The sequence below is a fragment of the Geotrypetes seraphini genome, chromosome 12 (genome assembly GCF_902459505.1).
Source record: "Geotrypetes seraphini chromosome 12, aGeoSer1.1, whole genome shotgun sequence".
Taxonomy (NCBI): domain Eukaryota; kingdom Metazoa; phylum Chordata; class Amphibia; order Gymnophiona; family Dermophiidae; genus Geotrypetes; species Geotrypetes seraphini.
Window position 1 is genome coordinate 102,851,913 of NC_047095.1, and position 144,179 is coordinate 102,996,091.

A 144,179-nucleotide genomic window follows, 5' to 3' on the forward strand; every position below is an offset into this window, starting at 1 on the left:
ATTAGTCACATGCAACATGCTGCATGCACTGCACACTGCACATGACTGATGTGAAGTCCTCCCTCGACGTCAGCTCTGACATCAGGGGAAGACTTCCGGTTGGCAATGTGTGCTGTGGGACAAGGATCCTGGCTAGGCCTAGTGGCTCTGCTGAATCCTAGTCCTGGAGTTAAAATAAAGGTAGTGGAACACAGATTCTTTAATGTCTCCCAGAAATTGCACACTAAAATGTCCAGGTTGTTCAAACAAAACACTTTTAATGGAACACCAAAAGTTTCAAACAAAAATGTCAGAATTTGGCATGAGTGAAAACAAACTTTCAAGAATTCTCTTTACTTCTTTTATCAAACAAATAAGTCCTACTCCTAGCACCAGCCGTACTTCCAGAGTCAGTCCAAACTAATAGCAGCAAAATCCTCAGTTTAGTCTTCCGGCCACATTCAGGATATGACAGAACAGTCATGCATCAAGTCATAGCTTTTGAGTATAAGGCGGATACTGGCTACAATATAAAAATCCTTAATTTAGTCTTCTGGCCAAACTCATGGCTTAACAAAACAGTCCAAGCACTTTCTTGTAAAATGTTCTTTCTGGCTCTGGCTCTGGCTCTGGTTCTGACTGTGTCCCTGTTGGGTAGAGCTAAATCCCCAACAGGTTGGGAGGATGAGGAGCCTGTTCACCAACAGGTGTTGCCGCCCTCCCCAAAGAGACAGGCTCCGGTTTGACTTCTTACACTCCCAGCACAAGTCAGAGCAGCGCACAAGCTGCTCCAAAACATAAATTCAAAAGTTCAAAAAAACAAGGAAAACTTCTGGGCTTAATAGCCTACTCACACTCCATTAAGTGTTCCTCCCAGTTAGGCAAGTCATAGTCCACCTGGCATTCCATGTCTTGTTCCTCAGGTTGGACTTCTGGTTCCTCCATTTCCCAATCTTCAGGGAAACTTTCTTGTGCTGGCCATGGTTCAATTGGAAGGACTGGCTTCCTTCCCAGCTTCTCCTCAGCTTCCTGTCCCAGCTGTCTCTCCCCTCTATCTGACGAGGAAAGCTCTGTAAATGGGAGCCTCGGCAACAAGCCACGCCCCCTCCTAGCAGGGTTAGCCAAATTCTTAAAGGGCCCTGTTCTTTCAGCTTGAGCTTTGGATACTCTTAAAGGGGCAGGCACCTTCCTACAGCTGTTAACAGGATTTTCACCTCGCTCAGGATGTTTCCTAGACCTGGTCACCGGGTTTTTACTGGGGTTTACAGGGACTTTCTCCTTGGATTCAGCAGGACTAGCCAGATCCCTATCACAGTGCGCGCTGCAGGCAAGGAAAGAAGACACGCCTCTCAGCTTGAGCTGCCTCTAACCCAGTGGTCTCAAACTCAAATCCTTTTCAGGGCCACATTTTGGATTTGTAGGTACTTGGAGGGCCTCAGAAAAAAATAGTTAATGTCTTATTAAAGAAATGACAATTTTGCATGAGGTAAAACTCTTTATAGTTTATAAATCTTTCCTTTTGGCTAAGTCTTAATAATAATATTGTCATTTATAGCTAAATAGACAAATGATCAAGAAACTGTTTTTTTTTTACTTTTGTGATTATGATAAACATACCGAGGGCCTCAAAATAGTACCTGGCGGGCCGCATATGGCCCCCGGGCCATGAGTTTGAGACCACTGCTCTAACTCCACGGGATACCCATGACCTGAAATGGTGTCCCCATGGGATCCCCGTGATCTGAAGGGGGAACCCAAGGGATTCCCATAGACCCCATTCCTGTGCAGCTCTCTGCAAGAGAGAAGAAGAGAAAAAATGGACAGCAGACACTGGAAAGAAAATTAGTAGAAGATAGACAAAAAGCAGAAAGAGAAAAAACTAGGACCAAGATGATGAAAAAGCAAAATGACCAGATAACAAAAGGTAGAAAAAATAATTTTATTTTCTATTTTGTGATCACAATATATCAGATTTGAAATGTGTATCCTGTCAGAGCTGGTGTTAGACAGTAAGCGTGAACTGGGGCCTAAAAGAACATAAGAACATAAGCAGTGCCTCTGCCGGGTCAGACCACAGGTCCATCCTGCCCAGCAGTCCGCTCCCGCGGCGGCCCAAACAGGTCACGACCTGTCTGTATCACCAGAAGGGGCTCCCTTGCCACCTTGGTTTCTCATTTAAGTCCTGTCTTCCTATCGAAGTCCTAACCCTCCGGTCTTGCACATGCACGACCTGGTTTGGTTTCTATACTCATTACCTGATTAGCTTTCTATACTTGTGTTACATCCCAGCTCCTCCCTCAGTATCCCATGATCCCTTTATCCTTCAGGAATCCGTCCAATCCTTGTTTGAATCCCTGTACCGTACTCTGCCTGATCACTTCCTCTGGTAGCGCATTCCAAGTGTCCACGACCCTTTGGGTGAAAAAAAACTTCCTTGCGTTTGTTTTGAATCTATCTCCCTTCAGTTTCTCCGAATGCCCCCTCGTACCTGTTGTCCCCTTCAGTCTGAGAATCTGTCCCTATCCACCCTCTCTATGCCCCTCATGATCTTGAAGGTCTCTATCATATCTCCCCTGAGCCTCCTCTTTTCCAGAGAGAAGAGCCCCAGCCTATCCAACCTCTCGGCGTATGGGCAGTGTTCCAGCCCTTTTACCATTTTTCGTTGCTCTCCTTTGGACTCTCTCAAGTACCGCCATGTCCTTCTTGAGGTGCGGCGACCAATACTGAACGCAGTATTCCAGATGTGGACGCACCATCGCTCGATACAATGGCATGATGACTTCCCGTGTTCTGGTTGTTATGCCCTTCTTTATGATGCCCAGCATCCTGTTGGCTTTTTTCGAGGCTGCTGCGCACTGTGCAGATGGCTTCAGTGATGCATCCACCAGCACACCCAAGTCTCTCTCAAGTCTGCTGTCTCCCAACAATACCCCCCCCCAATTTGTAGTTGAACAACGGGTTCTTTTTCCCTATATGCATGACCTTGCATTTGTCCACGTTAAAGCGCATTTGCCATTTGTTTGCCCAGTCTTCTAACTTGTCCAGGTCTCTTTGTAGGTCCTCACACTCCTCCCTGGTCCTAACTCTGCCGCACAGTTTGGTATCGTCTGCAAATTTTATAACCTCGCACTTTGCCTCCTTTTCCAGGTCATTGATAAATATGTTAAAGAGTAATGGCCCCAGCACCGACCCCTGTGGTACACCGCTCGTGACTCCCCGCCAGTCAGAATATTGACCCTTTACTCCGACCCTCTGCAGTCTGCCCGACAACCAGTGCTTGATCCATCTGTGCACATGTTGTCGGGCAGACTGCAGAGGGTCAGTGTGGGGTTGGAGAGGTTGTATCCCTATATTTCTACTAAGATTAAACTCCTCTTCTATTAAACTGTGCTAGCAGTTTGTAGCGCAGAGGGCCATGCTGCTCCCAAAACTAATAGGAACTCTATGAGTGTCGTGAGCAGCATGGCTCACTGCGCTAAAAACTGCTAGCGCAGTATAATAGAAGAGGCCCTAAGTATCTTAATAAAGTATTCAACCCCCAACTTAGCCTGTGTTATAGATTTTGGCCCCTTATGTGATTTGAGTTTGACACCCCTAACCTAAGGATTTAGTTCAGCAATTTCAAGATTCTTATACTAACCTTTGGAGTATTGCCTTCTAGTGAGGCTATTTTGACCTTTCTTCATACTGTTTCCCCCTACTTTTATGTAGAGTCAGCATGATGCACTTAATAGTCCTGTCCGGCTTTACTCACTTGTACTATTTTTGCTGAACAGGGATTTAGAGGGCAGGTTGTAGGCCATAGGGTTTTCAGGGTTTTTTTTTAAGAGCTTCCTCTGTGACCTGGTTGAATGAATCCCAAATGGTTGTGCATCTTTCTTTTCCATTTCTAAAATCTGATTTGCTTTCTTAGCTGCCACCACACATTGAGCTAGGGGTTTCAATGTATCCTCAGTGATGATATCCAGATCCTTTTCCTGGGTGGTGAGTCTTAACATAGAAACTTGCATTACATAGCTATAGTGCAGGTTCTCCTTTCCCACATACATCACTTTGCACTTGATCACATTTAGCATCATATACCCAAGCACTAATCTCTATTTTCAAAAGAAAGGTGCCTTGAAATATAAACCAAGTGGTGCAACCGGTAGGAAAAAATCTCAGCCCATCTTCCTGCCTACTGCTTCTTCTTGATTTGTCCCTTTTTCCATTTACTTCAAGTACCTTCACCAAATACATTCACTCTAAAACAAATATACATACATTTTTAATGACTAGGTTGAAGAATATTTCCAGCTTGAAAAATTTACTCAGACTGTTCCCCACTTTGTTTTTATTCTTCCAGAGGCTCCAAAGAAAAGCCAATACTATTTAATGTTGTCTTGATTCACTTGCAAAGCAATACCACTCATAAAACCAATGCTAGGAAGTTTTTCTTCATCCAACGGGTGGTGGACAGTTGGAATGAGCTTCCAGAGCGCGTGATAGGACAGAGTACGGTATTGGGGTTCAAGAAGGGATTAGACAATTTTCTGAAGGAAAAGGGGATAGAGGGGTATAGAAAGAGGATTACTACACAGGTCCTGGACCTGTTGGGCCGCCACATGAGTGGACTGCTGGGCATGATGGACCTCTGGTCTGACCCAGCAGAGGCACTGCTTATGTTCTTATAAATCATTCTAGATTTCTGTGCGTACTATCTGAAACATTTCACTCTGTAGCCCTCAATCTCACTCCTTGGAGTGATAAATCTCACTCTTTGGGATGGTTCATCCTTAGCATCTCTGTAAATTCAGGGACACTTCAAGTTTCAAGTTTAATAAAACTTTGATTTGATCCAAAATCATAATTCAATGCGATTTACAAATAATGATAAAATTGGAGTAAAAAAACATTAATCAAACCAGACGGTTAATACAACTTTAGACCAACCAGACACAGAAGGTTAAAAAAAATGAAGGGTTAAATACAATTTGTAAACAAATGAAAAGGACAAGTTGATGAAACAATAGGATGGGGGAAAGGTTACCCGCTCAATTTTCACTTATTAGCGTTACTAATACTCTAACATGCATCCTTAAAAAGCCAGCTTTTCAGAAGCCTTTTAAACTTAATTAAGTAATTTTTCTCCCCTTATATTGATTGGAAGTGAATTCCAGATTTGAGGGGCCGTAACAGAAAAGATCGTGTCTCTCCTTCAATAAATGAGTCTTAGTGAAGGGACTAAGAGGAGAGATTTCTCTTCTGATCTTAAGGATTTAGTAGGAATATAAGGGATTAGAAAGGGTTAAATACATTTATGTACCACCCTCTTAGGAGTATCCCTGGATTTGTGGGGAGGGTGGGAAGAAGAGAGTTGGCCTAATGTGAGGCTGTCTATGTGTAAATGACTAAATCTCCCCAAAGGGGGAGCATGTAATACCAGGTACAGAATACGTCCCTTTATAAAATGACTCCCAATTTTATAAAGGAGAGCCTAACAGGAGCCCAGAAACAAGCAAATCTGCAAATTATGTGCTATTGGATGCTATGACCCATGTGATATAAACTGTTCTCTCAGAGTGATTAAAAAAGGATTATATATTCATTATTTTATATTTTCTTGACAGGTCAGTTATATTTCACAGAATATATATATGAGTGACCCTGTTCAATATCCTTATTTTTATCGGACTGTCTCCAGTGAGTTGCATCTCTGTGTTGCGATAGGCAAGCTACTGAAGTATTTTGGCTGGAAATGGGTCAGTATATTTTCAACTGATGATGAAAGTAGTATGAGATCTGTCCAGATCCTCAAAGAAGGGATTGAACGGAATGGTGGCTGCATTGCATTTCATCACACCTTTCCTCACCGGGAAAAAACCACAAAATTTGATTCACAGCAACTTCAAAGAACAATTAAAGAATCATCAACTGTGATCATTCTCTACTATGGTAAATACTCTGACTTTCCACTACCACTTATACGGGAATATCAAACATATGCAAAAAGTGGCAAGGTTTCTATCACCCTAGCTGAGGTAGAATTAATAAATCCAAATATAGACTTATATCACTATAACATAAGCAACAAGTTCTTTATATTCAAACCACAAAAGAAAGTTATGCCAAATTTTTTTAAATTTATCCGTGAGATGAAACCTGTCTGGCTGGCAAGTGATTTGGAAGCTAAATTTTGGTGGGAAGACCTGTGTAACAGCAGATGCCCAAAGATGATCAGAAGAGACTGCAAGTTTTACAATATGGTTTTCTCTCAATGTTTCAGCACATCCTTTAGCAGCAGCTACAGTGTATACAATGCTGTGTATGTCGTGGCACACGCACTGCATGACATGATCATGTCTGGCTCAAGAAATGGCACCACATGGACTAGAGAAAATAGGGAAGTTTTGCACTCTTTGCCATGGAAGGTAATTTTAGTATTTGATACCAGAATTTTTTATTCAAAAGAAAGAGTGGTATCCTTTGCACAGAGTGAGAGGGAAACTTACACAGGAGTAGTGAAGGTGATCCTTCATCCTTAACCACCTTCTCCCCCTCATGATTTTGATAAATACACCCAACAATCATGAACAAACAAACACGATGAAGTTACAGGGAAATACTTTTAAAACCAATTGGAGGAAATTTTTTTTCACTCAGAGAATAGTTAAGCTCTGGAACACATTGCCAGAGGATGTGGTAAGAGTGGATAGTGTAGCTGGTTTTAAGAAAGGTTTGGACAAGTTCCTGAAGGAAAAGTCCATAGTCTGTTATTAAGGAAGACATGGGGAAGCCACTGCTTGCTCTGGATCGGTAGCATGGAATATTGCTACTCCTTGGGTTTTGGCCTTTGTCACACCCGCACTCTAGCGCTGCATTGCGAGCCCAGGGATCATGACAAAGTTCTTTGGCCTGGCGTGTCCCTTACCACCAAGGGACCCTTCAGGACTTTGCCTGACTTCTTATCAGCCTAATAAGGGCATGCAAGGGAAGAGTCCAAGTCAGAATGCATTAAATCAAAGTTTTATTATTGTCATTAAGCAAAAGGAACAGCAGTTTCAAAACAAACAATCATTATCATGAGGCAAACATAAGCTGCTCAAACAGGGCAAAATCCTCAAAATCCAGTGTCCAGGGTTTGGTAAGCCCCATCTTAGCCTTCAGTCCCCCTTCCTCTGGACTTTCTTAGTATTCCACTACAAAGTCCTTTTCACCAGGGCAGGTCATTTAGGCACATCATCTACGGGGCATTTACAACGCCGCTTATGCTCCAGCAGCTGTGTCAGTTCATGGGCATGTAAGCCTAGCAAAGGAAAACAAACCTTAACAAAAACTGAGTAACCAAAAACCTGGCCAGCATGTCACATGGTTTCACCAGCTTAACGTTTCCTCACACACTGTTGATCTGTAAAAAGTAATCCTCATTTGCACAAGTTTCAAAAGGCAAACTTAGCACACCCCAGACTGGGAAGAAGTTTTCTTTCTGCTTAGTCTTAGCTCTGGGTACATGCAGGGTTCTCAGCATGTCTCCCTGCTGTGCCGTTAAGATAATTAATTATGCACAGCTGTGGGGGAGGAACGTTCCTGGCTCAGCCTAGCAGCTAGCAGGAAAATACTTCAAAACATTTGTTAGCCTCAGAAATAAAGCTTTTGGGCACAAACTTAAAGTTTACTATACAAGGAGAGACATACAAATCCCCTTCAAAATAAATCCCTCTGTTCTCTGGTGGCTCCACAATTGTAGCTAAAGGCACTACACATATCTCTTACTGTATGTCAATATCCATGGGCACCACCTCCGGTCCTACCAGACTTTCTTGTGTATCCATGGCTTTCCCTGGGGTTCCTTCCCAACTCTCAGCTTCTCTGCATCCACCATCTGCCAGTCTGTAGCATCAGACTCCTCTGGGTGAAGAGAGAGTGACTGGCTCTCTCCCGTTTGCCTCCATGCTGCTTCCCCCCCTTAGTATACTGCACTGCCTCGTTTTAAGCTGTGGAGAGACACTCCCCCTCAGCCTAGGTGGGGGAGGGGCCTTCCACACACAGGCTTGTTCCATCTGGCTAAGTGCAGGTTCTTTTCCAGCCTTAACCCTTGCCTGGATAGGCTGCTGGAAAGTTAGTAATCTCCTAGCATGCTTAGGGACAGGTTTAAACCGTGTGCAGCTTTTCTGCTTCAACTTTTCCTGACCTGCCTCTTCTGACTCCACTTCAATATCTGAGCAGTAGTCAGCTAACTCTGTAGTCTGTCATTCTACTTAGTCAGCTCTTTTGCAAAGGGGTATAGTGTATTTCTTCCTTATCTCTGTGGCAAAACCCGGACTGGACTTGGGTTTGTCACACCAGGTACTAGTAACCTAGATTGGACACCATGAGAATGGGCTACTGGGCTTGATGGACCATTGGTTTGACCCACTAAGGCTATTCTTATGTTCTTATTCAATGCATTTTAAATGACCAGGAAAAGTTTATATTCATTTAAAATACTTCTGTGGTGCTATCCAAAGAAATTCAGTGCTTTGATTAATTTTAAACCCCATGTTGAAGTGGGAGAGTTAATATGTAACATTCATAATATGGCCACATGATCTGAGATCTCCTGCTGAATTGAGATAATCATGAAATGTATCCCCCTGAAGCAAGCAAATCTTGGTGCTAATTGGCATTAATTAAAATCTTCATATATAAATTTAGGTGTGGAGTTTGTACTTAAATTTTACATGAGTCCAAAAAGGGGGCTTTGAAAGGGGAGAGATGTGGTTAGATCAGGGTTTTTTTTCAAGGTGACAAACATATAGAATAAGGTAGAATCCCTGCTTGATTTAGATGGTATAAATGGCCACACCTAATGATAGCTATGGCTCTCAATTCAATTCATGAAAAATGGAGTCTCAAAAGTATTCTCTGTCTCTATTTCTAGTTTCTGTGGAGGGTTTTTGTTTTTTTTTGGGGGGGGGTTCTGGCTTGTATTCATCCTGACTCTAAGAACCATTTATAGAATAGCTCTCAGCAATGATTTTTTAAGCACCAGTTATTGAATCCAGTACTTTAAGTATAAAATAGACATCCTATCAAAAATAGCCCTCTAAGTCCAATTTTGGACATTTCCTGTAAAACACCAAAAGTTGGAAGTACAAGAACAGCCATTTTTGAAAGCTGGACTGCTAGATATCCAATTTTCTGTAATTTCATGTACTTGGATATCTAAGTCATCAGGATGACCAAATTTATACCTCATTTCTTACCAAAAAAGCGTCCAATTTGGAAACTTCCAAATTGACACTATTTGGACATGGGAGGGGCTACCATTGTAATGGACTGGCCACTCACACATTGCAACAGAGAAGTGAGGCTTCTTAAAAGGAACTACTGTGAACTTCACATAAAGGGTACCACATATACATCTCACCATAACCCCCTTATAATTGATAGTGAGCCCCCTAAACTCTTCTCAAATCAATTATACCCACCTGTCTACCAGTCATTTTGCCTGCAGGTGGTACCTATATGGCAGTAGTATAGTAGGGGTTTGGTGGTTTTTGGTGGCCTCACAGTTTCTACCCAAAATGTACTGGTTAAAGTGATTTATGATCCTGACTCTTCCTTTCTATGGTTCACTAGCCCACCTACTTGGCTACTTAAGACCTCTGTGTGATGCTTTACTAGGCTTTTCCAAAACCAGGTGCTGCTATTCTAGATACAAATATGTACTGATTCATTTTCACATGTTTTGGTGTTAGGAAGCATTTAGTGATCACTGGTGGAGTGTGGGGGAACATTAATTAATCCCTCCAGTGCTCAATCTGGTCAATTTGGGTATGTTTTTGACACTTAGATGATTCTCAAATTGGTCTACTTGAAATCATCTAATTACCATCTAGGGCACCCTGGAAAAGGTTTGATTATAGGTGCAGGATGTACAGGTATATGCCGACCTATATCCCACCCATGACATGCCTCCCAAAATGCCCATTTCTACTCTGAATGCACAGTGACCAGTTCGATGTTTTGATTAGTAAGTTGTCCAAGTGTCAATTTTTGTGAGTTTTTGGATGTCTACGGTTCTTGATTATGTGCCTGATAGTAACAGTAGGTGACTGCAAAAAAGTCTATCCAGTCTGCCCAAAAGTCAAATTCATATTAATTCATGATTAAAAATCAACAATGAATGTGATATAAAATGTTTGATCCTCATCTTTTTTTGCTATTTCTTGGACAAATACCATAGAAATCCATGAGGTACTGTCTTTATATTCCATCCACTGAAGCTAAAATCAAAGCCACCTTCAGCCCATTTATACAATTTCTACCATAAAAAAAACCAATTCTGAGGTTCAAAAATCATTAAAGTCTTGAACATTAGTTTCGTCAAGAAAAAATTTAGTGCCACTTTCAAATCATGTTTCGGTTTTAAAGATGAGTGTAATGGTGTGGTCTTTGCTCTTACAGCCCTAACTTCCTGTAGATCTGTCATTAAAGATGGAAGAATGAATTGAAAAGATAATATATATATTCTTTTCTTTGTGCCTTCCTTCTCCCCATTTACTGGCTAGTCACATTATTTAATGGATTTTTATACTGTACTGTATACTGCACTTTTAGAACGGAATCAGAGAAGTTTATATGGCTGTTATGAAATAATTTTCCTAAGCTCTTCAGGTAGTTGGTCCATTCTTTAAGGTTGTGCCCATCTGTCAGTGGGAGGTGATGGAGAGTGCTTTATCTCCAGAAATGGCTTTAAAATTAGTTCACTATTAAATAATCACAGCTCTTAAACTGATTAAAGAACTTTACACTGTTTTATGCATACAGCTACATATAATGTTATGTGAAATGCTCAGACCCTACACCCCGTGATTTAGTGATAACACCAAACTGGGGTTCATGAGGGGACCATCATGGCTTTCACCGTCCCATTACCAACCATACCAGACTACTCAAGTGAAGACATTTTATCTGACTTTAGCAAGAATCTTAAAGATAATGATTCTTCACAAACAACTTATCTGGATATGGTGGTGTTGTTAATTGTACTGAACCCCAGACGACTTTAAAACTGCCAATGCGAGTTCTTCTCTTTTATTCTTGTTGGCTTTATTTCTTTATAATAACTGTGCTGATGTCATCGTCCCCCCGACTCGAGTTTCGCGTCTTCTTCAGGGAAGGACACTGGATTGGCTCTCCGAAACGAATGAATAGCACAAACAGGGCTAACAGGGAGTTAGCCCTGTTTGTGCTGTTCATTCATTTCGGAGAGCCAATCCAGTGTCCTTCCCTGAAGAAGACGTGAAACTCGAGTCGGGGGGACGATGACATCAACACAGTTATTATAAAGAAATAAAGCCAACAAGAATAAAAGAGAAGAACTCGCATTGGCAGTTTTAAAGTCGTCTGGGGTTCAGTACAATTAACAACACCACCATATCCAGATAAGTTGTTTGTGTAGAATCATTATCTTTAAGATTCTTGCTAAAGTCAGATAAAATGTCTTCACTTGAGTAGTCTGGTATGGTTGGTAATGGGGACGGTGAAAGCCATGATGGTCCCCTCATGAACCCCAGTTTGGTGTTATCACTAAAATCACGGGGTGTAGGGTCTGAGCATTTCACATAACATTATATGTAGCTGTATGCATAAAACAGTGTAAAGTTCTTTAATCAGTTTAAGAGCTGTGATTATTTAATAGTTTTATAATCAATATCACAGAGGAATAAATAATATCTCCCCATTATTAATTAATTTAAAATTAGTTCTCCTTATAGTTATAAACAAATGTTTATGTATGCTTGAAATTACCTGTTTAACCTGGCACTACTTAAAATGCACCCCTCATTTCTTAGCTCCATCATTATCTGAGGAACCTCCATTTTAAGAATGGTCTGGGGGAACAGATGTACCTGGATAAAAATGGAGAGCTCACCACTGGATACGATATTTCGAATATGATTGTTCTTGCTGATGGGACATGGAAATATGAAGTTGTTGGACATTATAACCCCAACGCTCCCCCAGGGCAGGATTTCACCATTGATGAGAAGGCGATCATCTGGGAGAGTTCTTTCACTCAGGTTAGATTTAAGTGATTGAAGATGGTGATCCAAACAGGTATCATGAAACTTGTCTTAAAATGGTCAAACGAATGGTGTTTTTTGGCTTTATGGGCAAAACGTTAGTTTCCAGATTCTGTAAAGATCACTTAAATTGGAGTGCTGATCCCAGGTGTGTACATATAGTAATTAGTCAATTGGGATTAATTAGCTGTTACAGGCATGTCTGCCAACTTACTAGGAATAAACTCCTGGCTCATTTGAAATAGAAACAAAGTGGATGGGGCTTCATCTATTGCTTTTTCTCTGTGATTACAAAGGGCTAGATTCACAAAGCCTACTGATGAACTTCTGACCACATAGCAACCTCTTTATGACCATATTTCCCTGTGACCCGATTCACTAGCCTCTGTCCCGATCATCCTCCGATCCGCACATGCAAATGAGGGGGAACGGCATTCAAATATAGGCAGGAAGCGATTAACTAAAATAAAAAGCAACACCGACTGGGCTGGCTGATCCAAAAATAAGTGACTGCTGAGGAACAGTCGCTGAAGTCCTTTCGAACTTCCCTGCCCTCTGCCACCCTGCTCTCTGTCCTGCTTCTCTGCTCCAGCCCTGATCTCCTGTTCTCTCCTGCCTGCCCCGAATCTCTTGTTCTTCTCCTGCCTGCCCCGAATTTCTTGTTCTCTTGCCTGCCCCGAATCTTCCATTCTTCCCCTGCCTACCCTGAATCTCCCATTCTTCTTCCTGCCTGTCCTGAATCTCTCTTGCCCTTCCCCACACTACGAACCCATGGTTTTAACCTGTGGGTTAAAACCACAGGTTCACAAAGTTTTTTTAAAAAAAGGTTGCTGCCCTTGATCATGTGCAGATCATCTACAGATGGTCTGCTCATGCATGATACAATAAAGTATGATACAATAGAGTATTATAGGGAAAGGGAAAGAAGGTACTAAGCCTCGAGGCAAAACAAAATCAACAAAAAGAGGCACTGGAGATGTCAAGTCCAACCTTTGGTCACAAATGTTTTATTTATAGTTTATATCAAAGTTTAATAATGAGTCTTTAAAAATGCATGATACAATAAAGTATTATAGGGAAAGGGAAAGAAGGTACTAAGCCTTGAGGCAAAACAAAATCAACAAAAAGAGGCACTGGAGATGTCAAGTCCAACCTTTGGTCACAAATGTTTTATTTATAGTTTATATCAAAGTTTAATAATGAGTCTTTAAAAATTGCTAGAACTGGCAAAGTTCCAAAAGACAAAGGCCTCCTTTTACTAAGCTGCACTAGGGCCTTAGAGCACGGAATAGCACATGCTAAATTGCCACATACGCTAGCCACTACTGTCTCCTTTTAAGCAGGCGGTAATAATTTTGCTAGTGTGTACTATAACGCACGGTAATTTTGTGTGTGCGCTAAAACCGCTAGGGCACCTTAGTAAAAGGAGCCCAAAATATTAAACAACTTTCCCAGAGCCAAAAGGAGCTGCTGTGAGAATTGAACTCACAACCTCCGGGTGCTTAGGAAGCTTCTTGAACCACTTGGCCACTCCCCCACTCAGAAAGAAGAAGGTGTTCTTTTTCAGGAAGTAAGTGGGATGTGAGGGGGCATGATGCTGTTTTTATCTATTTTGAAATTTGTTGGCTGTTCTGCCTTTTTAACAGTTTTTTTTCATTTTACCGTTTTTGTTTTTAATGTGATGTATTATGAATATTCAATTATTGATTACTGTAACCTATCTTTAAATTAGTGAGCTCTAAATATTATTATATAACTTAATTAGTTTTTATAAATTTATATCCATGAAAGTGGTCCCATCTGATCTGAGGTTGGTCTAATCTGTCTATGCACTGACAAGAATCAACACTTTTTGGGTATTTTTAAAAGTATCTTCCTAAGCATTAAATATGCTGTTACACATGATGACAATTTAAAAATAAATAAAAGGAACATTACATTTCAGAAACAACTGTCCAGTATTAAATGAAGTTATATATCAAGTTTTCTCAATCCTCAGACACCTCCACAGTTCAGATGTAATCCAAGCTGCCATCCTGGTTACAGGAAATTAACCAAAACAGGAGAGCCGGTCTGCTGCTATGACTGTATTCCGTGTTCAGAGGGAGAGATCTCCAACCAAACTGGTGGGTGATATCATGGAAAACATGGGATACAAATAAACAAAGGGTCTCTATTATTCTGTTCCTGAAATTAGGGAACGATGTAGATCTCCAAAAAGTGTAATTCAGTTTCAAGTTTAATTAAAATTTTATATATCACTTAACATATCTAAGCTGTGCACATAATAATAATAATTTACTTAAATATGGGGTGTCAAGTACAAACTAACAGACAAAGACATTTAAGCCCAAATTCTATAAGCAGCGCCTAAAGTTAGACGCCTATCTAAATTGAATAACAAGTTCAATTAAGCTTTTTAATCAGCTCTGATTGAAACATAGGCGCCTATCAAGAAAAAGCGATTCTGTAACAAGACGCCTATAAAAATTTAGGCGCCCTTCAAAAAATTAGGCACTATGCATGTTAGGCATGGGCGTGGCTACCCGTTAGGCGCCTTGTTTTAGAATCGCTGCTCTTATGCGTGCTTAAGCGCTCAACTAGGTGCCTAACTTTTAAGTGTGTCTAGAGCTGGCCTATTTACTTGGCGCCTCTAAAATAGATGCTGCTCAGCGTGATTCACTAAACAGCACCCAATTGTGCTTGAATCGCGCTGAACGGCGCCTAATTAGACGCCTAACTTTTAGGCGCTGCTTATAGAATTTGGCTTTAATTTCATACATATGATAAGGTGCTGGAAATGCAATTATTGATAGGATAGAAATTAAAAAAAGGTTAGTGCTGCTGGCTGGTATCCCTTTCATGGCTCCCTGATCATTTTATGAGGCCCCAAAGGACCCCATCTGGAAGCACTGGATGCTGGGTTGTGTGGATGCTGGGTTGCTGTGGGGGCTGCCTGCCCCAATGTAAATTTTAATGCTGCTGGTGGAGTGTTGGGAACAGAAGGTTTGACTCCTATTCAAATGGTTATGGAACCAAACCTTAATGTTCTCCCTAAATATAAAGCCATCACTTGGTTAACTGTCAATAGAATTTAGTCTTCACTACAAACTAGTTTTGAAATTGTGCCAATTTCCTCAGACACAACTGTAAAAATGAATGAGCATGAAAGTTAAATAGCAGAGCTAGGAAATAAGTTAGAGAAATAAGATAAATCTATGGGTGGTTTACGGAGCACTGCTACATCTAATATTAAAGATAGTATATTTCTTCATGCTAAAATAGAAAAAATGGAGAATTATATGAGAGCTAAGAATCTTCGTTTATTAATTTCCTTGTCACACACTACCTATCTCCATTGGAGCTGTTAAAAATGTATTTGTGGGAGAGTTCTAAGATGGCTGCTTCTATTTGACTGCTGATACAGACGCGTCTTATTACCTCTTCAGTTTCTCCTTCGGAATGCCGAAGAGAAGGGGAAAACGCGTTAGTGGTGCCTCCCGATGCTTGTAGGTTCCCCTTCCTACTATAGATGATTTCTTCAGACGCTTCCAACAAGAGCAAGAAACTTTGGGGATTTGCCCACTGCGTGTACCGGCTAGATGTTGCTCTGAGCCCCGACATCAGGACACCACCTCTACAGCCATTGCCATTGGGAGCCAGCTTTCCACAAGATGAAAGCACACCTGAAGAGGAGGAGCTCTCATCTCAAGAGGCCAGTGTTCTGGAGTGCTTGCCAGTAGAAATATCTGGGAGTGAGGTATTCCTCCCGAATGAACCCATGGCTGGGATATCTGGATCTATGGAGGATATCTGAACAAATATCTGGAGATATCTGGAGCTATGGAGGATCAAGGCTCTACTAAGGAGATAAAACTGATGAAAGAACAATGTCTAAGCACACCTGCATTTTCCTTTGTTCCTGTTAAATCTCCACAAGTCACCCTTGAAGCCCTTTGGGATCTGGTGGTGAATTTGGGGAACTCTTTTACTCCTCAAATTGAATATTTGAATAAAGAATTGGATAATCATAAAGAAGAAATTAATTCTCTCAGTGAAGATATGATTTTAATAAAATCTGATATACAAAAGAAGGAAAAAGACTTGAAAAGTGTTAAAAACAATCAGGATTTACTTGTAAGAGATAATTTAATGATGAGGAGAAAATTGGAAGCCCTTGAGAACAATAGTCGAATAAATAATTTATGATAATTTTCCTAGGATTTCCTCAATTTCCCCTCAAGCTATGATAAAACATTATTTTTTGGAAGTTTTGAAGATCCTAGAACATTCACTGCCTCTATTTACGCAGGCTTATTACTTGCCTATTAAATCTAAAGTTCCACAAAATAAAAAAGATGACGGTAACCTTCAGGAAGGTCTTTTGGACGTTTCCACTTTATTGGAACAATCTGAAAGTGAAGTGACTACTCCAGCCACTCTCTTATTGACTGTAGCTTTGGCTCCAGATAAGGATTGGATCCTTAAACTTTTCTTCAAGAATAGATCTAGATGCTTCCTTGAGTGCTATATTCAAATATTTCCTGATGTCTTGAGGGAGACTCAGAAAAGAAGTAGATAATTTTTGATGTTGAAGCCTGGGGTGACTCAGCTAGGGGGTACATTTTTCTTCAGATATCCTTGCAAGTGTGTTATTAGATAGCATTCAATTAAATATGTCTTTGTAGATCTGAAACAGTTAGTAAGTTTTCTCTACTCAAAGCATCTTGAGAATGTTGGAACAATATCAACAACTGCATCCAATTAGTAAAGTAGCTCTTTGTTTAGCAGATTACTAGTATACTTAGAATTGATTATGTTCATAACTAATTAATCTTTTTCATAATCTTGGATCCATATTATTTTTTGAGGACTTGAGGGTGTTCCAGTTAAATAGTTACTTCTGGGATTTTGAAGTGTACTTTATGTTTGGATAACACTTTCTGTACAAGATGTTATGCTTGGAATATAATTTTTAAATCTTATAAACAAATAATAAAAAAGAATGTACTGTATTTATGGGAGAGATTACAATACTAATTACTAATACTAATACTAATACTAATACTAATACTAATACTAATACTAATACTAATTACTAATGAGGATACCTTTGAGCCTAATAATCTCTACTACATTCCGAGGGCTTCTAGGGAGTTGGTAGATGAGGGGGAAATAGATAAACTAGTTTCACCAGATAGTTTGGATTTATCTCAATTTCTTGAATCATCTAAGGACACAATAACAAAATGTGCTACTCTGTTGGTAGTGTTCAAATCATAACTGGAGAAGCAAGCTATTTTAAAGTTCTCTTTCATGAAGAAAAAAGTTCTGTTTTGAGGCCAAGTTTCTATTTTTCCTACATAAGAACATAAGAATTGCTGCTGCTGGGTCAGACCAGTGGTCCATCGTGCCAAGCAGTCCACTCCCGCGGTAGCCCCTAGGTCAAAGATCAGTGCCATAACTGAGACCAGCCCTACCTGCGTACATTCTGGTTCAGCAGGGACTTCTCTAACTTTTTTTTGAATCCCTGGAGGGTGTTTTCCCTGATAACAGCCTCTAGAAGAGTGTTCCAGTTTTCCACCACTCTTTAGAGAGTGCCCTCTCATTCTCCCTGCCTTGGAGAGGTTGAACAACCTGTCTTTATCTACTAAGTCTATTCCCTTCAGTACCTTGAATGTTTCGATCATGTCCCCTCTGTCTCCTCTTTTCAAGGGAGAAGAGGCCCAGTTTCTCTAATCTCTCGCAGCCCAGTTTCTCTAATTTCTCCAGCCCCTTAACCATTTTAGTTACTCTTCTCTGGACCCTTTCGAGTCTGTCCTTCATGTACGGCAACAAGTGCTGGATGCAGTATTCCAGGTGAGGGCGTACCATGGCACAGTACAGCGGCATGATAACCTTCTCTGATCTGTTTGTGATCCCTTTCTTAATCATTCCTAGCATTCTGCTTGTCCTTTTTGCCGCTGCTGCACATTGTGTGGATGGCTTCATCGACTTGTCAAGCAGTATTCCCAAGTCTCTTTCCTGGGGGGGTCTCTCCAAGTACTGCCCCAGACATCCTGTATTCGTGTATAAGATTTTTGGTACCGACATGCATTACCTTACACTTATCCACGCTGAACCTCTTTTGCCATGTTGTGGACCATTTCTTGAGTGTGTTTATGTCACGCTGCAGATCTTTGCAATACTCCTGCATCTTCACTACTTTGAATAACTTAGTATAGTCTTCAAATTAAATCACCTCACTCGTCTTGCCGATTTCCAGCTCATTTATAAATATGTTGAAGAGCATGTGCCCAAGCATTGAACCCTGTGGCACTCCACTGGTGATGCTTTTCCAGTCCGAGTATTTTCCATTTACTCCCAATCTCTATTTCCTATCCGACAGCCAGTTTTTAATCCACGTGAGTATTTCACCCTCGATTCCATGGCTCACAATTTTTTTAAGTAGTCGTTCATGCGGAACCTTGTCGAATGCCTTCTGAAAATCCAGATATACAATATCAACTGGGTCTCCCTTGTCTATCTGCCTGTTTACTCCCTCGAAGAAGCGCAGCAATTTGTCAAACAAGATCTTCCTTTGCTGAAGCCATGCTGGCTGGTCCTCATCAGATTGTGTCCATCAAGGTACTCAATGATGCGGTACTTTATCAGCGCCTATACCATCTTTCCCAGTACTGAGGTCAGATTTACCGGTCTGTAGTTTCCTTGAACCTTTCTTGAAGTTCGGCATAACATTTGACACCTTCCAGTCTTGTGTGGAGTGTGTGGCGCAGTGGTTGGATCTACAGCCTCAGCACCTTGGGGTTGTGGGTTCAAACCCCGCGCTGCTCCTTGTGACCCTGGGCAAGTCACTTAATCCTCCATAGCCCCAGGTACGTTAGCTAGATTGTGAGCCCACCGGGACAGAGAGGGAAAAATGCTTGAGTACCTGATTGTAAAACCGCTTAGATAACCTTGATAGGCGGTATATAAAATCCTAATAATAATAATAATTCTGGAATACTTCCTGATTTGATTGACAGATTGGGTATTAGTTGAAGCAGTTCAGCTATAACCCCTTTCAGTTCCTTGATTACCCTCAGATTGATGTCATCCAGTCTCAGGGATTTATCATTTTTAAGCCTAGCAATCTGCCTACTTACCACTTCTAGACTGATAATCAACCCTGTCAGTTTCTCATCTTCATTTCCCGTGTATAGCCTGTCGGCTTCCGGTATGTTGTAAATATCCTCTTCGGTAAACACAGACACAAAAAATGTGTTCAGTTTGTTGGCAATGGCTTTGTCATCGTTTTGCACTCCCTTTATTCCATGGTCATCCAACGGCACCACTCCTTCCTTTGCACGTCATTTCCCCTTAATATAGCAAAAGAACGGCTTGAAGTTTTTTGCCTCCTTGGCTATTTTTTCCTCATAGTCTCTTTTGGTCCCTCTTACTGCCTTATGGCACCTGCTTTGATTCTGTTTGTGCTTTTTCCAGTTTTTGTCTGTTTTCGACCTTTCCATTCCTTAAACGAAGTCTTCTTGTCTCTGATTGCTTCCTTCATCGCTTCAGTGAGCCATGCAGGTTCCTTGTTCTTTTTTCTCTTGGATCCCTTGTTGATGTTCCCTAAACTTTTTCTCTCCCCAGAATTTCCTATATCTCAAATCACAAAAAAATCAAATCACAAAAAAATCAAATTCTCAATAAACTTTACAGCAAAAATTCCCAGAAAAAGGTTTCTAAAGCAGTTCACAACTTTTCTTCACCAATATTCTCACACAACATTTCACAGGAATCTGTTACAGGACATCTCATAAAATCTTCTCCAAAAATCAGCACCACAGATTTGTTACTCAGAGAATCTCTCAATCATTGCCCAGAAGATTCTCACAGGATATCAGATTGAAACTTTCTCCAGAAATCAGCACCACAGATTTGTTACACAGGGATTGAGAATTTCTACAAAAATCTGGTTTCAATAGCAGTTTCACAACTTTGCTTCACCAATATTTCTCTTACAACATTTCACAGTAATCTCACAGATAAATTTCCAGCATCAAACAGTTTCACAGATAAAACAATTCTTCACATCAGCTAGAAAAAAATATTTTCACACTTGGAAAAATACCAGAATCTATATATCAAACCTCAACTTCAACCAAAACCTATTCCTATTCAAAATTAAATAAAACCAGCTATAATTATCTTCTCACAAGGCACAGAAACCAAACTACCTCCATACAGATCCAAGTCACCCTCCCAACTGTCAAATCTGTCAGAATGTTCAAGCAGCTGATGCTGATCTCTGCACTAGGACAGCAAACCTGTGTAGGAGATCAGCAACAGAATACCAAAATTGCAGCAATATAAAAAATACACAAACCAAACTTCTCAAAATAGAAAAAAAACCCACAGGTCTTACATTCCAGAATTTCTTTGCTTTAAAACCTTTAAAATCTCGGGTAACTTTTAAACTTTTAACCCTGGTTACATTTAAGTTCCTTGTGTTCGTGTACATACACTTAAGTTTGCAGCCTGCTACTTTCTTGCATTTCCTTCCCTCTTGTGTCCCTTTCAATCCGTCAGGATTTCTGTCTTGCCTATGATCCAGTGTGTTTTCCCTGCTGTCTTTCTGCATGGTATCCTCTGGGTATACCAGTTCCCGAACCATCGACTCTCGGTCGATTATGGGCTTTCCCCTTCTTCCTAGTTTAAAAATTTCTCAATTTCTCTCTTGATGTTGCCTGCAAGTAACCTCGTTCCATCTCCGCTGAGGTGGAGTCCATCCTTCCTGAATAGCTTGCTCTTTCCCCAGAACGTCATCCAGTTGTGCATGAAGTAGAATCATTCTTCCTCACACCAGCACCGCATCCACGTGTTTACTGCTTGCAGCTCCATCTGCCTCTTCTCGTCAGCCCTGGGTACCGGCAGGATCTCCGATAATGCTATCCTCTGCGTTCTGGTCTTCAGCTTCCTTCCTAGCATCCAGAACTGGTCCTTCAGTACTTCCCTGTTGTAGTTCCTTTTGCTCACGTTGTTTGTCCCCACATGTATCACCACCGCCGTATCTTCCTGATGTATCTAAGCACACTCAATTAAAGAGGAAGCAATTCCTACTGCTCAAACCTAAAGTTCTAGTGGTGGGTGCAACCTTTTTTCTAAAATTTCCCTTTAAATGCCTTTTTTCATATGCTAGTAATAGATATGTGTTTCTGGACCCAGTCCAGTTGGAAGACTTTCTTAAGGATAGACCAACAGGTAATTTCTTAATTTACCTTTACAAGACTGAGAGGATGTTTATTTGACATTTAAAAAGTGTGCCACATGTTTATTTGCCTGCCACATGTTAAATATCTAGTTTAGTTATTTAGTTTCCTAGTGGCAGCACTGGTGGTCTGAATGATGTGGACTAGATCATTAGAACATAAGAACATAAGAAGTTGCCTCCGCTGGGTCAGACCAGAGGTCCATCGTGCCCAGCAGTCCGCACCCGCGGCGGCCCATCAGGTCCATGACCTGTCAGTGGTCCCTGAGCTCATCCTATAACCTATCTCTACTTCTATCTGTACCCCTCAATCCCCTTCTCCTTCAGGAATTTATCTAAACCCACTTTGAATCCCTGTATTGTGTTCTGTTCAATCACAGCTTCCGGGAGTGCGTTCCATGTGTCCACCACTCTCTGGGTGAAGAAGAACTTCCTGGCATTGGTTCTAAATCTGTCCCCCTTCAGTTTCTCCGAGTGCCCCCTTGTACTTGTTGTTCCCCACAGTCTGAAGAATCTATCCCTTTCTACCTTATCTATGCCCTTCAGGATCTTAAAAATTTCTATCATGTCTCCTCTAAGTCTCCGCTTTTCCAGGGAGAACAGCCCCAGCTTTTCCAGCCTGTCGGCATATGACAAGTTTTCCATACCTCTTACCATTTTTGTCGCTCTTCTCTGGACCCCCTCAAGTATTGCCATGTCCTTCTTGAGGTACGGCGACCAATACTGGACACAGTACTCCAGATGCGGGCGTACCATAGCACGATACAGCGGCATGATGACTTCCTTTGTCCTGGTCGTGATACCCTTCTTGATAATACCCAGCATTCTGTTGGCTTTCTTTGAAGCTGTCGCACATTGTGCTGATGCTTTCATTGTTGTATCCACCAGCACACCCAGGTCTCTTTCGAGGTTGCTTACCCCTAGCAATGATCCCCCCATTGCATAGCTGAACATCAGGTTCTTTTTCCCAACATGCATGACCTTGCATTTTTCTATATTAAAACACATCTGCCACTTTTTCGCCCATTCTTCCAGCTTCGTTAGGTCTCTTTGCAGGTCTTCACAGTCTTCCTTGGTACTAACCCTGCTGCAGAGCTTGGTGTCATCCGCAAATTTGATAACCTCACATTTCGTCCCCGTCTCCAGATCGTTTATAAATATGTTGAACAAGAGCGGTCCCAACACCAACCCCCGCGGAACTCCGCTCGTGACCCATTGCCAGTCTGAGTATTGGCCTTTTACTCCAACCCTCTGTTTTCTGCCCGCCAACCAGTGTTTAATCCATCGGTGTGCATCCCCCTCCACCCCGTGGTTACACAGCTTCTTAAGCAGCCGTTCGTGGGGTACCTTGTCGAAGGCTTTTTGGAAGTCGAGGTAAATGATGTCCATGGATTCCCCTTTGTCCATCTGGCTGTTTATTCCCTCAAAGAAGTGTAGTAAGTTCGTAAGGGATGACCTTCCCTTGCAGAAGCCATGCTGGCTCGCCCTCAGCTGCCCATTCTTTTCTATGTACTTACAGATGCTGTCCTTGATCAGTGCTTCCATCATCTTTCCCGGAACCGAAGTCAAGCTCACTGGCCTGTAGTTTCCCGGGTCACCTCTCGATCCCTTCTTAAAGATAGGCGTGACATTTGCTATTTTCCAGTCCTCCGGGATCTCCCCAGTTTTCAAGGATAGGTTACATATTTGCCGGAGTGTTTCCGCTATTTCCCTTCTCAGTTCTTTTAGCACCTGTGGGTGGATTTCGTCTGGGCCCGGTGATTTGTCGCTTCTCAATATATCTATCTGTCGGAGGACGTCCTCATGGCTCACCTCTATTCGCTCCATCTTTTCATCTTGATCCCCACTTATGGTCTCCTCGGGTTCTGGTACATTGGATGTGTCTTCGCTCGTGAAGACCGACGAGAAGAACTTGTTTAACCGGTACTTTATTTTTGATGAATATTTATGTTATTGTTGAAATGAATTTTCCTGCATGTTTGTTATTTAAATTGTAAGAAATGAATAAATAAAGAATAATAATAATAATAAAACAAATACAAAAAAGGGAGAACACAGGCTTGGTGGGACAATTTTTATATTTACAGAATGGGAAAATACTCGATAAGATTCTTTTTTTCCCACCAGCTAGCCAAGCAGTCATGGTGATAATTCAGGAACTGCCCTTTGTCTCTTTAAAAACAAAACACCATAGGGTAGGATACCAGATGTAGAGGGCATAAGATGAAGCTAAGTGACGATAGTCTTTAGGAGTAATTTAAGAAAATGCTTCTTTATACAAAAGGTGGTAGATACGTGAAATGGCCTCCCAGTGGAAGTGGTGGAGATGAAGACTGTATCTGAATTCAAGATAGCATGGAGCAGGCATGTGGGATCTCATATGGAGAAGAGAAGAGATGATAATGGATGTTAAGGAAGGGCAGACTGGATGGGCCATTAGGACTTTAACTGCTGTCATGTTTTTATATATCTATGAAAACTGAGGCCCTCAGCTTAGTCTAAGAACAGAGACACCCTGAAATTTAAAAATGCATCAGTTTTGTCCTATGAAAATTATGTAGAGCCACACCATCACCAAAATGTTAAAAAATTCTATAGTAGATTTGCTAGGACATCAGGCCACCTGGTGGTATAAATTAATATCTGAATTCTTGAATAAAAAGCCAAAATCTTGTCTTAGAGACATTTGGAGCATTGAGATAAAGCAGCATATTCCTGCATCTCAATGGCCACGAATTTGGACTGGGAGAATGAGATGTACAGCATCAGCATCTATGAGACAAACATGTTTTTTTGTTACATAGAAGTTTCTGGACCCCTGTTCGTTTACAAACATTAGACAGTTCTAAATATAATAGATGCTGGCACTGTCATCTTGATGTAGGGACACTGGATCATCTGCTGTTCTATTGGCCTTTGATACTTAACTTTTGGAAGTCAATATGGGGACAGATTAATACCATACTGGAGGCATCAATTGTATTGACGTATGAGGTATTTATATGTGGAACATTATTGCATATTAAGCCCCCCATAGACTACTATAAATGCCGGCTTTTCCTAATTATGACCAGGATAGCCATGTAAATGATTACTCACAAGTGGAAAAATTGGGATCGCCTTAGTTTTCCTTTCTGGTGGGCGAGGTTATGCTTAACTAATAAGTATGAGAAAATGAATGCTGACTTGCTGGGGCATAATAAGATATTCAAATTGGTTTGGGGTCCATTGATGTCTTTTGTAGATTTGTTATAGTTGCCCTTTATCTTTCTTTATTTTCCATTGTATTGCACCCATATATCCAGGGGGTTAGGAGCAGGAGGGGGTATATCTTTTGTTTTGGTATTATTCCTGATGGTAATGATGGGGAGGGAATTTTTATCTTTTGTATAGATTCTGATTGTTTTTAAGTGCTTATTTGATTATTATTATTTGTATGTAAATTGTATTGCACTTTTGTTGGCATTAAAAACTAAATAAAGTTTTTTTTAAATTCTATAGTAGAATTTTTAATATTGTGCATTAAACACACACCTGTATTTGTAGCTGAAGGAGGACATTGATGGTACTGTATATCACTTTGGAATAGAGTGATTTATTCATTTTTAATAAAATGAAATGAAACTTGCCCTGTACCAAGAGGGCTTATAATCTAAAGATTTTCTCCCATTGCTGTAAAACTGAAGGGACCTGTTTACAAAAATGAGGTAAATTAGGTTAAAAAATGAACATGCCTTTTGAAAAACTAAATGCACAATATCAACTGGCATACTTTTATCCAAATGTTCATTCACCCCATCAAAGAAATGTAATAGATTAGTGAGGCAAGATTTCTCTTGACTAAATTCATGTTGGCTTTCTCTCTTTAATCCATGCTTATGTACAAGTTCTGTCATTTTGTTCTTTATAATAGTGTCTACCAATTTGCCTGGCACCAACATCAGACTAATCAGTCTATAATTTTTCAGATCATCTCTGGAACCTTTTTAAAAAATTGGCGTCATGTTGGTCACCCTCCAGTCTTCCAGTACAATGTGGATTTTAAAGACAAATGACTAACAATAGCTCTGCATGTTCATCCAGTCCAGGCACGTTGCTAATATTCAGTTTCTGAAACTGACCCATTATATCTTCCAGTGTTTGAGAGATCTGTTTCAGTTTCTCTGGTTCATCAGCATTGACTACCATTTCTGGTACTGGTATCTGCCCCTTATCTTCCTCATTGAAGACAAATATAAAACATTCATTTAATCTCTTGACTATGGCCTTGTTTTCCATGCGAACCTCTTCCTGCATTTCATTTCAGGGACTTCAAATACAAAATCTTGTAGCTGTATGACCTGGTTTCTTTGGGGGTTTCAGCTTCTCCTCTCCAAGTGTGGCTGGGCTTTTGGCTTCATTTCCTGTGTCTTCTCAGTGCTCTTGCTCTCTGTTCCACCTCTTTGCTTTTCATTGCTAGGCTTGTGGAAACTAGCAACAAGTGTAGGCTGTTCTTCACTTGACCATGTGAAAACTGTGGGCTTATCTAAACTATTTCCCTGCTTGCAGCATGGTGTGACCTGCTTAGCAGTCCTACCTGCATCTTGGCTTCCTCATTTTATGGTTCCTACTGGGGCTGACTTTATCTTACTGAACTCAGTCCAAGGAAAAGATAAATTGGTACCATGTTGCTTTAATATACTTTCCATAAGTTTCAAGTTTATTAGTTTCTTGATATACCATCAATCAAAGATATCTAACGGCCTCTTTTACAAAGCCGTGCTAGCAGCTGCACGCCCATAGAGATTTAAAAGGCTTCGGGGCTGTTGCCATGCTACAGCTGCTAGTGCATATTTGTAAAAGTGGCCATAAATGGTTTACAATAAGAGAAACTTTATATATATATATATTAATTAATTAATTAAAACCTTTTTTAATTTTTGTAAAAATTTTAAAAAGGGGTAGAAACATTACATAACCAACATGACCCATTAGGGAGAGGGAAAGGGTAATACAACATTACATTTAGTAAAAAAAAAAATAATAATAATAATGGGAAGGGGGTAAGGGGAATACACAGTCAGTAGGAAAATTGTTGTTCTTCCTCTTATGAAGAATTCAGTCTCACATATTGAATGCTTCCTTGAATAGGAATGTTTTTAGTTGAGATTTGAATCTTGCCAGGGAAGACTCTTGCCAGAGGTCTTGGAGCATTCCAAAGTGATGGAGCCCTGACTGAAAAAAATAAATTTATAAGTAGTATCATATAACCGGTTCTAGCCAGTGACAAGACCTTCCCTGTCACTATATATATATATATATATATATATATATATATATTGTGACAGGGTAGCCCCTGTCACTGGTTCAAAACCTGCTTTAAACCCTGCCACTAAAGGAAATGTGCCTATTCCTAAGCCAAGGAAGCTGCCCATTAATCATGTTCCCAGTGCTAAGATCAGTCAGGCAGGGCAGAACAGAGAAGTGGTGGCAGAGAAGAACAGAATACTTGTTCCAAGCCACTATAATCCCTTTTATAAATCATTTGTTAATTCTCTAACTATACCTCTGGTCAGGCAATCTGATACAGTAAGGGTTAAGAAAAAGGGTGGATCTGACAGGCAGAACGTGGCTAGAGCAGGAGTGAAAGTTATACAGCAGAATAAATCAATGCCAGCTGAGAACACCCTCAAGCACTCAGGAACCTGGAGGGAAGGACATTCCTCATAGAGCAGGGAACTTAAGGCTAGGAGCTCTGTCTTATTGCCTTCTGCTAAAAATCCCCCTGTTCCACAGCACTTCTATACTGACAAAACTCTACTTCTTAAACAGAGGCTAATTGGAAGGGAAAAGCTCCATGAGCAGGGCTGGCCCAATGCTGCTCCAGAGGATAGCTTGTATCCAGCTTCAGAGAGTGAGAAGTCCCTTATGGAAGTAGAGGGAGATATCTCTGAGGGGAATGAAATGGACTGCATCCCAGAAGCCTTAGACCAGGGGTGCCCAAAAGGTTGATCATGATCGACCAGTATATCGCGGAGCCCATCCTAGGCTCCATGATTGACTCACGTTGCCTTCCATTCTATCTGATTCCCGACCCTGTAAAGAGTATGCTGAAGCACAGGGCTAACCAACGTTCCTCACTCAATGTCAATTCTGACGTCAAAGAGGAACTTCCGGGCAAGCCAATTGCTGCCTGGCTGGCCCGGAATTTCCTCTCCGATGTTAGAATTGACATTGGGTAGGGAAGGTTGATGGGCCCGGCGCTTCAGTGTCCTCTTTACAGCGGCGGCCTGTTTGCTGATGGCTGTGGTGATGGTGGTGGCCTGTTGCCTGATTGTGGCGGTGGTGGCTTGGGGGAGGGCAGGGAGACAGAAAGACAGACAGAGAGACAGACAGAAAGGGGGCATGGAGAGAGAAAGACAGGGAGACAGAAAGAAAGGGGGTCAGGGAGAAAGAAAGAATGGAGCAGGGAGACAGAAAGAAAAATGGAGAGAAAGAAAGAAAGAAAGAAAGGGGAGGAGGGCAGGTAGAGAGGAAGAAAAAGTTGGGGGAGGGAATGAGGTCTGGAGGAGAGGAAGCATACAGGAAGCTGAAAGAAGGGAAGAAATATTGGATGCACAATCAGAAGAAGAAATTGCAACCAGAGACTCATGAAATCACTAGACAACAAAGGTAGGAGAAATGATTTTATTTTCAATTTTGTGCTCAAAATGTGTCCGTTTTGAGAATTTTTATCTGCTGTCTATATTTTGCACTATGGCCCCATTTTACTAAACTGCAATAGCAGTTTTTAGCACAGGGAGCCTATGAGCATCGAGAGCAGCACTGGGCATTCATCGCAGCTCCCTGCGCAAAAAAATGATATTGCAGTTTAGTAAAAAGGGAAGGGGTATATTAGTCTATTTTTTGTATAGTTGTTACTGAGGTGACATTGCATAAAGTCAGCTGCCTTGACCTCTTTGAAAACCTGTGGAATATAAATGATAATTAGCATTTTCTCTGCATACAGAGTGCTTTGTATTTTTTTAAATTTTATTTTTGGTAGATCATTTTGACTTGGTCATTTTAAAGGTATCTCGCAAGCCCAAAAAGTGTGGGCACCCCTGCTGTAAAGTTATCTGCTTAATTTCAGGGGTGACATCCCTGGCTATTTATTATCCTGTTACTATGGTAATCCAGATCTATCCATCTCTTATTTTTTAGTCAAATCTACAAAAACATTGACCTCTCATAAATTTCATGCAGATGTCCAGTGCTATTTGTTCTCAAATATCCCACAAATCCTGTTAAGTGCATAAGTTTTTCTCTAAATTCCTTCAGATTCTATGACAAGCATAAAAGTGCTGACTATAATACCATATAGTATTATTTTATAACTCATTCAACTTGAAACCCTATTCTGCAAGTCCAGGTTGGCTAGAATGTTTTAAAAAGTAATATGCGTTAAAAAATGTAAGCTTCTCCGAGGAGATAGAACGAAGCTGCAGAGGAATTTAAACCATACCTGCTAAGTGTTTAACAAAACCTGAGTTTGTATAGAACAGATGTAAGAGCAAAGAAAAAATGAGTTTTATAACACAAGTGTAGAATCTACTACGCAGTGCAGCACCAACAGGAACTGATGAATAATGTTTAAATTTAAATGGTGGGAAGAACTCAGTGTAGGATTGTGTAATCAAATGAATGGGTGAACGTTCAATACTGCAATCCGTGTGTTACCACAACCTCACTATCATCGCGTTTTCCATTTGAGATATAAATTAGTGCACAACTTAATAAACTGTCAAAATTAAAACAGTGTAAATCATAACCTGTAAATGCTGCGCTAGCATAGTATATAAAACACAAAAGTGACTGCACAGTCCCGAAAAGTATAGGGAGACCAAAACTTATCTCAAGAAGGGCTCAAAAGACCCACACCGCTCCCAGACATGTTTCAGGACAAAATCCAGGACACATAGAAATAACAGCTGCTTGAAAGAGGACTCAGCAAAGGTTCAACTGAACTCAGTTTCGGATAACATCCTTCAGGAACCTACAGAAATTCAGCAATCTTTCAAAAACAGCATAGATGTTTTTGGACCCCTGTTAGGTTGCATAAGTTAGATAGTTCTAAATCTAATAAATGCTGGCACTGTCATGTAGACATTGGGACACTGGATCATCTGTTATTCTATTGTCCTTTGATACTTAACTTTTGGAGGTCAATATGGGGTAGAATTAATAACATTATAGAATCATCAATTCCACTAACATATGAGGCGATCATTTGTGGTACTATATTACATGTTAAGCCCCCTTTGGATCAATATAAAAGCTGTCTCTTCTTTATAATAACTGGGATAGCCATCTATATGGTAACCCGAAACTGGAAGAACTATGAGCGTTTAAATTTTCCTTTCTGGTGGACAAGTCTTTGCTCCAGTTATAGATTTGAAAGGATGAACACTGACAGTTTGGGGCATGGTAATATATTTAAACAGATATGGGGCCCATTAACATCATATGTTGCCTGATTATAATATGTTTCTGATTGTGAGTCAGTTTTTGTTTATTTTGGTGCATATCCAGGGAAGGGTGGGGAAGGGGAGGTTATTTATGTCTTAATTTTGTTTTGGGGTATTTACATTTGAGGGTGGGTGAATAGATGGGAAGATATCAATTAGAAAAGGGTAAGGGTTTTTGTGATAATCCATGTTTTTGTGCTTGATTGATTAATCATTGGGTGGGTGGGGGTGGGAGAAAATGGTTGATTATGAATATGTGTAAGTTGAAAGTGATTTTATTGTATCATTATATGTTACATTTGTTGTATTGCATTATTAAAGTATTGAAAATCAATAAAGAAATTTTAAATTATTGTTGGTAGGTCATTTTAAAAGTAGCTCGCAAGCCCAAAAAGTGTGGGCACCCCTGCCTTAGACTATGGGCTCCTTTTACTAAGGTGCACTAGCCTTTTTAGCACACGCAGGAAATTACCACACGCTAAACCCACGCTATTCTTCTAGAACTAACGCCAGCTCAATGCTGGTGTTAAAGTCTAGCGCACGGGGCAATTTAGCACTCCCTATTCCGCACGTTAAAGCCCTAACCCAGCTTTGTAAAAGGAGCATAAGTCAGTAAGGTACTGTGTGGGGGAAGGGAATGAAAGTTTGTTCTAAAACAATGGTCTAAAGTACTTAAAAGAAAGTTTTTTTTTTTTTTTAAAGTTTATTAGGATTTTATATACCGCCTATCAAGGTTTTCTAAGCGGTTTTACAATCAGGTACTCAAGCATTTTTCCCTCTCTGTCCCGGTGGGCTCACAATCTATCTAACGTACCTGGGGCTATGGAGGATTAAGTGACTTGCCCAGGGTCACAAGGAGCAGTGCGGGGCTTGAACCCACAACCCCAGGGTGCTGAGGCAGTAGCTTCAACCACCGCGCCACACACTCCTCTAGAAACATTTCTGTCCTCATGAAGGACTGTACACCCGTGGACCAGCAGAAATAAAATAATTTTTTGTGGACCAGCAAACTACTAAGACTGAAATTTAAAAAAACCAATTTCCGCCCCGTCTCTGCGAGCTCAGTCCCTGCAAACCATCTGATCCCATCCGCACAAGCCTCAGTTATGATTTTATATTGAACATATTTTATTAAAGTATAAAAAGAAACAATATTCTGTACAATTGTCATTTTATAAATACAAACATATAGAGCAAGGACCAACAAAACCCCTGTCTCCCCTCCCCTGAACAAGCCAAATTATTACAGAATGCTACACAGAAATATCATGCTAACAGAATACTGCAGTCACACATGACAGGAATAGTGTTAGGGGAGTGCCCCCTGGTCAGAGAGAGCCCTAAGCCAGCTGGAAGCTAAAGAACATAAGAACATAAGCAATGCCTCTGCTGGGTCAGACCTGAGGTCCATCATGCCCAGCAGTCCGCTCACGCGGCGGCCCAACAGGTCCAGGACCTGTGCAGTAATCCTCTATTTATACCCCTTTATCCCCTTTTCCAGCAGGAAATTGTCCAATCCTTTCTTAAACCCCTGTACTGTACTCTGCCCTATTACTCCCTCTGGAAGCGCATTCCAGGTGTCCACCACTCGTTGGGTAAAGAAGAACTTCCTAGCATTCGTTTTAAATCTGTCCCCTTTCAACTTTTCCAAGTGTCCTCTTGTTCTTTTATTTTTCGAAAGTTTGAAGAATCTGTCCTTCTCTACTCTCTCTATGCCCTTCATGATTTTATAAGTCTCTATCATATCCCCTCTAAGTCTCCTCTTCTCCAGGGAAAAGAGACCCAGTTTCTCCAATCTCTCAGCGTATGAGAGGTTTTCCATCCCTTTTATCAAGCGTGTCGCTCTCCTCTGAACCCTCTCGAGTAACGCCATATCCTTCCTAAGGTACGGAGACCAATATTGGACGCAGTATTCCAGATGCGGGCGCACCATCGCCCGATACAATGGCAGGATAACTTCTTTTGTCCTTGTTGTAATACCCTTCTTGATTATGCCTAGCATTCTATTTGCTTTCTTAGCGGCTGTTGCGCACTGTGCCGTCGGCTTCATTGTCATGTCCACCATTACCCCCAAGTCCCTTTCTTGGTTGCTCTCATTCAATAATATCCCTCCCATCGTATAGTTGTACCTCGGGTTTCTGTTTCCAACATGCAATACTTTACATTTCTCAACGTTGAACTTCATCTGCCATCTCGCCGCCCATTCCCCCAATTTGTTCAAGTCCCTTTGCAATTCTTCGCATTCCTCTTTAGTCCCAGCTCCACTAAATAGTTTTGTATCGTCCGCTAAAGAATCACTGCCTGGGCTTTGCAGTCCACAGTTATGTCTCTAGCAGGATATATATTTCAAATCTGATATATTCTAATGACAAAATAGAAATAAAATAATTTTTTCTACCTTTTGTTGTCTCTGGTTTTTGCTTTCATCTTCTTTTCACTCTTTTCCTTCAATCATCTGCCCTGTCTCTTCAATCCAGCATCTGCCCATTCCATCCACTGTCTGACCCTTCCAGAAACTGTCTGTCTCCCTCTGCCATCTGTACTCTAGACCCCCCCCCCCCCATTTTGGTCTGGCATCCATCATTTTCCCTCTGTTCCCTCATGGTTTGGCATCTTTCTCCTTTCATCTCTCTTTCCCTCCCCCTGTAGTTTTAGCATCTCTCTCTTCTCATTTCCTCCACTCAGATTTGATATCTCTGTCTCCTTCCCCATTCTCTGGCATCTCTCTCTCTTCCCTTTCCTTTTCTTCTCTGGTCTTCCTTCTTTATTTTCTGCCTCCATCTAAATTAAATTCTTTCTTACTATGCAGTCCTCAGTTTCCCTGTTTTCACTATGTCTACCCACAGCTTGCCACCCCTTTCCTTCACACATCCACTATCTCACTTACTCTATCTTCTTCCCCCATCCAACATATGTTCCTTTTCTTTATCCCTCCTTCTATCCAGTATGTGTTCTCTTTCTCCACTTCCATTCAACATTTGCTATCCCTTCTCCCCACTTCCATCATCTGCCCTTTTCTCTCTCCCCCTTCTCCCCACTTCCATCGTTCTCTAAAGTTGAAAGGGGATAGATTCCGTACAAACGTAAGGAAGTTCTTCTTCACTCAGAGACTGGTAGAAAGCTGGAACGCTCTTCCAGAGGCTGTTATAGTGGAAAACACCCTCCATGGATTCAAGACAAAGTTAGGCAAGTTCCTGCTGAAAAAGAACATGCGCTGTAGGGCTAGTCTTAGTTGGGGTGCTGGTCTTTGACCAGAGGGCCACCATGTGAGCCGGCTGCTGGGCATGATGGACCACTGGTCTGACCCAGCAGTGGCAATTCTTATGTTCTTTTGCCCCTTCTCTCTTTTCCTCCACTTCCATCTGCCCCTTTCTCTCAATCTCTCCATCCACCACAGGATCTCTCCCTTCCTCTCACCTTTCTTTCCAATTTTGGCAACAAGATCGGCAACATCCCCTCCCCTGTCCTCATCCCTCCTCAGTCCAAAGCTTCCCTCTGACTTGAACTTCCTGGGCGGAAACAGGAAGCTGCGTCAGAGGGGAAGCTTTGGGCTGAGCACCGTGTTGCCAATCTTAAGTGCTGTTGATGTCAGGGGGAGAAGGAGGCTCTTTCCCTATCTTGAGTGCCATCACAGGAGGGGGGAGGCCCGTTGCTGATCTTGAGTTGCGGAATCTTAGACCATTAAAACAAGGGTGGATGGTTCCCAGCCCCCTGGCCAGAAATAAAAAGGGTAGTGGGGGGTATTTATACTTCAGGTAGGGAGAAATTCCTGAATAAACAGGGGGCTCAATACAATAATTGTGGCAAGCCTTAAAAGAGTGGAGCTAAAGCCTAGGGCCAGCTGGTCCACAGGGGCTCTTGTATATAAGTTCTTGAAACCAGAATGCTGCCCAGAAATGTGCAAAGCAGGTGAATTGTGAGAAAGAACCCCTGGTTTAAGGGAAAATATTTTGGGGGGTTTTCTTTCCTGATTGAAGCAAGGACTTGCTGTAAAAGGAGTGTCTGTACTAGAACCACTGCAAACTGAACTGGATAATAAAACTTGGAGCTGGCAATTATTGGTGGAAGGTTTTTTTTTTCTTTTCTTTTTCTCTGCTGTTCTTATTCCAGAGTGGTCCTCCAAAGAGTGCTAATACTTGCGCCTGAGGTGGGAGCCGGGTTGCCAGTGCTAGGCTTACTTCTGGCCCAGTCACAGAACGTTAATGGTGGCAGTTTGGAGATTTAGCACCACCCACAAGCCACTTCTGGTAAAACAGTGGAATTTTGGGGGTTTTTTTCAATTTTGGCTTCAAGAACTAATTATTCTTGAAAAATTGCACTGTATTTTTAGTCTTGCAAGGACTATTGACAAACTGCTTTTTGAATTTTTGACTGCAATACTGTCTTTTGTTTGGGATTTGATTGCTATATGCCAGGGCCAAAAGACTGAGACAAAGAACTTTGATTTCAAGTGGATTATTTTTTGAGTTTTGACAGTGCTACAGGATATTTTTGTTGGAGCTGAGAAAAGAGTACTGTAGAGGAGTGTGTTGGAGGGCTTGGCTATTGTGGCAAAAAGATCCTTGCCGGAGAGCAGAGAGCTACAGAACCAGTTGGAAGAGCTGGAGAGCAGAGATCAAAGGATGCCGAGGCAAATCCTGGTGGCAAGGTGACTGGAGGAGCAGTGTTCTTGGAGAGAGTTGCCAGACTCTGCACTAAAGCCAAGGCACAGACTCATCAGTGCCTGAGGTAAGGGTACCTTAGGGTGCTGGTGAGGGATACCAAGTAAAAGGGTTCCTTTCCAGGAGGGAAAGGGGAAAGGTGTTAGAAGAGCCACACTTAGTTTATGTTCTCATCTTTTTCCTTTTCAGATGGAGTCAGCCAAACACACACCCACTTCGGAGGCCGAGAGATGGCAGATCACAGATGCAATACGGGAATCGGTGTGGACACAAATGGACATATGAAAAGCTGACCAGAGTGTCCAGCAAACATGCCATGCAGAGCTGCTACATATGCTTGAAGAACAAGTACAAGCTCACACAGCAGCAAGTGACTGATCCAACTACCAGCACCCCAGTAGGAGCTTCCTTTGGGGAACATATTAGACTTAATAAGCTAGCACCGGAGGACGATATTGAAGATTTTTTGTTGGCTTTTGAGCGGGTGGCTGGGGCATCTCACTGGCCACAGGACCTGTGGGCAGTAAAGCTTATTCCATGCTTAGCAGGACAAGCGTTAGAGGCTTACCAAACTTTAAATCCTGAGCAAGCCTCAGACTATAAATGCATAAAAGAAGCTCTGTTAGAATACATTAGACATACACCTGAGCAATATCGTTTGCAGTTCAGGGCCCTAATAATGAAACCCGGAGAGAGACCTAAGGCCCTGGTGCAGCGACTTAAATGTTTCTGTGAAAGGTGGTTAGCATCTTATCTCCAAAGTCTCCCAGCAGTAATAGCAGAGCTGGTGAGGGAACAGTTTATGGAGATTATCCCGGGTATTTAAGGGACTGGTTGGAAAAGCAGGGTGCCCCAACCCTTGGCCAGACAGTGACCATTGCTGAAGCCTTCTTGGAGGTTCACGTCACTTCTAGAACCCAAGAGTCCGGGAGAATACACTGGGAGGAAGCCACTAGGGTATGTGGATCCAGTCAAACAGCCCAGGGTAGGTTTAAATGGAGTACTTCCTGAGATCTGACCTTTTGCTGCTTCTCATGTGGGAAGATGGGCCATAAGAGCAAGCAGTGTATGGGGAAAATGAACTTGGCTAGTAAGAAAGACTCACCACTCCCAAATGCAGGGAGGGAATACACCATTCATGTCAAGTTGGAAGGAGTGCCTTTGATAGCCCTACTGGAATCGGGTGCCAATCAGTCCAGCATTTCTCAAAGATTATGGAAGAGCATTCTTGGCAAGAGAGGGGAGCAGGTAGATATACCAAGAGGCATATCCAGAATCCAGTGTATGTATGGCACTACAATTCCCTATGAGCTGAAAAGAATTTGGTTGGAATATGGGGGGAAAAGGCAGACCTTAGATGTGGCAGTAATGCCAAGACCTCCCTAAGACCTCATCTTAGTTAGGCAGTGGTCTGGCTTCCAAGAATGCATGAGAAATCTGGAAAGGTTGCCCCAGACTAAGCATAATGAGGACCTGAAACCGCAAGGAGTGAGGGAGCCCTTGGAAGAAGAACTGGGGGAAATATTTCCTTGGGAGGATGAATTTATGGGACCACCCTCACAGAGAATTAAGAAAACATGGGCTGAAAGAAAGGCAGATAAAGTAGCATATTCCTAAGAATTAAGATCTGGGGGAGATCTGTCCTGGAGGCCCTGGCAACCCTGGGAGGTGGTGTGGAAGTTCCCTACCCTAAAACAAGAACAGAGAGCTGACCCTTCCTTGTGATACATTTGGTGGCAAGTAGAGCATCCAGCGAAAAGGTACCGGCAGTTTCAGATAGTGGGGACCTACTATATTACTTGACCTGGGATAAGGAAACTGGGCAGTGACAAAGACATCTGGTAATTCCCCAAACTTATAGGAGAAGGATGTTTTGGGTCACCCATATGGATCCCAGGACAAGTCATTTCTCTGAAGCTCTGTTGGCCTTCTTTGCTACAAGAAGTTAAAACCAGGTGCCAAAAGAGTAAGCCCTGTAAACCTGTGCCAGTCTCAGGGGAACATCAAGACAAGTACAGTAGCAAGAAAGAAGGTGAAGCTGAGGTAAACATAGGGCTTGCTAAAGAGAAAAACAGGGAACCACTGTTAAGGTTTGTGCGGCTATCATACAAAGTGAGACCTCCTTACAAGGCTACGGCCCAGGCTGCAGGCTTTGATTTAAGTAGTGCCCGGGAGATAGTAATACCTAGTGGGGGCCGGGAGATCATAAACAAAGACTTGCAAATATCATTGCCATCAGGGTGCTATGGTTGAATAGCACCTAGATCAGGACTAGCACTTAGGCATGGGCTATGTGTAGGGCCAGGCATAACTGACCCCAATTATAGAGGACCTCTAAAGATACTCATCTTCAATTTAGGGGATGAAGATTAAACTAAACTAAACCTTAAGTTTGTATACCGCATCATTTCCACAAAAATAGAGCTCGACACGGTTTACAGGAATTGATATAGAAAGGAACTCCAATGAAGAGGGGAAGGACTTAGTAAAGAGGAAGATAGAGGGACTTAGCATATCGAAGAGTGGGGAGTAGTTACATTTTAGAAAAAAGCCAGGTTTTCAAATGTTTTCGGAAGCGTTGGAGGGAGGTCGTACTCCGAAGCAGGGCAGTAAAGCCGTTCCACAGCTCGGTGATCCTGAAGAGGGATAAAGGAGGGGGACCGAATATCCCAGCTATTTTGTGAGAGAATTTCTCTTCCGGATTTGCATGAGGAGGTGAGATTGGAAGACACCAGACAAGGGAACCAGGTTTGTGGTTCCACTAGTATAGGTGATACAAGAAGCCAGGGGAAGCCTGATGCTAACATTCTGTCACAGCTAGAAGAAGGGATAGGACCCTCACCCAAAGATAATATTTTGAGGGGGAATATGTGACAGGGAAGCCCCTGTCATGGTTTCAAAACCTGCTTTAAACCCTGCCACTAAAGGAAATGTGCCTATTCCTAAGCCAAGGAAGCTGCCCATTAATCCTGTTCCCAGTGCGAAGATCAGACAGACAGGGCAGAACAGAGAAGGGGTGGAAGAGAAGAACAGAATACCTGTTCCAAGCCACTATAATCCCTTTTATAAATCATCTGTTAATTCTCTAACTATACCTCTGGTCAGGCAATCTGACACAGTAAGGGTTAAGGAAAGGGGTGGATCTGACAGGCAGAATGTGGCTAGAGCAGGAGTGTAAGTTATACAGCAGAATAAATCAAAGCCAGCTGACAACACCCGCAGAATGTGGCTAGAGCAGGAGTGTAAGTTATACAGCAGAATAAATCAAAGCCAGCTGACAACACCCACAAGCAATCAGAAACCTGGAGGGAAGGACATTCCTCACAGAGCAGGGAACTGAAGGCTAGGACCTCTGTCTTATTGCGTTGCTAAGAAAACTCCTGTTCCACAGCACTTCCATATTGACAAAACTCTGCTTCTTAAGCAGAGGCTAATTGGAAGGGAAAAGCTCCACGAGTAGGGCTGGCCCAATGCTGCTCCAGAGGATAGCTTGTATCCAGCTTCAGAGAGTGAGGAGTCCCTTATGGAAGTAGAGGGAGATATCTCTGAGGAGAATGAAATGGACTGCAGCCCAGAAGCCTTAGACTATATGACTGAATACAGCATGAGTCAGTAAGGTACTGTGTGGGGGAAGGGAATGAAAGTTGTTCTATAACAATGGTCTAAAGTACTTAAAAGAAACATTTCTGTCCTCATGAGGGACTGTATAATGAATGAGATTTTGATTTGTGAATGTGAGGATTGGTTAGCAACAGAAATTAAACCAGAATCCCTGTATGTAAACAAAGCATAGTGAGTGGGGGATGGGTAATTCTAACTAACCTTAAATCTAATCTAATCTAATCTAAACCTTAAGTTTATATACCGCATCATTAAAAGGAGAAATAAGGCCCAAAGTGAATTCACCGACCTGACATTGCACATCCCTGATAGTGGGAACTATTGGGAGGGGAATCTTAGACCATTAAAACAAAGGTAGATGGTTTCCAGCCCCCTGCCCAGAAATAAGAAGGGTAGTGGGGGTTATTTATACTAAAGCCCAGGGCCAGCTGGTCCACAGGGGCTCTTGTATATAAGTTCTTGAAACCAGAATGCTGCCCAGAACTGCAAAGCATGGCAGGTGAATTGTGAGAAAGAAACCCTGGTTTAAGGGAAAATATTTTGGATTTTTTTCTTTCCTGACTGAAGCAAGGACTTGCTGTAAAAGGAGAACTTTGTTTGTGATAAACATTTTCCACCTTCACAAATATTACCTCTACAGAATTCCTTCGCTCCACTAGTGCACGGCGATACACAAGAAAACAGAAGGGAGGTGGGACTGGAACCAATGAATGTAACTCAAGAGAACAAGCGTACCCTAAGCACAAATAAAAAGGCCAAAAACAGAAAACTATTCCATCATCAGAGGCATTAACCTTGGAACACAAGGCGAGGAGACCAAAATAGTGAAATGTCTTCCAGGATCCTCAGCTACCAGGAGTTCCAGGCAAATACTGACTATAATTAAGGAAGAAACTAAAGATTTTAACACTGATGTTGTTATCCATCTGGGAACAAATGACTTGGCCAACAACTCCACACTTGCAGCACAGAAAGCTTTTCGGGAGCTTGGTGAGGGAGTGAAACCTTTTGTAAAGACTTTAGCTTTTTCTGAAATACTGCCAGCATATGGAAAGGGAGAGCAAAGAGTGACTTTAATAGATGGCTTTAATAGATGGCTCAAAGCCTGGTGTCATCAAGAAGGCTTCAGGTACATAGGAGGATGGGGAAATACATGGAAGAACAAGAAGCTATATTGCACTGATGGGCTACATATTACTACAGCAGGAAAAAGAAACCTTGCAGATAAATTTAGACAATATTTTTCTAGGCATTTAAACTAGAAGGTGGGGGTGGTGTATATACGAAGGACAATTATAGAGACCACCCCCGGCAAAAGAAAAGATGTGATAGTAATAAAGACTGCAACTTAAGCAATATCAACAACTCATTTCTTAGTATTGCAATGGAAAGTGAAACGAAACAAAAATCCGTACGAAAAAGGAGATTATCGATGAAAAATAGCTGGAAAGCGATGACCACAAATGCTCGCGGTCTAAGCAACAAAGTTCATGATCTGCAAGCTCTGATGTTAGAGGCAGATCTAGATATTGTCGCTATCACAGAGACATGGTTCAGTGAATCACTTGGATGGGATGCAAACATACTGGGTTATAATCTTTTTAGGAAGGACAGAGATGGTCAAAAAGGTGGAGGAGTAGCTCTCTATGTAAAAATCAATATCCAAGCGACCGAAATGCAAGGGACCTGGGGAGAGGAAGAAGCAATATGGATTGCTCTGAAAAGAGAAGATGGAACTTCTGTCTATGTGGGTGTAGTCTACAGACTTCCGACTCAATCGCAGCAAATTGATAAGGATCTGATTGTGGATATCCAAAAGTTTGGAAGGAAAGAGGAGGTTCTGCTGTTGGGAGATTTCAACCTGCCGGATGCGGACTGGAATGTTCCGTCTGCAGAATCGGAAAGAAGTAGGGAGATTGTGGATGCCTTTCAAGAGCCTCTGCTCAGACAAATGGTGATGGAACCCACAAGGAAAAAAGCGATATTGGATCTGGTCCTCACAAATGGAGAGAGTATCTCTAATGTTCGAGTGGGTGCGCACCTGGGAAGTAGCGATCATCAAACGGTTTGGTTTGATATAAGGCTAAAGTGGAGAGCGGCCACACGATACTTAAAGTCCTAGATTTCAAACGTACGGACTTTAATGCTATGGGAGAGTACCTGAAGAAAGAGCTATTAGGATGGGAGGACATAAGAGAAGTGGAAAGACAGTGGTCTAAGCTGAAAGGAGCGATACAAATGGCTACGGACCTTTATGTGAAGAAAATCAATAAAAACAAGAGAAAAAGGAAGCCAATATGGTTCTCCAACCTAGTGGCTGAGAAAATAAAGGCGAAAGAGTTGGCATTCGTGAAATATAAAAAACCCCAAGAAGAGAGCAGAAAGGACCACAGGGTGAAACTGAAAGAAGCCAAGAGAGAGATACGTGTGGCGAAAGCACAGGCGGAAGAACAAATGGCTAAAAATGTAAAAAAGGGAGACAAAAATTTTTTCAGATATATTAGTGAAAGGAGGAAGATGAAAAATGGAATTGCTAGGCTAAAAGATGCTGGGAACCAATATGTGGAAAATGATGAGTAGAAAGCAAATGTGCTAAACAAATACTTCTGTTCTGTGTTCACAGAAGAAAATCCTGGAGAAGGACCGAGATTGTCTAGCAAAGTTACACGAGAAAATGGAGTAGATTCTGCGCCGTTCACGGAGGAGGGTGTTTATGAGCAACTTGAAAAACTGAAGGTGGACAAAGCGATGGGACCAGACGGGATCCATCTCAGGATACTAAGGGAGCTCAGAGAGGTTCTGGCGAGTCCTATTAAAGACTTGTTTAACAAATCTCTGGAGACGGGAGTGATTTCTGGGGATTGGAGGAGAGCGGATGTGGTCCCTATTCATAAAAGTGGTCACAGGGATGAAGCAGGAAACTACAGACCGGTGAGCCTCACTTCAGTTGTTGGAAAAATAATGGAAGTTTTGCTGAAAGAAAGGATAGTGTACTTCCCTGAATCTAATGGGTTACAGGATCCGAGGCAACATGGCTTTACAAAAGGTAAATCGTGCCAAACGAACCTGATTGAATTTTTTGATTGGGTGACCAGAGAGCTGGATCAAGGACATATGCTAGATGTAATTTACTTGGATTTCAGCAAAGCCTTTGATACAGTTCCTCGTAGGAGGCTGTTGAACAAACTTGAAGGGCTGAAGTTAGGACCCAAAGTGGTGAACTGGGTCAGAAATTGGCTGTCGGACAGATGCCAGAGGGTGGTGGTTAATGGAAGTCGCTCGAAGGAAGGAAAGGTGACTAGTGGAGTCCCTCAGGGTTCGGTGCTGGGGCCAATCCTGTTCAATATGTTTATGAGTGACATTGCTGAAGGGTTAGAAGGAAAAGTGTGCCTTTTTGCAGATGATACCAAGATTTGTAACAGAGTAGACACCGAAGAGGGAGTGGAAAATATGAAAAAGGATCTGCAAAAGTTAGAGGAATGGTCTAATGCCTGGCAACTAAAATTCAATGCAAAGAAATGCAGAGTAATGCATTTGGGGACTAATAATAGGAAGGAACCGTATATGCTGGGAGGAGAGAAGCTGATATGCACGGATGGGGAGAGGGACCTTGGGGTGATAGTGTCCGAAGATCTAAAGGTGAAAAACAGTGTGACAAGGCAGTGGCTGCTGCCAGAAGGATGCTGGGCTGTATAAAGAGAGGCGTAGTCAGTAGAAGGAAGAAGGTGCTGATGCCCCTGTACAGGTCATTGGTAAGGCCCCACTTGTAGTATTGTGTTCAATTTTGGATACCGTATCTGGCGAAGGACGTAAGAAGATTTGACGCGGTCCAGAGGAGGGTGACAAAAATGTATGAGGAGAGACTGGAAGACCTGAATATGTATACCCTAGAGGAAAGGAGAGACAGGGGAGATATGATTCAGACGTTCAAATTCTTGAAGGGTATTAACGTAGAACAAAATCTTTTCCAGAGAGGAAAATGGTAAAACCAGAGGACATAATTTGAGGTTGAGGGGTGGTAGATTCAGGGGCAATGTTAGGAAATTCTACTTTACGGAGAGGGTAGTGGATGCCTGGAATGCGTTCCCGAGAGAGGTGGTGGAGAGTAAAACTGTGACTGAGTTCAAAGAAGGGTGGGATGAACACAGAGGATTTAAAATCAGAAAATAATATTAAATATTGAACTAAGGCCAGTACTGGGCAGACTTGCACGGTCTGTGTCTGTATATGGCTGTTTGGTGGAGGATGGGCTGGGGAGGGCTTCAATGGCTGGGAGGGTGTAGATGTAAGTAAGTCTTAACAGAGTAAGTCTTAACAGAGATTTCTGCAGTTGGAACCCAAGCACAGTACAGGGTAAAGCTTTGGATTCTAGGTACTTCAGGAACAGGCGAGTTTTGAGTCGTTTCCTGAACACCTCATAAGTGGTAGGCGAGAGGAGTTGTTCTAGTTCTTTACCCCATATAGCTGCTTGATGTGAGAGAAGGTGTCTGTAGTGTTTTTTAAGTTTGCAACCTCTAACCGGGGGGAGGGGAAACGAAGTGCAAGTGGGAGCTTCTCTTGTGTCTGTTGGCTAAGAAGGAGAAGAGGTCAGTTATGTATTTAAGGGTTAGATCGTAAAAAACTTTAAAGCAAAGGCAGGCAAACTTAAACTTTACACAAGCTTCCAACGGCAGCCAGTGTAGCTGTTTGTAGTATGGCGTCACGTGATCGAATTTCTTTAGACCAAAGATAAGTCTGACCGCAGTGTTTTGCATTAGTTGTAAGCGTCGCATGTTCTTTTGGGGGATTGCTAAATAGGCAATGTTACAGTAGTCAAGTTGACTCAGTACGAGGGATTGTACCAGGATTCTGAATGCAGAGTTATCAAAGTATGCTTTAATGGATTTGAGCTTCCAGAGGGTGAAAAAACCCTTTTTGATTAGGGAGTCCACCTGGTCTTTCATGGTTAGGCATTGGTCCAGAGTTACACCCAGTATTTTAATGGTGGGCTGTATGGGGTAGTTAAGTTTGTTGATGCCTAGTGGTGTTTTGGTGTCGAGCGGGCGTGGTGAAGCGACAAAGAATTTTGTCTTCTCTGTATTGAGCTTGAGCTTGAAGTCTGTCATCCAGTGCTCCATCAAGTTTATGGCTTCTGATGCTTTGGAATGGTTTCCGAGATGGAGTTGGCAAATGGGATGATGATCGTAAAGTCATCAGCGTAACTGAATAATTTTATCCCTAGCTGTGTTAATTGAACGCTCAGTGAGGTCATGTAGATATTGAAAAGCACTGGGGATAGTGGGGACCCTTACGGTACACCGGATGGGTTGCTCCAGGTGTTGGAGAGATCATTATTGAAACAAACCTGATAGGTGCGGGAAGCCGTGAAACCAGTTTAGCACATCACCCCTGATGCCAATGGCATCTAAGCATTGTAGCATTTTCGCATTGTCTACTAGATCAAAGGCGGAGCTCATGTCAAATTGCATGATCAGGGCATTGAGGCCTTTGCTTAACAATAGATGCGAGTAATCTAAGATAGCCACAATTACAGTTTCCGTGCTGAAAAGAGGTCTAAAGCTGGATTGAGTCTCATGTAAGAGAGAGACCCGGTCAAGATATTCCATCAATTGGGAGTGTACCAATCCCTCCATGATCTTTACGATGAGTGGAATGGAAGCAATTGGTCTATAGTTGGTTACTAGGGCTGAGGATTCTTTGCTATTTTTTAGGATAAGGGTTATTATTATATGGCCGTTCTTGGTGAGAAATTTCCCATTTTTCAGGTTATGGGCTAAGTAGTGCAGTAGTGAGTTTAAATTCAAGTGGTACCGCTTTCATGATTTCCGGGGGACATGTGTCCAGGAAGCAATATGATTTGGAGTATTTGTTATATAATTTGGTATAGTTATTCCAATTTATGTCTTGAAAAGAATTCCAGATCATGTCTGCAGGTGTTTCATTTCCTTGTGTGTTAGCTATATGGTGATCACTAGGTTCTTTTGTTGAGCAATTGTTTCTTAGGTTTTTAATTTTTGAGTCAAAGTGTAAGGCTAAGTCGTTCGCAGACGGTAATTTAGTGTTGTGTGTAGGTAGAGTGTAGCGGGTGGTGTCAAATAAGTTCGTAATCAGATTGAACAGCTCTTTTGTATTGATTCCTTGTGGGCTGTTGCAGGATGAATTGATTTTGTTTGAGTAGAATGCTTTGCGTTTATCTTTTATCAGTTGATTGTAAGTTTTTATATTGGCTCTCCAATTGTTACGATCTGATAATTCTCCTGTTTTTTTCCATATTCTTTCTAGTCGTCTGGAATCAGGTTGGGCAGACTGGATGGACCATTCGGGTCTTTATCTGCCGTCATCTACTATGTTACTATGTTACAAGCATCATTAGCTGGTGTGGCTGTACTAGAACCTAAATCTGTTTTTTTTCACAAATGTATGTCAAGAGAATCTGTTTGAGTTTGTGAAGTGAAATAAAAAAAAAGTGCTTGTCCACAGTGCTCTGAGAAAAGGTTTGATTGGAGGTTACTTGAATCGATATGAGAGATGTTTTGGAGTGGATAGCGTAGGTGGTTTTAAGAAGGGTTTGGACAATTTCCCGGAGGAAAAGTCCATAGTCTGTTATTGAGGAAGACATGGGGGAACCCACTGCTTGCCCTGAATTGGTAGCATGGAATGTTGCTACTGTTTGAAGTTCCAGAATCTTATTACTTTTTGGGTTCCAGAATCTTGCTATTCTTTCAGATTCTGGAATGTTGCTATTCTTTGGGGTTCTAGAATCTTGTTACTCTCTGGGATTCTGGAATCTTGCTATTCTTAAAGTAAAAGGTATGGAAAATTTGAGCTACAAGGAACGCCTAGAAAAATTGGGAATGTTCACCCTCGAAAAGAGGAGGCTTCGAGGGGATATGATAGAGACTTTTAAAATATTAAAAAGATTCGACAAATAGACCAAGAAACATCGTTATTCACTTTCTCAAATGTGACACGGACAAGAGGTCATGGACTGAAACTGAGGGGCAGCAGGCTCAGAACAAATGTCAGGAAGTTCTGTTTCGCACAGCGAGTGGTGGACGCTTGGAATGCTCTCCCGGAGGAGGTTGTGACGGATACCACCATTCGGGGATTCAAGCGCAAGTTGGATTCACACCTTCTTGCAAATCACTTTGAGGGATACGGGTAATCAAGGTCTCCATCAGGGAGCACCTAGCTTGGCCTCCGCATGTGCAGGTCGCCGGACTAGATGGACCTAGGGTCTGATCCGGTGAAGGCGTTTCTTATGTTCTTATGTTCTTAGTGCAAACTGAACTGGATAATAAAACTTGGAACTGGCAATTATTGGTGGAAGGTTTTTTTCCCTGTTCTTTTTCTCTGCTGTTCTTATTCCAGAGTGGTCCGCCAAAGAGCACTAATACTTTCACCTGAGGTGGGAGCCGGGTTGCCAGCACTAGGCTTACCCCTGGCCCTGTCACAATATATATATATATATATAGTGACAGGTATGCCCCTGTTACCGGCTAGAACCCCTGCAGCAGCCTAGCATTGAATCAACCTGTTCTCCTTCCTAGAGCAAGAAATAGAAGTGGAAGGCTTTGGCAGAAGGCTAAAGTCCCACTAGTAGTTGAGGAGACAGGGCAGAGTTAACGCTAGAATCTGCTTTGTCACCCTATTCTTCCTTTCTTAAGCATACTTGGAAAGTCTGCTTTAAACCTCAAGCCTGACCAGGGAAGGGTAAAATATAGGGGTGAGGGAGTAGCAGAGCTAATGTGCCTCAGTTACACCATTCATTTGCTAATGGAAACTGAGAAATGCAGAAGCCTTACCTGGATATATCCTACTCAACTGGGGAACCTAATTTACCAGGACAGCATAGAACTAGAGAAGTGAGAAACTTCCTAGCCATGCAGGATGCTCAGGAGAGAAACTGGGTTCCTTAACCTGTGCCCTGTAGCAGAGCTCTAACAGAAGGGGACAGGAAAGTCTTCTAAATATAAACTTTCCTGGGAGGAGGAATTCTCAGGTGAGGTGTATCCAGAAGGTGCTTTAGGAAAACATCTGCACCCACTGGTAGGGGGTGGGGAACAGCTAACTGAAGAAGAAAGCTCTATGGAGAAGATGACCTAGATTTGAATAAACCAGAATATATGGACTGGTGTAAACCACCAGTGCAGAACCAGAATAAAAGTGTGATAGATGAATATATGAGTGAATGAACTGGTTATTGTAGCTAGCCTGACTGTGTTTAAATAGAATGATCCTGAAGATTAAAGAATATGAAATGAATTGGCTATAAAGCTTGGAGTGAGTTGCAATAGCTATGGGGGTAGAAAGAGACTGAGACCACCAGCACTGCTGCTAACAGGATCCTGGTTTAAAGACCAGGAAGAGAGTGGAATTTGCTTTTTTAAAATGTTTTATTAATTTTATAAGATTAGTGAACAGAAAGTACAAGTATTAAGTAAAACAAAAAAACAAATCATATGTAGAAAGCAATAAATACAAATATTAAATAAGACAAGAAGTAGATCATATGTACAAATCATTGTGTGCATATAAATCTATATGATTACATAAAATATAAATAGTTAATGAATATGGGGGGGACCATCATATGTATTGTCGGCACATGGTAAGCAGCAATCACATTAAAATGTAGTGAAACTTTCAAGAGGCATCACCAGCTAAATAAGTTAATTGCAAATATCCCTCTCCTAACCAAGATGCTAGAGTCCATCATTTCTTCCCAACTCTCATCATACTTAGAGAGATTCTCTATTCTTTTACTCTATCAATATGGCTTTCGTCCTAACTTCAGCACCGAATCCCTACTGTCTTCCCTGATTTCAAGGGTTCATCAACTTCACTCTCGAAATAAGTTCGCCGTCCTCCTGCAATTTGACCTTTCCGCTGTTTTTGAAGTTGTTCACCATGATATTCTTGTTTACCAACTCTCTGAGATAGGTATCGACTCCACAGTCCTAGGTTGGTTCTCTAAATTCCTCCGCTCTCGTTCTTACATTGTTAACATGAATGGCACCTCATCCTCCCCCTGGAAACCGAATTGTGGAGTCCCGCAAGGTTCTCCACTATCCCCTATCCTTTTCAATATCTATATGTCCTCCCTAAAACTCCTCCATCTATCCCCCCTTGAAACAATTTACACTTATGCAGACGACATCCTCGTCCTCCTCGAGACCGATTCGAACCTCACCGACCTGTCTAAGAACATATCCTCTTGTATAATGAACCTACAATCCTGGGCCCACACTGTGCAAATGAAATTGAATGAGTCCAAAACAAGACTTCTTTGGCTCGGTCCAAAACTAGATCACCTACCCACCTCCATCCCACTACCCTCTGGCTCCTCTCTGCAGCTTCAGTTCTCGAGCAAGGTCTTGGGCATCATCATTGATTCCACATTGTCCTTCAATGACCACCTCCAATCCTTGGTAAAAAAATGCTTTTTCAGCCTTCACATGCTGAGGAAAGTTAGATCCTGCTTCCATCAAAAACATTTTACCCTCCTTGTCCAATCCATCATCCTCTCCAGATTGGACTATTGCAATTCTATCTACTTAAGCCTAACTAAGAAAAACCTCCACAGACTCCAACGGATTCAGAATGCCACGGCCAAGCTCATCTTCGCTAAAAGTAAATTTGACCATGTCTCCCCACTCCTGGCCAAGCTCCACTTGCTTCCGATAATCGCCAGGGTCCACTATAAATGCGCCTATTTAACTTTCAAAATCCTATATGGTATCCTCCCTCCCTTTATCCCTCTTTCTTGGAATTCCTCAAACCCTAATATCACCAGATCCTCCCAGAAATTAAAACTATCCTTCCCCTCGCTAAAAGGCATTTCCCACACAGGAAAGCTAGGCATCTCCTCCACTTCAAAATCACTGAGCTCTGGAACAACCTTACCTCCCCTCTTCGGAACTTGAGCTCTCTCCAAGTTTTCCGCAAACATCTGAAAACCTGGCTCCTGGCTTTTCTCAAAAAATGTAAGTCTCCCTCCAACTTAGGAATCAAGGAAACTCTTATATCTTGCCATCCCAAGTCCTGTAAATTTTCTTCCCACTTCTACCTCTAACCCTCTGTTGTAGTTCCTTCCTATTTCTCCTACTGTAAACTGCGTTGAGCTCTACGAACGTGGAGATGATGCGGTATACAAACCTAAGGATTAGATTAGATTAGATAGCAATATATTCTGAAACTCTGTTTGTCAATGGTCTAAAGCACAATAGGTTTGAACAGGGCTCCATATTTTGAGAAATATGCTAGTGAATGATGTTTCCCTGCGATTACACTTTCATATTTGTTAGTGATACTTACAGTGAGAGCAAAAAGTCAGATTTCTACAAATAATAACAAAATTATTACTTATAATGACTGGGGTTGCCATTCAACAAATTATGTTTAATTGGAAAAATTGGAGTAGATTAAATTAAAATTTCTGGTGGAATTCCTTATGTCATGTTTATAAAATGGAAAGATTTATTGCAATACAGTGCGGTTTTTTCAGGAAATTTCAGGATGTGTGGGAGCCATTTACAAAGTATTATACCGATTAGATGACATTTTATTTTCTTTTTTTCCCTTAAATTTACAAGTTTGATTGTGATTGGGGGAGGGGAGGGTAAATTTATTGTTACATATTGTATATAAGATATTGATTATATGATAAGAAAGGGTGGGAAGGGTGGGAGATAAGAGCATATCATTTGTACCATTGATGATTATTAAGTGTTATATTTATTGTTAATTTGTTTGGATATATTGTTACATTTATTGTAAATTTGAAAATGAATAAAGAATTTATTTAAAAAAAAAGAAAAGCGATACATACAGTGTTCCACCATACCGTGAATTCTACATTAGATAAACTCTTCCAACAGTGCAAGATATTTTTGAAGGCCAAAAACAATAATATGTTAAGCAGGCGAGCACTGAGCTCCGAGAGGTGTTGTATGAGGCCCTGTTGACCAAAAAAAAATAATCTTGAGATTTAAGCGGCTCTTGGATCATTACAATGGAGAAGATGATATTCCAAACTCTTTCCCAATAGATTTTGAGCTGAGGACATCGGAATTGTTAGTCATTCCCTCTCTTAAAAGTAATTAACACAAGGCAGCAGACTATTTTTTCTGTCACGGCTCCTCAATCTTGAAATTCTCTTCCAATTCACCTAAGAGATGAAAAGAATCTTGGAATATTTAAGAGTAAATTAAAGAGTCTTCTTTTTCAAGATGCATTGAATGTTTAATTGAACTGCTTTTGGCTGTGAAAATTTTTTTTCTTCTACTACTTCTATCATCTTTTATTTCCCATCCTATTGTTTTTACCTTGATTGTTCTACTTTTATATTTAAATTGTATTTCATCCTGAGTTTTCCTCTTGTTTCTTTTTTTATCAATGTATGTCTATCTTAATTTATTATGTATTAGTAGCTACGAAACTTGTTGTTTATATTTGTAATTTTAATCATTATTATGTATCAGTAGCTATAATACATTTCTTTTAAGTTTGTCTCCCCTTATTTTGTACTTTTGTAATTTTATTACTTTGTACATCACTTAGAATTCAGAATAAGCGATTAATCAAATGTTATAATAAACTTGAAACTTGAATATCATATGCGGCAAGGTACCCACAGAACTCACATGACCAGTATGAATTAGAGACTTTATGTGAGAATTTAGCAATCTTCTGTGGGGTCCAGTGAGCCCAATGTAAAAATAAGTATATTGATTGGAGTACTTAAGCAGAGCAAATTGATTTAAATAATCTTGTCCACACCACTTGCCATACTTAATCATTAGTGGATATATCTAAGTCAGATTGCCAGGGACTCATCAGCATTGATACAGATACCAGTAGTGCTTGACACAGCAGTCCTTACCATTTGGAGGCAATGCCTTTGAGTGGAGAAATAGTAATACTTTGAAGTAGAAGGTCAGGTATAGACTTTAATTTATTTAAATCTGGAAATGCTGCACTAGCACATTGCTTTAGTTGTATCCATTTATTATACCGGTTAAGTGGTAGATTATATTTATTACATATTTCCTCAAAAGACATCCAGTTATTATGGGTAAGAAGACCTTGTAGAGTGCAAATCTCATGCTTATGCCACATAAGACCAATTCAAGGTGGTATTTTGAATTTTAAAAATGTCATTATCCCATAATGAGATCAATGAGGTGTCCATCCATTTAGTTTCCATCACACTGTCAAAATGTTGTAGTACCCTTTTTGTTGATCGAGTGATGCAATTTAACTGTTTTTGTTGGTTTAGTGGAAAGGATATTGATAGAGTAAGTGCAAGCATGTTGCACCAAGTAAACTTTTCCCCATAAGGAGCCATGATGGAGGATTAAGAATGTTTTTATTGAGAATCCATAAGGTGCCCTGGGCGCATGATAAAAGCCTGATTGTATTTTTTAAAAATCTGGGAAGTTGACGCCATCATTTGACTTTACATTTTTAAGTTTATGTAAAGCAATTTATGGTTGCTTGTTGTTCCGTAGAAATTTACTCAAAATTTGTTCTATATTATTATATATTCTTTTGTTTAAAAGATAGGGCCATCATTTTAATGGTGGCAAGTCAACCCCTCCAGGTAATTTTCAGAGGTGCCACTTCACTTCAATGATTAATATAAACATTTAGCACTGATAAAATTATTAAAAAGAGATTTTAACGATCAATGATAGTCTGCATTTAAGTTTGCCCTCAAGATTTGTTCTGAGGTCTGACTGCAGACACTTGAGATTGGTTATCTCTTGAACAAATTTATTTACTCTGAAACAAAGAGTTTCCTTTTTTGGTATTTTGTATTTAATATACTATTTTTGGAAGGTGGTTTGGATATAAAGCATGATGTCATCTGCATAAGCAGAGAGCTTAATTTTACCACCATTGTATCTGAAACCAATAATATCTGGTTGAGTCCTGATGACCACAAGTAACAGTTCCAGTGCTAAATTAAAAAGTAATTGAATTTGCTTTTAATGCTCCAAGGTTGCTACCCCAGTGACACTTAATAGTAGAGGGATATTGGGTGGGTACAGAACCATAAAATCACTATAAGGATGAAGGCTTCCTTACCTTCTGGCCTTAGATTGTGAGAAAGGTCAGTTAGGTAAAAGTGTTTCAGTGCTTCAAAGAAAGATTGGTCTAGAACTGTTTGATAGCTCCTCCAGGATTAATGTGGAGAAAAGGTAAAGTAGAAGGTTATTCATTCCTGCTGGTAGGCAGACCAGCAGGGTGAGGTGCCCACAGCGGTGGCTGCAAGCACTGAATTGAAGCAGCAGCCATGTTGTGAACAGCTTACAGTTGTTTGGACGTGTCTTGGATTAAGATGATGAACTGTTGTGAATAAGTTCCAAGAATAAACTGAATGACTGAAGATAGCTGTATAAAGAGTGGAATTTACTGTTGTTTTGAATTCACACCACTGACAGGATTCTAGATTTCCTTACCACTCACCTGCCCACCCTTCCCACCATCCCAATAAGATTTAGGAAATTTGTTCCTCTTATTTTCTTTGACCCACCCCTAGCACAAGGGGTCAAATTATCAAATAAAGTTGTATCATCCTTATTTGGTAGACTGTAGTACCATGGATCAGAGCCACTATTTTAAATTTGAACTTGAAAAGCAACAAAAATGTCTGAGAATTGCTCATGCCCCCTGCCTAACCTCCCAGAGAAACACTATTAACGCTTGGGTAATCAGTATGAGCAAGAGAAGGGTTAGGTCTTCACCAGTGGAATGGGAGGGTTCAGGATTCAGATTGGGGGAATAGTTGCATTGTTTGTGCAATGGTCTGTGGTATCTGCTTGTGGGTAACATGAGTGCCTATACTACCTGCTCTTACATGCAGCCGTGTTATTTGTAGATATTAGAGTTAAAGTACCAGGTGCTAACTCAGTACGAAGTTCAGTTCTTCACTCTCCATGCAGTTAGAGTGAATTAGAATGCTCTATCTTGGCTGAGTTGTGAAGGTTATAAGGCTAATAATATTTAAGTGCACTTTAGTAAATAGACCTCATGATATATGTGAGATAATGAGATGATAATCTTCTTGTACAAGCTCTCTGGATGCTGAATGGATGGGATCTTGTATCTCTATTAGCTTCAGCTGCAGGGCAACGAAAAGATCCCTCCCCTTTGGGCTACCTGCCCGGGAGCATCCTGTCTTGCTTCAGTTTGTTCCTGCAGCTTCATTGCTTGGTTTCACAGTTAATTCTGTTCGTGATTTGTTTTCACTTTCTAGTCTTATTGTGGTTTTTTCATGGGTTTGCCCGCGTGCTGCAGATCAACTCCATGCGAGTGATCCTTCGGTGGGAGATTGCAGACATGTTAACATTTGTCTGCTTCTGGAGGGTGCTCTGTAAGCCTGAAACTGCAGTAAGCCCTCTAGACAGCCTGCAGATTGAATCAGGTCTCCAGGTTCTGGAGTCATCTCTCCCCTGGTTCGTCCGCAAAGGGGTAGAGCGTAGACTTCTGCGGTTCTGAGGAAGTATGCCGGGATTGGAACTGCGCCGCATGTCTTCCCTGATTTCCCTGAGGGGTCCTGATGGTCATGATCTGAGGTAGCAGGGAAGTTGAGGTGGCCAGAAGATTTGAAATTCCAGTTTAATCAGCTCCTGAGGTATGATCTCCCTATGCTTGCACTGTGTAATGCTGGCTGCCATTGAAATGCATTGAAGCACATGTATCTGTGGGGTCTGTGAGTCACAGAGTTTGCCAATTTTGGGGAGGTCCTCAAATCAGGGTTTTAGGGGGTTTCCCTCCATGCCCTAGTCCCCCCACATGTAAAATCCTAAAATCACTATTTTTAGCATTTTCCTGCGTTTTTAACAGCCGTTTTTATGTCAAACTCGGCATCCATCTTGGATTTTTAAAAAAGTTTTAAAAACTATATTTTTTGGACATAGAAGCTTCATTTTTGCTCCAAACTTCACAGATGGCCACCTCAGGACAGGATGGCATGGATTCATGCTGTAAATCCAGCGGATGGCTTGCAGTTGTGCAGCCGCATATTCTGTCTGCCGCTGCTCATCAGGGACATATCTGGTGTGTGGATTCCACACTTTCCTCCTCTGGAGAGGACCTGCTTTCCTCCATTGCTGCCAGAGTTGCAATTCCAGTGTCCGGGATACCGCTATTGCGTGAGGATGGTGTTTTTTGCATAAACGCAGGCACAGTTCCAGGGAAAGTCTCATTGCTAAGAACATAAGAAGTGCCACTGCTGGGTCAGACCAGTGATCCATCATGCCCAGCAGTCCATTCACGCGGCGGCCCAATGGTCAAAGACCAGCAACCTAATTGAGACTAGCACTACCAGCGCACATTCCTATTTAGCAGGAACTTGTCTAAATTTGTCTTGAATCCCTTGAGGGTGTTTTCCCCTATGACAGACTCCGGAAGAGCGTTCCAATTTTCTACCACTCTCTGGGTGAAGAAGAACTTCCTTACATTTGTATGGAATCTATCCCCTTTCAACTTTAGATAGTGCCCTCTCGTTCTCCCTACTTTGGAGAGTGTGAACAACCTGTCCTTATCTACTAAGTCTATCCCCTTCAGTACCTTGAATGTTTCGATCATGTCCCCTCTCAATCTCCTCTGTTTGAGGGAGAAGAGGCCCAATTTCTCTAATCTTTCACTGTACGGCAGCTCCTCCAACCCCTTAGCCATCTTGGTTGTTCTTCTCTGGACCTTTTCGAGTAGTACCGTGTCCTTCTTCATGTACGGCGACCAATGCTATACACAGTACTCCAGGTGAGGGCGGTATAGTGGCATGATAACCTTCTCCGATCTGTTTATGATCCCCTTCTTTGTCATTTCTAGCATTCTCTTTGCCCTTTTTGCCGCCGCCGCACATTGCGCAGATGGCTTCATCGACTTGTCGATCAGAACTTCCAAGTCTCTTTCCTGGGAGGTCTCTCCAAGTACTGCCCCGGACATCCTGTATTCATGCCTGAGATTTTTGTTACCGACATGCATCACTTTACACTTATCCACGTTGAATCTCATCTGTCATGTTGATGCCCATTCCTCGAGCCTGATTATGTCACGTTGCAGATCTTCGCAGTCCCCCTACATCTTCACTACTCTGCATAACTTCGTATCATCCGCAAATTTAATCACCTGGCTTGTTATACCTATGTCCAGATCATTTATAAAGATGTTAAAGAGCACAGGTCCAAGCACCGAGCCTTGCAGCACCCCACTGGTGACGCTCTTCCAGTCCGAGTAATGTCCATTTACCGCACTCTCTGTTTCCTATGCTCCAGCCAGTTTTTAATCCAAGTGAGTATTTCACCCTCGATTCCATGGCTCGCAATATTCCAAAGCAGTCGTTCAATGTCGACCGGGTCGCCCTTGTCTATCTGCCTGTTTACTCCCTCGAAGAAGTGCAGCAAGTTTGTCAGACAAGATCTGCCTTTGCTGAAACCGTGCTGGCTGGTCCTTAACAGACCATGTCCATAAAGGTGATCAATGATGTAGTCCTTTATCAGCGCCTCTACCATCTTTCCTGGTACCGAGGTCAGACTCACCGGTCTGTAGTTTCCCGGGTCTCCCCTCGAACCTTTTTTGAAGATTGGCGTAACATTCACCATCTTCCAGTCTTCCAGAATCGTTCCCGATTCGATCGACAGATTGGCTATTATTTGAAGCAGTTCAGCTATGGTCCCTTTCAGTTCCTTGATGACCCTCGGATGGATGCCATCTGGTTCCAGGGATTTATTGCTCTTAAGCCTATCAATCTGCCTACACACCTCTAGACTGACCGTCAATCCTGTCAGCTTTCCGTCCTCATTTCCAGCATATAGCCTGATGGGTTCCGGTATACTGTGTAAACCTTCGGTAAAAACAGATGCAAAAAATGTGTTCAATTTGTCAGCGATTGCTTTGTCCTCCTTTAGCACTCCCTTTATTCCTTGGTCATCCAACTGTCCTACCGCTTCCTTCGCGGGTCTTTTCCCTTTAATATATTGAGAGAACGGTTTGAAGTTTTTCACCTCCTTGGCTATTTTTTCCTCGTAGTCTCTTTTGGCCCCTTTTACTGCCTTATGGCACCTGCGTTGATGCTGTTTGTGCGTCTTCCAATTTTCATCCGTTTTTTACCTTTTCCACTCCTTAAATGAGGTTTTTTGTCTTCCTTTACCTCTACAGTGAGCCACGCTGGTTCTTTTTTCTTTTTCCTCTTTGATCCCTTGTTGATACGCGACATATATAGATTCTGTGCCTTAGTGACCGTATCCTTCAAAAGAGACCAAGCTTGCTCTGGCGTCTTTACATTATTTATGCTCTTCTTAATTTTCTTCCCCACCATGCATTTCATCCCTTCGTAATTCCCTTTTTGGAAGTTTAGGGCCATGGCTGTCATTCTGGACCAATGTTTTGCCCCTATTTCCAGGTTGAAGCGGATCGTATTGTGATCGCTGTTTCACAGTGTCCCTTCTACTTCTACATCTTGTGCCGGTCCTCACAGTCCATTTAGAATTAGGTCCAGAATTATATTTCCTCTTGTATTTTCCTTGACAAGTTGTTCCAAGAAGCAATCGCCTACAGTTTCCAGGAACTTGGTCTCTCTAGCACAGCCGGAGGTGCCTAGGTTCCATTTTATCCCCGTATAGTTGAAGTCGCCCATGATAATTGCATTTCCTCTCTTGCAGTTGAATTTAATCTCATTGTCATTTCTCCATCAATTTCTTTGGACTGCCCTGGGGGTCGATAGTAGATGCCTATCCTTATTTCCGGTCCATTTGTTCCCGAAATTTTGACCCATAAAGACTTTAACTTATCCAAATGTTGTTGCATGTTCCCTTCAGTAGATTCAAGTCCCTCTTTGACATATATGGTGATGCCTCCTCCTTTTTGAGTCACTCTGTCTCTGCGGTATAGTGTGTATCCCGGTAGCACCGTGTCCCAGACATTTTCATCAGTCCACCATGTTTCTGGAATGCCAATGATGTCAACATTATCATTTTGTGCCACAACTTCTAATTCACCCATCTTATTTCTAAGGCTCCTTGCATTCATGTACATACACTTGAGTTTGCAAACTGGTCCCTTCTTGCGTGTCCTTCCCTTTTGGTTTTTCTTGTCTGCGATCCGGTGAGTCTTCTCCTCCATCTTCCTGCACGGTATCCTCTGGGTATACTGGATCCCAAACCATCAACTCTTTTCTCGGTCGACTGTCGGCTTTCCCCTTCTTCCTAGTTTAAAAACTTCTCAACTTCTCTCTTGATGTTGCTTGCAAGTAGCATCATTCTGTCTCTGCTGAGGTGGAGTCCATCCTTCCTGAATAGCTTTCTCTTCCCCCAGAATGTCGTTCAGTTGCGCATGAAGTGGAATCCTTCTTCCTCACAGCAGTGCCGCATCCACACATTGACTGCATGCAGCTCCATCTGTCTCTTCTCATCTGCCCTGGGTACCGGCAGGATCTCCGAGAATGCTACCCTCTTCGTTCTGGTCTTCAGCTTTCTTTCTAGCATACGGAACTGGTCCTTCAGTACTTCTCTGTTGTAGTTCCTGTTGCTCACGTTGTTCATCCCCACATGGATCACTACCCGCTGTATCTTCTTCTCCCACACTGTCGATGATCCTGTCAATGCGGCTCACTATGTCTTCTACCTTGGCTCCTGGTAGGCAGGTCACCAGTTGATCCAGTCTTCCTTCCGCTATGTGGCTGTCAACTTGTCTGATGATAGAGTCTCCCATGATGATTGCTGTCCTCTCTATCTTCTTTTGATTCTCCAGCCGCAAGTCCGTGTCACTGGTGTGTGTCCATCTCTCTAACCATAGGTCCGTGTCCTTCATTCCTATGCATCTCCTCTCATCCTGGCGTTCATCTTCTTGTGTGTTCCTGGGGAACACAGCAGCTGTTTCCAGATCTTGCTGCTGTGTCCCCCATTTCCTCCTGGTGGCTGTCTGTCTGGTGGTCCACACTCTCTGTAGGCATATCCCTGCAGTTCCACTGTTGCTGGTGTCTTTCCACGGCCTCCTTATATTCCTCTTCTGTGAAGTTCTCCAGTTCTTGGACTTTTTCCTTGATTGTATCCTCTGTTTTGATGATCTCTGCATCTCTGCATTCCTCCTCCACTACTTGACATGCCTCCACTTCCAGTATTCTGTCCTCCAGGAGTATGACTTGCTTCTTCAGGCTTTCCATTTCTCTGCATCGAGCGCATACGTAAGACCACCTCCCAGAAGGGAGGTAGTTATACATATGGCAGATGGTGCAGAAAACTGGGTAGCTCATCCTGCTTCAGTCTGCTGCTTCCATTGCTGGTCTCTTGTGGATGTCTTCTGTGCCTGTTGTGTCTTCTGTGTTTGCCTGGTTGTGCCCTCAGTGTCTGCTTGGTTGTGTGTCCTCAGCGCCTGCTTTGTCCTCTGTGCCCGGATCTTCAGAAAATTTCAAATCTGAGTCCCGCTGATCAGCTCAGGCTGCCAAGGGCTATTTTCAGCTGAAAATTGTGGATATGTTGTCTCAGGCCTTCATGAGAAAGCGGGCTATGCCTGTGTCTCCCTTTCAGACTGCGGTACAGCAGTCTGTACAGCCTTTGGATTCCAGCATGTCATTCTGATCCTTGCTGGTATGCCTGAATGTGAGCAGCAACTTCCCGCTATTGTCGTGGTACCTGTATCTCTTTCTAAGCCGTTTCTGTCGAACGGTGATTCGGCGGGTCCCGCTGCGTGACTAGCCTAGCGGATCTTGGGGATTCTTAGAACACTGATTCTCACGATGTGGGAGAGTATCAGATGGTGCACAGGCTAAGTCCAGTTGCCTCCCTGATTTTATCTCTGAATCCCTGCGGACATTGGAACTTGATTCTGACTGCAGTTCAAGCAGAGTGTTCGATCATGTGTTCTACATGCCCATTTTCTGCTGCATTTCCAGATCATGAGGAGTCGGCAAAATGCTCTTGGAGGTTGGGGTGCCCTTGAGGGTCCCCTGAAGTATGCTAGGGTTATGACTAAATTGTATCCCATGGCTTCGGAATTTTCCATGCGCATAATCCCGCCGTGGGTGGATTCGGCGATGGCTCAGGTCCCCAAACGTACCTCCTTGCCCTCGTATGGAGGGGTGGTCCTGCTGGATGTCTAGGACCATAGGCTGGATTTTGTCTTGAAGCGCCTTTTTGATTCTGCTGCGACAGGGGTGCGAATTGCAGCGGCCACTTTCTTTGTGGTCCGGGTATGTCAAACTAAACCTCTATCATATTTTGACAGTTTTCGCTACGTTGGAAGCTTATTCAGTTTCTGCTAGGAGATTGTTATGACTTCACCAGTGGTTGGGGGATTCTTCATTCAAGGCTGCTCTGGGCAAGCTGCCATTCAAAGGTTTGCTCTTATTTAGCCAGGGTTTGGATGACCTTATGGCAAGTGTGCAGGTTCGTTAGCCTCAGGTGCTTTCTGGCCCTGGTTCTTGGCTGCCCAGGGGGCCGAGACAGCTGAATTTTCATCATTTCAGGAGTACCTCGCAGTACGCCAGACCCTCTGTGGCGGGACGGCATTTCGGAGCCTCCAACAGGCCTCGCTTGGAGGTACAGTACACCCACAGACTCCCAACTCTCGACCTTCGGTGCCTTCCAAAAGAGAATTATGATGCCAGGGCTCTGGTGAGGCCTCCCCAGATCGGCTATCAGCCTTCCTTCTTGAATGGCTGAAGATAACCTCAGCCCAGTGGGTTCTGGAGGTACTCAGGGAAGATCTTCGACTGCCTTTCTTCCAGCCGGCAGAAGTCTTCTTCATGTCCTCTCCAAAGGGCAATCCAGACTGGGTGCACCGGTTGCTGGATCTGGCAGCTATAGAGCTGGTTCCACAGGGTGACTTGGGCTCTGGAGATATTCAATTTACTTCATCGAGCCAAAGGAGAACTCCGTCGATTGCAGACCAATTCTGGACCTCATGAAGGTGCATGCATTCTTGCGTGTTCAATGTTTCCGCATGGTATCGGTGCGTGCTGTGTTTACAGCGGTGGCACCCGTGGAGTTTTTGGCTTCCTTGGATCTCACGGAAGTGTATCTATACATCCTGATTTTCCCAGAACATCGGAGGTTCCTGCGGTTTCGTGTTCTAGGGAGGCATTTCCAGTTGGCTGTGCTCCCTTTCGGTTTGGCATCGGCACCTAGTTCATGGTGGTGGTGGCTGCCTTTCTGCGATCACTGGGTGTGTTAGTGCATCCATTCCTCACTGGCTGATCAGAGCTCCCTGGTGGGAGCAGGGCTGCTTGGCAGTTCGCCGAGTGGTGTCTTGGCTGGAAAGTTTCGGATGGGTGATCTACCTGAAGAAGGTTGCCTCGTGTCAACCAAGGTATTGGAGTACCTGGGTATCCGGTTCAACATGGGGCTGAACCAGGCGTTTCTTTCAGAATCCCGAATTCTGGACCTCCAGAGTGTGATTCGGGACATGTTGGCGGTGCCGGCTCCGCTGGCTTGGTGGTACCTGCAGGTGTTGGGTCTCATGGTGGCAACCATGGACATCATCCATGGGTGAGAGCTCACCTGCGTCTTCTGTAAAGGTGGAATCCCCTAAGAGCTGCACTGGGGATGCTGCTACCTGGGTTGGCAGTGGCGCGCAGCAGTGTGCTGTGGTGGTTGACTTTTGTCTGTTCTCAGCCAATGCGGCGGCTGTTGCCTATGTCTGCTGTCAGGGGGCATGAAGAATCCCTAGCTGGGATTGGAGGCTCGGATGCTCTTTCCATGGGTGGCGTGTCATCTCTTGGCAGCTGGCTTTCACTCATTCAATCTGATGGCATCCTAGTGAACAGGAAGGCGGACAGATTCTTCAGCCATCGATGTGAGGTGGGCGTCGTCAGACTTGACGGTCTGGTTCAACCTTGGCCCACAGGAGTCCTTCTGTGCATCCTGCTTACGTGGTCCATAATAGGGTGTGTTTTGCCCTGGGTATCCTCATACACGGGCACGGTGATCCTTGTGGCTTCGGACTGGCCCAGACGACATTGGTACACAGACCTTGTGAGGTTGAGCTCTGGGAGTGGTCTGCGTCTTCCTCGCCATTGGCGGTTCCTCAAATAGGGTCACTTTGCACTTCAAGATCCAGACCGCTTTGGTCCTGCGGCCTGGCGCTTGAGTGGTCAGCCTTGACAGCCATGGGTTAGTTCTCTGCAGTTAATGCCACGCTTCTGTAATACAAGCAGAAGTTGCCGGTCTCGGCTTACGCGAACGCCTGGGGGTTTTTTGGCTTGGTGTGCAGGGCTCCGGTTGGACCCTTTGGGTTCCGTCAATGGCTCCGGTTCTGGACTTCCTGCAGGCAGTCTTCTCTCTATTTGTTCAGTTTGCGGGCCTCTCTTGTTTGGGTCCCTCTTCATTCAGGGATTCTCTAGCTTCTCACCCAACTATTGTCCAGTTATTGCGGGGGAAAGGGAGGCTGGGGCCTCCATTACGACAGCCTTGCCATCGTGGAGCCTGAATTTGGTCCTACGCTCCCTGAGCCCTGGATGACATCTCTCTGAAAGATCTTACCATTAAGACTATCTTCCTGGTGGTGGTCACTTCTGCACGGCGAGTGTCAGAACTTCCAGCTTTGTCATGCAGAGATCCTTTTCTACACATCATGGAGTCAGTGGTGATTTTGAGGACTGTGCCTTCTTTTCCCGAAAGTGGTTTCTTCTTTCCCCATAAACCAGGGAGTTCGGTTGCCAGCCTTTTGTTTCTTCGGGTTCCATGTTTCGGGTCCATGTTCTGTGGTCTCTGGCTATCTGGCATCGTTTTTTGAGACACCTTTTAGCCACTATCAACTTACATTTGTCAGCCCATCTGTTTGTCCTGGTGGGCCCCACGCGTCGGGGTCGGCCTGCTTCCAAGACTTCTCTTTCACGTGGATGCGAGCGGCTAATTCATGGCCTAAGGGGCGGTAAAAAAGAAGACTTCCCTTGAGGTGGAGGTCCACACTCCTGAGGAATGGCTTCCTCGTGGGTTGAATCTCACACGGTCTCGCCTGTGGAGACTTGTCGGGAGGCCCCGTGGACTTCCCTTCATACCTTTTGCAGGTTTTCCAAGCTTGATGTGGTGGCTATGGGAGATACGGTCTTTAGCATTTCTGTTCTTGTGGCGGGCTCATTGGGCCCCCCTTGAGTTTTAGGATGGCTTTGATACATCCCATCCATTCAGAATCAAGAGAGCTTGTACAAGAATGAAAGATTAGGTTTCTTACCTCTGCTAATCTTCCTTCTTGTATAGCTTCTCTGGATGCTGAACACCCGCCCATCTGTTTTTTTGTCCGATTCACAGGTCGCCTCTTCAGTACCTGGTAAGCTGTATTTCTGTCTTTGACTAGTCTCACTACATTAAAAAAATTTCATGTGTATTCCCCTTTGTTGGGTTTAAGAGTTGCTGGGGGTTCCCTGGGGGTGTGCCCCTTCTGATCTTCAGGCTGTGTCCCTGTTCTAGGATTTTCCTGGGTTTTGCAGTTTATGATGTTTGTATTCTCTGTTTGTTTCCAGTTGGTCATTGTTGGCCGTAGTTTTTGGTATAATATGATATTGAGCAGATTTTAACTGATAGCGAGAGTTCCCGTACCCTCTCTCTCTTTTCTTCTGTTTCCTGTTGTCATAGGTCTACATGGCTTTTCTACTAACTGAAGCAAGACAGGAAGCTCCCGGGCAGGTAGCCCAAAGGGGAGGGATCTTTTATTGTATTGTATTTATTCCGTTTATTGTAAAAATCATGGAGGGATTGGTACACACCCAACTGATGGATTATCTTAATCAATTTTCTCTCCTACATGAAACTCAATCCGGTTTTAGACCGTTATTCAGTACGGGGACAGTAATTGCGGCTATCTTAGACAATCTGCGCCTACTGTTTAGCAAGGGCCTTAATGCCCTGGTTATGCAATTCAATATGAGTTCAGCCTTTGATCTAGTAGACCACGGGAAACTGCTGCAATGCCTAGACGCCATTAGTATCAGGGATGAGGTGCTGAACTGGTTCCGTGGCTTCCTTATGTCCTGCACCTATCAGGCCCAATATACACAACTGGGGAGAATTTCAGAAAAAGGGTTGTTCCCAAAAACTCTGGATAGGCAAACAACTAGTAAAGGAACAAGCTACTTTAGATACCTTTTTAAACGAGTAAAGGTGCTCAGAATCCAAGATGGAGTAAAAAAACTTCAATTTGGGGTACAAACCCCTAAAAGGCGTTTTTTATAGAATCAATCATTGCACCATTTTGAGTAAAAAGGTAATAGAGAGTGCTTGTTGAAAAACACTCAAAAATTAAATGTCCTTTAAATGTCCAACAAAGTGAATATTCTTCAACTACTATATAAATTCAAAGAGTTTGAGTTCAAAAAAATTAAGAACTTATCTAAGTGGGTTCAGATAGCGTTGACCCGGCGAGGTTCTGACGCGTTTCGCCAATCCTGGCTGCTTCAGAGAACCTGCTACACTGCTAGTGAACTGTTGCTTAAATAGTCCAAAGTTAAAGGTGCTTCTTATATAAGAAAGCTCATGGATGGATTGGATGCTTCTTATATAAGAAGCACCTTTAACTTTGGACTATTTAAGCAACAGTTCACTAGCAGTGTAGCAGGTTCTCTGAAGCAGCCAGGATTGGCGAAACGCGTCAAAACCTCGCTGGGTCAACGCTATCTGAACCCACTTAGATAAGTTCTTAATTTTTTTGAACTCAAACTCTTTGAATTTATATAGTAGTTGAAGAATATTCACTTTATTGGACATTTAAAGGACATTTAATTTTTGAGTGTTTTTCAACAAGCACTCTCTATTACCTTTTTACTCAAAATGGTGCAATGATTGATTCTATAAAAAACGCCTTTTAGGGGTTTGTACCCCAAATTGAAGTTTTTTTACTCCATCTTGGATTCTGAGCACCTTTACTCGTTTAAAAAGGTATCTAAAGTAGCTTGTTCCTTTACTAGTTGTTTGCTGCACCTATCAGGTACATTTTAATTATGAACTTTCCAATACCTGGAGCAATCCATCCGGTGTGCCCCAAGGGTCTCCACTATCCCCATTGCTTTTCAACGTCTACATGTCCTCACTGGGCACGCAGCTAACCCAGCTGGGGATAAAACTATTTAGTTATGCAGATGACTTTACAATTATCATCCCATTCGCTAATTCTGTCTCTGAAACTATTCCCAAAGCTTCAGAAGCCATAAATGTGATGGAGCAATGGATGACAAACTTTAGGCTCAAACTTAATTCAGAAAAAACGACTTTCTTCGTTGCTTCACCACATCCGCTTGACACCAAAACACCACTGTGTATCAATAAACTTAGTTACCCTATCCAGCCCACCATAAAGATACTAGGTGTAACTCTGGATCAATGCCTAACCATGAAAGACCAGGTGGACTCCTTAATCAGAAAGGGATTCTTTACTCTTTGGAAACTTAGATCCATTAAAGCTTATTTCGATACTAAGTACTAAGTCTACTTGACTACTGTAACATCGACTATTTAGCAATTTCCCAGAAGAATATGCGACGTTTACAATTGATGCAAAATGCAGCAGTCAGACTGATCTTGGGGCTAAAGAAATTTGACCACGTGACACCCTACTACCGGCAGCTGCATTGGCTGCCGATGGAGGCATGCGTAAAGTTTAAATTTGCCTGCTTCTGTTTTAAAGCACTACACAGACTTGCCCCTAAATACATAACTGACCTTTTCTCCTTCTCAGCCAACAGACACAAGAGAAGCTCACATTCCAACTTCGTTTCCTCCCCAGTGAAAGGTTGCAAACTGAAAAAACACCATGAACACCTTCTCTCACTCCAAGCAGCATCATGGGGTAAAGACCTAGAACAATTGCTTTCGCCCACTACTTATGAGGAATTTAGGAAACATCTAAAAACACACCTGTTCCTAAAGCATCTAGACAACTGATCCACTCATCTCTCTCCCCTCAATAGCGATTAACTTGTCCTATTGATCACTTTCTCCTCAACAATGGATTTCCTGTCCTATTAATTCTCTTTCTTCCACCCCTCTTAAAGTCAATCAATTTGTACCTTTGCTTAATCTTTTGTAAACCACATAGAACTTCACGGTACTGCGGTATATAAACTGTTATTATTATTATTATTATCTTTTAGTTGCCCTGAGGCTGAAGCTAATAGAGATACAAGATCCCGGGGGGCGCTGTTTAGCTGAGTATGTGCGAGGACGTGTTTCAGAAGAGCTCCTGTTGGGCCTACTTTTCATGCACCATTTGGATTACTATTCCTTTTAGAGATTTTCTTTATTTTGGTTTTTACTGTGCATAATGTATAATTAGATTATGTCCAAAATGCAGCGTATTGACATGGAATTTGCGGCTGGTCAGTCTACTAAACGATCGAAACAAGATCCACCTTCGCCTCAAAAGACGTCGGCTGCTAAAGATTTGACGAGCCAAGCCTTGCCGGTAGCCGTGAAGGAAGAGTTTGCTGAGATCAAGGAGATGCTTCAGATTACTCATGCTGCACTTAAAGACTTGCAAGCTGGTGTGAACTAGAGGTCTGCACGGGAACGGGGATCGCGGGAATCCCGCAGGTCCCGCGGGGATCCCGTGGGTTCCCCCCCTGGCCCACGGGACTCCCACGGGGATGAAAACAGGCCTATCTAAATTCTGGCAATGCAGGCATGCAGCTTAAGTACAAGACAAGTCCGGCATCGCGGCGGAAACAGCAATGCTGAGCAATGAGCTCAGCACGTATACAGCTGAAAGCTTTGCTTGCTGATTGGTCCGGCGGCATGGCGGGGCGGGATTAGCAAGCAAGGCTCTCAGCTGTGTACGTGCTAAGATCACTGCTCAGCATGGCTGTTTCCCGCCACGACGCCGGACACACAGGCCCTAATTTGCCTCTAATAGATGCCTTTTTCAACAAAAGGTTCCTGTTTTACCTTTGTGGGGGATAATTTTAACTTTTCAAAGTGATTTTTAAATGGAGCAAAACATGTTTTTTACTTGTGAATCTGTTGTCTGAAAAGCGTGTGTGACACTTTCTGGTATTTTTCCTGTGAAAATTTAGTACAAACGGCAGAGAAATTGAACAGATTCCTGTTTTGTTTAAAAAAAAAAAAAAAAACAAACCCACTTACTCTCTTTATCAGCTTATCTCCCAACCCCGTCATCAGTGGTCTCTTCAGAGGGCAGGAGTGATCCATAGTAGTGCTGCCCGATTCAGGGAAAAATATTTTCAATTCGATTCACTTCCTGCCCAATCGGGCATATTTTAAACAGACTGGTATTTTGTAGCCTCTTTACTCACCCCACCCCCTTTGCCCTCTCCAACCCCACACCTGTGCCGTGGTGTTAGGTCCTAGCTCACGCTCACTAACTAGAGGTCATCGTGCAGGCTCACCACTCTGCCTCTGCCGGCAAAAGCACAGTCTGTCCCATTCTAGGGGGAGAAAATCTAGCAGGGACCTGGCTGCACCACAATACTGGCTTCTAGAAAGCACAATGGACTGGGGGGGTCTAGCAGTGTGTGGCACCATTTGGACCCATGTACACTTGCACGGCCATTCTGATGCTGACCTGAGATCCCTTTCCATCCAGCATCTGCCCCTCCCCCTCTTTCCATCCAGCATCTGCCCCTCTGTCTCCTGCTTCTGCCCAGCATCTGATCTATCTCCTCTCTTCCTTCTTTCTGCCCCCTCTGTCATCCATCCATCATCCACCCTTCTTTCTTCCCCTTCCATCCAGCATCTGCCCATCTTTTTCCCCCCTTTCAGCCCAGCATCTGCTTCATTTCTCTTTCTCCCCCTTCTATTCAGTGTCTGCCCCATCTTTCTCTTTCCTCCCTTCCATCCATAAGCTCCCCCTCTCCTCCTTTACATTCAATGTCTTCCTCCCCTCTCCTTTTCTTTACATCCATCATCTGTCTTTTTCTCTCTCCCCAGGCATTCCAGCTTGTATCTTTCCCCTTTCATCCAGTGTGTCTGATCCCTCCCCCTTTCTATCTACAGTCTGTCTCCTCTCACCTCTTACATCCAGTATCTACCCCCTCCCACCTGACACCTCAGCTGCCGCCAGACTGATGCAAATCCTTCTCTCCGATGTCAGCTCTGACTTTGGGGGAAGACTTCTGGGTCGGCTACATATGGCGTGCTGCAGGCTGCCTCCAACCCCTGCTGTCATCTGGACTCGAATGAAGTGGTGGAAGGGAGTGCATTTTTGGACACAGAAGTCATGAACTGGGGAGAGAGGAAGGGAGGGAAAGAATTGCTGAGGTGCGGGAGGGAATAGAAAGGGAGGATTGGGTGTGGGTGTGTCAATGAGCGGGAAAGAGAGATGGTTGTGTACACACGGCAAATGGAAGAAAGAGGAGAATTTTTGGTCGTAGGGAGGGAGGTACAGAATATGATAGGGAAGAAAAAGATGAGAGTGAGAAATGTGGCAAGAGAACAATGGGATAGATTGAAAGGGATGCAAGAGGGAGGAATGTTGGACAGTGGTGAAAGGAATGGAGGGAGAGATGTGGCATGGTGCTGGAGAGGGGGTGATAGAAGGAGAAATGTTGGGCATGGGGCTGGTGGGCAGGCATGAAAGATGAGAAAGAGATAAATGCTGGACCATGGTAGGGGGAACCAATGGACAGCAACAGAAGAATTTACAGAAGATGGGAAAGCGGAAAAAAGAAACTGGGACCAACTTTATGGAAAAATAAGTCTCCAGACAACAAAGGTAAAAAACAGAATTTATTGACTAAAATATGTTAGCTTTGGGAAATGTATATGGCAGATGTCTTTGTTTTGTGTTCAAAAGAAAAGGAAATGAATTTCTGGTTTTATTTCTATAGTGTTGAAGTACTTGCTGACCCTTGCTGTGACTGGTGGGGATCCCCAAGCACCACCAGCAGAGGACCTCCTCAAGAGATGGCCAGAACTCCCCTCCACCAAGCGCAGCAGTCGCTGGCAGCATCCATGAGCCACTGAGGTGCTAGCATCTGTGACTCAGGGACGCAACTGCTGCCTGCCAAGCTTGGCAAAAGGGACCCCCAGCCAACTGCAAAGGAAGTCCTCAGCTGACAGCTTGTGGGTTCTTCTCATCAGCTGAGTATTTATATTTCATATTTACATTAGAGGTTCTGGTAGAAACCCATTTACAAAATATGTATTCTTCCCAATTAATATTTCCAAATTAATAAAGTCTCTTTGCTTATTTATAAATGGGTCTCTACCAGAGCTTTTAATTTAGTAGCATAATTAAATAAAATAACTATTTCTGAAGTTTATAGGGAAGGATGGGGACGGAGGGGATTCTTCACGGGGATGGGTGGGAACGGAGGGGATTCCTAACGGAAACGGGTGGGGATGGAGGGGATTCCTCACGGGGACGGGTGGGGACGGATGGGATTCCTCACGGGGATGGGTGGGGACGGATGAGATTCCTCACGGGAACGGGTGGGATTTTGGCGGGGACGGGTGGGATTTCTGTCCCCGCACAACTCTCTAGTGTGAACTCTCAATCGGAGCAATTGTCTACGCTTTGCCAAAAGTTTGAGAGTCTGGATTCTCGCACGGCAGTGCTTGAGATAAAGTCAAAAACATATGACGCTCATGCAAAAATGATTCTGAAACTCCAACATGACTATGAAGATTTATCTAACAGGAGTCGCAGGAATAATTTATGAATTCTCGACCTACCGGAGACAGCAGAGGTGAATGATCCTGTGGGGTTTTGTGGCAAATTTCTTCCAGAATTGCTACATCTACATTTTGCCCCGCCGATGGAAATTGAGTGTGCCCTTCGGGTGCCAGCAGGGAGGTCTTCTTCATCATTGCCTTATCCGAGGCCTATGCTATTGAAGCTTCTGCGCTACCCTCAAGTGCTAGTGATATTGAATGCTGTTAAAGCTAAAGCTCCACTGAAATGGAAGGACTCTAAGATTCTGATCCTGCCGGATTTTGCGAAAGCTATGATTTTCAAAGGAAACAGTTTTTGGCTTTCCATCCCGAATTGAAAAATGTGCAGTATGGGTTATATTATCCTGCATGGATGCGGGTCACTTTAAATAATGTGACAAAGAACTTTGATTCACCCAAGGATCTTCAAGCCTATCTTCAGCATCAGGGTCTTTCTGATATGGACGTTCAATCTTCTCATCCTCCTTGAATGCTGTATCTGCCTTCTCTTGGTCTCAGCTTGCTATTTGACTGTATTTTGAATGTTAGTGGTTATTGCTCATAGTTGGGTACTAGTTATATTATCAGTATTTTCTTTTCCTTTGCTCATTGGTGCATGATTTTTGTTTTTATATCATAAATCTCTCCATGGGAGTCTTGTGAACCCATCTCCTTGCCTGTTATTCACCCCACAGAAGTGATTGCCTTATGCTCTTTGGAGCTTTTTTTGTTGCCCTTTGTGTGTTAGTTTTCTTGATGTTCAGTTTCTTGGTTGGGCTGTTTTTTCAGCGATACTTCAGAGCATTCCTCTATAGTTTTTAAGCATTTTCTATATTCTTTTATTTTATCTTTTCTTATGCTAAGTTCTGATTGTCACTGTGTTTCTCTAAATGTCAATGGCCTAAATAATGTTGTAAAGAGGAAAAAGATTCTGACTTATTTAAAATCTTTGAAACCTACGATTGTTTGTTTGCAGGAAACCCATTTGAGCCATGCAGAATCCCTGAAACTACAAACTGATTGGGTGGAACAATGCTTTTTTGCACCTGCTGTAGGGAAGCATGGTGGTGTTGCAGTTTAAATACATAAGCGTGCAACTTTTACTGTATTATAGCATAAATCAGATGTAAATGGTAGATGGGTGTGGGTCAGTTATCACATAATGGTGCTCTATTCGATGTTCTCTCTATTTATGCCCCTAACTGGGATGATCCTGGATTTTTTAAGATCTTGTTAGTACGGTGCCTTTATTAGTCGGTGGAGATTTTAATCTTTGCCTGGACTCCCTTTTAGATCGGTCCTCTTTTCGTAAAGTTTCTTCATCCACATCTCGTTCTACCCTGTGCTTTATTATGGATGAACTTGGATTAACTGATCCGTGGTGTTTGTTGAACCCCACTGGAAAGGAATATACTTGTTTTTCTGCTCCCCATTCATCTTATTCTCGTATAGATTATTTTTTTGCTTTCTAAACAGTTAATTTCTCAGGTGGTATCTACTCAGATTCATACTATTTTAGTTTCTGATCATGCTGCTGTTAGTGTGGTTTTGACCGGAGACTTTACTTCTACTGCACATTCCCGATGGCGATTTAACACATCCCTTCTCATGGATGATACCTTTATCACTGAAGTCGAAGCTTTTTTGGTTGAATTTTTTATTCTCAATGATGATGTTTCCACTTCAGTGAGTATACAATGGGATGCTATGAAGGTTCAAGGTTTCATTAATAACTATGGGGTTAATAATAAAAAAAACATCTAAAAAGTATCCTAACCATAACCCATAACCAAAGCTGGTTTTTAGACGTATCTAAAAACAGCTTAGGCCTTTCCCCTGCCACTAAATGCACAGAGAGAAAAGAGGTGTGTTTAGAGGAAGGGAAAGGGCAGGCAGTGGGCGGGAGGTGGGTCGACCTACACCTAGGCGTACAACAGGTATAACCAAAACATTAACAGGTTGCCTTGTCGGCACTTAGACCTTTTTGACTTATACGAAGTCAAACCAGGTCTAAGTGCCGAAAAAGGGGCTGCTGAGCTGATGGCCGCTGGCGCCATCAGTTCAGCGGCCTGGCAACCTACCCACCGCAAGCATCACGGCAGGAGAGATGCCTCATCTCCCCTACCGTGATGCCATCACTCCTCTACCTGAACTGCCGTGACCCACGGCAGGAGAGATGCCCTATCTCTCCTGCCGCGGGTTGCAGCAGCTTGAGTAGAGGAGTGATGGCATCGTGGTAGGGGAGATGAGGCATCTCTCCTGCTGCGATACATCACCCCCCCACACACACATACAACATCGGGGCAAGCCCTCTCCTGGCCCCGACGATCCCCCCTACTGGATTGGGCCAGGAGGGAGCCCAAGCCCCCCTGGCCCCGGCGACCCCCCTACCTCCTACCCCCCATTACAATATGGGCAGGAAGGATCCCAGGCCTTCTTGCCCTCGGCACAACCCCCTCCTCCTAACTACCGCCCCCCCAGATCCCCCGATCGGACCGACCCGCAACCCCCCGGCCGACTCCACAACTCCCTACCCCCACCCCTTTCCCGTACCAGACCAGCCGGGTTCTGAATGGGGCCGGATTGGCCCAGGCAAAAGACACCCCACCCACAGATGGGGCCTGAGGCACCTGGGCCAATCAGAATAGGCTCGGGAGCCTTAGGCCCCTCCTGTGGGTGGGGCCTTAGGCACATGGGCATCCTCCTGCCTGGATCGTTGTGGGAGGGGGGATTCTGTAACCGGTGTTGTTTTTGACAGACACCGGTTACAGAATCCAGCTTTTAGGCGAAGGACTGGCTACTCCTTCGCCTAAAAGCCCTTCTGTTGGAAGTTTGGTGCTTAGGCGTTTTTTTGGTTCATTATGGGCAAAATGTGTAGACGTCGTGGGGGTGTACTTTTAGACGCAGTGGTGATCTGGGCGTTTAGTAGAGGCAGGCCATAATCAAAACAAGGACGTTTATTTTGGTTATGGACACTTTCCCTGCTTCTGCTTTGAACGTTTAAGGACTTAGGCCAAAAGGGGACTTAGACGTTTTTTTTGTTTATGCCCCTCCACGTCTCTAAACAACATAAGATTAATGTTAAATTAAAACAGGAGTTAGATATTCAGATTAAAGATTTGGAACATCAGCATGCTTGTAATAATGATCCTCTTGTTTATTATGATCTATTGCGCTTGAAGTATCGATATAATACTATTTGCTCTGAAGAATCTGCGTTCTTTTTATTTAAAAAGTCAGCTAAATATTATGCTAGTGGAAATTAGGTTGGCATCTTATTTGAAAACTCAAAGGGTTGCTCAGAGAATTTCTGGAATTAGATCTCCATCGGGGAAGGTGGTCACGAGTATTGCAGATATTAGTTCGCTTTTTGTTGATTTTTATTCTTCCTTATATGTTACAGACTATACTCATGGTGACAGCAAGATATCAGACTTTCTCGCTGGACTATCCCTTCCTTGTCGGAAGTTGATGGTGCTAGTCTCAGTGCTCCTATTACTGTGGAGGAATTGGAAGTTGCTTTAAAATCACTGAAACCATGTAAGTCACCTGGGGGGATGGTTTCCCAGCAGAATTTTTTTCATAAGTTTTCTTTTTTTCTTTTGCCTAGATTATTGAAATTATATGATCATATCTCGCATAATGTGCATGCTTCCTCCACTTTTCTTGAAGCGCTTATAGTACTGTTTCCAAAGCCAGATCAGGATCCTATGGAGATCAAAAATTATCGCCCTATATCTTTGATAAATGTGGAGGCCAAATTGTATGCCAAGGTTTTAGTAGTTCGATTATCTTCTGTTTTATCTAACCTTATTCACCCTGACCAAACTGGTTTCCTTTCTTCTCAATATTCTAGCTCTAATAGTCGTCTTTTATTCCATATGCTTTTAGCTGCTAAACAGTCTACAGACCCTATGGCTGCCTTGTTTCTGGATGTGGAAAAGGCATTTGATAGGGTCGAGTGGCCCTATCTGTTTGCTGTCCATTGGTTTGGATTTCCCTCTTCTTTTATTCATATGATACGTGTTTTGTACTCTCAACCCTCTGCTAGACTTTGGCTTAATTCTGTTTTGTCTCGCTCTTTTTTTTCTTTTCCAATGGTACTAGACAAGGGTGTCTTTTATCCACGCTCCTTTTCGATTTGGCTTTGAAACCACTTGCTCTGGCTATTCGTCAGTCTACTCTGATTAAGGGTATTAAATTTCAGTCTCAGGAGGTTAAGATTTCTCTATATGCGGAAGATATGGTCTTATATATTTCTGATGTGTCCGATTCCGTCCCCCCCTTTGATGACTTATTTCAGATTTTTCTCTTATTTACAGCTATAAAATTAACTGGGAAAAGTCTGATATCTTGCCTTTGAATATTCACTGCTTCATAAGAACATAAGAACATAAGCAGTGCCTCCGCTGGGTCAGACCTCAGGTCCATCTTGCCCAGCAGTCCGCTCCCGCGGCGGCCCGAACAGGTCACGGCCTGTCTGAGACACCAGAAGGGGCCCCCTTGCCACCTTGGTTTCCCATTGAGTTTTATCTTCCCATCGAAGTCCTAACCCTCCGGTCTTGCACATGCACGACCTGGTCGGATTTCTATACTTATTACTTGGTTTGCTTTCTATACCTGTGTTACATCCCAGCACCTCTCTCAGTATTCCAACAAGATGTTTCTCATTTTTCTTTTAATTGGGTTACTTCATCAGTTAAATATTTAGGAATTTTATTCGCGATGGATTTTGATTCTAGTCTGTCCCTGAATAGAGCTAGGATTTTGACTGCTGTAGAAGGCCTATTACGGAAATGGTCTCCATTGTTCCTTACTTGGTGGGGGAGAATGGAGACTGTTATAAACCACACGTCCATGATGTTACCGTGTTTGTTTGAAGTAGCGTATTATAAGTTGTTGGAATCCAAGATCAGTAGATTTTTGTGGCAGGATAAGCCTCGAGTGTCGAGACACACTCTTCAATGATCGAAGTGTCATGGAGGGGTTAATTTCCCTAACTTCTATCGTTATCATTGGGCTTTTCTTCTGAGGCACGGATGGTATTGATTTCAACCGTGTAATGAGTTGCTGTTTCCTCGTTGGGTGGGGATAGAGAGAATTTTGATTCTACCATTTACCTTTAAATCATTACTTAGCTGTATTTTACCATCTAAGATTCAAACCCATCCTATTTTGTTGAGCACTATTCAGGCTCTTTTCAAGTTGGATTCGTTTTTTCAGACTCGTATACGCGATACACTCCATCAATCTATTTGGCTTAACACCAATTTTCGCATTGTTCTTGCTCCCATTTTTTAGCCATCTTGGCTAAAGGGGTATTCTTCCTGTCTCAATTGTGAAATCAAACTTTGCTTATCTACAAGGTCAATTTCATTTAGCTGATTTGGCCTCGTATCAATGGCTGCATTTACAACAATGTTTGACTAAAAGTAAGCTGTCTTTTTCTACTGAGCTCCCAGATCTCTATAAATACATGTCTCTTTTATGTACGGAGCACCATTTATCTTCTCGTATATATAAGGACTTTAATAAGTTTGATGCTAGTTCTCCTCATTCATTGTATGCTGTTTGGGACAAGGATGTGTTGGGTAATTTAACTTCAGTGCAATGGGAGGATTTTTGGCTTCGGACTTTTAAAATATTGATGTCTGCTAATCTGACTCAGTCCTTGTTTTTTGTTTATCATCGCGCTCTCTGGACTCCAAGGAAATTATTCTGTATTGGACATTTATCTTCAGATTTTTGTTGGCATTGTGCTGCTGAAACTGGTACTCTGGTACATATGATTTATGAATGTTCTAAGTTGCAACCTTTTTGGTCTTCTGTTTGGAGTATTATTTCTCATATCTTCTCCATAGATGAGGAGCTCACTGTGGCTGTTGTCTTTTGAAGAAGCACTGTATTTGTCTCTCCCCTTTCTAAGGATCAGTCTAGTTTATTTGATATTTTGATGGCTCTTGCCATGAAAATGATTCTTAGAAACTGGAAAATTCATCATGATCTACATGTGGCCTCTTGGTGGAATTTGGTTTCTCTAACCCATAAGTTTGAACTGGAGAATACTTATTTTACCCCTTGATTCAGGTCTGTCAATTGTATGTGGGCCACTTTTCAATCCTATCTTAATGCTGAAAATGCTTAATTTCTTTGTATGCATATTTTATTTTTGCTCTGTTGTATATGCTGTGTTTTTCTTGTTTGATGTTTGATTTGAAAATTCTAATAAAGAATGTTTGAACAAAAAAAAAAAGAGATACAAGATCCCATCCGTTCAGCATCCAGAGAAGCTATACAAGAAGGAAGATTAGCAGTGGTAAGAAACCTAATCTTTCATTCTTTCTCAGATATGGACACCTGTACAACATGCCCGGATGATCAATGGTCCAATAAGAAAAGAGATGCCTGCATCCCAAAAGTGATAACTTTCCTATCTTTTGAAGAGCCTCTAGGGATTGCTTTAACTTCCATCAGCATGCTCTTCTTTCTCATCACTGCTGTCATCTTGGGAATCTTTATTTATTACAGAGACACTCCAATAGTAAGAGCCAACAACAGGGACCTCAGCTACATTCTCCTCATCTCCCTCATGTTTTGCTTCCTCTCTTCATTGTTATTCATTGGGCATCCTGATGATGTTATCTGCATTCTCAGACAGACTATATTTGGGATCACTTTCTCCATTGCTCTCTCCTCTATTCTGGCAAAAACCATCACTGTGGTCACAGCCTTCCAAGCTGCCAAACCAGGAAGCAAGCTCCGGAAATGGATGGGTTCCAGGGTCTCTAACTGTATCATCCTTTCCTGTTCCTTTATTCAAATCATTCTGTGTCTTGCCTGGTTGTTTACTACTCCCCCATTTATATTTCTTAATTTGAAATCAGAAATTGGAATAATACTAATTGAATGTAATGAAGGGTCAGTAATTGCATTCTACTGTGTTCTGGGTTACTTGGGATTTCTGGCTGGTATCAGCTTCATCATAGCTTTCCTAGCAAGAAATCTACCTGGCAGTTTCAATGAGGCCAAGAATATCACCTTCAGCATGCTGGTCTTCTGCAGCGTTTGGATCTCCTTCATCCCAACATACCTGAGCTCCAAAGGCAAGTACATGGTGGCAGTAGAGATATTTGCTATTCTGGCCTCTAGCACTGGACTATTGGGTTGTATCTTTTTCCCTAAATGCTATATTATTCTGCTGAGGCCTGAAAGGAACAACAAGAAGGACCTAAGAAAAATATAGGTGCCCTTTTACTAAACAGCATTAAATGCTATCACACACTTAGGGCTCCTTTTACGAAGGTCCGCTAGGGCCTTAACGTGCAGAATAGCGTGCGCTAGCCACTACTACCTTCTTTTGAGCAGGCGGTAGATTTTCAGCTCGTGCACACTAATCCAGTGCGTGCGATAAAACCACTAGCACATCTTTGTAACAGGAGCCCTTAATATGGGGAAAATGATTAATCAGAAGCTGCATTAAAGCTTTTTGTAGTACTTTGCCAGTCAGTATGTACTAATCGAAAGTGATGGGTCATGGGAAGGGATTGGGCCTGCTAGCACACTAAAATGATCAAATGAAAACTGGATAATGTGGACTTAACAAAGAAGTTAGGACTTCCTAAATAATAGGTGTTAAGTACTCATATCTTAATTTTTGCAAGTCCCAAGTAGTGCTGCCCAATTCAGGAAAAAATATTTCAATTTGATTCAATTCAACCTATTGAATTGATTTTTTCAATTTGATTTGATTTTCCTGCCCAATTGAGTGTTTTGTTTTGTTTTTCAAACATCCTGGTGGGTTTATTTTATAGCCTCTTCACCCCCTTTTCTCTCTCCTACCCACACTGGCACTGTGGTGTAAACAAAATAAATAAACAAAAGAAAAATTTCCTCTCTCTGTTAAATCCTAGTTCATGTTCGCGGTTTTATACCAGCTCTGGCAGGATACAAATTTCAAATCTGACACATTGCATTAAGAAAACAGAAAATAAAATTATTTTTTCTGGTCATTATTCAAATCATGTTGGTCCCAGGCTTTGGTTGTCTTCTGATAACTCGCTTGCCAGGGTCTCCTTCTTTCTAACCATCCATCTTCCTTCTCTGTCCTCCCCTTCTATTTCCCTTCCCTCCCCTGGAGGTCTGGTATCTTTCCTGTTTTTGTATCTATTTCTGTGGCTGCAGCGATGGACCTCCACCATCCCCAGATCTACCATCTATCCTTTCTTCAACTACCCTTTCATCCAACATCTCTCCCTCCTTCCCCACCACCCCAGAGTCCACAGCTCTCCCTTTCTCTTTCCAACTTCTCTCCAATCAAGTATCTCTTTTCCCTGCTACACCATCCCTTGTGTTCAACTTATCTCCCTTTCTGTTTCTTCCCTCCCTAAATCCCATTGTCCACCATCTCTCTCCCTCTCCTGTCATTAGATCCATTATTTCTTCTATCCAACCCCTATCTCCCCTCTCCCTCCCCCATCTCCCCTCTTCATGATATCCCCCAAATTCATCTCCCACCCCAAGTCCATCTCCCCCTCCACCATCCATTTTCCCACCTCCACCAAGTTCATCTGCCCATACATCTTCTCCCCATCTCTCCCTCTCTAGTCCACCAACTCCCCAAAGTCATAAGAATATAAGAATTGCCACTGCTGGGTCAGAGCAGCGGTTCATCATGCCTAGTAGTACGCTCTCACGGTGGCCCCTAGGTCAAAGACCAGTGCCCTAACTAAGACCAGCCCTACCTGCTTACGTTCTGGTTCAGCAGGAACTTGTATAACTTTGTCTTGAAACCCTGGAGGGTGTTTTCCCCTATAACAGTCTCCGTAAGAGCGTTCCAGATTTCTACCACTCTCTGGATGAAGAAGAACTTCCTTACATTTGTACGGAATATATCCCCTTTTAACTTTAGAGAGTGCCCTCTTGTTCTCTCTACCTTGGAAAGGGTGAACAACCTGTCTCTATCTACTAAGTCTATTCCCTTCATTATCTCGAATGTTTTGATCATGTCCCCTCTCAGCCTCCTCTTTTCAAGGGAGAAGAGGCCTAGTTTCTCTAACCTCTTGCGGTACAGCAACTTCTCCAGCCCCTTAACCATTTTAGTTGCTCTTATCTGGACCCTTTCGAGTAGTACCGTTTCCTTCTTCATGTACAGTGACCAATGTTGGATGCAGTATTCCAGGTAGGGGTGTACCATGGTCCGGTTCAGTGGCATGATAACCTTCTCCGATCTGTTCGTGATTCCCTTCTTAATCATTCCTAGCATTCTATATGCCTTTTTCACTGCTGCCGCACATTGCGCAGACAGCTTCATCGACTTGTTGACCAGTACTCCCAAGTCACTTTCCTGGGGGGGTCTCTCCGAGAACCGCACCGGACATCCTGTATTCGTGTATAAGATTTTTATTACCAACATGCATCACCTTACACTTATCCACGTTAAACCTCATTTGCCATCTCTTCCTCTTCTCCAAGTCTATCTCCCATCTCCATGATCTCCTCAAGATTCATCTCTCCCTTCCCCAAGACCATTTCCCCCTCCACCATCCATCTTCCCCCTTCCACTAAGTTTATCTCTCCTATCCATCTTCTCCCCATCTCTCCTTCTTCAGTCCACCATCTCCCCCAAGTCCATCTCCCCACTCCCCTATCTACCTTTATTTTGATGTTATAACATGTTCCCGGTGGTGGTAGTGATTTAGCAATCCACTCCTGCCACCACTCCTTGCGTCTTCTCTCCACTGTGGCCCACCCTTAGTGAAAATTTTCTGTTTCTGCTTCGGTGGCCGAATGGAGAGAGGATGCCCAGATTAGCGGCAGAGTAGTGAATCACATTCACTACCGCCGCTTTTGCCTAGCCATGGAGGAGAGGACAAATACTTCCAGCGGGAAAGAGAGAGCCAGCCACCCAACCAATTAAAAATTACCTTGCTGCTGCGGATCTGCATGCAGAGGTCCACTCAGAATTCCCTCTGCCACAAGAATCCTTGCTTCTGAAGTAATTTCCAGTTTTGCAAAATCGGAAGTTAGATTACATGGAAGGACTCCGGTGGCAGAGGAAAAGCTCGAACGGGTCTCTAGCAAGGGGGCAGACAAATCAGTGAGTTTGATTTTTTGCTAAAACAAATCAAATTTGAATCAATTCACCCAAAGTGAATCAGTGAATCAATTCAAATTGTGAATCGGGCAGTACTAGTCCAAACACTAAATATAAAATTAGCATTTGTCCTGAAACAACAACAACAAAAGAAAACACTGACCCTTAAATATGACTTAGCAAACATAAAAATACTATGGCCCTCTTCAATTAAACTATGCTAGCAGTTTTTAGCATGGTGAGCCATGATTAATGGCCATCGCTGCTCCTGACACTCATAGAGTTCCTATGAGCATCAGGAGCAGCGCGGGCCATTCAGTGTGGCTCTCTGAACTACAAACTGCTAGCACAATTTAATAGAAGAGGGGGTATGTGAAAACACAATTAAGGCTTTATTTTAGCACCTATTAGTAAAAGGGTCTTGTAAAAACTCAGGGGTCCTCTTACTAAGGTGAACTAAATGCTGACTTGCCCACTGTATTTTTAAAGGCTTAGAAATAATAGAAGTAACATTTTCTTGTAAAGGAAAACCAACACTGGGCTGCTCTTACTTTTGACCATACAAAATAGAAATAAAGTTAAAATATATACAAGTACAAATGATTAAATAATTATTTATCCATAATCAGAAGAATGGTTGGAACATAAAATCAACTTGGCTTTCTTTTTATCAGACCTATCAAGTTTGAAACATAAACAGAGACATTTAGCAGTCAATATTCAGCTTTGCCTTGTTCAAACCAGGGCTGCCAATTAGTATTGTGTAGTTATACTGTTATGAATCATATTCAGGGCCAGTGACTGCAAATCTAAATGACTAGATTGGACCATACAAATGGCAGTCCTATCTTTGACTGCTTATCTATGTGTTTACTTCCACTGGACCTAGAAATTTTCCAGAAATTTCCAAAGGACTTGTAGGTGCCAAAGAGCAAGAGGTTGATTTCCACTGACTAGGAGAGGAACCTTCGGTTGATAGTGTCTGTTGATATCAAGATGATGAGCCATTGTGACTGAAAGATGCTAGGTTGCATAGAGAGAGGCATAACCAGCAAAAGAAAGGAAGTGTTAACACTCTTGTACAAGTTATTGAAGAGGCTTCACTTGGAGTACTGTGTTCAGTTTTGGAGGCAGTTCAGGTTAAAGTCCCATACCATTTTTGTTACCTTTCTTTGAACACTCATACCATAGAGGAATCCACCGGTTACAGAATCCAGCTTTTAGGTGAAGGACTGGCTACTCCTTCGCCTAAAAGCCCTTCTGTTGGAAGTTTGGTGCTTAGGCGTTTTTTTGGTTCATTATGGGCAAAATGTGTAGACGTCGTGGGGGTGTACTTTTAGACGCAGTGGTGATCTGGGCGTTTAGTAGAGGCAGGCCATAATCAAAACAAGGACGTTTATTTTGGTTATGGACACTTTCCCTGCTTCTGCTTTGAACGTTTAAGGACTTAGGCCAAAAGGGGACTTAGACGTTTTTTTTGTTTATGCCCCTCCACGTCTCTAAACAACATAAGATTAATGTTAAATTAAAACAGGAGTTAGATATTCAGATTAAAGATTTGGAACATCAGCATGCTTGTAATAATGATCCTCTTGTTTATTATGATCTATTGCGCTTGAAGTATCGATATAATACTATTTGCTCTGAAGAATCTGCGTCCTTTTTATTTAAAAAGTCAGCTAAATATTATGCTGGTGGAAATAAGGTTGGCATCTTATTTGAAAACTCAAAGGGTTGCTCAGAGAATTTCTGGAATTAGATCTCCATCGGGGAAGGTGGTCACGAGTATTGCAGATATTAGTTCGCTTTTTGTTGATTTTTATTCTTCCTTATATGTTACAGACTATACTCATGGTGACAGCAAGATATCAGACTTTCTCGCTGGACTATCCCTTCCTTGTCGGAAGTTGATGGTGCTAGTCTCAGTGCTCCTATTACTGTGGAGGAATTGGAAGTTGCTTTAAAATCACTGAAACCATGTAAGTCACCTGGGGGGATGGTTTCCCAGCAGAATTTTTTTCATAAGTTTTCTTTTTTTCTTTTGCCTAGATTATTGAAATTATATGATCATATCTCGCATAATGTGCATGCTTCCTCCACTTTTCTTGAAGCGCTTATAGTACTGTTTCCAAAGCCAGATCAGGATCCTATGGAGATCAAAAATTATCGCCCTATATCTTTGATAAATGTGGAGGCCAAATTGTATGCCAAGGTTTTAGTAGTTCGATTATCTTCTGTTTTATCTAACCTTATTCACCCTGACCAAACTGGTTTCCTTTCTTCTCAATATTCTAGCTCTAATAGTCGTCTTTTATTCCATATGCTTTTAGCTGCTAAACAGTCTACAGACCCTATGGCTGCCTTGTTTCTGGATGTGGAAAAGGCATTTGATAGGGTCGAGTGGCCCTATCTGTTTGCTGTCCATTGGTTTGGATTTCCCTCTTCTTTTATTCATATGATACGTGTTTTGTACTCTCAACCCTCTGCTAGACTTTGGCTTAATTCTGTTTTGTCTCGCTCTTTTTTTCTTTTCCAATGGTACTAGACAAGGGTGTCTTTTATCCACGCTCCTTTTCGATTTGGCTTTGAAACCACTTGCTCTGGCTATTCGTCAGTCTACTCTGATTAAGGGTATTAAATTTCAGTCTCAGGAGGTTAAGATTTCTCTATATGCGGAAGATATGGTCTTATATATTTCTGATGTGTCCGATTCCGTCCCCCCTTTGATGACTTATTTCAGATTTTTCTCTTATTTACAGCTATAAAATTAACTGGGAAAAGTCTGATATCTTGCCTTTGAATATTCACTGCTTCCAACAAGATGTTTCTCATTTTTCTTTTAATTGGGTTACTTCATCGGTTAAATATTTAGGAATTTTATTCGCGATGGATTTTGATTCTAGTCTGTCCCTGAATAGAGCTAGGATTTTGACTGCTGTAGAAGGCCTATTACGGAAATGGTCTCCATTGTTCCTTACTTGGTGGGGGAGAATGGAGACTGTTATAAACCACACGTCCATGATGTTACCGTGTTTGTTTGAAGTAGCGTATTATAAGTTGTTGGAATCCAAGATCAGTAGATTTTTGTGGCAGGATAAGCCTCGAGTGTCGAGACACACTCTTCAATGATCGAAGTGTCATGGAGGGGTTAATTTCCCTAACTTCTATCGTTATCATTGGGCTTTTCTTCTGAGGCATGGATGGTATTGATTTCAACCGTGTAATGAGTTGCTGTTTCCTCGTTGGGTGGGGATAGAGAGAATTTTGATTCTACCATTTACCTTTAAATCATTACTTAGCTGTATTTTACCATCTAAGATTCAAACCCATCCTATTTTGTTGAGCACTATTCAGGCTCTTTTCAAGTTGGATTCGATTTTTTCAGACTCGTATACGCGATACACTCCATCAATCTATTTGGCTTAACACCAATTTTCGCATTGTTCTTGCTCCCATTTTTTAGCCATCTTGGCTAAAGGGGTATTCTTCCTGTCTCAATTGTGAAATAAAACTTTGCTTACATTTCAGGATCTACAAGGTCAATTTCATTTGGCTGATTTGGCCTCGTATCAATGGCTGCATTTACAACAATGTTTGACTAAAAGTAAGCTGTCTTTTTCTACTGAGCTCCCAGATCTCTATAAATACATGTCTCTTTTATGTACGGAGCACCATTTATCTTCTCGTATATATAAGGACCTTAATAAGTTTGATGCTAGGTCTCCTCATTCATTGTATGCTGTTTGGGACAAGGATGTGTTGGGTAATTTAACTTCAGTGCAATGGGAGGATTTTTGGCTTCGGACTTTTAAAATATTGATGTCTGCTAATCTGACTCAGTCCTTGTTTTTTGTTTATCATCGCGCTCTCTGGACTCCAAGGAAATTATTCTGTATTGGACATTTATCTTCAGATTTTTGTTGACATTGTGCTGCTGAAACTGGTACTCTGGTACATATGATTTATGAATGTTCTAAGTTGCAACCTTTTTGGTCTTCTGTTTGGAGTATTATTTCTCATATCTTCTCCATAGATGAGGAGCTCACTGTGGCTGTTGTATTTTGAAGAAGCACTGTATTTGTCTCTCCCCTTTCTAAGGATCAGTCTAGTTTATTTGATATTTTGATGGCTCTTGCCATGAAAATGATTCTTAGAAACTGGAAAATTCATCATGATCTACATGTGGCCTCTTGGTGGAATTTGGTTTCTCTAACCCATAAGTTTGAACTGGAGAATACTTATTTTACCCCTCGATTCAGGTCTGTCAATTGTATGTGGGCCACTTTTCAATCCTATCTTAATGCTGAAAATGCTTAATTTCTTTGTATGCATATTTTATTTTTGCTCTGTTGTATATGCTGTGTTTTTCTTGTTTGATGTTTGATTTGAAAATTCTAATAAAGAATGTTTGAACAAAAAAAAAAAGAGATACAAGATCCCATCCGTTCAGCATCCAGAGAAGCTATACAAGAAGGAAGATTAGCAGTGGTAAGAAACCTAATCTTTCATTCTTTCTCAGATATGGACACCTGTACAACATGCCCGGATGATCAATGGTCCAATAAGAAAAGAGATGCCTGCATCCCAAAAGTGATAACTTTCCTATCTTTTGAAGAGCCTCTAGGGATTGCTTTAACTTCCATCAGCATGCTCTTCTTTCTCATCACTGCTGTCATCTTGGGAATCTTTATTTATTACAGAGACACTCCAATAGTAAGAGCCAACAACAGGGACCTCAGCTACATTCTCCTCATCTCCCTCATGTTTTGCTTCCTCTCTTCATTGTTATTCATTGGGCATCCTGATGATGTTATCTGCATTCTCAGACAGACAATATTTGGGATCACTTTCTCCATTGCTCTCTCCTCTATTCTGGCTAAAACCATCACTGTGGTCACAGCCTTCCAAGCTGCCAAACCAGGAAGCAAGCTCCGGAAATGGATGGGTTCCAGGGTCTCTAACTGTATCATCCTTTCCTGTTCCTTTATTCAAATCATTCTGTGTCTTGCCTGGTTGTTTACTACTCCCCCATTTATATTTCTTAATTTGAAATCAGAAATTGGAATAATACTAATTGAATGTAATGAAGGGTCAGTAATTGCATTCTACTGTGTTCTGAGTTACCTGGGATTTCTGGCTGGTATCAGCTTCATCATAGCTTTCCTAGCAAGAAATCTACCTGGCAGTTTCAATGAGGCCAAGAATATCACCTTCAGCATGCTGGTCTTCTGCAGCGTCTGGATCTCCTTCATCCCAACATACCTGAGCTCCAAAGGCAAGTACATGGTGGCAGTAGAGATATTTGCTATTCTGGCCTCTAGCACTGGACTATTGGGTTGTATCTTTTTCCCTAAATGCTATATTATTCTGCTGAGGCCTGAAAGGAACAACAAGAAGGACCTAAGAAAAATATAGGTGCCCTTTTACTAAACAGCATTAAATGCTATCACACACTTAGGGCTCCTTTTACGAAGGTGCGCTAGGTCCTTAACGTGCAGAATAGCGTGCGCTAGCCACTACTACCTTCTTTTGAGCAGGCGGTAGATTTTCAGCTCGTGCACACTAATCCAGTGCGTGCGATAAAACCACTAGCACATCTTTGTAACAGGAGCCCTTAATATGGGGAAAATGATTAATCAGAAGCTGCATTAAAGCTTTTTGTAGTACTTTGCCAGTCAGTATGTACTAATCGAAAGTGATGGGTCATGGGAAGGGATTGGGCCTGCTAGCACACTAAAATGATCAAATGAAAACTGGATAATGTGGACTTAACAAAGAAGTTAGGACTTCCTAAATAATAGGTGTTAAGTACTCATATCTTAATTTTTGCAAGTCCCAAGTAGTGCTGCCCAATTCAGGAAAAAATATTTCAATTTGATTCAATTCAACCTATTGAATTGATTTTTTCAATTTGATTTGATTTTCCTGCCCAATTGAGTGTTTTGTTTTGTTTTTCAAACATCCTGGTGGGTTTATTTTATAGCCTCTTCACCCCCTTTTCTCTCTCCTACCCACACTGGCACTGTGGTGTAAACAAAATAAATAAACAAAAGAAAATTTTCCTCTCTCTGTTAAATCCTAGTTCATGTTTGCGGTTTTATACCAGCTCTGGCAGGATACAAATTTCAAATCTGACACATTGCATTAACAAAACAGAAAATAAAATTATTTTTTCTGGTCATTATTCAAATCATGTTGGTCCCAGGCTTTGGTTGTCTTCTGATAACTCGCTTGCCAGGGTCTCCTTCTTTCTAACCATCCATCTTCCTTCTCTGTCCTCCCCTTCTATTTCCCTTCCCTCCCCTGGAGGTCTGGTATCTTTCCTGTTTTTGTATCTATTTCTGTGGCTGCAGCGATGGAGCTCCACCATCCCCAGATCTACCATCTATCCTTTCTTCAACTACCCTTTCATCCAACATCTCTCCCTCCTTCCCCACCACCCCAGAGTCCACAGCTCTCCCTTTCTCTTTCCAACTTCTCTCCAATCAAGTATCTCTTTTCCCTGCTACACCATCCCTTGTGTTCAACTTATCTCCCTTTCTGTTTCTTCCCTCCCTAAATCCCATTGTCCACCATCAAAGTTCAAAGTTTCAAAGTTTATTATTTTCTTGATTAATCGCTTTATCTAATTCAAAGCGATGTACATAATAAAAAATAATTAAAAGAAAACATACAATACAGACTTTAAATACTTACAATGATTAATATAAACTACATTACATTGGGAAAGAGGGGTTTATGAAATACATTTGTTAAATAAAAGAAATACATAGGAGAAACACAAAAGGGGAAACATTAAAACGATTGGTACAAAAATATTGGAATTATTGATTTGAATATGATTAAATTAAGTATTAAAAGCATCATTGAATAAAAATGTTTTTAATTGTATTTTAAATTTTACCAAGTCTTGTTCATTACGTAAAAAAATTGGAAGAGCATTCCAGGTTTGTGGGGCTGTTACAGAAAATATAAATTGTCGTCTGGTGTTTATAAATTTTAATGAGGGAACCGTAAGTAAATTTTGATCAATAGATCTTAATGTTCTAGTTGGTTGGTACGGTATTAGCAATTTATAAATGAAAGCAGGTGTCACCATCTCTCTCCCTCTCCTGTCATTAGATCCATTATTTCTTCTATCCAACCCCTATCTCCCCTCTCCCTCCCCCTTCTCCCCTCTTCATGATATCCCCCAAATTCATCTCCCTCCCCAAGTCCATCTCCCCCTCCACCATCCATTTTCCCACCTCCACCAAGTTCATCTGTCCCATACATCTTCTCCCCATCTCTCCCTCTCTAGTCCACCAACTCCCCAAAGTCATAAGAATATAAGAATTGCCACTGCTGGGTCAGAGCAGCGGTCCATCATGCCTAGCAGTACGCTCTCACGGTGGCCCCTAGGTCAAAGACCAGTGCCCTAACTAAGACCAGCCCTACCTGCTTACGTTCTGGTTCAGCAGGAACTTGTATAACTTTGTCTTGAAACCCTGGAGGGTGTTTTCCCCTATAACAGTCTCCGTAAGAGCGTTCCAGATTTCTACCACTCTCTGGATGAAGAAGAACTTCCTTACATTTGTACGGAATATATCCCCTTTTAACTTTAGAGAGTGCCCTCTTGTTCTCTCTACCTTGGAAAGGGTGAACAACCTGTCTCTATCTACCAAGTCTATTCCCTTCATTATCTCGAATGTTTTGATCATGTCCCCTCTCAGCCTCCTCTTTTCAAGGGAGAAGAGGCCTAGTTTCTCTAACCTCTTGCAGTACAGCAACTTCTCCAGCCCTTTAACCATTTTAATTGCTCTTATCTGGACCCTTTCGAGTAGTACCGTTTCCTTCTTCATGTACGGTGACCAATGCTGGATGCAGTATTCCAGGTAGGGGTGTACCATGGTCCGGTTCAGTGGCATGATAACCTTCTCCGATCTTTTCGTGATCCCCTTCTTAATCATTCCTAGCATTCTATATGCCTTTTTCACTGCTGCCGCACATTGCGCAGACAGCTTCATCGACTTGTTGACCAGTACTCCCAAGTCACTTTCCTGGGGGGGTCTCTCCGAGAACCGCACCGGACATCCTGTATTCGTGTATAAGATTTTTATTACCAACATGCATCACCTTACACTTATCCATGTTAAACCTCATTTGCCATCTCTTCCTCTTCTCCAAGTCTATCTCCCATCTCCATGATCTCCTCAAGATTCATCTCTCCCTCCCCCAAGACCATTTCCCCCTCCACCTTCCATCTTCCCCCATCCACTAAGTTTATCTCTCCTATCCATCTTCTCCCCATCTCTCCTTCTTCAGTCCACCATCTCCCCCAAGTCCATCTCCCCACTCCCCTATCTACCTTTATTTTGATGTTATAACATGTTCCCGGTGGTGGTAGTGATTTAGCAATCCACTCCTGCCACCACTCCTTGCGTCTTCTTTCCACTGTGGCCCACCCTTAGTGAAAATTTTCTGTTTCTGCTTCGGTGGCCGAATGGAGAGAGGATGCCCAGATTAGCGGCAGAGTAGTGAATCACATTCACTACCGCCGCTTTTGCCTAGCCATGGAGGAGAGGACAAATACTTCCAGCGGGAAAGAGAGAGCCAGCCACCCAACCAATTAAAAATTACCTTGCTGCTGCGGATCTGCATGCAGAGGTCCACTCAGAATTCCCTCTGCCACAAGAATCCTTGCTTCTGAAGTAATTTCTAGTTTTGCAAAATCGGAAGTTAGATTACATGGAAGGACTCCGGTGGCAGAGGAAAAGCTCGAACGGGTCTCTAGCAAGGGGGCAGACAAATCAGTGAGTTCGATTTTTTGCTAAAACAAATCAAATTTGAATCAATTCACCCAAAGTGAATCAGTGAATCAATTCAAATTGTGAATTGGGCAGTACTAGTCCAAACACTAAATATAAAATTAGCATTTGTCCTGAAACAACAACAACAAAAGAAAATACTGGCCCTTAAATATGACTTAGCAAACATAAAAATACTATGGCCCTCTTCAATTAAACTATGCTAGCAGTTTTTAGCATGGTGAGCCATGATTAATGGCCATCGCTGCTCCTGACACTCATAGAGTTCCTATGAGCATTAGGAGCAGCGCGGGCCATTCAGTGTGGCTCTCTGAACTACAAACTGCTAGCACAATTTAATAGAAGAGGGGGTATGTGAAAACACAATTAAGGCTTTATTTTAGCACCTATTAGTAAAAGGGTCTTGTAATAACTCAGGGGTCCTCTTACTAAGGTGAACTAAATGCTGACTTGCCCACTGTATTTTTAAAGGCTTAGAAATAATAGAAGTAACATTTTCTTGTAAAGGAAAACCAACACTGGGCTGCTCTTACTTTTGACCATACAAAATAGAAATAAAGTTAAAATATATACAAGTACAAATGATTAAATAATTATTTATCCATAATCAGAAGAATGGTTGGAACATAAAATCAACTTGGCTTTCTTTTTATCAGACCTATCAAGTTTGAAACATAAACAGAGACATTTAGCAGACAATATTCAGCTTTGCCTTGTTCAAACCAGGGCTGCCAATTAGTATTGTGTAGTTATACTGTTATGAATCATATTCAGGGCCAGTGACTGCAAATCTAAATGACTAGATTGGATCATACAAATGGCAGTCCTATCTTTGACTGCTTATCTATGTGTTTACTTCCACTGGACCTAGAAATTTTCCAGAAATTTCCAAAGGACTTGTAGGTGCCAAAGAGCAAGAGGTTGATTTCCACTGACTAGGAGAGGAACCTTCGGTTGATAGTGTCTGTTGATATCAAGATGATGAGCCATTGTGACTGAAAGATGCTAGGTTGCATAGAGAGAGGCATAACCAGCAGAAGAAAGGAAGTGTTAACACTCTTGTACAAGTTATTGAAGAGGCTTCACTTGGAGTACTGTGTTCAGTTTTGGAGGCAGTTCAGGTTAAAGTCCCATACCATTTTTGTTACCTTTCTTTGAACACTCATACCATAGAGGAAATGAAGGGTAGAGCAGATATAATACAGACACTGAAATACTTGAAAGGTATTCATATACAGTATAAACACATCCATTCAGTTGGTTGCTTTTCAATTATCAGCTGAGCTAGTGGCTGCTAGGTGAGAGAGTCATAAATTTATGGCATGTGGATAGTGGGTGCAATGGTATAGACTTGTAACAAGGATTTTCTGTTTAGAAAATTACATTTTGTTGGACTAAAAAAGCAAGAAACAACTATGAGTTGGTGTTGAAAAGTTCTCAACCCACTTGAAACTTCCAGTTTTCATTGACAATGATCTGAAACTATGTCAATGCATTTTGTTATGATTCTGCAAATTTTAATGAAGTATGTTGACCTTGTTTCAGATCATTGATTGAACCATGCTATACTTTGATGAAGTATTGGGAAAGCAGCTTAAAATGGGCTTTTGAATTAAAAGGAGTTCTGAACAGGAAACTTTCTAGACCAATAATTTAAAAAAAATACATGGAGTGTCTGAGAGCTTGTTGCCTAAAATTAACTGATCCAAAGTAAAGCCAAACTTCTTGCTTAAGTAACACTCTTGATTTAAGGAAGAGAGGGGGGACTAAGATCTTACTTATGAGATTAATTTGCCTACCACATAAAGCACTGTTTGACCTTTATATGTCATTTGTTTCATTATCTGAAGTTGTTTTAGTTTTGGAATTCTGTAATGAGATTTGCTGGGAAGAATAAAAACCTGGACTGGATTATTGTTGGCAGATTTGTACTTTGGAGAAAAGTAGTGGGGGGTTATGAAGCTCCAGGACAGCAGACACCCCAAGCAACATGAAAATATTTATTGTGGGAAAATGAGTATGAATAACCCACAGTAAATTGAAGCTTAAAAGGTATGGCAGAGAGGGAGGGCAGTGGAACTCTAGGGGATACAGAGAACAGCAGTGACACACAACTTACAGGAATAGAAACCAAGTGAATTGGGTAGTCAAGAATGCTATCACTGGCAGGAATGGTGCTTAGACAGCTACTCTAATATGTTGGAAAGTACGGCCAGTGAAGGCGATATATAAATTTTTAAATATATAATCTGTGTCCCAAAAAGGACATGTGGTTGTGAGGTAAGGCCAGTGCCAGGCAGCCTTCTGAATTCTGTTTCAAAATTAGCAAAGCACCTAAGCAGGAAATCCAACCTTTTCATGTTAGAAAGACAAAGAAAACAGAAAAGATGAATTATAGTGCTTAATATCTTTATTTTAGTCAAGTCTTGACACTGTCGCCTGGCCATCCCCGCTAAGGACAATGTGGTGACTAGTGCTGCCCGATTCCAGGTGTCCACCACACGTTGAGTAAAGAACTTCCTAGCATTCATTTTGAATCTGTCCCCTTTCAACTTTTCCAAATGCCCTCTTGTTCTTTTATTTTTCAAAAGTTTGAAGAATCTGTCCCTCTCTACTCTCTCTATGCCCTTCATGATCTTGTAAGTCTCTATCATATCCCCTCTAAGTCTCCTCTTCTCCAGGGAATAGAGTCCCAGTTTTTCCAATCTCTCAGCGTATGGAAGGTTTTCCAAACCTTTTATCAGACGTGTCGCTCTCCTCTGAACCCTCTCAAGTATCGCCATATCCTTCTTAAGGTACGGCAACCAATATTGGACGTAGTACTCCAGATGCGGACGCACCATCGCCCAGTACAATGGCAGGATAACTTCTTTCGTTCTGTTGTAATACCCTTCTTGATTATGCCTAGCATTCTATTTGCCTTCTTAGCGGCCACTGCGCACTGTGCCGTCGGCTTCATTGTCATGTCCACCATTATCCCCAAGTCCTTTTCTTGGGTACTCTCATTCAATAACATCCCTCCCATCGTATAGTTGTACCTCGGGTTTCTGTTTCCCACATGTAATACTTTACATTTCTCAACGTTGAACTTCATCTGCCATCTCATCGCCCATTCCCCTAGTTTGTTCAAGTCCCTTTGCAATTCTTTGCAGTCCTCTTTAGTCTGAGCTCCACTAAATAGTTTGGTGTCATCTGCAAATTTTATTATTTCGCACTTCGTCCCTGTTTCTAGATCATTTATGAATATATTAAATAGCAGCGGCCCGAGCACCAAGCCCTGCGGGACCCCACTCGTGACCCTCCTCCAGTCCGAGTAGTGGCCCTTCACTCCTACCCTCTGTTTCCTACCCGCCAACCAGTAAATATGCCAAAGGAACTAGATAAATATTAAAGAGCGTTGGGGATAGGGGAGATCCCTGCGAGACTCCACATGAGTTCCTCCATGACAGAGAATAATTGTCCTCGAAAAACACTTCATATGTTCTTTGTTCTAGGAACCCCCCTAAACCAATTTTTAACATTGCCACTGATCCCAATTGAATCCAAACAGTACAGCAGATGATAATGATCTACCAGATCAAAAGCACTGCTTAGGTCCAACTGCAGGATCAGGGTACTTAAATCTATACTAAACAGAATCGTAAGTTGATTAAGTAATGATGCTATCACTATTTCTGTGCTATGTCCTGAGCAAAATCCAGATTAACATAGAAACATAGAATATGATGGCAGAAAAGGGCCTACGGCCCAACAAGTCTGCCCATTCAAATAACCCTCCCTTCTAAGTTCTTCTTTGAAGTGAGCCCACGTTTTGATCCCATTTGATTGATTGTCATGTAAAATATTAAACTTTTCCAGATATTTTTCTAATTCCGCATTTACCAATCCCTCCATTATGGAATGCTGGCTACTGGTCTGTAATTACTTTCACTGCTATGTGATTCCTTATGATTTTTTTTACTATGGGTGTAATTATGATCCTTCCTAAATCTTTCCAAATTGACTAGAGTCCAGCTGAATAATCATCCATTTAAAAAGCTGGGTTTGGAAAGTAATTGATGCATTCCTCCAAACATTCCTCGGGCAGATATCTAGACGACAATATTTTTTTGGCATATTTTGAGTAAAGTTTACAAAAAAATTCCAATCTGGAATGATAAAATATTCCCAATTCATATTTGTCCTGACTCCTTCTGGATGTCCTAATAGATTCATAGCATTAATAACTTGATCTTTATTCTCCTGTGTGTTAAGGGCAGATTGCAATTCACTAATGCTAGGAATGATAAAGAAGGTATCACAAACAGATCAGAGGTTATCATGCTGTTGTACCGGGCTATGGTGCGCCCTCACCTGGAGTACTGCATCCAGCACTGGTCACTGTACATGAAGAAAGACACGGTACTACTCGAAAGGGTCCAGAAAAGAGCAATTAAAATGGTTAAGGGGCTGGAGGAGTTGTCGTACAGTGAGAGATTAGAGAAACTGGGCCTCTTCTCCCTGGAAAAGAGGCAACTGAGAGGAGACATGATTGAAACATTCAAAATACTGAAGAGAATAGACTTAGTAGATAAAGACAGACTGTTCACAACACTCTCCAATGTAGGTAGAACGAGAGAGCACTCTCTAAAGTTGAAAGGGGATAGATTCCATACGAACGTAAGAAAGTTCTTCTTCACCCAGAGAGTGGTGGAGAGCTGGAACGCTCTTCTGGGGTCGGTTGTAGATGAAAACACCCTCCAGGGTTTCAAGCCTAAGCTGGATAAGTTCCTGCTAAACTGGGACATACACAGCTGAGGCTGGACTCATTTTAGAGCACTGGTCTTTGACCTGGGGGCCGTCACGTGAGCGGACTGTGGGCACGTCCATCGTCTGACCCAGCAGTAGCAATTCTTATGTTTTTATGATAGTCCTGTCTGAAAATGTCCTCTCCCCAGTGAAAAGTGTATTTCTTTTTCCACCTTTAGGAAGACAGTGAGAAGGTTTTCCCAGAGGGGTACATTGAAAACATGAGAATAAGCATAGAATAAACACAATATTTTCATAAGAACGCAAGGTATTTTCCCTTCACAACCACCCACCCAAAATAGCCGGTGCAGTCACATTTAAAGCACATACTTCACAAAATGAAGACTATTTAGAGGGGACCCTAGAAAAGATATTACATATCATGAGAGACTCTTGTCTAGTTAATTCATGATGAGCTGGCTTCTCCTGGATATCAGCACTACTTGACTAGTTAGTGCCACTAAAAATGCAGTGCAACTGAAGTAGCACTAGCTGATTAGATGTAACATGGTCTGGGGTAATACTGAAATTTTCCCAGGAAGCCACCTCAAAGAGAAAGCCAAGACCTGTGTGGGCAGCAGGTTGGAGGTGCTGCTTGTGCTGGCAAAGAGAAAAAGAGGTATGGGGAGAAAAGTAGGCACATGTTTGATAGGGACACAGGGAAGGATTGTGGGGATGCAGAAGGAGTGATGGGGTTCTTCCTACCACCACTATGCCACTGAGTTGCTGAGTAAGACTTTGTGTATGTGCTGAAAAGGTATGGTGGCTGTGTTGTCCCACTTTTCCAAGGTAACAAGTAGAAATAAAACAAAAACAAAGGAAAAAGGGTAATTCAATGCATTTTATGAAATTCCTGGGAGTACTGATAAACAGAGGCTGTACAATGCAGCCACAAATCAATAATTCACAGTCATGAGAAACCTAAGACAAGTTCGAAAATTCTTTGACAGAAAACAATTCCAACTCTTGGTACAATCCCTAATCCTAGGTCTAATAGACTACTGCAACATACTATATCTCCCTTGTCCAGCAACCATGATGAAACAACTATAAACAATATAAAACATAGCCCTAAGACTGGTCTACTCACTGAAAAAATTTGACCATATCACAGAGGCATACTAGGACTCACACTGGCTCCCAATACAAGCGAAAGTACACTTCAAATTTTACTGCCTACTATTTAAATCCACCTCAACCAGACAAAGGAGAACCCATACACCATTCACACACCCTCCAACCAAAAATGTCAAATGAAAATAACTATGTGACAACCACCTAGCCACTTGAGCTGCAGTTTGTGGCACTATATTTTGCTTTTGTACAAAAATCTGGGGACATTCAATGAAATTACATGAGGATACTTTGAAAAAAGACTAGGAGACTCTAGATGAAGATACAGGGAGATATTTTTAAAACTAATAGAAGGAAATATTTTTTTATTCATAGAATTGTTAAGCTTTGGATCTCATTGCCAGAAGATGTGGAAACAGCAGTTTAAAAAAAGCTTGAACAAGTTCATGGAGGAAAAGTCTATAGTTTGCTTTTGAGACTGACATTGGGGAAAGTGACAAGCAAAAAACAAAAGGAATTGACCCCAAAATATTGGGGAAAGTGACTACTTGCCCTGAGATCAGTAACATGTCAAATGTAAAGGGTTGCAATGAAGGTCATTCAAAACAAATTGTTGAAAAAACTGCTTTCTATAAATAGGAAGAGAGGCATCAGAGTTAATCCGAATAATCAAACCGAGATTCAGGCAATTAACCAAAAATTAAGTAAAGTCCACGAATGGTTAAACGCAAACAAACTTTCTTTAAACATTCTAAAAACAAATACTCTTCTGTTCGTCGGAAAAGAGGGAGATCAATTAATAACTCCAGTCATGATAGAAAATATTCCTCTTCCGTTAATCTCAACTTCAAAAATATTAGGTGTTTTAATTGACAATAAGCTAACATTCCGTCCACAAATAAGTGCAATAGTAAAAAGTTGTTATTATAAATTGAGAATGATAAGATCACTGGCTCCTCTTTTAGATACTAATTCCCTTAACATTTTGATTCATTCACTAGTAATTTCAAAAATGGATTATTGTAACTCTCTACTAAACGGTATCTATCACAAAGATTTAAAACGCTTGCAGCTTGTTCAAAATACGGCCATTAAAATAATCTCGGGAGCAAAAAAATATGATCATGTTACCCCTTTGCTCCAAAAGGCCCACTGGTTACCAGTTTCACACAGGGTAACTTACAAAATCGCTCTTTTGGCATTTAAAACAATGCAGACCAACTCACCAGCTTTCATAGATAGACTTCTGATCCCATACGACCCCCCAAGAACTCTAAGATCCATCTCTCAATATAACCTTCATATTCCCTCTTTAAAAATCATTGGTACACGTCGCAACACTACGTTTTCTGTTACAGCCCCTACAATCTGGAACACTCTGCCTTTGTATATAAAAATGGAAAAAAACTTAAAAACTTTTAAAAGCAATTTAAAGTGCTTTCTTTTTAACGACGCTTTTAATTGAACCACTTCTCCTCAACTATTAATTTTTTACTGTTCCCCTGGTCCTAAGTGTTTTTCCCTTAAATGCTCCTCACTTTTCTATTACAAGTGTATTTCTTCCCACTTATCCTTATGTTTCTATGGCAAATAGGTCAACATTTACCCAGTTTGTACGGTCTGTATTCCTGTAGTTTACTATAGGAAAGTATGTTTAATCGTCATTTTTGTGAAATGTTAATACTTTTTACTCTGTACAACGCTTTGAAGTATCGAAAAGGCGTTTAATCAAAAATTGAATAAACTATAAACTATTATCAAAGCCGGATCATAGGGCCGCCTTTAACGCACATTATTTCAGGTCCTTATCTTATAATGTAAGCCTTTAATCACGTGACTCTTTTTCCCTATTTACTTTCTGCTGTTAGCAGTCACCATCAACGTGTAAATGCAGAGTACCCAGAAAATACAAAAATAGTCCAAACGATATAAGACCTTTACAACTCCAAACATTGGTAAATGGCTTAAGTCAACCAGTTCTCTGTCTGTAAAGAATCCAGCACTGGTAAAATGTAACTCCCAATATCACAACCATGCATTTCAGTTGACACAAGCTGCTTTGGGGATTCCTGCCACCAATACCCTAGAAAAATACATAACATGAGTAAATAACTAACCACCTACACCAACTTCTAACAACAATAAAATTACATCAATCAAAACTTACTCTATTACAACTAGCTCAAAACAATTCATGATTCAATAAGGATCCAGGAAGGAGAGTCCACAGCCCATGCTAATTAACAGCAATCACTTGTGAGTAATTAGATGATGACATGTTAAGTAACCAGGGTTTAAGAACATAAGAAGTTGCCTCTGCTGGGTCAGACCAGAGGTCCATCGCGCCCAGCAATCCGCTCCTGCGGTGCCTATCAGGTCCATGACCTGTAAGGTGATCCTTGTCTAAAACCCTTTATTCCCCTTTATGCTTCTATCTATACCCTTTCATAATCCTATGTTAGAGAATTTGATCATATATATATAATGACTCCATCAAACATTAGGAGCATTAAATATCTAGAAAACCACATTAATGCTGCTCCCTCCCCCCAAAAAAATACCATCAGAAACATGCATGATCACAAAACCCCCTTCATATACACTCTGAATCACCTAATAAAGAACTATAAACATCCTCAAAACACTCAACTTGCCTAACATTAGGAATGGCATGCACTAGAAATGCAAAGTAATGCATTTGGGGATTAATAATTGGAAGGCACTGTATATGCTGGGAGCTGAGAAGCTGATATGCACGGACAGGGAAAGGGACCTTTGGGTGATAGTGTCCAAAGATCTAAAGGCGAAAAAACAGTGTGACAAGGCAGTGGCTGCTGCCAGAAAGATGCTGGGCTGTATAAAGAGAGGTGTAGCCAGTAGAAGGAAGAAGTGTTGATGCCACTGTACAGGTCGCTGGTGAGGCCCAACTTTGAATATTGTGTTCAGTTTTGGAGACCATATCTGGCGAAGGTCGTAAGAAGACTTGAAGCGGTCTAGAGGAGGGCGATGAAAATGATAGGAGGCTTGTGCCAGAAGACGTATGAGGAGAAACTGGAAGAGCTGAATATGTATACACTAGAGGAAAGGAGGGACAGGGGAGATATGACTCAGACATTCAAATACTTGAAGGGTATTAACGTAGAACAAAATCTTTTCTGGAGAAAGGAAAATGGTAAAACCAGAGGACATAATTTGAGGTTGAGGGGTGGTAGATTCAAGAGCAATGTTAGGAAATTCTACTTTATGGAGAGGATGGTGGATGCCTGGTATGCGCTCCCGAGAGAGGTGGTGGAGAGGAAAATGGTGATGGAGTTCAAAGAAGTGTGGGATGAATACAGAGGATCTAGAATCAGAAAATAATATTAAATATTGAACTAAGGCCAGTACTGGGCAGACTTGCACGGTCTGTGTCTGTCTGTATATGGCCGTTTGGGAGAGGATGGGCTGGGGAGGGTTTCAGTGGCTGGGAGGGTGTAGATAGGCTGGAGTCAATTTTGATGGCAATTTCAGCTGTTGGAACCCAAGCACAGTACCGGGTACAGCTTTGGATTCTTGCTCAGAAATAGCTAAGAAAGAAAAATTTTAAAAATTTCAATTGAATCAAGTTGGGCAGACTAGATGGACCATTTGGGTCTTTTTTCTGCCGTCATCTACCATGTTACTATGTTGTTTCCAAAATATCCCCTAAGCTGGAATACAAAAAAAGGGGATCCAATGCCACACTCATGATTCTAGCCATTTGGAAACACACTGGCTAAATAAAAAAAATCCAATACCCCTCCTGTTTCAAGAGCCAATGAATTGGCATACTGTGAATATTCTTCAAAACTGTGAATCATAAGTTATTAAAAGAATGGTAGAAATCAAACAATGTGCAGCTATAGGTGAGTTCTTGACCTGTTTTTGGAGGTGAATTCAATGCTCAATAAGCATCATTTTTAAAAATCTTCATGTTTTATCCACCTAAATTAATGGACAAGGCACCACAGTACATAAAGTACTCTCGATGTACATGAATTGAAACTTCTCAGGCTCCTTTTGAGTTGTAGCTTGTAATTATGTATTTGTAACTACAACATAATTGTATTAATAGTCATACTGATCTATATGTACTTCCAACTCTATTGAATGTCTGTGTCAAATGGTCCATTGTAACTTCCTGGGTAACTGAACCAACCTCTTGTAATGTAATTTGTCCTTGAACTGAATAGTTAGAGGTGGAACAAAGAACCTGATTAACATACCCTAACATAACATACTTGTGACCTGGATTGGCCACATTTGGAAACAGGAGAATACTGGTCTGATCTAGTATGGTTGTTCTTATATTCTATAAGATATACTTTTAGGGAACAGAGGGTGGACACAGCTATGCTAATCCATCAGCACTAGTTGGTGGATTCAAACTGATCCCATTCCTAGGATCCTGTTTGGTTTAACATTGAGTGATTTCTAGTTTAGCCTTTACCCTTAGTTCAATTGGTAGGTGCTCTTGCACTTCCTATCACACATCTTGAAGATCATTGTGAATACATTACATGGTTTTGATAAAACCTTTTCAATTTTGATTCACAATATAAATTTTCCCCTTTGTGGGGTAATTCTCATATAGATAGGAAAGCGACCCATTTGCTGGACCTCTTAAAGACATTCTTTTAGATAATCAGATTTGTTCATTTGAGTCTTTACAAAAACAATATGGCCTGGCACCCACACAAGGGAATATATATATATACAACTTAAGAGTTGTATAACAAATCCTTCCCATGTAGCCTTCCTTCCTTGGTAGAACAAGAACTCAAGATTTATATTGTGTTACAGCATGGCTTGCATGCTCAGCATGTCTTATCCAAAATTATATTATCATCTTACCCTGTCTCACTACACTACCCCTCTTTCAGTTGAATCTATCTGCTTAATTTTTGGAATCATAGTAATAAACCTGTCTACTTGGCACCCATCCAACAAACATTGTATTATATAAGTCATAAGATAACATGGACTGCTTTAAAGGTTTATAAAGTGTGTAAGAATGCTAATATCTCAGCACAATCTGGAATTGTTTCCATAGTGTAGATACTTTGCAACTTAATCTGTTTCATTGTCCTTGTTTACCTTCTTACTGGTCTGCTGTGTGATAGACAGTTGCTCATTATACTTCCTGTCCATCTTCTTCCACCTTTGCACTAATAATTCTGAGATCTGCAGTGTTGCCAGATGCTATGTTGAACTCTCAAAAGAAGTTGATTGATATACTGATTTCCTCTACATTGAAAGTAATTTTGCAACATTGGAAAGACAATTATTCTACCACATAGGCCAATTGATTGAACTATATAATTCTTGTTGCTAAATATGAATTTTAACTAGCATATCGCAATCACAGACTGAGTAAATATAAGCACTTTTGGGATCCGCTTCTATATTTTATCTGTACTGATACACAAATCTCCCTTACTTATTTCATTCATATGTTGCTGATATCCTGTTCTTTTATAGATTGTTACTACTGTCTTCTTTTGCTGATGCACATTTGTGATATAACTCCAGACATTCCTATTTGCCTATATGCAATGTTTTCTGTTCTATTTTTTTTCTATTGCAAAATCTTTTCAATAAAAATTGCTTGAATTGAAAAACCTGCAATCTTACAACTTATTCCATTGGGTCCACTTCAAAGTACTCCCCTTCCCTACATATACTGTACAGTTTTCCCAATGTCATTTCCACTTCTGGAAACAGTCATTAAACACATCTTCAGAAATCAACAAAGTTGTTGCATCAAATTTTGCTTTATGTCTTCAATGGTGTTGAATCGCTATACTTTCAGAATGGATTTAAGTTTACCAACAAGAAGTCAACAAGGGTCAAGTCAGAAAAGTGAGGTGGCTGGGGAAGAATTTTCATTGTAATTTTTGTGCAAAATTTGTGGTTGTTCTGGTCATCAGTCCTCAACCATGGAACAAACTTTGCCGCAAATCAATCCATCACCAACTTATTTATTGGAATGTTGTGGATTAAACAAATGGAGATGCATTTGTCTGCCAATTCTCTAACAGTTAATCACCAATTAATGTGCACAAGAATCCTTACTTGATCAACATGATCATCATCAGTTGTCATTGATTGTCTTCCAGTTTGTGAATCATCTTTCACTGATTTACAACCACTTTTGAAGCAGGAATATCATTCAAAACACCTTCCATGAATCATGACATTTTCTCCATAAGCCACTTTCAACATTTCATAAGTTTCTGTACTGGTCTTGCCCAATTTAAAGCTGAATGTCATGCAGTAGCACTGCTCTTTGAGTTAAAAATGTTGAAAAATAGTCAATCACAAAAAATGCTGTAGGTTTGAGACAAAAACAGTTATTAACAGAGGAAAAAAGAGATTGCTCATGAGGTTTTAAACTTTTCAATACCATCTAGCATGTTTCAAAAGAGCTTCCTGTTGGTGTACAATTCAAACTGTCCTGGATTTTTTTGAACAAACCTTGTACAATCCAAGGTGCACATATCCCTATAACCTGCTTATATTGTACTAGTTTTTTAGCCCGTTACTTTAACGGGTGCTAGAATAGATGTGTAGACTTAGGCATTTCTTTCTCTCTTTCTGTATGTGTGTCTTTTTTTCTTTCTCCCTGCCCCCCTTTCTTTCTGTCTCTCCCCCCTGTCCAGTAGTAGCCCTTTTCCCTTCCTTTTACCTCCCCTCTGTCCAGCAGAACCCCTTTCCTGCTCCCCCTGTCCATCAGTAGCCCTTTTCTCTTCCTTTTACCTCCTCCTGTCCAGCAGTACCCCTTCCCTGCTCCCCCTGTCCAGCAGCAGCCCTTCTCCCTTTTTTTTACTTACCAATATTCTCATTTCCCCTTTTACCTTTCCTATTTCCACCTTTTTCACCTCATCCAGCATCATTAGAGTACCTGTTGCATTGTTGGTGTTCCAGTGTCTCCTCTGCCTTGGGTCTGGGCCGACTATTGTGGGCCAGGATTGCCAGGGGTGCCCTGTGGGACAGGCAGGGGCAAGAGTCAGCAAAGGTGAGGGAGTTCTGGGTGGCAGCATGAGTTCACTCTGGTGTGGGGCCTCTGCCGGGTCGCGGGGAGCTGGTGTTTGCTCCCATTCCCTCTTCCACAGCCGCCACCACCAACATGTCCGCCCAGGCGAGCCACAGCGCTTTCTTCTGTGTGCAGCGCCCAGGCGTCACATCGTGTGGCGGTGATGTCCAGGCCTCGCACTGCCACGTCTCTCCTGGGCCGTGACGGAGAGGGCAGGGGGTGCTAGCGGCCGGCAGCCGCCGCTCCGCACCGCCTTTCGCCTCAAGCCGCCGCAGCCTCCTCCCTGCAGCCGTCGCTCCGCACTGCCTTTGCACTGCCTTGCCGCGGCAGCATCTAAAGAAGCTTTGGCCGGTAGGGCCGTATTGTGAGGTGGAGAGCAGGGAAGCTTGTCTGGCATGCATGCGCACTTGTGCTGCCACATCCCGACAGAAAAGGGATCAGGGAACATGCAGCGCGAGTGTGCATGCGCGCTTAGCATTTTATTATTAAGATGGTAAACCCTCATTTGAAAGCTTTGTCACTCTCATATTCTTTCAATCTTATTTTTCAATCATCAGAGCTACAGTACCATAACATCATAAGAACAAAACAGTTGCAATACTGGGAGAGACTGGAGGTCAACCAAGCCTACTATCCTGGTCAACTCAGGGCACAAGTATTTGGAGAGATCCCAAAAGAGTAAAATAGATTTTATGCTGCCATTCCTTGGACTAACCAGTGGAATTCCCCGTCCATCTTAATAATGGCTAATGGACTTTTATTTTAGGAAATTATTCAAACATTTTTAAAAACCCTGCTAAGATAACTGCTTTCATCTCCTTCGCTGGCAACAAATTCAGAGTTGAATTATATGTTGAGTGAGGAAATGTTTTATCCACTTTGGTTTAAATCTACTACTTAGTAGTTTCATTGTATGTCCACTAGTCCTAGTGAAGATAAAAATAGCATTTTAAATTTATCCCTGTAATGTACTGGTGGCCAATGTAGCTTTTTCAAGAAGGTTGCAATGTGGTCATGCTGCTGTCACTCTGAATTATGAATTAGTTGCATCTGATTCAAACTCTTTTTATTTAGACCAAGTGCACAGGGCATTGCAGTAGTCTAGTCATGATGCTATCATGGTATGGGCAACTCTGTTTAGACTTGTCTTTTCAATATATTGAAAGAGATTTCATAGTTGCCAAAGATAATACAGACTATTTTTAAAAGGTTATTTGAATTTGTAGAATCAGAGTGAGCAATGAGTCTAACAGTATCCCCAGATTCCTTTTCTGTCATACGTACCCAAATAAATTTTGAAGTCAAGTATTTGTCCCATTGTGTTAGGAACCAAAAGAATCTCTGTTTTGTGTGGGTTCAGGTGGAGTTTGTTGTTGTTTTCCCATTCTTGATTTGTGGTTAGACAGCCAGTCAGTTGGTAGATCTCGTTCAATGAGTATGAGAAGTTGCACATCATTGGCATGAATATAGAATTGTGAATCCATTGACTGAAGCAGTTCAGCCAGAGACTTAAGGTGGATATTAAATAAGATAGGAGAAAGTATGGACCCCTGTGCACCCTACAATTCACTGCCCAAGGTAATGATGTGCAGTTGCTGAACAAAACTCATTGTTCTCTCTTTGACAAATAAGTTTTGAGCAATGTACTGTAAGTACTGTGCCACAAATACCTTTTTCTGCTAGTCTTGTAAGCATGATATTATGATTCACAGTGTTGAAGGATAATCTCCTGTAATGGTCCTTGTGCAGATTATCAAGAAGGGACACAAGAACTATCTCTGTTATGTACCCAGGTCTGAAGCCAGATCCTGGTCTAGATAATTATGTTCAGTTAACCAGTTAGGGCTCCTTTTACTAAGCTGCAGTAGAGGACATAGCGTACACTAAATTGCCATTCGCGCTAGACGCTAATGCCACCATTGAGCTGGCATTAGTTTTTGGCATGTAGCGTGGGGTTAGTGCTCTAATCTGCAGCACACGCTAAAAAAGCTACCACAGCTTAGTAAAAGGAGCCCTTTAGAAACATAGAAATAGATGGCAGATAAGGGCCACGGCCCATCTAGTCTGCCCACCCCAATGACCCTCCCCTACCTTTCTCTGTGAATAGATCCCACGTGTCTATCCCATTTGGCCTAAAAATCAGGCACGCTGCTGGCCTCAATAACCTGAAGTGGAAGACTATTCCAGCGATCAACCACCCTTTCAGTGAAAAATAATTTCCTGGTGTCCCCGTGCAGTTTCCCACCCCTGATTTTCCACGGATTCCCCTTGTTGCTGCGGGACTTTGTGTCAGTTTTGTCAGGAAAGGCATGTAAGAGACTGGTTTGTAATTTTTGAGTTTATCCTCATCAAGAGAACTCTTTATCAGCAAGAGGAGCACCACAGATCTTTTTTGAGTTGTTGGCTGCTGCCCTTCTCCAAACAAGGAGTTAACAATTTAATTGGCCGCTTCAAGGAGGCCTATACCCACTTGTACTATTTTTGCTGGACAGAGATTTAGAGGATAGGTTGTAGGCCATAGGCCTTTCAGTGGGTTTTCGAGAGTTTCCTCTGTGACATGGTTGAATTAGTCCCAGATGGTTGTGCATCCTTCTTTTCCATTTCTAAAATCTGATTTGCTTTCTTAACTAGGAAGAAGGGGAAAGCCGACAGTTGACCAAGAGTTGATGGTTTGGGAACCGGTATACCCATAGGATACCATGCAAGAAGATAGCGGGGAAGACTACTGGATCATGGGCAGGACAGAAAACCTGACGGATTGAAAGGGACACAAGAGGGAAAGAATTGCAAGAAAGTAATAGGCCTCAAACTCAAGTGTATATGCACGAACGCAAAGAGCCTAAAGAATAAGATGGGTGAATTTGAAGCTATGGTACAAAACGATAACCTTGACATCATCGGCATCATGGAAACATGGTGGAATGAGGAAAACGTCTGGGACACTGCGCTACTGGGATACAAGCTATACCGCAGAGACAGAATGGATCAAAAAGATGGAGACATTGTCCAATACATCAAAGAGGGAATTGAGTCTACTGGAGAAAACATGAAGAATAAGTTAGAATCTCTATGGATAAAAATTCTGGGAACAAATGGAACGGAAAAGAAGATTGGCATCTACTTCCAACCCCCAGGGCAGTCCGAAGAAATTGATGGAGAAATGACGGATGAGATTAAATGCAACTGCAAGGGAGGCAATGCAGTTATCATGGGTGACTTCAAATATCCGGGGATAGACTGGAACCTATGCACTTCTGGCTGTGGTAGGGAGACCAAGTTCCTGGATGCTGTAGGCGATTGATTACTGGAACAACTTGTCAAGGAAAATACAAGAGGAAACACAATTCTGGACTACGAGGACCGGCGCAAGGTGTAGAAGTAGAGGGGACACTGGGAACCAGTGATCACAATATGATCTGCTTCGACCTAGACACAAGGGTGGAAGATCAATCAAGAACAATGGCCACGATGCTGAACTTCCGAAAAGGAAATTACAAAGGAATGAGACTTATGTTGGGGAAGAAGATTAAAAAGGGGATAAGCAGTATAAAGACTCTAGAGCAAGCATGGTCCCTTTTTAAGGACACTGTCACCAGGGCACAAAATCTATATATACCACATTTCAACAAGGGATCCAAAAGGAAAAAGTACTAGAAACCGGCGTGACAAACTGTAGTGGTGAAGGAAGCGATCAGAGACAAGAAGACTTTGTTTAAGAAATGGAAAAAGTCAAAAATGGACAAAAACTGGAAAAAGCACAAACAGCATCAAAGCAGGTGCCATAAGGTGGTAAGAGGGGCCAAAGGGAGACTACGAGGAAAAAATAGCCAAGGAGGAAAAAACATCAAGCTGTTCTTTTGATATATTAAAGGGAAATGACCCGCGAATGAAGCGGTGAGGCCACTGGATGACCATGGAATAAAGGGAGTGCTAATGGAGGACAAGCCATCGCCAACAAACTGAACACATTTTTTCCATATGTATTTACCAAAGAGGATATACACAACATATTAGAAGCTGACAGGCTATACGTGGGAAATGAAGATGGGAAACTGACAAGGTTGACGGTCAGTCTAGAAGAGGTATGCAGGCAGATTGATAAGCTTAAAATTGATAAATCCCCGGAACCAGATGGCATCCATCCGAGGGTAATAAAGGGACTGAACTGCTTTAACAGATAGCCAATTTATCGATCAAATTGGGAAGGATTTCAGAAGACTGGAAAGTGGCTAATGTTACGTCGATCTTCAAGAAAGGTTTGAGGGGTGAGCTGGGAAACCACAGACTGGTGAATCTGACCTCAGTACAAGGAAAGGTGGTAGATGTGCTGATAAAGGACTGAATCATTGAGCACCTTGATGGACACGATCTGATGAGGACCAGCGAGCATGGCTTCAGCAAAGGAAGATCTTGTTTGACTAACTTGCTGCACTTCTTCAATGGAGTAAACAGGCGGATAGACAAGGGTGACCTGGTCAACATTATATATCTGGATTTTCAGAAGGCGTTTGACAAGGTTCCAAGCCATGGAATCGAGGGTAAAATACGTGGATTAAAAACCTGCTGGAGGATAGGAAACAGAGAGTGGGGTAAATGGAAAATACTTGGACTGGAAAAGTATCAGCAGTGGAGTGCCATAGGGTTTGGTGCTTGGACACGTGCTCTTCAACATATTTATAAATGATCTGGAAATTGGTACGACGAGTGATGTGATTAAATTTGCAGATAATACGAAGTTATTCAGAGTAGTGAAGATGCAGGAGGATTGTAAAGACCTGCAACGTGACATAAACACACTTGATAAATGGGCCACGACATGGGAAATGAGGTTCAATGTGGATAAGTGTAAAGTGATGCAAGTTGGTAACAAAAATCTTTTATACGAATACAGGATGTCCGGGGTGGTACTTGAAGAGACCTCCCAGGAAAAAGACTTGGGAGTACTGGTCGACAAGTCGATGAAGCAGTCTGCGCAATGTGCAGTGGTGGTGAAAAGGTTGAACAGAATGCTAGGAATAATTAAGAAGGGGATCACAAACAGATCCGAGAAAGTTATCATGCCACTGTACCGGCCCATGGTGCGCCCTCACCTGGAATACTGCATCCTGCACTGGTCACCGTACATGAAGAAGGACACAGTACTACTCAAAAGTGTCCAGAGAAGAGCGACTAAAATGGTTAAGGGGCTGGAGGAGTTGTTGTACAGTGAGAGATTAGAGAAATTGGGCCTCTTCTCCCTTGAAAAGAGGAGACTGAGAGGGGACATGATAGAAACATTCAAGATACTGAAGGGAATAGACTTAGTAGATAAAGACAGGTTGTTCACCCTCTCCAAGGTAGGGAGTACAAGAGGCCACTCTCTAAAGTTAAAAAGGGATAGATTCCAAACAAATGTAAGGAAGTTCTTCTTCACCCAGAGAGTGGTAGAAAACTGGAATGCTCTTCCAGAGGTTTTTATAGGGGAAATCACCCTCCAGGGATTCAAGACAAAGTTAGACAAGTTCCTGCTGAACTGGAACATACTCAGGTAGGGATGGTCTCAGTTAGGGCACTGGTCTTTGACCTTGGGGCTGCTGCGGTAGCGGACTGCTGGGAACGATGGACTACTGGTCTGACCCAGCAGTGCCAATTCTAAAAAATAAAAAAACTGCCTCCACACACTGAGCTGCAGGTTTCAATGTATCTTCAGTGATATCTAGATCCTTTTCTTAGGTGGTGACTCCTAATGTAGAACCCAACATCATGTAACTATAGTTTGGGTTCTTCTTTCCCACATACATCACTTTGCACTTGATTACATATAACATCATCTACCTGTGCACTAATCTCTGTTTTCAAGAGTAGGGGGCCTTGAAAAGTAAACCAAGTGGTGCAACCAATAGGAAGAAATCTCAACCCATCTTCCTGCCTACTGTTTTCCCTTGAAATGTCCCTATTTCCCTTCAAGTACATTCACTGGTTTACTTTTTAAAGACTAGGTTGAAGAATATTTACAGCTTGAAAAATTTACTCAGACTGTTTCCCTCTTTGTCTGTATTCTTACAGAGGCTCCAAAGAAAAGCCAGTTCCATTTAATGTTGTCTTGATTAATTTGCAAAGCAATACTACACTATAATCATTCTGGTCGCCATACATAAAAAATGACATAGTACTCGAAAGGGGTAAGAGGAGAGTGACAAAAATGGTTAAGGGAATGGAGGAGATGCTTTACAATGAGAGGCTAGAGAAACTGGGCCTTTTCTCCCTTGAAAAGAGGAAACCGAGAGGGGACATGATCGAAACATTCAAGATATTGAAGGGAATTGACTTAGTAGAGAAAGAGAGATTGCTCACCCTCTCCGAAGTGAAGAGAACGAGAGGGAACATGCTAAAGTTAAAAGAGGATAGATTCTGTACAAACGTAAAAAAGTTCTTCTTCACCCAGAGAGTGGTAGAAATCTGGAACGCTCTTCCAAAGGCTGTTATAGAGGAAAGCACCCTTCAGGGATTCAAGAAAAGGTTAGATAAGTTCCTGCTGGCCCAGAACATACGTAGGTAAGGCTAGACTCAGATAAGGCACTGGTGTTTGACCTAAGGGCCACCGTGTGAGCAGACTGCTGGGCACGATGGACCACTGGTCTGACCCAGCAGTGGCAATTCTTATGTTCTTATGGGAGACGGCGGTGGCAACTTCAGCAGATTTGGTTAAGATTAAGAGAGCCTTTATATTAGTGTCATTTATTCATTATAGATTCCATTTGATGGCATCTAACAGTAGATTATTTATGGGTGTTTATTATCTGCTATAGTAATACTCTTAGCACGCATGCACACTTCAAACTTGGTGGGTCCGTGATCCGTGGTGCCGTGCCCCCTCATGTGCAGTAGAGTAGAACTCTGCCTGTGGCAGTTTCAATAGCTTCCATGGCAGAAGACAGCTGGAGGATTCAGAGTAGCATTAGTGAACCCTGAAGACAGGCCTTTGGTCCTGCACTCACTCACCATAGCTCCACCCCTGGCTCTGTTCCCTGCTGCCGGCTCTGCTCCACACAAGATACTGGCCGACTTCTCTTCCAGGCACACTGTCATAAGAACATAAGAACATAAGAAGCGCCATCTCCGGATCAGACCTTCGGTCCATCAAGTCCGGCGATCCGCACACGCGGAGGCCCTGCTAGGTATACACCTGGCTTATTTTATAGCCAACCATATCTTTATATGCCTCTCTCAAGGAGATATGCATCTATTTTGCTTTTGAAGCCTAGTACTGTCGATTCCGCAATAATCTCCCCTGGGAGAGTATTCCAGATGTCAACCACTCTCTGTGTGAAGCAGAACTTCCTGATATTAGTCCTGAACTTGCCCCCCCTTAGCTTCATTTCATGTCCTCTTGTCCGTGTCAAATTGGACAATGTAAATAGTTTTTTCTGCTCTATTTTGTCGATTCCTTTCAGTATTTTGAAGGTTTCGATCATATCCCCACGCAGTCTCCTTTTCTCAAGGGAGAACAATCCCAGTGTTTTAAGTCGATCCTCATATTCCAGTTTCTCCATACCCTTCACTAGTTTAGTTGCTCGTCTCTGCACCCTCTCCAGCAGTTTTATATCCTTCTTTAAGTAGGGAGACCAATGTTGGACGCAGTATTCCAAGTGGGGTCTGACCATTGCCCTATAAAGCGGCATTATAACTTTCTCCGATCTACTCGAGATTCCTTTCTTTATCATGCCCAACATTCTATTTGCCTTATTTGCCGCTGCCGCGCATTGTGCCGACGGCTTCAGGGTCCTATCTATCAGTACACCCAGATCCCTTTCTTGTTCACTTTTTCCCAGAGTTGCACCTGACATTCTGTACTCGTATTCCTTATTTTTACTGCCTAAATGCATTACCTTGCATTTCTCCACGTTGAACTTCATCTGCCATTTCTCCGCCCATTTTTCTAACCGACACAAGTCGCTCTGGAGTTCCTCACTGTCCTCCTGCGATCTGATTGCCCGGCAGAGTTTTGTGTCGTCTGCAAACTTGATGATCTCACTGGATGTTCCGTTTTCCAGGTCATTGATATAAATATTAAAAAGGATCGGCCCAAGTACCGAGCCTTGGGGTACACCACTAGTCACTTTCTCCCAGTCGGAGAACTTCCCATTTATGCCCACTCTCTGCTTCCTGTTTTCCAGCCATTTGCCTATCCATCTTTGTATATCTCCCTCTATGCCATGGCTTTGTAGTTTCCTAAGAAGTCTTTTGTGGGGAACTTTGTCAAATGCTTTCTGGAAGTCCAAGTATATTATGTCCACCGGCTTTCCACTATCAATTTGCTCGTTCACGGTCTCAAAGAATTGGAGTAAATTCGTCAAACACGATTTCCCTTTCCTGAATCCATGTTGACTGGGTTTCATCAAGTCATGTGTGTCCAAGTGCTGAACTATGCTATCCTTGATCAGTGATTCAATCATCTTGCCGGGGACAGATGTAAGACTCACAGGTCTATAGTTGCCCGGTTCTCCTCTCGATCCTTTTTTGAAAATTGGCGTGACGTTCGCTTTCCTCCAGTCGTCTGGTATCTGACCAGTTCTGATTGACAGGTTTGCAAGTTTTTGCAGTAACTCTCCGATTTCGACCTTCAATTCCTTCAAGACTCTCGGGTGAATTTCATCCGGTCCAGGGGATTTGTCACTTTTAAGTTTGTCGATCTGGTAGTATATCTGATCTAAGTTCACTTCAACTGTGGTGAGGCTGTCCTTTATTTCTCCTGTAAACAGTTTCTCCCCTTCAGGTATTGTTGAGGTGTCCTCCTTCGTAAAGACAGACGCAAAGAAGGAATTTAGTTTGTCTGCGATTTGTTTATCTTCCTTGATGTACCCTTTTCTTCCCATGTCGTCCAAGGGTCCCACTGCCTCTTTTGCAGGTTTTTTCCCTTTCACGTATCTAAAGAAGGGCTTGAAGTTTTTGGCCTCCCGGGCTATTTTTTCCTCATAGTCCTGTTTTGCATCCCTCACCGCCTTGTGACATTTCTTCTGTTCATCTTTATGTTTGTTCCAGGCTTCGGTTGTCTTCGTGCATTTCCATTTTTTGAAAGAGTCCTTCTTTTCTTTTATGGCTTCCTTCACCTGTATGGATCCCATAATGGATAAACAATCAAGTAGACAATTTAAATCATTTGGTCTGGATAATATTATACATACATGTGGATTAAAGGATATATGGTGGATTTTTCATTTTAATGCTCGTGAATTTTCATTTTGTTCCCAAGTTCATAAATCATTTTCAAGAATTGATTTTTTTTTTGTTTCAGATCATTTATTCCATCAGGTTACAAAGGCCAGCATAGATCCAATTCTTTTGTCGGATCATGCTGGAATTTGGATAGAATATTAGTTCACTGAAGAAGATTCTAATAGACCTGTTTGGAAGTTTAATAATGCACTGCTTTCAGATTTGAACTTTCTTGAGGAAATTCAACTAAAAATGAATGAATATTTTCAATTCAACACTCCTTTAGAAGGAAATCTCTTTGAAAACTATATGGGATGCTTTTAAAGCTACAGTGTGAGGGCATATTATTTCATATTCGGCGCATATTAGGAAATTACTTAAATTAGAATTTTCCAATTTGGAACAAATTATTTTGACTTTAGAGTCATAATTGGCTTTGAAATGGAAACAAGATACTTTGAATGCCCTGTTGAAAGCTAAATATAATGAAATTTCCTCACAATTGGCTAGGAAAGATTTGTTTTGTCAACAAGCTGTGTATTATGGAAACTCGAATAAAGTGGGAAGATTATTGGCTAATTATCTTAAAGCAAAAAAAAAAAAAGAAGAAAAAAGATTGCGGTAATTAAAGATGAAAAAGGTAAAGTTTATACCCATATTGGAGATGTGTTAAAATAATTTTTGGATTATTATAAAGCTTTGTATTCTTCCGAGCTATATTTCAATAAAGAAGAATCCAACTTGCGCTTGAAACCCAGAACAGTAGTCTCTGTCACAACCTCCTCTGGGAGAGCATTCCAAGCACCCACCACTCTGTTGTGTGAAACAGAACTTCCCGACATTTGTCCTGAACCTGCTGCCGCTCAGTTTCAGGCTATGACCTCTTGTCCGTGTCACATCTGAAAATGTCAGTAATGCTGTTTCCTGGTCAATTTTATCAAATCCTTTTAATATTTTAAAAGTCTTTAACAAACCTCCTCGCAGTCTTCTCTTTTCGAGGGTGAACAGTCCCAGTTTTCAGTCTGCGTTCTTTGTAGCTCAAATTCTCCATATCTTTGACTAGTTTCGTGGCTCACCTCTGCACCCTCTCCAGTAGAGTTATATCCTTCTTAAGGTATGGAGACCAGTGTTGGACACAGTATTCTAAGTGTGGTCTGACCAATGCTCTGTAAAGTGGCATTATGACGTCCTCCGATCTACTCGTGATCCCCTTAATCATGCCCAACATCCTGTTTGCTTTCTTTGCCGCCACCGCGCATTGAGCTGATGGCTTTAGGGTTCTGTCTATCAGTACCCCCAAATCCCTTTCTTGTTCGCATTTGGCTAATGTCACACCCAATATCCTATATTCATGTTCTTTGTTTTTCTTTCCCAGATGCATTACCTTGCATTTGTCTGCGTTAAAATTCATCTGCCACTTTATCGCCCACTTTTCCAGCTGGTTCAGATCCTTCTGAAGATCCTTGCAGTCCCTTTGAGAGCCCACCACCCGACATAGTTTTGTATCATCTGCAAACTTGATTATATTGCATGTTGTCTCCTCTTCCAGGTCATTTATAAAAATATTGAACAAGATGGGCCCAAGAACAGAGCCCTGGGGCACGCCGCTAGTCACCTTCTCCCAGTCCGAGAATTTCCCATTTATGCTTACTCTCTGCCTTCTGTTCTCTAACCATTTGCCGATCCATCTGTGCACTTCTCCTCCTATTCCATGACTTAGTAATTTACTCATAAGCCTTGCGTGCGGGACCTTGTCAAATGCTTTCTGGAAGTCCAAGTAAATTATGTCCACTGGTTGTCCACTATCCATGTGTTTGTTCACCTTCTCAAAGAATTGAAGTAAATTTGTCAAACATGACTTCCCTTTCCTGAAGCCGTGTTGACTAGCTCTTATTAGGTTGTGATCTTCCAGATGTTGTACAATGTTATCTTTAATTATTGCTTCAATTATCTTCCCAGGGACCGATGTGAGACTCACAGGTCTGTAATTTCCCGGTTCACCTCTTGATCCTTTCTTGAAAATTGGGATGACATTTGCTATCCTCCAGTCGTCTGGTATTTGCCCGGTTCTAATTGACATTTTAGCTAAGGATTGTAATAGTTCCCCAATTTCCACCTTAAGTTCCTTTAATACTCTCGGGTGAATTCCGTCCGGTCCAGGGGATTTGTCATTCTTTAGTTTGTCAATCTGAAAGTATATCATGTCCAACTCCACATTTACTGTTGCGAGGCTTTCCTCTATGCCTCCGGTGAATATCTTCCCTGTTTCTGGCATTGTTGCAGTGTCCTCATTTGTGAAGACAGATGCAAAAAATGAATTTAACCTATCGGCAACCTGTTTGTCTTCTTTAATTGACCCTTTCCTTCCTTGGTCGTCGAGAGGGCCCACTGCCTCTCTTGCTGGTTTCTTTCCTTTTATATATCTAAAAAAGGGCTTAAAGTTTTTGGCTTCTTTCGCTATCTTTTCTTCATAGACTTTTTTGGCGTCTCTTACCACTATATGACACTTTTTCTGGTCATTTTTGTGACAGTTCCAGGCCTCCGTCGTTTTTTCTCGTTTCTATCTTTTAAATGATTTCCTCTTTTCCCGCACTGCTCCTTCACCTCTTTGGATAACCAAGCTGGTTCGCTTTTGACCTTTTTTCACCTTCCTTTGGATATCTTCGGTATGTAAAGATTCTGTGCTTCTATGATGGTGTTTTTCAGAAGAGACCATGCTTGATCAACTGTTTGGATTTGTGCTTTCCCCTTCTTGAGCCGTTTTCTGACCATGGTTCTCATGCTGTCATAATTCCCTTTTTTGAAGTTAAAGGTTGTGGCTTTAGTCTTGATTGTTTTCCCTTTTCCGATGCCAATGGAAAAATTGATCATATTGAGATCATATTGTGATCTTCCATCATCTATCAAACCTATTGTCCATTTCACTCTTGATGTTCAGGCATTCACTATCTCACTGCTGCCTTAAACTCTTTAGCTCTGGTACGGTTTCCCATCTATCAACCCAATAGGCCTTCTTCTTTCTGGACTTACCATGAAATCGATAACTCTACACTCCATTCATGTTCTACAAGAAAGCTACATCCAAGAGTTGCAGAGTATAATTCAATCAGATCAGAAGGAGATTTTGTCATCAATATTATGCAAATGAGGATCGCAAAGTTTAAAAAAATGGAAAGCAGCTTTTTTTCCTTTTTAAAAAAGTTCAATTTCCTCAAAGTTCCACTGTCAACTGCAGTCTTCAACGATATTATAAACATTAACAAAATGTATATAGTGATAGAGATCCAAAATTTAGCTTCAAGTCCTTGTCTCTCATTATGTCCTATTATAGGAACCTTCTGTCAATTTAAAATCATCATTGAACCATTTGTTTATCCTGTTTCTTAATAAATTCTTTTAAGTCCTTTGGATCTTCAAAATTAATAGTCTTATTATTCATAGTTACCCACATAATTGCTGGATAAAAGAGACCATACTTTGCCTTCATCTGTTGAAGCTGTGGGCACAAAAGGAGGAACTTCTTCCTTACTGCAGCTGTCTTCTTGGCAAAATCAGGCAGGACTGAGATTTTTTATCCTGCCATTTAAGAGGTCTAATCTGTTTGGCAGCTATCAGAATTTGCATTGTTTGTTGATGCCTTAACATCCTGACTATGATAGGTCTTGGTCCTCCCTGTTTACTTGGTCTATAAGCTGGCAAGCAGTAAGCCCACTCTGTTTCAAAAGGAGAGGTGAACTTGATGAATAAAAACCCAGGTAAGAATTCCTCCAGATATTGAATAATATTTGCTCCCTCCAGTCCCTCAGGAAATCCCAAAATATGAAAATTGTTCCTTTTACTATAATTCTCAGCTGTTCCTAGATCTTTCACCAATTGTTTAATAAGTTTCCTGTCAATGGCTGTTTGTATCATATCATCTTCAAGTGTGGAAACTCTTTCTTCAAGCTGGTCTGTTCTGAGAGAGCAAACTGTCAACTTTTGTGACAGATTGCTGACTTCAGTTTGGATGGAGTTAAGTCTTTCAGTGTTTCCTTGTACAATATCTTGCAGCTTTTGCAGCTTTTCCATTAATTGGGTATTGAAATCTTCAGTCTCTGCTGGTAAAGGCACTTTAGAAGGTGTTGGAGGATTTGAGTCTTTTTGCTCCTGATCCAGTAGGTGCTGCAAAAGCTGTCTCCAATTTGGTTTGGGTTGTTTTTTTGAAGTCATGGTATAATCCTTAAGTCTGAAAGTGATTAACCAGAAAAAAGGGTTTTAGAAATCATTGATGACGACTATTAGAAGAGCAGGGTTAGGGAGAGCAATGATCATCCAGCCATTCTCCAGAATCTTCAAACTGCTTTAAAAAAATCCCAAACAGAAAAGAAACCAAAAGACTCTCAGTCCAGTTCATACAGTCCATAATCCAATCACCACAAAAATAAACAGGTTGGCTTCCAGGTACTTCAAAGCCCTTATTCTCTGACTAGGTTAGGAGAGAGATTGGCGAGTCTGCCAAAATTTGGCATTTTGAAAAGCACTTCCAAAATGCATCCCAGAAGACCCACTCCACAGATGTCAGCAAACTCAAGCCCTCAATCCCTATAGGTCTTGCATGCAGTCCAGGCTTTTACTGTTCAGAAGAAATACAAACTTCCCCACTATCTTCTGCAGTGCTGGAACCTTCGTGGGTTCAGCACAGTTGTTAAACCAATTCCTGACTACATCAGCAGCCATCTTGGACAAGAAAAGAAAAAAAACCTTCCATCAAGGCAACAAAGAAATAAACCTCAAAATCTCCAATACTTGGGAAAGTTTAAATAATGACTTCCCCCTTTACAGAGCCTGCCATCAGCTCTAATTAAGTTAACTCAGTCCAGAGTCAAGGCCTGTCAATTTGCAAAGCAAAAAACAACAACTTTTTCCCCCCATAATCACAAGCAAGCTTAACTTACTTCCATGGCTTCCACCATAAGTTGTTCAGGCATGATTCTTACCTCCATGGCCTCAGACCCATTCTGCATTGCCGGCTCCCTGTCCTCCTCAGGACATATCATATCTTCTGGCAGTTGGGGCTGCAACAGCTCCTCCTGCATGGGAGCTTCCCCGTGCTGCTCCTCTGACTGAGTCTCCTAGGTATCTAAATCTTGCATATCCACACCCAGCCCTGCACAGGGGATGGTCTCCAGTAACTTCAAAATGGATGCTCTTAAAGGGACAGAGTCCTGTTTTCCCTGGCTGTGCTTGTAAAGTAGTACAGGTAGTGTTATTTGCCTAATGTTCATTCTGGGCTCAGCGGGGTCACTATATTCAGGATTCTGCCCAGCAGAGGCACATTGATCTGCCGTAACCAGCTTAATGGGGTTATTTCTGTGTCTTTTACCTGGCACAATCCTGGTATGGGAGTCAGACTTGTGACAAAACGAGACATAATATTTGGAATGAAAATACCAGTTCTCAAAAGTGGTAACACATCTGAGTCATGGTCTAAATACTCATAGTGATATGATGTTAAATAATGCTGAACACAATGTCCAAGTTGAAAATCCAAAAGATCATGCATTAGTTGCAACTCTGAGAAAGATAGAAATCAGTTGTTAACCATGATATCTCTCAGTGTAAAAATGTCCCGAACCATCCACTGTTTCCAATAAAAAGAATGATTACCAAAAGTCAATAAAGGGTTACCTCATAAAGGAGTGTCCAGTGTAGTGTTAATGGAACAGTTTAATTGGGAATCATAGATTGCTGCTACAATGGGAGTGGTAGAAAGGAATGGGAAGCTTTGGAGATCCAAGCAAAGCTTACAGTGGACAAGGTTACATAGAAACATAGAAATAGACGGTAGATAAGGGCCACGGCCCATCAAGTCTGCCCACCCCAATAACCCTCCCCTACCTTTCTCTGTGAAGAGATCCCATGTGACGATCCCATTTTGTCTTAAAATCAGGCACGCTGCTGGCCTCGATTACCTGTAGTGGAAGATTATTCCAGCGATCAACCACCCTTTCGGTGAAGAAGTATTTCCTGGTATCAACATGTAGTTTCCCGCCCCTGATTTTCCACAGATGCCCTCTTGTTGCTATGGGGCCTTTAAAAAAGAAAATATCTTCTTCCACCTCGATACAGCCCATGAGATATTTGAACGTCTCAATCATGTCTCCCCTCTCTCTGCGTTCCTCGAGTGAGTATAGCTGCAATTTTTTTAGCCGTTCCTCATATGGGAGATCCTTGAGTCCCGAGACCATCCGGGTGGCCATTCGCTGGACTGATTCAAGTGTCAGCACATCTTTGCGGTAATGCGGCCTCCAGAATTGTACACAGTATTCCAGAAGGGGTCTCACCATGGATCTATACAATGGCATAATAACTTCGGGCTTACGGCTGACGAAACTCCTACGTATACAACCTATGATTTGTCTAGCCTTAGATGAAGCTTTCTCCACTTGCTTGGCAGTCTTCATGTCCTCACTGATGATCACCCCTAAGTCACGTTCTGATACAGTCCTTGCTAGGATCTCACCATTAAGGGTGTAAGTCTTGCATGGATTTTGGCTGCCAAGGTGCATGACTTTACATTTTTCAGTACTGAAACTTAGTTGCCAGGTCCTGGACCAGTGCTCCAGTAGGAGTAGGTCGTGCACCATACTGTCAGGCATTGAGTTTCCGTCCAGCACTGTGCTTTTGTCTGGAGGAAGGGAGGAAGTGGGGCCATTGGATGATGGAGACAAAAAGGGAGTGGTAAAGGAGGAAAAAGAGATAGCTGACAGGTTAAATAAGTTCTTCACGTCAGTCTTCACGAGGGAGGACACATCCAATATTCCAGAACCGGAGGACATCGTAAATGGGGACGGGATGAAAAGCTGGACCAACTAGAGGTAAGCCAAGAGGATGTCCTCAGGCAGATAGACAGACTAAAGAGCGACAAATCGCCAGGTCCGGACAGCATTCACCCAAGGGTCCTCAAGGAACTAAGGAACGAAATAGCAGAGCCACTTCGCCAAATATGTAACCTATCCTTAAAAACTGGAGAGATCCTGGAGGACTGGAAAATTGCAAATGTCACGCCCATCTTCAAGAAGGGTTCAGGGGGGGACCCTGGAAACTACAGGCCAGTGAGCTTAACCTCGGTCCCGGGAAAGATGATGGAAGCACTGATTAAGGACAGCATCTGTGAACACATAGAAAACAATGGACAGCTAAAGTCGAGTCAGCACGGCTTCTGAAAGGGTAGGTCATGCCTCACAAACTTATTGTACTTCTTTGAGGGGGTAAACAGCCAGGTGGATAAAGGGGAATCCATTGACATCATTTACCTTGACTTTCAAAAAGCCTTCGACAAGGTACCGCACGAAAGACTGCTTAAAATGCTGTGGAAACACGGGGTGCAAGGGGAGGTCCACCGATGGATCAAAAACTGGCTGGCGGACAGGAAACAGAGGGTTGGAGTAAAGGGCCATTACTCAGACTGGAAATGGGTCACGAGCGGAGTTCCGCAGGGGTCGGTGCTGGGACTGCTCCTGTTCAATATATTTATTAATGACCTGGAGGCGGGAACAAATTGTGAAGTTATTAAATTTGCGGATGACACCAAACTCTACCGCAGGGTTGAAACCATGGAAGACTGCGAAGATCTGCAAAGGGACCTAACGACACTAGAAGAATGGGCCAAAAAGTGGCAAATGAACTTTAACGTAGGGAAATGCAAGGTCATGCATGTGGGGAAAAAGAACCCGATGTTCACTTACAAAATGGGGGGATCACTGCTAGGGGTAAGTAACCTTGAAAGAGACCTGGGAGTGATGGTAGACACAACTTTGAAGGCGTCGGCACAGTGCGCCACAGCCTCAAGAAAAGCAAACAAAATGTTGGGTATCATTAAGAAGGGTATCACGACCAGGATGAAGGAGGTCATCCTGCCACTGTATCGTGCAATGGTGCGACCGCATCTGGAGTACTGTGTCCAGTTCTGGTCGCTGTACCTCAAGAAGGACATGGCGGTACTTGAGGGAGTCTAGAGAATAGCAACTAAACTGATAAGGGGTATGGAAAACCTCTCATATACTGACAGACTGAAAAAGCTGGGGCTGTTCTCCCTGGAAAAGCGGAGACTTAGAGGAGACATGATAGAAACCTTCAAGATCCTGAAGGGTATAGAAAAGGTAGACAGGGACAGATTTTTCAGATTATGGGGAACCACAAGTACAAGGGGGCACTCGGAGAAATTAAAAGGGAACAGGTTTAGAACAAATGCCAGAAAGTTCTTTTTCACCCAGAGGGTGGTGGATACATGGAACGCGCTTCTGGAGGCTGTGATAGGCCGGAGCATGTTACAAGGCTTCAAAGAAGGTTTGGATAGGTTCCGAGAGGATAAAGGAATTGAGGGGTACAGATAGGAGTAGAGGTAGGTTATAGGTATAGTCTGGGACCACTACTCAGGCAATGGGCCTGATGGGCCGCAGCGGGAGCGGACCGCTGGGCGAGATGGACCTCTGGTCTGCCTCAGCGGAGGCAACTTCTTATGTTCTTATTGCATAGTTTGGCATCATCGGCGAATAGCGCTATTTTACCTCGAAGCCCCTCAGCCAAGTCCCTTATGAAGATGTTGAATAGGATCGGGCCGAAGACCGAGCCCTGCAGCACTCCACTGATCACCTCCGTCGTTTCATAGGGGGTGCCGTTTACCCTCACCTTCTGAAACCTACCTCCAAGCCAGTCCCCAACTCATGCTGCCAATGTGTCTCCCAATCCTATAGAGCTCATCTTGCTCAACAACCTGCGGTGTGGTACGCTATTGAATGCTTTGCTGAAGTCCAAGTATACGATGTCCAGGGACTCCTCAACATCCAGCTTCCCCGTCACCCAGTCAAAGAAGCTGATTAGGTTGGATTGGCAGGACCTCCCCTTGGTAAATCCATGTTGACGGGTATCTCGTAGATTCTCCTTGTTCAGGATCGTATCCAATTGACGTTTGATTAGAGTTTCCATTAGCTTGCTCACTATTGATGTGAGACTCACCGGTCTGTAGTTAGCATGCTTTGACTCCGATGACAGCCAGACTGGAACAGGGAATGTGGAGTCACAATGAAACCACCAGCATATGGTGTGTAAATTTAAAGCTAATGTATATTTGCAAAAATCAGGAAAATTGACTCCCCCTTTAGCTCTGGGTTGTTTCAGGGTATTGAGAGATATCCCGGGCCTATACCTCCCCTTAAAAATTTATGCAAGATACAATAAACCTGTTTAAAAAAGGAAACTGGAAAAGAAAAGGGTAACATCTGTAGAACAGAGAATTTGCAGAGTCATGGTCATCCAAATATTCTCCAACAGACCCCATCACATAAGCCATAAGAGGGACCAAGACTGGCATAAAACACATAGTTTGGTCAACAGAGTATGTATATTCATTTTCAATTTGTCTTCCCAAGGGGGAGAAAATTTTATACCATGATACTTAAGCCCAGAGGAGTACCATTGAAGAGGAAAGTAGCTAGCATAGTTTTTGTATAGTGTATATTCAGTGGCATAACTTCAGTTTTCTCCCAGTTTACAGTATATCCAGATAGAGATCCAAAATGCTTAACCATGGCTAATATCACTGGGATAGACTTTTCTGGATGAATTAAGTAGAGAGCATCATCTGGGAAGGCCATGAGCTGGACTTCTTCCTTAACTCAATTACTCATGGGAATTCCAAAGATTGTGGTGTGACTAAATTCTGTGCAATAATGGATCTATAGCTAAATTGAAGAGCACGGTGATCAGGGGCATCCTTGATTGGTTCCCCTGGATAACTCAAAGGCCTCTGTGACACAACCATCAAAAAAATGTTGGCCATTGGGTGACAGTACAATACACTGACCTTATTAATAAAATTGTATACTAAATGATACCAGTACAATACCTGAAACAAATATGTCCATTCAACATAATCAAGGACTTTATTGGTGTCAAGGGCCATAACACAGTTGTTTGCTTATCCCCTCAAAGAAATGCAGAAAGAATACCCTTGCTGTGAACAAGGCTGCCCTGGAACTTCAATAAGATAAGTTGCTCTGCATTTCATATTCTGCTCTTTTCACTGGTTTTCAGCATATCTGCTTAATTTCTCTTCTCATCCCTGTTTCTTACTAAAAAAAAAATAAAAAAGCACAAAAAAATAAACCCTTCTCTTTCCTCTGTTAAATCTTATTTCCTCTTCCTCTTCATAGGAAAAAGGGTAAGACTTTGTTAACTCTAATTAAATCCTGGTGCCTGTGGCTCAGGGTGACTAAAGTAGGGAAAATCCTGTTATAAATCCTGTGATTTAGGGTAGCACTGATAGAACCTGCATTTTTGTTTAAAATACTGTGTTTTAGGTGGTATAGAGCCTATATTTCTGTCTTACTAGTATTCAGCCATTGTTTTCTGCTGATTAGGTGGAGAAGGGAGGGGCTCTGTTTTACTTCTAAGGTTAATTGCATTATCTTTGGGACATTGCTGTGAACAAGGCTGCCCTGGAACTTCAATAAGATAAGTTGCTCTGCATTTCATATTCTGCTCCTTTCACTGGTTTTCAGCATTATGTCTGCTTAATTTCTCTTCTCATCTACTGTTTCTTACTAAAAAAAAAAAAAAAAAAAAAAGCACAAAAAAATAAACCCTTCTCTTTCCTCTGTTAAATCTTATTTCCTCTTTCCCTTTCCCTTCATAGGAATAAGGGTAAGACTTATAGTCCCACCAACCCCAGGGACCACTATTCATATATAGAGACCCATATAATCAGGACTTCACAACCAATCAAGATGACCTTTATTCTATGCAATCACTGTGGTGCTTTAATTCCAAGACATACTATTTGGAGGCTTAAGGCTTGCCCCATCTGTCTTCAACTTGCCAGTATTAAGGAGGAGCTCTGCAAACTTAAACAGGAATTGAATACAATTAAAGCAGCTTCCATCACTCCACAAAATCATACCAACTTACCACCTCTACCTCAAAGAATAAACCAGCCCAGGAATAAATGGGTCACAGTAGGCTCAGGAAGACTGCGACATGTAACACAGAAACATCCACCTTCACTAATATTACCTCTACAGAATTCCTTCGCTCCACTAGTGCACTGCGATACTCAAGAAAACAGAAGGGAGGTGGGACTGGAACCAATGAAGGTAACTCAAGAGAACAAGCACACCCTAAGCACAAATAAAAAGGCCAAAAACAGAAAACTATTACTGTTAGGGGATTCCATCATCAGAGGCATTAACCTTGGAACACAGGGCGAGGAGACCAAAATAGTGAAATGTCTTCCAGGATCCTCAGCTACCAGGAGTTCCAGGCAAATACTGACTATAATTAAAGAAGAAACTAAGGATTTTAACACTGATGTTGTTATCCATCTGGGAACAAATGACCTGGCCAACAACTCCACACTTGCAGCACAGAAAGCTTTTCGGGAGCTTGGTGAGGGCGTGAAACCTTTTGTAAAGACTTTAGCTTTTTCTGAAATACTGCCTGCATATGGAAAGGGAGAGCAAAGAGTGAAAAACACAGAGGACTTTAATAGATGGCTCAGAGCCTGGTGTCATCAAGAAGGCTTCAGATACATAGGAGGGATGGGGAAATACATAGAAGGACAAGAAGCTATATTGCACTGATGGGCTACATATTACTACAGCAGGAAAAAGAAACCTTGCAGAGAAATTTAGACAATATTTTTCTAGGCATTTAAACTAGAAGGTGGGGGTGGTGTATGTACGAAGGACAATTATAGAGACCACCCCCGGCAAAAGAAAAGATGTGATAGTAGTAAAGGCTGCAACATAAGCAATATCAGCAACTCATTTCTTAGTATTGCAACGGAAAGTGAAACGACACAAAAATCCATACGAAAAAGGAGATTATTGCTGAAAAATAGCTGGAAAGCGATGACCACAAATGCTCGCAGTCTAAGCAACAAAGTTCATGATCTGCAAGCCCTGATGTTAGAGGCAGATCTAGATATTGTTGCTATCACAGAGACATGGTTCAGTGAATCACATTGATGGGATGCAAACATACCGGGATATAATCTTTTTAGGAAGGACAGAGATGGCTATAAAGGTGGAGGAGTAGCTCTCTATGTAAAGATCAATATCCAAGTGACCGAAATGCAAGGGACCTGGGGAGAGGAAGAAGTGATATGGATTGCTCTGAAAAGAGAAGATGGAACTTCTATCTACGTGGGTGTAGTCTACAGACCTCCGACTCAATCGCAGCAAATTGAGGATTGAGGATATCCAAAAGTTTGGAAGGAAAGAGGAGGTTCTGTTGTTGGGAGATTTCAACCTGCCGGATGCGGACTGGAATGTTCCGTCTGCGGAATCGGAAAGAAGTAGGGAGATTGTGGATGCCTTTCAAGAGGCTCTGCTCAGACAAATGGTGACTGAACCCACAAGGGAAAAAGCGATATTGGATCTGGTCCTCACAAATGGAGAGAGTATCTCTAATGTTCGAGTGGGTGCTCACCTGGGAAGTAGCGATCATCAAACGGTTTGGTTTGATATAATGGCTAAAGTGGAGAGCGGCCGCACGATACTTAAAGTCCTAGATTTCAAACGTACGGACTTTAATGCAATGGGAAAGTATCTGAAGAAAGAGCTGTTAGGATGGGAGGACATAAGAGAAGTGGAAAGACAGTGGTCTAAGCTGAAAGGAGCGATAAAAATGGCTACGGACCTTTATGTGAAGAAAATCAATAAAAACAAGAGAAAAAGGAAGCCGATATGGTTCTCCAACCTAGTGGCTGAGAAAATAAAGGCGAAAGAGTTGGCGTTCATGAAATATAAAAAAACCCAAGAAGAGGAGAGCAGAAAAGACTACAGGGTGAAACTGAAAGAAGCCAAGAGAGAGATACGTTTGGCAAAGGCACAGGCAGAAGAACAAATGGCTAAAAATGTAAAAAAGGGAGATAAAAAATTTTTCAGATATATTAGTGAAAGGAGGAAGATAAAAAATGGAATTGCTAGGCTAAAAGATGCTGGGAACAAATACGTGGAGAGTGATGAGGAGAAAGCAAATGTGCTAAACAAATACTTCTGTTCTGTGTTCACAGAAGAAAATCCTGGAGAAGGACCGAGATTGTCTGGCAAAGTTACACGAGAAAATGGAGTAGATTCTGCGCCGTTCATGGAGGAGGGTGTTTATGAGCACCTTGAAAAACTGAAGGTGGACAAAGCGATGGGACCAGACGGGATCCATTCCAGGATACTAAGGGAGCTCAGAGAGGTTCTGGCGAGTCCTATTAAAGACTTGTTCAACAAATCTCTGGAGACGGGAGTGATTCCTGGGGATTGGAGGAGAGCGGATGTGGTCCCTATTCATAAAAGAGGTCACAGGGATGAAGCAGGAAACTACAGGCCGGTGAGCCTCACTTCAGTTGTTGGAAAAATAATGGAAGTGTTGCTGAAAGAAAGGATTGTGTACTTCCTTGAATCTAATGGGTTACAGGATCCGAGGCAACATGGCTTTACAAAAGGTAAATCGTGCCAAACGAACCTGATTGAATTTTTTGATTGGGTGACCAGAGAGCTGGATCGAGGACATATGCTAGATGTAATTTACTTGGATTTCAGCAAAGCCTTTGATACAGTTCCTCATAGGAAGCTGTTGAACAAACTTGAAGGGCTGAAGTTAGGACCCAAAGTGGTGAACTGTGTCAGAAACTGGCTGTCGGACAGACGCCAGAGGGTGGTGGTTAATGGAAGTCACTCGAAGGAAGGAAAGGTGACTAGTGGAGTCCCTCAGGGTTCGGTGCTGGGGCCAATCCTGTTCAATATGTTTGTGAGTGACATTGCTGAAGGGTTAGAAGGAAAAGTGTGCCTTTTTGCAGATGATACCAAGATTTGTAACAGAGGGAGTGGAAAATATGAAAAAGGATCTGCAAAAGTTTGAGGAATGGTCTAATGCCTGGCAACTGAAATTCAATGCAAAGAAATGCAGAGTAATGCATTTGGGGATTAATAATAGGAAGGAACCGTATATGCTGGGAGGAGAGAAGCTGATATTGTCACAACCCTAGCACTAAGGTTCGGCTTGTGCCAGGGAAGGCTCCTCCTAACCCTGGAGTGGCTTTGACCCGGGCTAACCAATGTGATGGGTTAGACAGAAAGAAAAAAGAAAGTTCTGATTTACCATTTAAAACTCAGGTTACCAAACCCTGGGGAGGAGAGGGATATGGAGAGAACAGCCTGGGGCAGAAGGAGGTGCCTCATACAAAGCAACTGCCTAAGAGCCAGAACACAAGCTTAGGTAATTCACAGCAACTGGGCCTAATTAGAGTCCCAGGAAAATCCCAGCAACAGCTACAGGCTGCCCTTCCTCTCACAGAACAGGGCGGGGTCACCTCAGTGCTTTAGAGGCAGCACTGAGAAGGAACAAGTTAGTCCACCCTGGGACAACCCAGGAAGAAGGTGCTCAGGACCAGTCTCCTGAGGCCCAAAGGAATCAGGATGTTGAAATGGTAGAGGCAGCCCCTGTTCCTGAAGCCAGCCAGCTAGCCAACCTGGAGCCCATGGAGTTCTTGGATGCTTCCATGGAACCGGATGCCACAGCAATGGATATGAGTTAAGTACAGTAACTTTTGCTTTTTGGCAGTGCTTAACTTGATGAACTTTGTTTTTGCTGGTTTTGTTTTCTTTTGAAAACCTGTATGCACCTGGGGGGAGCCTGCTGAGCAGTGCTAGGCTCAAGGCTACAAAGGTGCTAGAATCTGGTAGCATTAAAAACCAGGTTCAATTTGTTTATAACAATTTTTCCTTTTTGCCTTTTGGGGGCTGATTGTGGACTATGTTATGAACTGTGTGAAGGGATAGTAGTTGGGGAGAATCCACACAAGATCCTTGGGTGGGATTGTGGGGCCATTTGTGGCAAGTATATTAGAGAAGTGGATTTGACTACTCCCCTCCCCCACCAACTGTTCAGGAAGGTTGGAGCAGCCCTTTGCAAGCCAGGCCTAATTGAACTCTTTCATACAATTTTGAAGGTCTAATAGTCTGATTCTTACCCTGCCTAGAATCACAGGATTATTGAGACTGGACTACCAGAGACTGTTGCAGGGCTTACCTGCTAATACCTGCAAGGAAGGTGAGGACTTGCTGGTTTTACAGCCCAGATGTTTTTTTATATTTCTTTTCATTCATGAAGCACATGATCTAAACCCCAGCTTTAGGGGACAAGGCACTCAATAAATTGAGACTGGTTTATATAAGAACTTTATTGTTCCTGATTTGTTTTATTTTATTGATTAAAAAACCAGCAGGACCTCCAGCGTCTCCTGGAGGCACGTGGGACACAGGCTATTCTGGGCGATGACCGGGGCCTTCGTTCAAGCCGGCACCGGCGACGCCACAATATGCACGGACGGGGAGAGGGACCTTGGGGTTATAGTGTCCGAAGATCTAAAGGCGAAAAAACAGTGTGACAAGGCAGTGGCTGCTGCCAGAAGGATGCTGGGCTGTATAAAGAGAGGCATAGTCAGTAGAAGGAAGAAGATGCTGATGCCCCTGTACAGGTCATTGGTGAGGCCCCACTTGGAGTATTGTGTTCAGTTTTGGAGACCGTATCTGGCGAAAGACGTAAGAAGACTTGAGGCGGGCCAGAGGAGGGCGACGAAAATGATAGGAGGGTTGCGCCAGAAGACGTATGAGGAGAGACTGGAAGCCCTGAATATGTATACCCTAGAGGAAAGGAGAGACAGGGGAGATACGATTCAGACATTCAAATTCTTGAAGGGTATTAACATAGAACAAAATCTTTTCCAGAGAAAGGAAATGGTAAAACCAGAGGACATAATTTGAGGTTGAGGGGTGGTAGATTCAGGGGCAATGTTAGGAAATTCTACTTTACGGAGAGGGTAGTGGATGCCTGGAATGCGCTCCCGAAAGAGGTGGTGGAGAGTAAAACTGTGACTGAGTTCAAAGAAGCGTGGGATGAACACAGAAGATTTAGAATCAGAAAATAATATTAAATATTGAACTAGGCCAGTTACTGGGCAGACTTGCACGGTCTGTGTCTGTGTATGGCCCTTTGGTGGAGGATGGGCAGGGGAGGGCTTCAATGGCTGGGAGGGTGTTAATGGGCTGGAGTAAGTCTTAACAGAGATTTCGGCAGTTGGAACCCAAGCACAGTACCGGGTAAAGCTTTGGATTCTTGCCCAGAAATAGCTAAGAAGAAAAAATTAAAAAAAAAAAAAAATTAAATTGAATCAGGTTGGGCAGACTGGATGGACTATTTGGGTCTTTATCTGCTGTCATCTACTATGTTACTATGAAAAGTGGCTTTTTGCCATGCGTATTTGTATATGACTAAAGACCCATGCACTGGTGAACAAATCCACAAGATTGCCCTCAAAATTCTGTATTTTCATAATCAAACAACTGATAAATTCAGCTCTAAGACAGAAAATATTGTTCTATATACAGTGAGTCCTATCATGGCCTTCAGGGGGTTGAATATCTGGTAGATTCTAATCATCAAAATTTATTTGTTTTCTGTGTATTATAAATCAAGTGCACAATTCCCTTGCTAGCATTATTACACTCCTCACAAAACACTCCTTTCAAATTAATATTTATCTTGCAAGGTCATTTTCAGAAAAACAAGTTTATAAAAACAATCTATATGTAATATTAAATGCACAGGTCAGTGGATGAAATCCCCTGAGGCTGAACCTTTCAGGAGCAGAGACCTATAAAGATCACACGGTGCCCACACAGCTGCAAGATACTCACTCAGATCAGAGCTCACATCAACATCAGGAGGAGGCTTCTCTGGTTCATCATTAATGTAATCTGTGTCCATCAAAGGGTCTTCTCAGTGTCAGTTTGAAACATAATACATAGATTTAAAAAGGTGGTGTACACCATGATATGCAGAATCTTCCACTAGAAATTTCCCAAAGTGACAGAGCAGGAAGAGCAGTTGTTTCTCACCTTGAAATATGGGAGCTCATCCCCTTTTGATTTTATTCATATTTTACACTGATCTGTGGAAGCCAGTTGAGAGCCGATGTGCAAATCCGTCAATGGATTTTTCAGAAGATGGCTACTTTAAGGATGGGGACATTATATTGGGGGGATTTGTTGAACAGTATGAAGTTGAGTTAACTAAATCCTTTAGCAACATCATATCTTTTAAAGACGTAGGGTAAGTAGCATTGTGTATTACTTCCCTTTTAAGAAGTGTTTGTGTGTTTTGCTGTGACTAGCTGTTGACTTTGAATTGCAGATGTAACTTGTACCTCTATGAAGGATCTTTTGTGGTCTTTGCCTTCTAAGGAGTATATATTTTCCTTCTTCTATTGTACCTATATACGATATTACTGCATTTATAATTATATTTGAGTTTTTTGGTGCCTTCATTTAATTATAGCAAGTGAATTCTTTCTAGCCAAGCAATGAGCTTCCCTACACTGCTAATATGTTATCATTTTTTAATTGCAGTTTTAACATATTTACACTTTTATCAATTTTAAAACAGATGAACATGCCTTGATAGTCCTGTTTGAAAATGTCCTCTGCCTAGTGAAAAATATATTTCTTATTCCGCCTTTAGGCAGCCAGTGACAAAGATTTCTCCAGAGGGGTGCTTTGAAAAGATGAGAAAAGCAGAGAATGTATATGACATTTTCACAAGACAGGGCATTTTCCTTTCTTAAACACCCACCCAAAATAACAGGTGCAGTTACATTTAAGCACATACTTTGCAAATGAAACCATTTAGGAGAGGATTCTAGATAAGAAATTATACCTCATGAGAGACTCTTGCCTAGTTAAATCCTGATGAGCTGGCTACTGCTGGATTTTCAGCACTACTTGACTGGTTAATGCCACTGAAAATGCAGTGCAACTGAAGCATCACTAGCTGATTAGATGTAAGATGGTCTGGGGTAATGCTGATAAACAGGAAGTAACATCAAAGAGAGAGCCAAGAACAGTGTGGGCAGGAGGTTGCAGGTGCTGCTTGTGCTGGCAAAGAGTTAAAGAGATATAGGAAGAAAAGTAGACAAACGTTTGATAGGGACATGGGAGGAGTATGGGGGTGCAGAAGGAGAGAGGGGGTACCTCTTACCATCAAAATGAAGAACATGATGAAGTGAGGTTAAATATGGATACACCCACTTCTGAGTGAATTCTATACAGAAGGGGGCAGCATGTACAGTATATGTAGGATATTCAAATTAAAAGGGTTGATCTCTTCATCCTTCACCCTTGTTGCCACTTCCTCCTTGATGTGATGCAAAAATCTTACCATCACTAATATGATAAATAAACTTCAATAACAGATTGTCACAGTAAGTTTTGCCACTTATCTTTATTGTGCAGTGTTATTAGCCAGCCCAACGGGACCCATTTCGCCATGTATTGGCTTGATCAAGGGTTCTATAGGAGCTCGGCATATAATAAGAAAGAAATATTTCAACCAATTTACAACACACATCATCAACACACTCAAACTATGCTAAAGCCCCAAGTGAATCTATCTAATCTGTTATACTTATGATTTAATAACATACCTAACAATTCATTACTCTATAAAGCATACATAATCAAAATAACTTTCCACCGCTGTTCGCTTAATCTTCGGACTGAGAAAAAAAGACCACATTAGCCCCTACTATAAAAAAACTGCACTGGCTACCAATAGAAGCGCGAATACTATTCAAATTTGCTTGCATCTGTTTCAAACAAGTCTGGGGACTTGCACCTTCCTACCTGCAAACTCACTTCATTGTACACAACCCCACACGAACAACCAGAAACAAAAACATCTTTGCATACCCAAAGAACACGGGCTGCAGATACAAATCCTTCCTGGATAGAACCTTCATGTTCCAATCAAATAGACAGCAAGTCTGGCTGAAAAACTGCATAAATGAACCCAATCTGACTTATAATGCATTCTGAAAATCAATTAAAACCGCCCTATTCGACAAATTCATTGATTAAAACAGTCCTCCCTCTCTATCCCCCTCTGTAAACGCTATTTCTTTCTCTCAGGAAGCTCCATTTTCATGTATTCTTTACTCATGGAACTCCAATTAGTATGTAATTTTTCTATTTAGGCTTATTGTTATTCGCTGACTGTCCAGCCTTCTTTCAATGTGAACCCCCTAGAAGTCGCTTGACTATGGCGGTATAGAAAAATAAAGTTATTATTATTAACATATTTTCTTAACTGTACTCATAAAATTTTCAGTTTATCCCATCCATTAAAACTCAGATCCACAATTCAACATTTTACCCAAACATTTTTTACATCATGATGCCTTGATATGGAGCTCAGTTTAAATATAGAGGTCAATCTATAGAAGCAGGTTTCAGAATCGGCCTCTCTTACTCATACGCAGTGTAATCCATCCCACATTTATGCAATACAATCATTACATGTTCAATCAATACTCCTACTTTACACCACATTCTTTCAAAGCTATGTCTTCCAAAATTTTTTTAGCTCAATCAATACAAAAATCTTTGATGTGACCTAAAATATTTCACCTTTTTGTAAAAGTTTAATTTTGGATGGATAGCACACAAGATTTAAATCATGCACAAACCTTCGCAAATATAATTATATCTAATCCAATTCTGTTTACATTTTCAAACGTTAATCACCGGCTTATTGCTGAAATATATTCTAAAATGCTCTCTCTTTTAACATATATTAAAGTTTCATTACTTTGCACATGTGCAGTGCATTTCATTTTGCACATGCACAATCTGGTTTTAACGCAGAAAGGGCTCCTTTTACTAAGGTGCTCTAGCATTTTTAGCACGTGCTAAATTGCCACGTATGCTAACCCCATGCTACATGACAAGAACTAACGCCAGCTCAATGCTGGCATTAGCATCTGGTGCGAATGCTAAAACCGCTAGCGCAACTTAGTAAACTAAACTAAACCTTGGGTTTATATACCGCACCATTTCCACATTTGTGGAGCTCGGCACGATTAACAAGAATTGTAATGAGAAAGGAACTCCAAGGGAGGGAAAGGGAGAAGATCGGAGGGGGAGAATGTTAGCGGGCTGGGATATCAGAAGAGGAGGGAGTGTTAGGTTTTTGAGAAAAGCCAGGTTTTTAGATGTTTACGGAAGGGTTCGTGAGCCTAAAGTTAATACCATTAATTTAAAATTTAAATTTTTTAATATGTTCGCCATAATAACATTAATTTCTTACTTGTAGACTAAGATGTTATATATACTTGTTAAAATTATCTCTTCAATGATTGGCCTACTAAATTAAAACTATGCTCATGATTATAAAAAAAGTCTACTTCCTTCTTAGGGCCTCTTTTACGAAGCCGTTTAGTGCGGGCCACTGCAGTAACGGTCCCGAAGCCCATAGAGATTTAAAGGGCTTCGGGGCTGTTGCAGCTCAGCAGCTTTGTAAAAGAGGGGGTTAGTGCATGAGAGAGCTATATAAATCAACAGAGGTATAACACATTTTTCAGCATCCTTTCTTTCTTTAATAATAATAATAATAATAACTTTATTTTTATATACCGCCAGCTATCTTGCGACTTCTAGGCGGTTTACAATAAAAGAAACTGTAAATACAATAAAGAGAAACTGTACGTACAATGAATTAAAGAGTATAGCAGTGTACATCTCGTACAGCGAATTAAAGAGTATAGCAGTATACATCTGATAACATTAATAATTTTAACGACAGTTTGTGTGTTGCAAGGCCAGGAAGTGCCAAGCTGTTTACACAGAAGTAGAAATATTCTGTAAATTGAGTAGAGTGTTCATAGTTAGTGATTAGGGGTTGGGGTTAACAGATTGCAAGTTCAGGTATGTGATGATGTTACGAGGGGGGTTGATGTTCCGGTTCGTTACCTAGGTATTTCAAGAATAGGTAAGTTTTTAGGTGTTTCCTGAATTCTTCATAGTTGTTTGTGTGCGCAATTAGTTTTTCTAGGTCTTTACCCCATATGGCTGCTTGATATGATAGCAGTTGTTGATGGTGTCTCTTATATTTGCACCCTCTAGCCGGTGGGGAGACAAATTTCATGTGTGTTTTTCTTTCATGTCTGTTGGTTGGGAATGAGAAGAGGTCTGTAATGTATTTTGGGGCTAGACCATTTAATACTTTGAAGCAGAGACATCCTAGCTTGAACTTTGTGCGCGCCTCCACAAAGCATCCTTTCTTTCTTTAGGGCTAGATTCAACTGCAAAGGCGCCTTCACTTCTAGTGAGTTTTAAAGCCAGCTAATTTTGCACATGCGTGATGCATTTAATTACGTGCATGTGCACTATGGGCTCCTTTTACAAAGGTGTGCTAGGGCCTTAACATGCAGAATAGCGTTTGCTAAATTGCCGCATGCACTAGCCACTACCGCCTCCTTTTAAGCAGGCAATAATAATTTTGCTAGCATGCAGTAATTTTGTGCGTGTGCTAAAACCACTAGCGCACCTTAGTAAAAGGAGCCCTATGTTCTCATCTCGTGAATTTATTTTTTGTTATTAATCTATGCTTTTTTTTATGAAAGCTACACTTTCTTGAATCTATCTAAATGTATAATCACTAATTTCATATCAATTGTGAGCATTAATTCATGAATAATAGCATTTCATAATAGTAACTTCTTTCAACTCTAAGCATGCACAATTCCATCATGTTACCATAAAAACACTCAAATGATATGTGTATTATATTCACTATGTTCAACTCAAATTTAAATTAATTTAAATAAAAGTGCTTAACTATTTTTAATTTTAAAGCTGTCTATTTTGCACATGTGCAGTGTTTGTAATAATGAGCATGCACAATCTGCTATAACCTTATAGATCTAAAAAGAACTCCATTGTCGTGAATTCATCTAAATATATGTACTAATATTAAATGTCCATAGTGAACTACCGTATTACTCATGAATAATAAAAATGTTTAGTGATCCTAACTTCTTTCATCTTTAAACATAATGTATTCCATTTAAAATGAACCAATTTAAAGTATATTTAATTTAAGTTATATTTACTTTAATTTAAAGTGCTTAACTCTATTTTGGTTAAAAACATCTATGAAAAGTTGATGTTATGTTCTCTGTCTTCTTAATGCTACTCTAATGGGAAAGCCTATCTACAGTATATATTTTTTAAATTATCTAAATATATAGTTCATAAACAATTCACAGAAAATATTTCATAGAAAAGCTTTCCAGTCAATATATATATTGAGACCATTTGGTTCCACTGACTGTAACATACATAAGAACATAAGAAGTTGCCTCCGCTGGACTAGACTAGAGGTCCATCGCGCCCAGCAGAGCGCTCCCGCAGCGGCCCATCAGGTCCATGACCTGTAAGGTGATCGTTGTCTAAACCCTATTAATCCCCCTTATCCTTCTATCTAAGCCCTTTCATAACCTATCTCTACCTCTATCTGTATCCCTCAATCCCCGGGTCCTTCAGGAATTTGTCCAATCCTTCCTTGAAGCCCGGTAGGGTACTCTGTCCTATTATAACCTCCGGAAGCGCATTCCAGGTGTCCATCTAGTTTCCTTCTGAAGTCTGTTCTTCCTTTTGCCACCCTCTTTGTCCTGGTCAATGGCTAAACATTTCAAGTCTTCAAATTTATGCTGGTATGCACAGCAATGTTCCGCCAGGAAACTAGATGGACATATATGCTACACGGTGATTGGATAATCGCGCGCCAAATGCCAGAATGCCGACAATTCGGCACAAGACAGAAGCACGCGGGGGAAAAAATAATTTTAAAGAGCTCCAACTGGGGGTTTGGGGTGGCAACCCCCCACTTTATTGGTTAGTGTTCGTGCTGCCGTTGCGGGGGGAAGGATGTGAGGGGTAAAACCCCCATTATAGAGAAAACAGAACTTTTCTCGAAAAAAATCAGAAAACGTTCCATTTTCTCTATAATGGAGGGTTCCAACCCCCTGAACTCCCCTCCAACAGCAGCACGAACACTAACCAATAAAGTGGGAGGGGGTTGCCACCCCAAACTCCCCTTTGGAGCTCTTTAAAAATTACTTTACTTTTTTCCCCCGCGCGCTTCTGTCTTGCGCCAAATTGTCGGCACGCTGGCATCTTGCGCGCCACTGACTATGAACCATGCTAAACATACCATTTATGAGTGTTTATATGGTAACATGATGGAACTGTGCATGCTTAGAGTTGAAAGAAGTTACGATTATGAAATACTATTATTCATGAACTAGTCTTTAAGCCCGTTACATTAACGGGTGCTAGAATAGATGTGTCTGTCTGTCTGTGTTTCTTTATCTCTCTCCTTGGCCGCTGTCTGTATCCTTCTGTCTCCCCCTCCCCCTCGAGCAAAGCTGTCTGCCCCCAGCACCCACCTCCCCCCCAAATGTCTCTCCATGGCCCTCTTCTGTCTTCCCCCTCAGAGCAAAGCTGTCTGTCCCCTTTCCCTATCTCTCCATGGCCCCTTCTGTCTCCCCCTAGCACACCCCTTCCCCCAAAGCAGCCCCCTTTCCCTCTCCCGCTGACTCTCTCTCTGGCCCCCTTTCTCTGTCTGTCTTTCTGTCCCTCTCCCTGCCCCTGTGTCTTTCTTTCTTTGTCTCCCTCCCTCCCGCTGTCTGTCATTTTTCCCCATTTCCCTGTGTAGCATTTCCATCCCACTTCCCTATGCAGCAGCAACAGCATTTCCCTCCTATCCCCCCTTTCCTGTGTAGAAGCAGTAGCAGCATTTTCCCCCACTCCCCCTTTCCCTTTTCTTACCTTATCTTCCCTGCTCCGTTCGGCCCCTCCCCCTTCTTTTACTGCCGTTGTCGATCCGGCCTGCACCTGACCCTCCCACCGCCGACAAACCTCGGGACACCAGCCGCGTAGGCAGCACTTTAAACACGCTGCTTCGCGGCCTTCTACTGGCGATTTCCTCTGCCGCGTCTGTCTCCGATGATGTCATCAGAGATGCGGCAGAGGAAATTGGCAGAGAAGGGCGCGAAGCAGCGTGTTTATAGTGCTGCCTACTCCGCTGGAGCCGGGAGGCGACAGAGAGGGCAGGGGTTGCTAGCGGCCGGCATCGGTGGAGAGCAGGGAAGGGCGTGCATGCCACTTGTCTTGCCTCGCGTGAGGCCAGACCGTAAGCTGCGCATGCGCACTTCCTGTGTGCTACAGCTCACGGAAAACAGATGCACGCATAGGAAGTGCGCATGCGCGGCTTACCGTTTTATTATATTAGATTAATGCTCACAATTGATATGAAATTAGTGATTATATATTTAGATGTATTCATTAAAGTATAGCTTTCATTAAAAAAGCAGATTAATAATAAAATTTACGAGATCAGAATATAGTGTGCATGTGTGTGATTAAATGCATCATGCATTTGCAAAGTTAGGTGGCTTTAAAACTCACTAGAAGCGAAGGTGCCTTTGCAGTTGAATCTAGCTCTAAAGATAGAAAGGATGCTGAAAAATGTAAGTTATACCTCTGCTGATTTATATAACTCTCTCACGCACTAAGTAATGTAAGAAGGATGTAGACTTTTTTATAATCATGAGCATAATTTTAATTTAGTAAGCCAATCATTGAAGAGATGATTTTAAAAAGTATATATAATATCTTAGTCTACAAGTAAGAAATTAATGTTCATTATGGTGAACATATTTAAAAATTTTAAGTAATAATATTAACTTTGTGCGTTTAAACTAGATTGTACAAAGTAATGACACTTTAATATATGTTAAAAGAGAGATCATTTTAGAATACATTTCAGCAATAAGCCAGTGATTAATGTTTGAAAATATAAGCGGAATTGGGTTAGATTTGAATAGCTCTTTTGTGTTCTAGGAATTTAATTATATTTGCAAAGGTTTGTGCGTGATTTAAATCTTGCGTGGTATCCATCCAAAATTAAACTTTTTACAAAAAAGCACGTTATTTTAGCTCACATCAAAGGTTTTTGTATCGATTGAAATACATTTTTTTTAGAAGACATAGCTTTGAAAGAATGTGGTGTAAAGTAGGAGTATTGATTCAACATGTGATGATAGTATTGCGCAAGTGTAGGATGGATTACACCACACATGAGTAAAAGAGGCCGATTTGAAACATGCTTCTATAGATTGAGCTCTATATTTAAATTGAGCCCCTATAAAGGCAGCATGATATAAAAAATGTGCTAAAACTTGGGTAAAATGTTGACATGTGGATTTGAGTTTTAATGGATGGGATAAACTGAAAATTTTATGAGCACAGTTAAGAAAATATGTTAATAATGGAGAATTATTTTATGTGTGCTTTATAGTGTAATGGATTGTTAGGTATGTTAACAAGATTATTGGCTATACATGTGGCATTAGATTTAGTATAAAAAACAAAATAAATAACAGGAGAAAAACTTAATATAATATGAATTCACTTAAAACTATGAAATTAAACAAGAATTTAATTACTTAAAACTGTATTAATAGTTCTTAAATATAAACTATGTGCTCAATATTTATGAGTGCTCAGTTAATAGCATCAAACACAGCAGTGTAGTGAAACAATGATACTGTATCAAGACATCATTGCACTCTCCAACCTACCTACCTAGCATATAATTAGTAAGATTAATCTCAATCTATTGAATGAAAAATAGTACTCAATATATATATATGTTCTCAATCGTTGTTATATGTAAGATGCTAAAAAAAAGATGGTACTTAGCTTCAAACATTATGTTCCAGATAAGAGTTTGGTCACGAGTGCAAAGAGTCTGAAATGCTCTATTCAGATCAATATTGCTGGTTTGAAATCAAAATCAATCCCTTCAAGTGTTCCATTCAAATTCTGTCCCAAAAGAAAATCTCAACGTGTTATATCAAAAATCAAATCCTTAACGTGTGGTGTTATAAAAGAATATATTCCAATACAATAATTTTTATTTTTAGTTAATTTGCTAATCTTCCTCCTGATGAAGCAGCCCAAGTGAAACACGATCGGTGTTGAGGAAGTGATGGTGAAGATCGAATTCTTGTGTTAGAATATATTATTTTATAACACTACACGTTAAGGATTTGATTTTTGATATAACACCACTTTTTTTTTAATGAGTTAGATTAAGGATGGTTTTCTTGAGAAATATTTTAGGTAATTTTAAAAGTTTTTAAATAAATGTTTAATTGGCCATAGAATTTGAAGCATTAAACAATAGATTAGTATAATATGAATTTAAAAATTTCCTATATTTTAAAATGATTATGAACTATATGTAATTAATTATTAAATCATAAGAATAACAGATTAGATAGATTCACTTGGGGCTTTAATATAGTTTGAGTGTGTTGATGATGTGTGTTATAAATTGGTTTTAAATGTCTTTCTTATTGTATGCCGAGCTCCTATAGAACCCTTGATAAAGCCAATACATTGTGAAACGGGTCCCTTCGGGCTGGCTAGTAACACTGCACAATAAAGATAAGTGACAAAACTTACTGTGACAATCTTTTATTGAAGTTTATTTATCATATTAGTGACAGTAAGATTTTTGTATCACATCAAGGATGAGGTGACAACAAGGGTGAAGGATGAAGAAATCAATCTTTTTAATTTGAATATCCTACATATACATGCTGCCCCCAAATGTACAGAATTCACTCAGAAGTGGGTATTTCCTACCATAACACTGGCATTCGCATCACTCCTCATATACACATCACTGAATAAAGACACCTAACACTTAGTAATGGCAAAGCTTTATTAAACTTATCCATCAATGAATTCATATAAACATAACATTTTCATACATAAATATTTCAGTGTAGCTTAACAACCATAAACCTTGGAGCTATTCGGTGTCGAACTAGCTCAATTCACAAAACTCAAACCCCTTGATGCTAATCGGAGTCGAATTAGCTCATCTCACCAAATTCATCACATTCCAGCAAACCCCACTTCCCCCAGCAAGACTCACAGTAGTGCAGAATCATGCTGGCCACCCATGGTGGTTCCGCACATGAGCAGAATAAGCACATAAAATACATAACTTCATAAGCCACACTGTCCACAATTCACCCCCATAACACATTTCCGCCAAAGCTGCGACCAACCCAACCACCACCCACCAAAACCAAACAACCCAAAAAACTGGGAGGGCGGCAAGGGAACAAATTTAACCCTGCCTACCCACCTCTTATCACACTCATACCCTTCCCAAAATGATTTAACCGCCAAAATCACCTTTAATCCCCACAATTCCTCCACCAATCACCCTTCACCCTTCCTAACAACCAATCCTCCCATCCTAGCACCCCAACCACCAATCCCTGCCAACCTCCAGCTCCCACTATCAATCCTCACATTCTAACCCCCCCTCCACCCCCAGCCTACTGTAACTATTGTATAAGGGTTCGCTCAGCCACTGTTATCAGCTTACAGCTAAACTGTAAGCTCCCTCACTATGCCACTCAGTTGGTAAGACTGTGCATGTGCTGAAATGATGTGGCCCACTTTTCAAGGTAACATATAGAAATAAAACAAAAAAACAAAGGCAAAAAGGTAACAATGCATTTTATGATGCAAATGGTGACAAATATCAGTCTATATGAAGGCATTTCAGTGATAGTTCACAGGAAGAGGGAGAGGTTGGTGGGTGGGTTTGTGGATAGGAGATAGAGAGGTGGCAAGGAAGTTTTAAATTTCTTTGCAGTATGAAATAAAGCCCAGATCTTTGTTAAGTCCTTTCTGGTAGGAATCAAAATACTGTATTTAATCATTTTAATTTCAAAGATGTTATATTCTTGGATTGAATGGGAAACACTGATTCCTACATAAAATGTTTTTTGGGATAAAGAGTGAACAGTTTGTGAAACTATATTTTGCTTTTGTGAACTCACCAAATTTTAGTGTAAGAGACTTATCAGTGAAGGATAAATATATACCCTAAAAGAGTAAGATAGAATCAATTTTTCAAAAAGTACAGAAACCAGGGGAAATTAAATTAAATGGGAATATTTTGAAAACAAATGGCCTCTTTTACAAAGCCGCACTAGCGGCTGCACTGCGCTAACGGCTCCAAAGCCCATAGAGATTTAAATGGCTTTGGGGCTGTTGCCGCATGGCTTTGTAAAAGAGGCCGAAAGACTAGGGGGACAGTCGATGAAGTAATAGGGAGATACTTTTAAAACCAGTAAGAGGAAATAGATTTTTTATTCAAAGAATAGTTATGCTCAGGATCTCATTGACAGAGGATATGGTAACAGTGGTTAGCATAGCTGGGTTTTAAAAGGGTTTGGACAAGTTCCTGGAGGAAAAGTTCATAGTTGAGATGGATGTTTGAGGAAACTCACTGCTTGCCATGGGATCAGTAGAATGGAATGTTGCTTCTATTTGGGTTTCTCACACACTATCCCAAACTGCTTTAACAAGTCAAAAGAAAAAGGGGGACAGGTGAGTAGATAAATTACTATCACTCCCTAGAGTTGCAATGAACTTCAAAACAAATTGTTGAAACCCCCCTCCTGCTTTCTATAAATTGGAAGAGAGGTATCAGGGTTGCTTAGGAAACCTGGACTTCTATAATACACAGTTATTCCAGGTCCTGATCTTATGATGTAAGCCTTTAATCAAGTGACTCTTTTCCTATTTACTTTCCGTTGTTAGAAGTCACCACCAACTTGTAAATTCAGAGAACCCAGAAAATTCAAAAATAGTCTAAACAATATATGCCCTTTTCAACACCAAACATTGGTACATGATTTAAGGCAACTTGTGTCAGGGGATTCTTGCTGCTGATACCCTAGAAAAAAACATAACATGATTAAATATCTAACCACCTACAGCAACATCTAACAAGAATAAAGTTACCTCAATCAAAACTCACTCTATTATAACTAGCTCAAAACAATTCAAGGATCAAGAAGGTTCCTTACTCAAGGAGAGTCTACAACCTGTGCTAATTAACAGCACCCACTTGTGTCTGATTAGAAACATAGAAGATGACGGCAGATAAGGGCCATAGCCCATCATGTCTGCATACTCTACTGACCCACCCTCTAGGATAGTAGACTTGGGGGTGGGTCAGTAGAGTGGGCAGACCTGATGGGCTATGGCCCTTATCTGCCGTCATCTTCTATGTTTCTATGCTTCTAATCAGATAACATGTTAAGTAACCAGGGTTTAATGGAAGAATATGTTAGAGAATTTGATCATATACTGTATATAATATTGAATATCTAGAAAACCACTTTAAAGCTGCTCCCAACCCCCCCCCAAAAAAAAAAAACAAACAACACACCATCAGAAACATGCATGATCACAAAACCCCCTTCATATACTCTGAATCTCCTAAAAAAAGAACTATAAACACCCTTACAACACTCAACTTACCTAACACTAGGAATGGCATGCACTTCTCTTTGTTTCCAAAATATTCCCTAAGCTGTAAGTTATTGTATGAATAGTCATACTGATCTACCTGAACTTCCAACTTTATTAGAAACGGTTCAATGTAACTTCTAGGATAACTGAACCAACCTCTTGTAATGTAATCAGACCTTGAACTTAATAGGTAGAGAGGGAACAAAGAACCTGTTTAACATACCATAACATACTTCTGACCTGGATTGGCCACCCAGTATGGTTGTTCTTATGTTGTATAACAGTGCTCTCAAACTGGCGGCCTGGGGACCATATGCGGCCTGCCAGGTACTATTTTAAGGCTCATGGTATCTCTATAATAAAACCCTAAGCCGCGCATGCGCACTTCCACTTGCGTGTTCCGTATGTCTGTGGCCTGAAGAAGTGCGCATGCGCAACTACAACTGCCCCACACTCGCGGCCCTGTGGGGCAGTGGCAGCAACTGAGTGTGGAGAGCAGTCCCGCTCAGCCCGTTGACCTTCCACAAACCTCCCGGCTCCAGCGGCATAGGCAGCACTATAAACACGCTGCTTCGCGCCTTTCTACTGCCGATTTCCTCTGCCGCGTCTCTGATGACATCATCGGGAGACAGACGCGGGAGAGGAAATCGGCAGTAGGCCGCAAAGCAGCGTGTTTAAAGTGCTGCCTATGCGGCTGGAGCCCGGAGGTTTGTCAGGAGCAGGCTAGATCAGCAGAACAACGGCAGTAAAAGAAGGGGGAGGGGCTGAACGGAGCAGGCCAGATCGCGGTAAGAGAAGGGAAAGGGGGGTGGGGGGAAATGCTGCTACTGCTATACAGGGACTTGGAGGGGAAGGGAAATACTGCTTCTGCACAGGAAAGAGGGGGGGAATAGGAGGGAAATGCTGTTGCTGCTGCATAGAGAAGTGGGATGGAAATGCTGCTGCACAGGGAAATGGGGAAAAATGACAGACAGACAGCGGGAGGGAGACAGAAAGAAAGAAAGACAGGGGCAGGGAGAGGGACAGAAAGACAGACAGAGAAAGGGGGCCAGGGAGAGAGAGAGAGTCAGCGGGAGGGAGACAGACATATATTCTAGCTCCCGTTAATGTAACGGGCTTAATGACTAGATAAAAAAACCCTAAGCGGCGCATGCGCACTCCTACCTGCGTGTTCCGTATGTCCATGGCCGGAAGGAGTGCGCATGCGTGCCTACAACTGCCCCACACTCGCGAAGGGAGAAGATACATAAACAAAGAAAGACTGACAGACAGCCAGGGAGAGAGACAGTAAGACAGGGGGCCAGGGAAGAGACAGAGACACACAGGGGGACAGAGACAGAAAGAAAGGGGGGCAGGGAGAGAGATAAAAAACATAAAGTAAGAAAGAAAGAAATTAACGCCTCAGCGACCCATTGTGCTAAAAGTTTACACATCTATTCTAGCACCCGTTAATGTAACGGGCTTAAATACTAGTGTTTTTCATAATCACAAAAGCAAAATAAAACAGTTTCTTGATTGTATGTTTCTTTAGCTATAAATTACAATATTATTATTAAGACTTAGCCAAAAAGAAAGTTTTATAAACTATAAAGAGTTTTACCTCATGCAATATTGTCATTTCTTTAATAAGACATTAACTATATTTTTATGAGGCCCATTTAAGTACCTACAAATCCAAAATGTAACCCTACAAAGGGTTTGAGTTTGAGACCATCAAACACTTGTTCATTGCTAACTGATTAGCTCAAAATCTAAAGGCCTTGCTTTAGTGGGGAAATTAGTTCATGGCCATTATCAAAAACAAAAAAAAGCTACATGTTCCTGGCAGCATTAAAAGTGGCTTCAGCACACCAGGAAGACCTGTATCAGGGCTATTGGAGGTTTCTTTCTCACACTGCATGGAAAAATAGACCATAGTTTTGTTTGTGTTTTTTGTATTCCGATATTTTATTTAAGAAATAAATATGCATAAATATGTGCATTTTTGCAACTATTTCAGGTATACTGTTATGAAATATGATCTTAATGTCATTACAGATATTATCCACAAAATGCCTATAACTTCTTGGCCTTTGTTTTTGCGGTGGAGGAAATTAACAACAGCTCAGAGCTCTTACCCAACATCACACTGGGGCTCCATATTAAAGATGCTTTCAGATATACAAGGAGACTAGTTGAATTAACCTTGAAAATTTTGGCAGGACAGAGCACAATAGCAAATTTCAAGTGTAATTCATCTCGCACAGTGGCTGCCATAATTGAAGGCTTTACAGAGGAGGAAACATATGGATTCTACAACATGTTCCAGATATATCATTACCCACAGGTCAGAGAGATTCTTAATCTTACTTTACATTCTACCCATTACCCTATTTAGTCCAACCTTTGTGGCATGGCCATACCTTAGGGCAGGAGTAGGGAACCTTTTTGGCTGAGAGAGCCATAAACGCCACATATTTTGAAATGTAATTCCGTGAGAGCCATACAATATGTTTAAAGTTTAAACATATTGTATGGCTCTCACGGAATTACATTTTAAACCTCAATACAATTAAATGTGTGCATTTTAGGTAAGACCAACACTTTTAAAGTACAATAAATCTCTGAATTCTTTTTAATAACGTTGTTATGCTGTTCCTAACCAATGATGAATAAAGTACTTCTTACTATTAATGCGACTTCTAGTGTTGCATGGTTTTGCTAATGGCTTTGTAGTCTGGTTGATACGTGGTGAGGTTAAGTTTCATGCAGACGTTGAGACTTCCATCTGTTAAACGTGATCGTACGTTGGTCTTAAAGTTCCTTAGATGTGAGAAAGACTGCTCACATGCATACGTAGAGCCAAACATTGTCATTACAGCAATACTCACACGCTGCAGTGTGTGGTATGTGACGGGAAGCGCGTTCCAAGTTTTGACAATCAGCTGGTCCGCCGGTTGAAGTTTTTTCATTTCTCCCCACTTGTGTTTGCTCACCAACTCTGCTTGCTGTCGTGCAAGTCTTTCCAAATCTTCATTCAGTGATTTGAACTTATTCACCCACATGTCTGAGGCCTTCAGGTCAGCAGCTTGTAGCTCAAAATCTCTGATGGAGACAACGGGGATGTAACTCAGGTCGGCGCTGTCCACTGCACTCGTGTGGATGGGTGATTAACTTAAAAAGACGAGTGTGCTCACAAAATTCTCCAAAGCGTGCTTTGAATGACTGCAGGAGATTAGATGTGAAGCCCATGACTGCAGGAGATTAGATGTGAAGCCCGCTAGCTGCTGAAGATCAAGATGTTGAACAGGGTTACTTGCTGTGCTTGCATCTTTAAACTCCCCCAGTTTTTCAAAGTGTAGTAAACGACCTGTTTCAATGTCGGCGATGAAGAGTTCTAGCTTGTTTTCAAATTCAAACATTGCTTGTTGAAGGAATAAGACTGTATTTTCAACGCCTTGCATTTTCACATTGAGCTGGTTCAGATGTTCAGTGATGTCCACGAGATAGTAGAACTTCAAGAGCCACTCAGGATGCTCGACGTTTTTCATTTCAAGAAAAGTCCGGATTTCGCTCAGAGAAGCCGCGAAATGGCTGAGCATCTTCCCTCTTGACAACCAATGCACATTGCTGTGCAGAAGCAGACCAGGATAATTATTCCCCACTTCTTCCAGCAGTGTATTAAACTGGTGATCATTTAAAGCTCGGGCAACAATAAAGTTGACCACCTGAATGACCAGCGACATCACCTCACCAAGCTGCTCACCACACATCTGAGCACAAAGTGCCTCCTGATGTAGGATGCAATGAAAACCTTAGGATGGTCTCTTTACATGTTCACAAAGAAACGCTACAAATCGTCTGGTTTTCCCCGCCATGCACGGAGCACCATCAGTACACACTGTCACAAACCCGAGCCCAGTACCGGCCTTGTGCCAGTGAAGAACCTCAAAAGGTACCCTGTGAAACTAGTCAGGGCTAATCACTTTGTGTCTGTAAGACAGGAATTGGAGCAGGAAGTGCAGGCTGTGTTTGAACAGGACTTAGACCATAGCCTGGTGAAAACAGACAGGGCCCCTTTAAATCCTCCATTTTGTAAAGGGCTGGCTAAACAGGGCAGGAGGCCCCGTGGACAAGGCATTGTTTGGAATGCTGTGAAAACCCTGAAGGTTGGGTGTCGGTTTGCCTGACATCCAAGTAGTGTGTTTGGGGTTATATTTTTGTTTGTGCTTTGCTGTGTCAAGGAGTTAAACTGATAAAGCTCATGACCTTCCACTCCTTAATGCTTGAAGGGAAGAGAGAAGCACTGCAACCTGGTACAGTTCAGAGTTTATGTTGGAGCTAAAGACATTTATACTTTGGGCTGTTCTCACTAGTAAAACACTGGAGCATGAACCAGACCAGGCTGGTAAGTGTCGTATTATCTTAGGGCACATTATAGTAACTTTTGGATTTTTGTTTCCTTGCATTTTTTTTTGCTTTTCCCCATCTGGGTTTTCAATAAACATGATTTATTTCTTTTGGATACTTACGTGAACCGTGCCATTCTGATTTTTGATATACAGAGTGAGATACTCACAACAGGGCTTCCTCCTTCTTGAGGAGGCATGCCAGGGCGATATTGTAAGCATGTGCTAAGCACAAGGGCCGGCCACGCTACATGTGGTGTCAGAAGTGGGATATAGCACCCCCTGTTGGTGGAAAATTTGTTTTGGGGAGAAAAAAATAAAAAGCTATCTGGTGTTTTTTGTTGATTTGTTTTGCTGTTGGTTGGTTGGTTTTTTTGTTGTTTGTATAACAGCCTCCTAGCGACACAGGCAGCGAAACTGGACCCCTCTATCTCCAACCTGTAGACAGCAACAATTGACTTTAAATCATTTCGAAAAAAAATCAAAACTCTGCTATTCAAAAAATATATCTAGTCCTCTTATCCCTCCCTCTCTTCTCCCCCCCCCCTTCTTGCAATTCTCCCGTCGACCTCCCTCCCCTCTTGTAACTCCTCAATGACTCAATCCTGTAACCTGCCCCCTCAACTGCAATTTCCCTAAAGGTATTCCTCATTTTTCTACCTATCCTCTTTTACTCTAAAGCCTCTCCTTTGTATCCAACCTCTAATTTGTAACTTCCTGGTAATGTCCAGTTATCTTCAAATGTAATCTGCTTAGAACTGCAAGGTACAGGCGGAATAGAAGTCACTAATGTAATGTAATGTAATGTAATGTAATGTAATGTAATCATTGGATTTTTGTTGGAGCTGTCCCTTTTTGATACTGTGGAGCTTGCACTGGTGGACCAGTGACTTACAGACACCGGAAGACAAGTCACAGGAGGACTGGAAATCAGCAAGCTGGGACATTGAAAAGTCAGTGTTCCAGTCTTTGGAGAGCAGTTCCAGTTTGGAGAGGCTCAGAGTTGGACGCAGAACCCATCCCCAGCAGTATCCGGACCAGAGTCGGAGTGTTCCCGAGTACCTGAGTGATACAAGGCGCAGACTCATCAGTACCGTGGGTAAGAGTACCTAATTCAATGGGCTGTTGAGGATAGAAAGTATCACTCGGGGAGGCTGGTTGGCTACGTTGTTGGAGGAGGGTCAGGAGAAAGTTAAGAGGAGCCACACTTGGTTTTTTAAATTTGATTCCATTTCAGGTGTCGGAGATGGAGCAGCAGCAGGTGTTGCCCCTGATCGCTGTAGAATGCCAGAAGCAGATCCAGGAGATGCAGGAGGTCTTCAGGACAAGCCAGGACCGCTGGAACCAGGTGCAGGACCGTGCGATGATGCAGCACCAGGAACTCATGGCGGCTATGGGGGAGCAATCAAGACTGTTTTGCAATTTCTTCAAGCCCCTCAACAACCGATCCTGGGTGCCCCACTACCAAACTCGGTGCCCCAACAACTGGTAGGAGCCAATCCTTTGGCTTGGATGCACTTAAACAAAATTACGCCAGATGACGCACCCGATGATTTTTTGTCAGCCTTTGAAAGGACTGCAATGCCGCTGGTTGGCCGCAGGAACAGTGGGCAGCACGATTGCTACCTATTTAGTGGGTGAGACTTTGGCTGCCTTCCAAACCTTGAACCCTGATTTGGCCAGCAATTATCAAAATGTCAAGGTGCACATTTTAGATTATTTAGGCTTCACCCACGAACATTATAGGCAAAAGTTTAGATCTGCTATAATGAGGGAGCATGAGAGACCCAAGGCCCTTGTCCAACGCCTAACTAAGATGGCTGAGCGTTGGTTACAACCTTG

The 144,179-nt window shown here is 41.9% G+C and overlaps 2 protein-coding genes across 2 annotated transcripts; both read left to right on the plus strand.

Moving 5' to 3' along the window:
• Positions 1-10,856: 10,856 nt before the first annotated feature.
• On the plus strand, positions 10,857-74,896 carry LOC117346198 (vomeronasal type-2 receptor 26-like). Its single transcript, XM_033915600.1, has 4 exons — positions 10,857-10,988; positions 11,799-12,026; positions 14,029-14,155; positions 74,001-74,896. Exons 1-4 carry the CDS (start codon positions 10,857-10,859, stop codon positions 74,894-74,896), a joined length of 1,383 nt encoding a protein of 460 aa, XP_033771491.1.
• A 4,717-nt stretch (positions 74,897-79,613) lies between these two features.
• LOC117346199 (vomeronasal type-2 receptor 26-like) lies at positions 79,614-83,161 on the plus strand. Its single transcript, XM_033915601.1, has 2 exons — positions 79,614-79,725; positions 82,266-83,161. Exon 2 carries the CDS (start codon positions 82,268-82,270, stop codon positions 83,159-83,161), a length of 894 nt encoding a protein of 297 aa, XP_033771492.1. The 5' UTR covers positions 79,614-79,725; positions 82,266-82,267.
• Positions 83,162-144,179: the final 61,018 nt, after the last annotated feature.

Bases quoted from the DNA above. Each gene is read 5' to 3' on its own strand.
- LOC117346198 (XM_033915600.1), top strand. From the start codon at position 10,857: ATGGCTTTCACCGTCCCATTACCAACCATACCAGACTACTCAAGTGAA. The intron at 12,027-14,028 runs GTTAGATTTAAG...CTCAATCCTCAG, and splicing joins GGGAGAGTTCTTTCACTCAG to ACACCTCCACAGTTCAGATG. The intron at 14,156-74,000 runs GTGGGTGATATC...ATTCTTTCTCAG, and splicing joins AGAGATCTCCAACCAAACTG to ATATGGACACCTGTACAACA.
- LOC117346199 (XM_033915601.1), top strand. From the start codon at position 82,268: ATGGACACCTGTACAACATGCCCGGATGATCAATGGTCCAATAAGAAA.